General features: G+C 50.2%; 2 protein-coding genes across 2 annotated transcripts in view; one reads left to right on the top strand and one right to left on the bottom strand.

Moving 5' to 3' along the window:
- Positions 1 to 3,922: 3,922 nt before the first annotated feature.
- On the bottom strand, positions 3,923 to 115,725 carry LOC108961174 (collagen alpha-1(VII) chain-like). Its single transcript, XM_050985402.1, is given in 83 exon segments — positions 3,923 to 4,143; positions 5,266 to 5,436; positions 6,645 to 6,701; positions 9,513 to 9,667; positions 10,101 to 10,137; positions 10,939 to 10,987; positions 12,862 to 12,915; positions 14,455 to 14,532; positions 17,281 to 17,397; positions 18,527 to 18,589; positions 19,010 to 19,072; positions 20,375 to 20,428; positions 20,684 to 20,737; positions 22,212 to 22,292; positions 27,188 to 27,223; positions 27,681 to 27,752; positions 29,109 to 29,180; positions 29,312 to 29,368; positions 31,128 to 31,163; positions 33,635 to 33,670; positions 34,719 to 34,787; positions 34,790 to 34,838; positions 35,360 to 35,379; positions 35,477 to 35,536; positions 35,806 to 35,841; positions 35,994 to 36,065; positions 36,672 to 36,797; positions 37,754 to 37,813; positions 38,820 to 38,855; positions 39,438 to 39,473; positions 40,362 to 40,406; positions 40,958 to 41,002; positions 43,416 to 43,501; positions 44,208 to 44,400; positions 48,996 to 49,109; positions 49,800 to 49,919; positions 51,897 to 52,022; positions 53,662 to 53,697; positions 53,871 to 53,909; positions 55,448 to 55,501; positions 59,483 to 59,554; positions 61,483 to 61,527; positions 63,615 to 63,677; positions 65,363 to 65,398; positions 70,384 to 70,443; positions 70,740 to 70,802; positions 71,887 to 71,919; positions 73,299 to 73,334; positions 73,832 to 73,867; positions 74,006 to 74,065; positions 74,311 to 74,382; positions 75,007 to 75,060; positions 75,218 to 75,244; positions 77,529 to 77,606; positions 77,702 to 77,770; positions 78,419 to 78,463; positions 78,660 to 78,706; positions 78,778 to 78,838; positions 79,391 to 79,450; positions 79,897 to 80,087; positions 81,625 to 81,768; positions 82,949 to 83,072; positions 85,290 to 85,429; positions 88,047 to 88,235; positions 88,367 to 88,513; positions 90,647 to 90,766; positions 91,477 to 91,623; positions 92,015 to 92,152; positions 92,874 to 93,023; positions 94,206 to 94,334; positions 96,930 to 97,088; positions 98,344 to 98,463; positions 98,626 to 98,772; positions 102,245 to 102,361; positions 103,066 to 103,221; positions 103,719 to 103,835; positions 105,883 to 106,012; positions 110,099 to 110,253; positions 111,160 to 111,333; positions 112,302 to 112,395; positions 113,039 to 113,201; positions 114,007 to 114,190; positions 115,656 to 115,725. Coding segments are annotated over 83 exon segments (7,200 nt in total). The 3' UTR covers positions 3,923 to 4,129.
- Positions 115,726 to 136,016: 20,291 nt separating this feature from the next.
- Positions 136,017 to 143,020, top strand: part of SLC35B4 (solute carrier family 35 member B4) — a 16,556-nt gene continuing 9,552 nt past the window's right edge. Inside the window, exons 1-3 of the mRNA XM_050984964.1 lie at positions 136,017 to 136,189; positions 141,158 to 141,271; positions 141,755 to 141,854. Coding sequence (XP_050840921.1) covers positions 136,113 to 136,189; positions 141,158 to 141,271; positions 141,755 to 141,854 — 291 coding nt within the window. The 5' untranslated portion in view covers positions 136,017 to 136,112. The remainder of the gene's footprint in view (positions 136,190 to 141,157; positions 141,272 to 141,754; positions 141,855 to 143,020) is intronic.

Genomic DNA, 143,020 nt, shown 5'->3' on the forward strand with positions numbered 1-143,020 from the left:
AGGGATGGGGATTTGGGAACAGGGATTTGGGAACAGGGATGGGGATTTGGGAACAGGGATGGGGATTTGGGAACAGGGATTTGGGAACAGGGATGGAGATTTGGGAACCGGGACAGGGATTTCCCCCAAAAGGTCTGTGGGAGGCAGGAAAAGCTCCTGGAGAGGCTGGAGGGAGTCACGGAGGCTTTTCCAAGCTTCAGGCCAGGCTGGATGAGGTTGGAACTGCCTGGGATCGTGGGAGGTGTCCCTGGCCCTGGGATGAGCTTCAGGATCCTTTCAACCCAACCATCCCATGATCCCAGGATTAATTCCAGCCCTCCATTAACGGCATCTTTAATTGCTCCCACCGTGGGAATCCATAATTAAGGAGCCAAATTCCAGCTGGGAACACCAGCAGGGATTTCCGGGCTGCTTTTCCCCCTGGCGGGATTTCCTCAGCTCCTTCCCGGTGGATCCCATCCCCATCCCATCCCATCCCATCCCATCCCATCCCATCCCATCCCCATCCCATCCCATCCCATCCCCATCCCATCCCCATCCCATCCCCATCCCATCCCCATCCCATCCCAGCCCAGCCCATCCCAGCCCATCCCAGCCCATCCCAGCCCATCCCATTCCCATCCCATCCCAGCCCATCCCAGCCCCATCCCAGTCCCATCCCCATCCCATCCCATCCCATCCCATCCCATCCCATCCCATCCCATCCATCCCATCCCATCCCATGGATCCCATCCCATCCCATCCCCATCCCATCCCATGCCCATCCATGTCCATCCCATTCCATCCCATCCCATCCCATCCCATCCCATCCCATCCCATCCCATCCCATCCCATCCCATCCCATCCCAATCTCCCGGCACACCCGGAGGGCGCTGGGCGTGGCCTCTCGGGGCCGGCTCCTTATCCAATTACGGAATTATCCCGATCCAGCCTCTCCTCCCTCCCCATCCCTTCTCCCGCCCGGGGTTGCTTAGGAACTGCCGCCGGCACCGGAGGCTGCGGCCGGGGGGGGTTCAGGATTCCCTGGCTGGATGCAGGAATCCATTTTCCAGTAGCCAATATCCCAGGAATCCCCTCCTGGGAAGGGGCTGGGAGTGCTCCTAAATCCATGATTTGCATCCCCGAGCCACAAATCCCATTCCAAAATCCCTCTTTATTTCCAGATTTGTGAGCTGGCGTGGGGTGCTCTAAATCCCAGATTTAGAAATCCCAAATTTCCTTGGCTCTTCCCAAGGCCTTTCCCCAAAGGATGTTCAGGAATTTTCTGCTTTGGAGCCAGGAAAGCCACGGGAAAACCTGGAACCTCTCCCCCCCCTCCTGCCCTGAGATGATTTCAAGGAACTCGATTAGGCTGCTCCGACATTTCCAGGGAAGCGCCGGGGCTCCGTTCCCGGAATGCCGCGGCCCTGCCAAAGCCTGGATGGCAAATCCGTTGGGAACATTGGATTAATCCAGGGAGGATTAAAAACAAATTCCGGTTCTCAGTTTCCCCGAGCTCTGATGGGAATTTGAGCTGGGTTTAATCCACTGAGCTCCACCTTAGGCCGGCCTAAATATTGGTTTTCACTTCCCAGCTCTTCCAAACCTGGATTAAATCGCTTGGATCCCTTGGGAATGTGGGTTTTGGTGGAGGGTTTGGAGCCAAATCATTCCCTTGGGAGGCTCTTCCCAGCTCCTTTGGATGATCCTGGGCCAGGAGGCCAAATCCTTCTCCAGCCTCGGATTTGGGATTTGGAGCCAAAAGCTGCCGAGAAATTCCAAAGCCAGGGAGGTGAGCTCTGAGTTTTAGGGATGGCGCTGGGCTGGAAAAGGAAAATGAAGGGATTGGCCACAAAATTCTGGGAATGACAACGCAGGAAGGGAATTTCCTCAGGCTCCCAGATCCCACAGGTCCGTTCCTCCCCTCCTGCTGCCTCCAGCCCTGGGGATTCCAGGCCCTAAAGAGGATTTCCATGGAATTTCTGCTGCTCGGGGTCTCCTCAGCCTCGGTGAGAACTTCCCAACGTTTGGCTCCAAATCCCAAATCCTGAAGGCTGGAGAAGGATTTGGCCTCCTGGTCCTGGAGCATCCAAAGAAGTTGGGAAGAGCCTCCCAAGGGATCCATAGGGGGGATGAGGGATTTTTCCTCTTGGATTTGGGAGAAAATTCCACTTTGAGTTCTTAATGAGCAGTTAATTACTGAATAGGTCGTTATCCTTAATGGAATGGAAGGAAGAGGATTTTTAATATGGAGCAAGAGGACCCAGGGAATGGCTTTAAACTGGAATAGGGCAGGCATGGATGGGATCTTGGGAATGAGGAATTCCTGGCTGGGCTGGAATTCCCAGAGCAGCTGGGGCTGCCCCTGCATCCCTGGAATGTCCAAATCCAGGTTGGACACTGGGGCTGGAGCAGCCTGGGATGGTGGGAGATTCCCTGTCCATGGCAGGGGTGGAATTGGATATTCCTTAAAGTCCCTTCAATCCAAACCATTCCATGATTTTGTTTTCCAGCCAGGGAACCTGTGGCTCCTCCAAGTCTCCACTTCCCTGATCATTTGTGCCCGTTTAATTTGGGAACGAGATGATTTCCTGATTATTTCAAATCCTTCATTTTTCCCTGCATGGCCTCAGCTCCCTTGGGGCTGGAATTCTGCTCATTCCATATTCCCTGGCGTGTTGGATTCCAGAGGCTGCAGCGTGCCAAGCTCAGCATCCTTCAGCATTCCTGGGTAAATTCACACCCAGGGAAACCGGGAAAATGTGGGAATGTTCTCCAGAATTCCACTTGTTCCCAAGCCCTGTGGGAAAACCCAATCCCTCCCTTCCGGGTGACGCCGCTGTTCCCACTGGGAATGTTTTGTTTCTTCTCCCAGGGAATATTTTTCTGGAATGTTTTTCCCGCCCAAGACCATCTCAGGACAGACCAGGATTTCAGGAGGAGAGGCTGGAATTGTCACTCCGGAAAGGGCTTACAAAATTCCAGGTTTTTCGGGGTTTTTTTGGGGAGAAAGAGGAACAAAGGTCCCCAAATCTCTGCTCCTCCCTCCTCAGTGCCTGGGATATTGTGGGGGAGGAAGGAAATTCCTGGGATTTTGGGAGTGAGGAGAATCCTTTTCCCACCTGTGCTACCAGGAGCAAAGGGCCAGCCCTGAATCCCGGGGAATCTGAAATCTGGGAATGCTGAAACCTGGGAAATCTGAGCTCAGATTTACCAAATGACATGGAAAACTGTTAATTGATTCCTGTTTTCCCACTGGAAATTCCTGGGATTTTGGGAGTGAGGAGAATCCTTTTCCCACCTGTGCTACCAGGAGCAAAGGGCCAGCCCTGAATCCTGGGAAATCTGAAATCTGGGAATGCTGAAACCTGGGAAATCTGAGCTCAGATTTACCAAATTACACGGAAAATTTTTAATAGATCCCTGTTTTCCCACTGGAAATCCTGAAACCTTTCCCAGGGATTGTCCCATGGAGCAGGACCCCTCTCAGCTGTGTCTGTGTCTCCATGGGACCAAAATCCAGGGATTTGGAATCCCTCTTTCTGGAATTCCACAGGTTACAGCTCCAAGCTCCTCGAGGAGCTGGAAGTGGCAATTTTTTAGGGAGAAGCCTGGCTTGGATCCCTGTTTTTTTCTTGGAGATTTTGGGATGGCTCTTTTAACCTACCCAGGAAATTTCCAAGTGGAGGAGAAGGTGGGAATTCCTAAAGGCCCCAGGGAATTCCCAAGTGGAGGAGGAGGTGGGAATTCCTAAAGGCCCCAGGGAATTTAGGGCCAGGCCAAAAGGGATGGGGCTCCACCTGATCCAGCTGGAAAAATGGATATTCCCACCTTTCTCTTCCCTTCCCAAGGTTTCCCTCTTCCAGGCGAGTGATCCAGAATTCCCCAGCATTGAGACACTTTTATTTTACAAAAATAAAACCCGGGAATTTGTGCCGCCTGGTTTGGCTCAGGAATTCTGCCCTTCCCATCCTCCTTTTCCTGAGCATCCAGAGCTTTCCCTCTCCTCATCCCACAATGTCCAGAATTCCAGTTTTCTTCTGACGTCTTTTTTTCCACAGTCTTGGTGCTTGTTTTCCTTGTCCATCCTGGAGGTGTTGGAGCCACTCCTCCCAATCCCATGGGATTTAACTGAAGCTCTTGGAGCTGCTCATCTCCCTCTGCCTGGTTTGGGAAAAACAGGGAAGAGGGAACAATGGGAATGTTGGCTGCAGTTTGGGCTCCTTCTTGGAATTCCCAAGCTCACAGCGGCTCGGGAGTTCCCGGCACCACGGGATTGTCCCATCCCACATCCACAAAAAGCAAATATCCCAATCCTGGCTGGATCCTGGCTCTGTTTAGGATCAGCCAGGAAAAACGGGCACATGGAGGACTCAGGATCTGCCTTGGATTGGGATTCATCCCATTCCCAGTGGTTGTTTCTTCCCACAGACCGTGCTGGAGGTGAAGTTCCCTGGAAAAGGATCGGGGAGCAGGAGCTTCCCTCATTTCCTGCTGCTGCTGGGCCTGGATTTCAAGCCCTTGGAGTGATTCCCAAAATTATGGATCCGAGCCTTTAATTCCTCTCCCTTTTTGAAGTTTCCCTCAAGCCCAGAGCCGATGAAACCTCTCCAGAGATTTTTTTTAATGGAGAATGCATGGATATTTTTTCCCAAAGGTCTCCAGGCAGAGGTAATTCCCAGAGAGGAATATTTTCCTTGGGCAGCTGGGATCAGTGACTGCTCCTGCCCTGCTTGGAGCAGCGTTTGCATTCCCCGTTTTCCCTGGGATGACCTGGAGACGAGGGAAAATCCACACAAACGGATCCCAGACCCCCTGGATCAGGCAATGGGAGCCGAGCTGTGCTCCCAGGAGATTTTCCCATTGAATCCCTGGATGAGGTGAGACCCCAGGCCTGGGCAGTTAATCCAGGCCTAAACTGGTCTAGGTCAGACTTCAGGTTCTGCCCGGAGATGCCAGGCTGTGCTTGGATGGAACATTCCGGAGTTCTGAGGGCACAAATCCCCAAATCCCTGCAAAGCTTCGCTCCTTGGAAAGCACAAAAGGTGTCAAAACCATCAGGGCCTGGTGTCCAGGTGGATCCATGCCCATCCCACCCATGGAATGAGCCCAGGGGAGATGGCCAGGAGCTCCTGGGAATGATCTGGGAATGGGAAGGGAAGAAAACCCTGCAACTTCCTGGCACTTCCACCGTAAGGAAGTGGCACTGGGCAAACCCGGGATGGGATTCCTGCTCTGACCTCGCTCCTGGCTGGAAGAGGAGGAATCTGGAGGGTCCAGGCTCACCTGGGGGGCTCTGGCAGCGGCGCTGGCATTCCCGCCGGGATGGGAAGCGGTTGCTGTTCCCTCGGCAGCCCCCGAACAGGAAGGGTCGGCAGGAGTTGGTGGGGACATGGAAGTACCAGAGCAGGGAATGGTGCTGGCAGGAGCCCTCATCCATGGGCTGCAGGCACCGGGCTGCAGGAAAACACCCCACAGTTCCCATGGCTTGGGATCCACATGGGAAAACATCCCACAATTCCCACGGCTTGGATCTCAGTGGGAAAACACCCCACAGTTCCCATGGCTTGGGATCCACATGGGAAAACATCCCACAATTCCCACGGCTTGGATCTCAGTGGGAAAACACCCCACAATTCCCACGGGTTGGATTTGGGTGGGAAAACACCCCACAGTTCCCTTGAGTTGAATCCCAGTGGGAAAACACCCCACAATTCCCACAGGCTGGATCCCAGTGGGAAAACACCCCACAATTCCCTTGGGTTGGATCCCAGTGGGAAAACACCCCACAATTCTCATGGCTTGGATCCCAGTGGGAAAACACCCCACAATTCTCATGGCTTGGATCCCAGTGGGAAAACACCCCACAATTCCCATGGGTTGGATCTGGGTGGGAAAACACCCCACAATTCTCATGGCTTGGGATCCCATGGGAAAACACCCCACAGTTCCCATGGCTTGGATCCCAGTGGGAAAACACCCCACAATTCCCACAGGTCATTCCTACCCAATCCCACATTCCCCACAGGTTGGATTTGGGTGGGAAAACACACCCCACCCCCCTCCACCCCTCCTGGCTTCCCAGGGGTTGGATCCATTCTGGAAAACACCCCCCAAAAAAATGGGGATATCCAGCCCTGGATTTCCAGAGGGGACAAAGGAGGGATATCCAGCCCTGGATTCCCAGAGGGGACAAAGGAGGGAATCCAGCCCTGGATTCCCAGAGGGGACAAAAGAGGGATATCCAGCCCTGGATTCCCCGAGGGGACAAAGGGCACATCCAGCAGTGGATTCCCAGTGTGGGATGAGCTCCCACTGTGTTGCTCCATCATCCATCCCGGTGATTCCCACCATGGAGGCCCCTGACTTCTCCAAAGGGATGGTCCAACCCTGGATTCCGGGTGGGATATTTTCACAGGAATGTTTGCATCCAGGGAATTCCAGGAGGATCCTCCCGCTGTGTTTTTCTGGATCAAAGCCCCCTCCAGTTCCCTCACCACCCGCTCAGCCTCCTGGGGCAAACCCGGCTGCTTTAAGCCGAGCCCAAACTGGGTTTTAACCTCGTGTAACTCCTTCAGAGCCGCATCCCTCCATCCAAAGGCCGAGCAGCCCTTCCCACCTGGGAAGTGACTTCCCAAAATGCCACTTAATTCCCAGCTTTTCACCTGGTAATTGGCTGTCGGCTTCTCCCTGAGAGGCTCCCGCCGTCTGCAGCGCCGGGGCTGGGGGGGGGGGATAAAAAAACCAAGGAAATCACACGGAGCGAGGGCGTGCAAACAAATTATCCCTCATTTCAACAAAGCTCCTCGGAGCCTTCCGTGGCTGACGAGTTCTCCTGATAAATGTCACGGAGCAACCGGCCACGGGCGGCGCGGATCCGGCGGCAATAAAACCCTTAATGGTGTTAAACAACTCCGTGGGAAAGGTTGGGCGTTCGTCAGAGGAGAGGGAAGCGCCGGTGGCTGTTTGCGGGAGATAAATGTCAGGCTGGGGCTGGGGAGGCTCGGAAAAGCCGGGAGCGATTGGAATCTGGCGGCAACAACGCTCCGGCCGCGGAATTCTGTTAGCGCTCGTCACTTAGCAGAGGGATTGATGGGCCCTCCTGCCTCAGCCCCGGATTGTAATGGGATTGTTGGCTGCTGCCGGGATTCAATAACGCCTGGAATGTCCCGTCCGTCTGATCCCGAGCGCTGCCGCGGGATAAATCGAGTTTAGGTCCAAATGGGAGACTCTGACGTCCGGCACGGACGTGGGGATTGCTGGGGTTTGGTTCCAGGCTTGGCTGGGTTTTTTGGGATGTGGGGCCGTCATCCATGGGTGTCACTCAAAACCCTTCCCAAAGCTCTCCATCCTGGGGAATGGTGGAATCATAGAATATGAGCTTGGGATTGGATGATCCTTAAGGCCCCTTCCATCCCAAACCATTCCATGTCCCAAACTGGAAAGGGGGCTGTAAAAACCCCGGAATCCAAATCTCCTTTGGACCCCTTGGATGATCCTTAAGGCCCCTTCCATCCCAAACCATTCCATGTCCCAAACTGGAAAGGGGGCTGTAAAAACCCCAGAATCCAAATCTCTGTTGGACCCCTTGGATGATTTTTAAGGTCCCTTCCATCCCAAACCATTCCATGTCCCAAACTGGAAAGGGGGCTGTAAAAACCCAGAATTCCAATCTCTGTTGGACCCCTTGGATGATTTTTAAGGTCCCTTCCATCCCAAACCATTCCATGTCTCAAACTGGAAGGGATCAATAAAGACCATCGAGTACAACTTTCTGTTGGAATATGAGCTTGGAATTGGATGATCCTTAAGGCCTCTTCCATCCAAAACCATTCCATGTCCCAAACTGGAAAGAGGCCTGTAAAAACCCCGGGATCCAAATCCCTGCTGGACTCCCTGCCTTGGAACTGGATGATTTTTAAGGCTCCTTCCATCCCAAACCATTCCATGTCCAAACTGGAAGGTGTTGGAAGGATCCCGGAGTCCAACTCCCTCTTAGCCTGGAATCTGGAGCATTGAGACCTCGCCTAGAGGATATTTTTGGGGTGACCCAGAGGATTTAATGACAGTGTTTGATCGAGTTTAATTAAAACCCCAAACCCCCAGGTTGGAAAACCATTCCACCGCTCCATGCCCCTCATTTGGAAGAAATTCCCCAAGGACATTGCGCTTACATCCCATAATAAACCCCCACAGCTGTAAACTGCAGGACAGCAGTGTGAAGGTGACAACACTGGGGTGGAAAGGTGACAACACTGGGGTGGAAAGGTGACAACGCTGGGGTGGAAAGGTGACAACGCTGGGGTGTCTTGCTCAGTGCAATGGGAATTTTAAATTATTTTGAATTATTTCTCCAGCTGTGCCATCCATTGTACCCAGCCCTCCTCCTCCTTCTCCTCTTCCTCCTCCTCCTCCTCTTCCTCCTCCTTCTCCTCCTTTTCCTCTTCCTCCTCCTTTTCCTCTTCCTCCTCTTCCTCCTCTGTAAAAACCCTGGAATCCCAATCTCTGTTGGACCCCTTGGATGATTTTTAAGGCCCCTTCCATCCCAAACCATTCCAGGTCTCAAACTGGAAGGGATCAATAAAAACCATCGAGTCCAACTTTCTGTTGGAATATGAGCTTGGAATTGGATGATTTTTTTCCTCCTCTTCCTCCTCCTCTTCCTCCTCCTCCTCCTCTTCCTCCTCCTCCTCCTCTTCCTCCTCCTCCTTCTCCTTCTCCTCCTCCTCCTCCTCCTCCTTCTCTTCCTCTTCCTCCTCCTCCTCCTGCTGACGAACTCTGAGCACCTTCACCCGCCGAATTACAAGAAATGGTCCCAAACTCTCCCTCCCTTTTAATCCTGCCCTGAAGTTTGGATTTTGAGCTCCAGGAAGGAGGAATCCTGCCCCAAGTCACTCCACAATCCCTCAGTTTCCCCCCGTCCTGTTTTCCCTCTGTCCCACCCATCCAGGTGCAATTCCAAGCCCTGGTGAGGAGATCAGGAGGTCCATGGGTGCCTCTTGCCCTGCTCTAGGAGCAGATCTGGCTCTCCCAGGGCCCTTCCCTCCCGGAAAACACCAACAGGAACAGCTCCAGTTGTTTTTCCACGAGGGAAATCTCCTGGAAAACACGTTTTTCCATGATTTTAAGCTGTGGTTTTATCCTTTATTACGACGTTCACGAGGCCTTGGGCAGGAACAGTCCGGGATGAGGGTTTGGTCTCAGAGATGCCATTTCTGCCTGGCTGGAAGTTTGGCTGGAACTTTCCAAGGATGTGGTGGGAAAAGTGGGACAAAATCAGCCTGGAAAGGGCTGCCTCCTCCCAGCTTTTTGAAAGGAACCCTTTGGAATTCTGGGATCCCCACTGATCCCACAAATATTTGGGTTTTCCTCGCCTTCCAGGGACATGGCCTTGTGTCCCCTCCAAGAGCCCTCACTGGGAGTCCCATCCCTGCCTCATTCCTGCCCAATTCCAGGGAAAAGGATTTATCATGGAGCGCTCCAGAGGATGGATTCCGTGGTTGGAAAGATGGGAAGGAGGAGGCTGAACTCACCTGCAAGGAGTGGAGGTGGCTCCATGAAGAGCTTCACCGTGGCCTGGCCGTGAGTTGTGCCAAGCTTTTCCTCCCAATTTCCACCATTCCTGGCGTATTCCCGAGGCTGGGAATACCCTTGGAGCCGCCTGTGGACTTCAGCCACCTCCAGACCTGTGGGTTGAGGGTCACTGAGGAGGAATCTGACCCTTTGGGGTGGGCAGATCAGCTCTCCAGGCTCCCTGGACCGTTGGGTTTGAGGATTCCACGAGTCCTGGAGCTCATCCCGGGAATGGTTTGGGGTGGTGGAGCAATCCCGGGATTTTGTGGGCAGGGATTGGGATTTCTGTGGGCTCAGCTTTGAAAGGTGGGAGCCAGGAAGGGATTTGAGACTTCCAGGTGTCCCTCTGACCCCTCAGATTCCTCCCAGGAAGAGCCATCCCCCCCCAAGCCAGGATCCAGAAGCTGTTGGTGATCCAACATTTTCTGAACTGAATCCCAGAAAAAAAACCCCAACATTTATTCCTAAAAACAACTTTTCACTTGCGGTTTTGGGCTGATTTGGGGCGAGGAGAAGATCCTTTCCTGCATGAATTCCCGGCCTTTCCCTTTTCCATGGACATCCTTCCCAACTCACCTCCACAGCCTGCAGACAGAAGAGACAGGGAAGAGTTTGTTTGCTGCTTTTTTTATTTTTTATCCCCAGCATAAATTAGGATTTTCCAAGGAAATAATTATTTTTACGGATTATTTTTCATCCCTTTCCTCCCCTTCTCAAGGATCCAAATGCTTCCTAACAACTCCAGTGGTGGTGAACCTAAAAACCTTCCACATCCATAGAGAAAGCCCAGGGAATGGGGCAGGAATGTTCTGCTGGATCTCAAATAAATGGATTTCTTCAGGGCAAAAAAAGCAAGATCCCCCAAAAATTTCAGTGTTGGGATTCTGGGATAAAACCATTCCTGAATTTGGTGGGGTTATTTTTAGTTTTACTTGTTTGTTTTTTGGGTTTTTTAAAATATTATTTGGGGTTTTTTTGTGTTTTAGGGATTTTTTTGGGGTTTCTTTTGGGTTTTTGTTTTTTTTTTTTTGTGGTGCTGGTGGCGGTTATTCCCTGTGGGAGCAGAGAGTTCTGCGTGCCAAGGAATGCCACAAAAAACTGGGAATTCAAAAGTTCAGTGACCCCCCCCCAAGTGACCCAGCACCTTCCCAATCCACGAGGGAATGGGGGAAAGATTCCCTGACAAAACCAAATGGGAAGAGAGGGCGGGGTTAAGGGATAAAAATGGAGAGTTTCAGGAGGTCAGGAATCTGCAGGGCCTGGAATTCCACACTCCTGGAGAGGGGCCCCAGCTCCACCTGCTGCTGACGGTGACATTTGGGCGCGTGCTGGGGCGGAAATGGCTCCAATTTAGCTGCTGGCAGGGTCACCACGGGGCCAACTCACCACAAATCCCTCTCATTTCGCTCCTCAGCACTTCCTTCACCTCTTCCTCCTGCGCCAGAGTGGGAAAAACGGAATTTAGGGATGAATTCCAGCCCTGGCACCATCTCCCTGCTTGTGCCAGCGAGGTGGAGCCGCCTGGGGTGGGGTGCACCGAGAGCAGAGTTGGGGTGTCACCGGGAGTTGGTTTGGAGGTTGGCACCTCATTCCCTCTGGGAATTCCTGGTTTTCCTGCAGTTCCTCTGGCCACGAGGGATGGGATCCCGACCCAGGTCACACCTCAAACCTGGGCTGGCTTTCCAAGGAGCGTCCCCACCCTCCTGGCGCTGTCCCGCCGAGGTGGAGCCACCTCGTTTGGGGTGCAATGAGAGTGGAGATTTGGTGTGATGGGGAGCTCCACCCAAGTCTGGTGGCTCATTCCCTTTGGAAATTCCTGGTTTTCCTGCAGCCAGATCCTCTGGCCATAAGGAACGGGACCCCAGCCCCTGTCACCCCTCAAACCTGGGCTGGCTTTCCAAGGAGTGGATGATTTCCAAGGTCCCTTCCATCCCAACCCGTTCCATGTCCCTGACTGGAAGGGATCAGTAAAGACCACCGAGTCCAACTTTCTGTTGGAATATGAGCTTGGAATTGGATGATTTCCAAGGTCCCTTCCATCCCAACCCGTTCCATGTCCCAGACTGGAAGGGATCAGTAAAGACCACCGAGTCCAACTTTCTGTTGGAATATGAGCTTGGAATTGGATGATTTCCAAGGTCCCTTCCATCCCAAACCATTCCATGTCCCAAACTGGAAGGGATCAGTAAAGACCACCGAGTCCAACTTTCTGCTGGAATCCCTGCCTTGGAATTGGATGATTTCCAAGGTCCCCTCCATCCCAAACCGTTCCATGTCCCAGACTGGAAGGGTCTGTAAGAACCCTTGTCACCCACCAACCCATGTCACCCCTGGGCTGAGGGTCCCCACCCTCCCGGCATTGTCCCCAAAGCCACGATCTCCCAAACTTCCCTGAGCCCTGAAAAGCCACGGAGCCACCTGCCTCCAAATTATCCTCCAGGATTGCCCCTTGGGAATGTGGAACCACATCTGAGGGTTTGGAGCTGCACCTCCTCCTGCTCTCCCTGCCTCTGTCCCAGCCAACGCCGTTCCCCAGGGAATGAGACCTCCAATCTCCTGGATTGGGAGCCCATCCTTCATTCCTGGGACAGCCAGCAGCCACTGATCCCACTGGGAATCCTCCCTGTGGGATGGTCGATGTCCTGCTGGACTTCCTGGGGTCATCACCTCTTATCCTTCTTGGGGTTCCAAATTTTGGGGCATTTTCCCATGTAGGGAGCTGGAATTCTCAGCAGCCCAAATTTAGGGGATCCTTTCCCACAGCCCCCATGCTTGGAAAATTAATCCTGCTTGGAAAATTAATCCACACCCTGGGAAAATGGAAATATTGTCTCATGTCAGTCAAGTGGCAGAAAATCTGGGATGAAGGGATGTGGAGGGAGCTGCAACAGGAATTTTGTCCTGATCCATGTGGCTCAGCCCCTCCTTCTTCCTCGGGATTTGGAAGCCCAGGGCAGCAGCTTTTCCCTAAAGGCTTTGAAAACGGGGCACAACTCCCTCTCCTGCTTTTCCTTGGGCTTGGATCACCCTGGAGCACCGATCCTGTCGGACAATCAGGAGTTGGGAATCACGGCAAAGAGGGGGGAGGGAAAACCTTCCTGGTGCTTTAGGCTGGGCTTTGTAGAGCCCAGCTCTGCTCCCGCCCCGCTCTGCTGTCCCTGGCTAACACCCCAGCCTCATTTCCCAGATATTCCCAGAGCAAATCCCTTCTCAGCATTTCCCCCCTCCCCTCGGCCTCTTTGGGCTGTTTGGCCGATTTTCTCCATTTTCCCCCCGAAATGGGAAAGGATTTTGGGAGGAAGCACTCACGGAAAGGCCCGGCTCTCCCTTGGCTCCTTTCTGCCCGGCGGGACCATTTTCCCCCTGTCAAAAACACCGGGATCATTATCCCATCTCCGGAGATTGTCCCTGAAGTGCTCTGGGGATAAGTGCTCCTCAGGGATGACAGCTGGGAGGGAGATGGGTAAAAAGCCTCCCTAAAGTGTTTTCCTATAAATTTCAGGGATTTGTGAGTGGGATGGGTAAAAAGCCTCCCTAAAGAGTTTTCCTATAAATTTCAGGGATTTGTGAGTGGCTCAGAGGGCTGACAGGCACGGCCTCATCCATGTGTCCATCAGATCCCAGATTTTTTGGGAGCTCTGCTCCATCCCGACAACATTCTTTAAAAACAGGAGCTGAGGGCTAGCAGCTCCTTCCCAAGCCTGGCATCCTGATCCTGGGATAATTAACAACTTGACATCCTGATGGCTTGCAATTATCTCTCCATGGAGAGGTCAAATCAGGATCTCCCAAACTTCCCTGAGCTCTGAGAAGCCATGGAGCCACCTGCATCCAAATTATCCCCCAGGATTGTCCCTTGGGAAGGGGCTGTGGAACCACATCTGGTGATTTGGAGCTGCACCTCCTCCTGTTCATTAAAAACAGGAGCTGAGGGCCAGCGGCTCCTTCCCAAGCCTGGCATCCTGATCCTGGGATAATTAACAACTCAGTGTCCTGATCACTTGCAATTATCTCTCCATGGAGAGGTCAGATCTTCCCCTGAAGAGATGGGAAAGGAGGGGAGGAAAGGGGATGGAAAACCTCCAGAGGGACACGAGGTGGGAGATGAAATCCGTGGATCAAGCCAGGTTTGTTTTCCAGCAGGAAGAGGTGGAAAATAAACATGGAGAGGTTCTGGCCTGCACAGAATCTTTGGGAATCAAGCAGAAGATTCAAAACTGGAGCTGCAATTCCAGTGCTGGAAAGGTGGAAAAACCAGGAGATGTTGAGCTTTGTCAACAAGGGATAAAAAAGCCCTGACAAATTTTCCGCTCAGAACTGCTGGAAACTGGATTTGTGGATTAAGGGCGCTTCAAAATATTGAAGGACAGGGAGCACAAGAAGGATGATCCCAATTAAAGCCGGGAGGATCATTTTTCTCAATCCATGCTCACTTCCAGTGCCAGGAAAAATCACATTATCCACCAGCAGCACATGGAGTTAAAGCAGTGCCACTCCTGACCCTCAGCTCCCTCGGGATTTTGGGATTTGCGGGGTGTAGGGGCTGACCCCGAACCGGCTGGGATTGGGATCCAAAGCTCTGGTTGGAATTCTCTGCTGAGCATTAATTGTGCATTAATTACCCTGCACTGGTTATTGGTTGATCCCTGCTCTGCCTCGGGCATGTGCTGATCCAAAGTTTGATCTTTTCCCAAAGGAATCTTCCCCCCAGCTGGAGACAACTCCAGGGTTGGGAATTTGGGCAGCACTGCCCGTGTCCAGGGCCTGGAATTTGGGATTCCAATGGCTCAGCTCTCGTTGGAAGATCTGGAGAGCTGAGAAACGAACCCTGGAAGGTCCAAGGCTCATCCAAACCCGGTTTGGAATTTTGGGAACCCCCCCCTGGATCATTCCCATACTGACCACTTCTCCTTTTGGCCCATCCGTGCCCGGGGGTCCCTGGAGGCAGAGCTGGGATCTCCCTCTTTTCCCTGGTGGACCCTGGGCAGGAAAAGGAGAGTTCTGTCAGCACTTCCAGAGGTATCCCACATTTCTTTGGGATTTTCCCCCCAAAAAAACCCAACCTGGGATGGGAATCTGCTCTGGAATTGTTTTTCCCCTCTCTCCCAACCCCACAAGCCATTCCTGGAGCTTCTCCTTTAATTCCAGGAGAAGCCAGGGAGCGGTGTGGGTGGAAAGAGTGGCACCTCGCAGCCTCTCTTTAATCAGTGTCCAAAAAAAAAGCCATTTATTATCCCAGACAGGCTTTTCTGGGCTCTCTAATAACATCAAAAATTCCAGCCTTTTTAAATATCCATGAGGGAATCTTGTACTTTCGGCTCCCTCCTCCCTCCTGTGATTCCTTTGATTTATTTTTCATGGCAAGGCACAGCCTGGGGAGCAAGAGAAGGGAGAATAATTTTGTTTCCATGGGCTGGAGTGGGATTTAATCCATATTTTATTGTTCTGGAAGGACCTTTTCCCACCTTCTTCCTATAACCACCCTTCAAAATTCCTTTTAAAGATCCCCATCACACTTCCAGCCTCCTTATTCAGTGACTTCAAGCTCTTCTTTTTAAGGGAGACGCCGATTTCCAGACGGTGTTTTCCTGGGAAAATTCAGCTTCCATAAGGCAAATTGGCAGGGAGAAAATCCAAGTGTCTTTGGGGGGAAAAAAATTAAAATTTAGGATTTTAAAAAATCCTAAATTTAAAGCCGACTTTGTGGTAAAGGAGTTGATTCAGGACATCTGGTGCCACAAACAAAAAAAAAATTATTGGGAATTTCTGGATGTGGGTTGAGTTCATCCTTTCTTCTTGCCTTAAATCCCTTTTTTTTTTTTTGGGAATTCCATGGGATCCCACATTTTTTGTCTTTCTGAAGAGCAGCCTCGTGTTCTGATCAACACCTCCCGTTCCAGATTTTGGTATTGCAGTTTTTAATGACTTAATTAATTAAAACATTAATTTTCAGGCGGGATTTGCCCAAATCCCACCAATATTTGATCCTGCTGGAGATGACGGGGTGTAAGAGTTGTCCATGGATATCAGCTTGGGAAAAAAGTAGGGAAATTCTGCTGGAGTGAGGTGGAATAGAGATTTTTTGGTGACCCATCCATGTCAGAATTCCTGTCAAGATCTGTGGGACAAGGAGACTTTGGAGATCCAGGAGGTTGGATCTGCTGAGATCCAGACTCACTCCGATTTTCCCAGAAAATTGGGGATTGTCCCAAATTCCATCCTCCAAAATCCAAATTCCTGCTGTCGTTGCCAGGAATCGAGCAGATAAAATTTGGTTTTCCAGGTTATTTTCTTCCAACTTTTCCTTGATTCTTGGATCTTCCAGGTAATTTTTGTGCTCTTCAATCCAAGCCTGAAACTCTCCCAGCAAAACCGCGGAGGGAATTTTCACTCCCAGCCTTTTTTCACTTGGGAAAGTCATTTATTTCTCAGAGCTGTCTGAAGAAAACTTCCAGGGCAGGGTGATCCTGCTCATCGATGGAATTAACATCTCATTTCCCAGGATTTTTTTTTTTTCCCTAGGTTTCTAAAGGTGCCCAGCGTGGCCGGAATGCAAAAACATTCATTAGGATCGGGAGCTGAGAGCCGGCGGCTCCTTCCCGAGGTTGGCACCCTGATCCCGGGATAATGAACCACTTGGGGAACTGATAATTCCTGGGAATTATCTCTCCATGGAGAGGTCAGATCTGCCCTGAAGAGAGGGAAAGGAGGAGGGGAGGAGAGGGAAAATGTCCGGAGGGAAAGGAATTGGGAGAGGGAATCCGTGGATCGAGATTCCTGGAAGAGGGAATATGGGAGAGCTTGGGAGAGGGGGACATTGGGGACATTGGGGACATTGGGGACACTTCAGGGGTGTTCGTGCACATCAGGGTGTCCAGGAGTTGATCCCTGTGGGATTTGGGATCTGTGGGATTCCTGTGGGGTTTGGGACCTGAGGGATTCAGGATCTGTGAATCCCTGTGGGATTCAGGACCTGCTGGGATTCCTGTGGGATTCAGGATCTGTGGGGTTTGGGACTTCTGGGATTCAGGACCTGCTGGGATTCCTGTGGGATTCAGGATCTGTGAGGTTTGGGACTTCTGGGATTCCAGACCTGCAGGGTTCAGGATCTGTGGGATTCCTGTGGGATTTCTGTGGGATTCAGGATCTGTGGGATTTCTGTGGGATTCAGGACCTGCTGGGATTGAGGACTTGTGGGATTCAGGACCTGTGGAGTTTAGGATCTGCTGGGATTCCTGTGGGATTCAGAACCTGTGGAGTTTGGGACCTGTGGGATTCAGGACCTGTGGGAATCAGGGCCTCCTGGGATTCCCGTGGGATTGAGGACCTGTGAGTTTCCTGCTGGATTCAGGACCTGTGGGATTCCTGTGGGATTCAGAATCTGTGGAATTCAGGACCTGTGGAATTAAGGATCTGTGGGACTGAGGATCTGTGGGATTCCTGTGGGATTCGGGACTGTGGGGTTGAGGACCTGTGGAATTCAGGATCTGTGAATCCTGTGGGATTCAGGACCTGCTGGGATTCCTGTGGGATCCAGGATCTGTGGTTTCCTGTTGGATTCAGGATCTGTGGGATTCCCGTGGGACTCAGGATCTGTGGTATTTGGGATTTTTAGGATTCAGGATTTGTGGGATTTGGGAGCTGCTGGGATTGAGGACCTATGGGGTTCCTGTAGGATTCCTGTGGGATTCCCGTGGGATTCCCATGGGATTGGGGACCTGAGCTCACCTGTGGGCCTGGCTCTCCCTGTGGCCCTCGAGGTCCAGCTGCTCCGGCCCCTCCAGGCTTCCCAGGCCATCCCGCTTGTCCCTTGAATCCTCCCAGTCCAGGAACTCCCTTGGCTCCCTGGGAATCACAGGGATTTTAGGGATGGGGCAGCCCAACCCCATCCAAACACTTCCATGGCCTTGGGAATACGGGAACACCTCCCACATTCCGTGGTGTGGGAGCTTTGCTCTCCACCTTTCCTTGTCCAGAAGGTGCTTGGTGACTTGGATTTTCCATCCAGCTGGAATCCCGAAATTCCCAGCTCACCTAAACAGAGCCCTTTCACTTGGAAAAACGAGGAAAGAGGAAAATCCCAAACCCACAAATTTCACCTTCACCACTGAGCTTTCTCCCGGAGCTGCTGGAACAGGAAACATTCCCATGAAACCCAGCAGAAGGAAAAATCCAACAATTCCCAGCAGCGGTGGGAAACAAATCCGTGGGAGAGGAGAGGGCCAGGAGGGGAAGGGAAGGAGAATTCCCTGGGAATGATCTCCAAGCCACCAACCAGAGACTTCAGGAGGTGTTTGACCATCAGGGAATGGGGAACAGATTTGTTGTCCATAAAATCCTTGAAGATCCCAAATCCATGGGAGGCCGGAATGCGGGAAGGGCCTGGAAAATGCCAAGAGATTTGATGGAGGCTGCTGAGATTTTGTTTGGTTTTTTCTCCTTAAAAATTTACTCTCTTGGCAGAAATCCCAATTTTTTTTTTTTTCCCCTTATGGCACAGTACAAACTTAGAAGTGTTTCAGGAAATTAGGGAATGCTGAGAAGGAAGACTGGTGGGGAGTGATCCAGGTGGGAATTCCTCAAGGAGATGGGAACAGAACTCGGGACCAGCTTGGAGACCTTTCCCATTTCCCATGCCAAGTGTCCACAGCCTGATCCACTTTTATCCCAGGGATTTACCCTGGGAATGGTGGTGGAATAACTCTTCCAGTGACTCCCAGCCCCTCTGGATGGCTTCTCCTCACACCAGATTGGCTCCTCCTGGGATTTTGTCCATGCACAGAGGGGAATTTCAGGAGACCTCTCTCTCTCTCCTGCCCTTTTCCAACTGCATTCCCAACCCTAAAATTCCAGCCAGTCGACATTTCCCCTCTGGAAAGGGCACCAGTGATGTGGGAAATGTTAAATTTTGTCACCTGCACCTGATGGGATGTGGGATTTATTCCTTGGGAATGGCAGCGTGCTCGGCACCAACCTTTTCTCCTTTCTCCCCAGGAATTCCCGAGGCGCCGTCGTTCCCCGAGGCTCCTGGCTGGCCCTGGAAGGAGCCAAGGTAAAATCATGGCTGACACGGGCTTGGAAAGGCTGGGATTTTGGGAATTAACTGGTTTTTCCTTGGATTAGAGCTGAGTGTCACCTCAGTCTGGGAGCTGGTGGTATTCCAGGAGAGGGAAAATTCCCGTTAAAATGGAAAAGAGCCTGTGGAGCATCGGGATTGGGATGGATGAACTCAGCTGAGGAGGTGAGTAAAGATCCCAATCCCAACATCCAGGAATCCTCACCCAATCCATGCTGGGTTGTGGGAACAGACCCAGGAAAACCCAATTTATGCCCTGTGGAAGAAATGGGCATTTTCCAGAGGTGGATTTGGGGAAACTTCTGGGAAAACTCTCGTGGGATGACCTTTATTGACCCTTCCCAAAGCATTCCATGGTCCTGTGATGGTTCAGATCCTCACCTTTGGTCCACGCTGTCCATTCGATCCCGGAATTCCCGGCTTTCCAGGACTGCCAACCTCTCCCTGTGGATGGAAAAGCAGCGGAGGGGCTGTGAGGACAAAGAACCCCCAAAACCACCAGGAAAACTCTGGAAAAGCAAGGAAAGGGATAACCCAGGGATGACACCCCGAGATGAAGTCTCACCTCAGCCCAGAAATTTTCAGAGCACTGAAATTTAACTGATAACGAATGAGACCAATTAACAAACGGGCACTAATTTAGCTCATTACCAAGATAATTGGGACTCCTTAAAACTGGAGATTATCCCAACTCCAAGCTCACCGGGAGGGAAGTAGGTGGGGAACTCCCCAGATAAAAAAAACCCAGGTGCGAAACGGAGCGGGGCTGATGAATCCAAACGTTCGTAACAACAATAATAAAAATAAAATTAATTTTAAAAATGATTACGACCACAACAACAACAACAACAACAACATCATTGCCTCTGTCACCAGCAGCTCCCATTCCTCTTATCAAGCTTCCCAACCCCTCCATAAAAAGCCCATTAAGGCTCATTGGATGTTGTTTACTGATAAGGAACTAATGGTGATGATAAGAGCCCGGCACCAATTTAGACCTGAGCCCAGGCCGTTGCTAAGCCACGGATCAGGAGGGATTTGGGCTGGGTTTAGTTTCGTTTTTAACCCTTGATTATCCCAAAGTTCCCTGCAAGACAAAACCTCCTGATCCATGATTCCCTGCTCTCCACAGGCCTTCCAAGAAGGGTTTTCCCACAAAAATGGGGTGGATTCCTCTGGATTCCTGGATCAGGAGGGATTTGGGCTGGGTTTAGTTGGATTTTTAACCCTAGATTATCCTGCAAGCCTTTAAGCTTCCTGATCCATGATTCCCTGCTCTCCATAGGCCTTCCAAGAGGGATTTTCCCACAGAAATGGGGTGGGTTCCTCAGGATTCCTGGATCAGGAGGGATTTGGGCTGGGTTTAGTTGGATTTTTAACCCTAGATTATCCCAAAGTTCCCTGCCAGCCTTAAAGCTTCCCGATCCATGATTCCCTGCTCTCCATAGGCCTTCCAAGAAGGATTTTCCCACAAAAATGGGGTGGATTCCTCAGGAGTTCTGATCAGGAAGGATTTGGGCTGGGTTTAATTTTGTTTTTTACCCTTGATTATCCCAAAGTTCCCTGCCAGCCTTAAAGCTTCCCGATCCATGATTCCCTGCTCTCCACAGGCCTTCCAGGAGGGATTTTCCCCCAGAAACGGAGTGGATTCCTCAGGGTTCCACGCATGAAGCTTTCCTGGGAATGGGTGGGCAGCAGTTTGGGAATGAGGAGCTGGAGCAGGGAGGGAAGCCGGGCTTGGCTCACCTTGGCACCTTTGGCTCCGGGAGCGCCGATCCGGCCTGGAAGCCCCCGCAAGCCCTGGGAATGAAGGAGATCACAGGGAATGAGGGCAGGGGAGGAATTCTGGGGCTGCTGGAAGCTCCTTCCCAACCTCTGCTCATCCCAGCCTTTATTTCCCGGGATCATGGAGTGGTTGAGGTTGGAAGGAGCTCTGGAGAACGTTTCTCCAGCTCCCAATCCAAGCAGTGCCATCCAAAGCTGTTCCAGAACGTTCCCAGGGATTTTGGGTGTCTCCAGGGATGGGGATTTCCCAGGATCTCCTCCATGTCCTACCTTTGTCCCTTTCTGCCCGGTGTCTCCAGTGGTCCCAGGGTCACCTTTCCCTCCCTACGTGGGAAAAAAGGACAAAGGAGATGGATTTTCAGGAATAACGGGCCAAAATCCCAACTGTGCGCCGGAAGATTTTTTGGGAGCCTCCCTGTCGTGAGGGAGCTGATCCCAGGAATTCCATGAGGGATTTAGTGAAGGATTCCTTGGTTTCCTGCTCTCCCCCAGGCAGAGAGGGACTTGGGATGTGAAGGGAATTGAAATCTGGGTGTTGGAAAGAAACAGAGGAAAATTCGGGCTGGGAAATGTGGGATAAATAAGAAATTTTGGGATATGGATGTGCTGGGAGCTGGAGGAGGAGAACTCCTAAAAACCAAGCCAGGATGTGCAGTGGAGACTCTTCCAGGATTTGGGAAAGACCCTGAGGAAGGCCCTGAGGCCTTTAGGGGGTGGGAAGGGAAAGAAATGTGGGATCTGGGAAGGCACAAAAGGAATGTGGGATCTGGGAAGGCACTAAAGGAATGTGGGATCTGGGAAGGCACAAAAGGAATGTGGGATCTGGGAAGGCACAAAAGGAATGTGGGAACTGGGAAGGCAGAGAAGAATGTGGGATCTGGGAAGGAGCAGACAGGAATGTGGGATCTGGGAAGGAGCAGACAGAATGTGGGATCCAGGAAGGCCGAAGCAACAGGAGGATCAGGGCCTAAGATGGGATCCAGGAAAGCACAGACAGAATGTGGGATTTGGGAAGGCACAGAGAGGAATGTGGGATCCAGGAAAGCACCAAAAGGAATGTGGGATGTGGGAAGGCACAGAGAGGAATGTGGGATTTGGGAAGGAGGGGACAGGAATGTGGGATTTGGGAAGGAGCAGACAGGAATGTGAGATCTGGGAAGGAGCAGACAGAATGTGAGATCTGGGAAGGCCCAAAAGGAATGTGGGATCCAGGAAAGCACAGACAGGAATGTTGGATTTGGGAAGGAGCAGACAGGAATGTGGGATCTGGGAAGGCACAGACCAGGATGTGAGATGCAGGAAGGCACAAAAGGAATGTGGGGTCCAGGAAGGAGCAAAAGGAATGTGGGATTTGGGAAAGCACAGAGAGGAATGTGGGATCCGGGAAAGAGCAGACAGAATATGGGAAGGCCCAAAAGGAATGTGAGATCCCAGAAAGCACAGAGAGGAATGTGGGATTGGGAAAGCACAGAGAGGAATGTGGGATTTGGGAAAGCACAGACAGGAATGTGGGATCTGGAAAGCACAGAGAGGAATGTGGGATCTGGAAAAGCACAGAGAGGAATGTGGGATTTGGGAAAGCACAGACAGGAATGTGGGATGTGGGAAGGAGCAGACAGGAATGTGGGATTTGGGAAAGCACAGACAGGAATGTGGGATGTGGGAAAGCACAGACAGGAATGTGGGGTTTGGGAAAGCACAGACAGGAATGTGGGATTTGGGAAAGCACAGACAGGAATGTGGGATTTGGGAAAGCACAGACTGTGGGATCCACATTCCAAACAATCCCGCCACTCACCGGCTTCCCCTTCTGTCCCTGCAGGCCTCTGTCACCCTTGGCTCCCTTGATCCCGTTCTTCCCATCCAATCCTGCCGCACCCTGCCAGAAAGTTGGGAAAAATTCATCCCAGAGCCTGGTTTTTTTTTTCAGGGAAGAGGGATGGGAACAGTCCAGGGTGGAATTCCAGCTGTGGGATCCGTCAATCCGAGGGCAGGAGCTCCCCCAGGAGCAGCCCCAAGGCCCGAGGTTGGGATTTCTCTCCCATTCCTCACCCCAATTCCATGGATTGCAAATCCCTGGCAAGTGAAACCTGGGGGGGGGGGATGAATTTGGGATCCCAGCTGGGTCATTCCAGGCAAGGAGGTTTGGGCTTGGGAATGGGAACAGGGATTTAAGGAATGATTTAAGGGAGCAGCAGATTTTTTGGAATTTCTTGGCTTTTGGAGCCACATCCAGCACTGGGAGCTGATTTCATGGAGTCTCCCATTGTTGTGGCAGCAAATAAAGCTGCTAAAAATCCTCTTTTTTTTTTAATTTTTAAATTTTAATTTTTTTTTCCCCAAGGTTGTTGCAGTCTCCTCATCCATCCTGGCCAATTTGGATGGCATTTCCCAGCACCTGGATGTGAAGGAAAAATTGGATTTATCCCCACTTGAGCCCCTCTCAGGGGAGAATGAATTGGCTGCCTGAGCACATCAGGAGCCGGACAAGTGGAATTCTCCGCTTGGAATTTGTTTGCTGTGGTTTTTTTTTGTTGGAAGGAAACAAATTCTTTAGGATTAAAAAGAAAAAAATCAGAATTGTGTGCCAGGGACTCCCTGGATCAGGGGAAATCCTTGTTCCTCCATCTTCCAGGCACAGACCAATCCTTGTTGGTCCCTATTTATGGACACAATCAATAGAAAATTCCATCTGGGGAGGTAAATAAACCATAAAACCCCGGGAAAATGGGAATATTCCTGTTTGCTGGGACGGATTGGAGGGCAATAAACCATTTGTGTGATGGTTGAATCCCACAGATCCGGGATACCTTCAAGTGCCTGGAGTTCTGAAGGAGCTGGGAGCTGGGATCAGACCAGGAATGGCTCAAAAATCTTCTTTTTGTGCACTGAAAAACCTGACTTTAATTAGAGCTCCCCTAATTTAATTTCATTTTAATTTAATTTAAGCTTTAATACTTCTCTTCATTATCCCAGATATCTCCAGTGCCAGGTTTTCCTTGTTTTCCTGCCCAACCCATCCTCCTGCTTTCCATGGGATCCTCCTCTTCCTGAGAGAATCCCAGATGGATTTAGGGAAAGTTAAACTCATTTAAGGATATGCTGAAGGAAAGCTGGGTCTAAGCCTGGCCTAACTAGTCCAGGCAGCATCAATAAGATTTAGACCTGGGTTTTATCTCTCCCTAAGTGGTTTCCTGCTGGAGAGATTTTGGAATGTGGATTGGAATGTTTAAAATCATGAGGATGTGCTGGAAAGCTGGGTCTAAGCCTGGCCTACTTAGTCCAGGCAGTATCAATAAGATTTAGACCCGGGTTTTATCTCTCCATGAGTGGTGTCCTGCTTATCCTGGGCTGGAGAGATTTTGGAATGTGGAATGGAATGTTTAAAATCATGAGGATGTGCTGGAAAGCTGGGTCTAAGCCTGGCCTAACTAGTCCAGAACACACAAATAAGATTTAGACCTGGGTTTTATCTCTCCCTAAGTGGTTTCCTGCTGGAGAGATTTTGGAATGTGGATTGGAAGGTTTAAAATCGGGATTGGACATGGCCTGGAAGGGAAGGTGATGGAGCTGATGCTTTCCCAGCACAGGGAAAAGATGGGAATGAAAAGAGGAAAGAATTGGAGGAATTTAAAGAGGAAAAAAAAAAATAAAAAAAAAGAAGAAAATGGGAAGAAGCCAAATGGAAATTTGTTCCCTCGGATTTCCACCCCGGTGTCGTGCCAGGGAAGTCAAGGCCGGACAATAAATGGGAGCAAATTAAAATTTAAATGGCAATTTAAAGGCAATTACTGCAGGAATACTGGAAACAGAGCCCAGCTCTTTGGATTTGGGATTCAAACCTTGCTGGAACTGCGCTGCCAACGCCACGCAGAGAGGCTGAGTCACCAAGCTGTGACGCAGAGAAACCTCGGATCCTCCCGGGCAAAAACTCCCGCGGAGCTGCAGGGCTGGAGGCAGGGAGGAGCCAGGGAGGAGCTGGGAATGAGCAGGGAGAGGCTGGAATCCATGGGGATGCTCCCCAGAAAGGATGGAGCCCTTTGAAGGCACAGATCAAAAAGGGGGATGAATTCCCAAACTTCTCCTGAAAGGTTTTGTGACGGTGATCACCGGGGTCCCAGGATGAGGGAAGGGATGGGAAAGCTGACTCCATGCTCAGAAGGCTGATTTATTATTTTATGATCTATATTATATTAAAACTGCACCAAAAGAACAGAAGGAAGGATTCCATCAGAAGGCTGGCTGAGAATAGAAAAGGAATGAATGACAAAGGTTTGTCTGTGCCCCAGCCAGTCTGGACAGCTGGGCTGGGATTGGCCATGGATGAGAAACAACCAGGTGAGCCCAATCCCAGATCCACCTGCTGCATCCCACAGCAGCAGAGAATCCTTGGGCACAGTTTGTTCCTGAGGCCTCTCAGCTCCTCAGGAGGGAAAATCCCAAAGGATTTTTCATAAAACATGTTGGGGACAAGGTTTTCCACCTCCTGGGCTCCCGCTCCTCCATGTTTTGTGGGATGATGGGAATGGAATCTCCACCCCGGAGCTCCAGCCGTGGTTTCAGCCCTTCCCTGCTGGGTTTTGGTTGGGTTTATTTGCTGCAGTTTGGAGCTCCCAAAATTTGGTGTTTGGGGTGGGAATTGCCCGGTTTGGTGGGAAATCTCCTTGGTGGGGGTTTGGAATGAGAGGGTCTGGAAGGGAATGATCCAACCTTCCGTATTTTAGGGTTCTGCGTGATCCCAGTTTTCCTGGGACACTTAATATCCATCACGAACTCAAATTCCTGCTTATCAACCATTCCCACTCCTGCTGAACCCCGAGTCTGGTGCATTCCAGGGGTTCAGAATCCCTGGAAAACCAAAACAGGGAGCAAGAAACGAGGGAAAAATGCCCTAAAACCCAGAGTTTTGGGGAGAACAAGGGGTTAACCCGTGGCTATTTTAATGCACAATCACAGGGAATAAAGGAGAGGAGCTGGAAGCCGGAGTCCATGATCCAAATGACGAGTTAATGGGAATAAGAGGCAGCAATTGGAACATAAAAGAGGGAAGCGAGGCAGGAACAGCAAAATAAAAAGGGAGCAGAGCTCTTAGAGGAGAGGGGGAAGGAGGAGGAGGCGCCTGGGATATCAAAACCGAGCCCGTGCGTGAAGCCAAGAGGATCCATTGAAATTTTCCCGGGAATAATTGCAGGGAGAAGACACAAATGCTGTCACAGCTCGGCTGGGAACTTCCATGGGTCGGAAAACCGGGAGAGGGAATGGACGAGGGCGCCGAAATCGCCGCCAGGGAATTCAGCAGGAGCAGCAATTGTGGGCAATTTGTGGGAATAAAAGATGGGATTGGAGGGAAATGAAGGGAAATGAGGAGCACGAGGCTCTACCTGGAAGATTTGGTGTTGGATCCGGGCAGGATGGGAGTGCTGTCCTCGGGAAAAGAGGATTTGGGGAATGAGGAACAGCTCGGGAATAACTCAGGGAAGGAATAATCAAAGTGGGAGCAGTTAGGAAATGAAGTGGGAGATTAATTCCCATCAGGATCCTCCCTCAGGTGCCTGAATGGATGGGAATGATGGGTGAGAATTCCCTAAATCTTCCAATAAAAGCAGTGGGAAGTGAACCTGGCAGAGGTGGCGCCAGGTGGGATGGATTCCAGAATTTATCATGGATCCCCCAGCAGCATCCCAGCTCGGATCTGGCTTTTGCAATTTTGGGAATGTGGTGAGGGATCAAATCCCAGCTTTGCCCTGCACCAGCAGAATCCCAGGATATTCCCAAAAGGAAAATTTGCTGGGATGGTGGATGGCAGGACACCACTCTGTGGGAGTTATTATCCCCAAAATCCAAGGAAAACCAGGATGCTGGGATCCCTTTGCACTCAGCAACCTTTGCTCCATTCCTGGGTGGATTCACCCCATGGAGCCAGTTGATCCCTACAAAACAATTCCATAAAAATCCTCAATCCAACACCAGCAGTGCTGATCCCAGGTCTTGCAGCGCGTTCCGGCCTCGAGGCTTTGGCCAAGTGCTCAATTGTTTATAATTAATTACTAATAACAACAATAATTAACCCAATTACTAATTGGATGAGGGCCTTTTCCTCAGGGAGCAGTTCCCACTCGGGATTCCAGGCCTGTCAGTAATTCCCTGTCCGTGACCAGGAATCAGTGGGGATTTATTCCTTTGGACAACCTTGGAAATTTGGAGTTGGGGGCCTTAATTTAAGAGCTGGACTCGATGATCCTGGTGGGTCCTTTCCAGCTCCAAATGTTCCAAGATTCCGCAATCCCGAGAGTCTTGGGAGCTTGGAGACTTTTCCACTTGGAGTGAATACACCAAAGGCTTTAAGAACATTAAATAAATGGATTTTCCTTGTTTTCCTTGATGCAAAATCATGGAATCACGGAATGGTTTGGGTGGGAAGGGACCTCAAAGCCCATCCCGAGGGCAGGGACACCTCCCACTATCCCAGGTTGCTCCAAACCCTGTCCAACCTGGCCTTGGACATTTCCAGAGATGGAATTTTTCTGGGAATTCTGTGCCAGGGGATCCCAAACCTCACAGAGAGGAATTCCTTCCCCAAGCCATAACCCCAAACCTCTGGCTGGGATCCCTGATATCCAGGTTGGTTTTCCAGCAAAACCTCCTGGAACACGGACTTTGGGGAGCAGCTCTGAGTTCCCACGGCCTCTTCCCACCCTTTCCCAAATTCCTGGCCCTGGGGGAGGACCCTGAACCCAGGGTTTGGAAAGGCAGGGAAACGTTTTTCCCACTCACGGAAGATCCCGGCGAGCTCGGTTCTCCTGGCTCCCCCTGCAAGGAAAGCAGGGATGAGTTACCCTGGGGAAGAGCTGAGATCCCTCTGGAAACAGGGAATGCTGTAGGAATTCTGGAAAAGGGACAAGGAGAGCTTTGAGGAGCTCCTCACAGCAGCAGCTGGAAGGGCAGTGGGATATCCCAAATATCCCAGCTGGAAAATAATGGATTCCAGCGGCTCTAAACGGAGCTTGGAGAACATCTCTGAACTCCCTCTGGAATATTGACATTCCAGCAACTCCTTGCTGACCATTCCAGCCTGGGAAAGCTCCCAGAGCACTCCGCTCCTCTAAAATCTTCAGGATTTTCCTGGAAAAGTGCAGCTGCTCCTGCTTTTCCAGAGGTTCAATCATTCCAGTCAACAGTTTTGGGGAGGGAATGAGGGATTTATATCCATGGGAAAACCAGGATGGGATTTTCCACCTCAATCCTGGCAGGAGATTTTGGAGCTCACCTTCTGTCCCACGGGTCCTCTGCTCCCGAAAAGTCCCATCATTCCCTTGGATCCAGCCTCTCCTTTGATTCCCTAAAATGTTAAAATCCCTGTTAAATACACGGTGAGCACCTGCTCCCTGCAATTTATCCACGGAAAATCCCACAGGGATAACAAAAGCACCAATTCCATATCAAAATTCCATCCCAGGGCTCGGGAAGGAAGCCGCCAGTGCCAGGAGCTGGCAGGAACCCCTGGGAATTGTTCTGGAAAAGATTCCTTGCCCGGAGGTGGGGGTTGAAGGAAAAGAGGCAGGAAGGGGGTTTGGATCCTTGGGATGAGCTGTAACTCTGCCAAAAATCCAGGAGAAGACCCTGGCGGGCTCACCGGGGCTGGAGATTCCTCTCTCCGAAGTCATCCGGATATTTATCCCGGAGGAGATGTTGGTGGGTTGTTTTACGGATTATTTTTCCTGGATTATTTCTTCTGGAATATTTTAATGGGTTACTTTTTATGGATTGATTTTCATGGAGGGTTTTTCATCAGAGTCCAATCGGACAAATGAAATACAGGGAATTTTATCCGACTTTAAAAAAAACACGGGAGCGTCTCCAAAAGTTTCCTTCCCTTTGGGGACCAGAGAAGGGCAGGATCTGCCTCTTCCCATGGGACATGCCCACCTTGGATCAGACAATTCCCACCTGGATTACACCGGGATGCAGCTTCCCGTGGGAAACGACAGCAGCTGGATGTGTCACTGCTGCTGTGGGAGCCTCGGTTTATTCAGTCCTGGGTCAGGCTGGTGAAGCCAAAGCCATTTCCGTGAGATGGAAATTGGGATGAGTAGGACACGGAGACGGGAGCTGTGACTCAGCCGGGAGTGGGAGAACTCCGTGATTCCTCCCAGGAAAACGGGGCCGGGCCGGGACCTGGGATGAGCTCGTGGGGAGCAGAGGGAGAGGGAGGAGCTCTGCCACCTCCCAGGGGACACGAGAGGGACACGGGAGCCACCCGAGCCTTACCAGGAGCATTCCAGGGGCTCCAGGAGCTGGGATGGCTCCTGGAGGGAGAGGGGCATGTGGGAATGGAATGGTCGCTTTTCCCTGTGGGACACCTGAGAAATGGGATGTGTTGGGGGTCCCCAGGCCCCTTCCCAGCTCCCTCCTCTCCCTGGGGGTGACAGAGTTGGGTGTGGCCGTGTTTTCCAGAGAATCCCAGGATGGTTTGGGATGGAAGTGACTTTAAAGATCACCCGGCTCCAATCCCAGCCGTGGGACACCCTCCACTGTCCCAGGTTGTCTCCAAGTCTCATCCAGGACACTTCCAGGCATGGGGTAGCCCCAATTTTTCTGGGAATTCTGTTCCGGGGTCCAGGGACGTCCATAATTTTTCTGGGAATTCCTTCCACCACCCCCAGTCCCTTCCTGACCGGCTTTGGGAAGTTCCCACCTTTTCTCCTGCGGGTCCGTCCTCTCCCTTCTCGCCTTTGTCTCCATCAAAGCCTGGCAGCCCCTGCTCACCCTGAAAGGAAAACCAGGAATTGGTGGATTTGGATTATTCCACCTCTCCTGGATGGATCCAGCTGGATCCAAGTGCTGCTTCCCAGCGCCGATCCCGAGCAGGGAAGGGACAGCTTGGAAAGCCAAACTTACGGGATCTCCTTTGGTGCCTTTGTAGCCCTGGGGTCCAAAAATTGTCATGGATTCACCCTGGAGAAAGGAGAGACAGGGAAAGGGATCCACCGGGAGCTCGTGGATCCCACTGGGAATGCTGTGAGTGACAACGGTGTTAATTGTTAGGGTTAATCACCCTTAATTAAAAGCTGGGTCATGACCGTGCCCAGAAAACCCCAAATCCTGAGGTTTCCCAGTGCCCTCCTGTCCCTAAAAACGCCGGAGCCCGCTGGCGTTATCCCAGCACATTTCTCCCGGATGGAAAGGGACAAAGGGATCATTCCCTGACACCAGTGCTGGGACAGATTCCACCAGTGGCACGTGGCTTTGTCACTCAGGGGGTCGGGAATTCCAGCTCTTCCCAGCTGTGGGGAGCAGCCGCAGGCAGGATGGGGAATGTTGCTGTCCGTGGTGTCCTGGATTGCGGATGCGGCCGGAGCTGAGGGATGGCACCAAGGTCACCCCTCAGAGGGAGGTTTTGGGGGGTGACACCCCCAAAGTGCCACCCCTGGGAGCCACAGGGACACAGGAACCCCGTGGACACACCCGTGCCAAGCTCCTCAGGGAGTGGAATCCCGGCTATTCCAAGGAATGTCTCTGCTCTGGAGAAGGGTGGTCGTGTCTCCAAAGGTGGGCAGCTGGGTTCCCTTTGGAAAAAATTCCCTCCACTCAACTGCCTTCTGTGCAAATATTCCTGATCTGGGGGATCCTGCCTTGCTGGGGTTTTACCAACTCCACATCCGAAAACATTCCCAAAAATCCGACATTTTCTGGACTCTGCCCAACCCTCACCACGGGACCCTTCCCAAGTTCTGGCTTCACACACATTCCTGCTTCCCACCTCTCTAACAGAGCCAGGATGGGGCTCGACAAATTTTGGGAACAGAAGGGAGACCAAAAATCCTGCGGTTTATCCAACCCTGGGATCCGTGGCGTTATTCCTGCACCGATCCAGGGAGAATGGGATGGAAAATTCGGCTGGAATCAGGTGGAACAAACCCAAGCCAATTCCTCCCTCCGGCTCCCGTTTCATCTCCGATTCCACCTCGTCTTTTACGAAGGCATCCTTTGGAAAGCACATCCCACATTCCTTCGGCCTGGGAAGAGTTCCGAGGGCTCCTCACCGAGCAAATTAAGAATTGATTGGTCTCCGGGGCGAGTTCCTTTCCAGAGGAGCTTCCTCGGAGACAAATGGGCCTTAATCACGGAATATTGCGTGACTCAAAGGCGGCATCATCACGGAGCTTTTCCAAAACCTCATTTTCCAACCAGCCATTCCGGCCAGGAAGGGACTTGACAAAACGCCGGGCACGAGTTCAGCGGTTTCCGAGCATTTTCCAGGAGCACTTGAGGAGTTATTTTCCCATTACCTGTCAGGAGCCAGCTCGGGCTGTTGGAAATTAAGGTTGGCCCTGGGGTCAGCTGCTCATTCCAAAAAATCAGGGGGAATTTTCTTCCTCGCTTAATTCAGGAGTTTCGTGCCCCAGCAAATCGTTCCCAAAATTACATTTTTAAAAAAAAAAATTTTTTTTTTTTATTTTTTTGGTTGCTGTTGGGCTTTGTAGGATCCCATCAAATCCACCCCAAACTCAGCTCCCAGAGATGTCTCCAGTGCCAGGATGGAATAAAAAAAAAATTGATTTAAACTGGTGGGGGACCCCCAAAAAGGAGGGGGGAGAATCCAGGTGTTGCCTCCTCCTAATTTCATAGGCACAGCCAGGAGAGGATGGATCCAGGCTTTTCTGGGAGCCCCACAGTGAAAGGAAAACCCCCAAAAAATCTGGAATGCCCTTACTCGTTCTCCCTTTGGTCCCAGAAGTCCCCGATCACCCTAAAAACAGGAAAAGAAAAAAGAAATGGGTGAATTATTCCCTTTTTATTGCCTCTTGTGTCCCTCAGGGCAATGATTCCCACGCCAGGGCACTAAAACCTCCTGGAGCTGGAAGTCAGATCCCTCTGGACACTCTGGAAAACCCTCAGCTCGCCAGGAAATGTGGTGGGAAACCCCAAATTTATGGATCAGACAATGGATAAAACCCCAGGGGACCGAGGTGGTTTTCCTGACTCCATGCTCAGCCCAGTGTGGGATTGCTGCTGGATTTCCCATCCCAATGGGATTCAGCACCTCCACCCTGCAGGGGTGGGATGAGATCCTAAAAAGGAAGGATTTCCCAAATTTCTCCCTCAAACCTTTCAATGGAATCGCTGTGGAATAGGAGCTGGAGTGCAGGGCACACGAGGCTGATCCAGGGGCTCTCCCAGTCCATCCCAGGAGATCCAGGGGCTCTCCCAGTCCATCCCAGGAAATCCTGGGGTGCTCCCAGCCCATTCCCAGGAGATCTGGGATGATTCCCAAAGGCTGATCCAGGAGCTCTCCCAGCCCATTCCCAGGAGATCTGGGATGATTCCCAAGGGCTGATCCAGGGGCTCTCCCAGTCCATCCCAGGAGATCTGGGGTGATTCCCATGGGCTGATCCAGGGGCTCTCCCATCCCATTCCCAGGAGATCTGGGATGATTCCCAAAGCCTGATCCAGGGGTTCTCCCAGTCCATCCCAGGAGATCTGGGGTGATTCCCATGGGCTGATCCAGGAGCTCTCCCAGCCCATCCCAGGAGATCTGGGATGATTCCCAAAGGCTGATCCAGGGGCTCTCCCAGTCCATTCCCAGGAGATCTGGGATGATTCCCAAGGGCTGATCCAGGGGCTCTCCCCAATCCCAGGAGATCTGGGATGATTCCCAAGGGATGATCCAGGAACTCTCCCAGCCCATTCCCAGGAGATCTGGGATGATTCCCAAAGCCTGATCCAGGGGCTCTCCCAGTCTGTTCCCGGATCTGGGATGATTCCCAAGGGCTGATCCAGGGGCTCTCCCAGCCCAATCCCAGGAGATCTGGGATGATTCCCAAAGGCTGATCCAGGGGCTCTCCCAGCCCATTCCCAGGAGATCTGGGATGATTCCCAAAGGCTGATCCAGGGGCTCTCCCCAATCCCAGGAGATCTGGGATGATTCCCAAGGGATGATCCAGGAACTCTCCCAGCCCATTCCCAGGAGATCTGGGATGATTCCCAAAGGCTGATCCAGAGGTTCTCCCAGCCCATTCCCAGGAGATCTGGGATGATTCCCAAAGGCTGATCCAGAGGCTCTCCCGATCCTATCCCAGGAGATCCAGAGGCTCTCCCAGTCCATCCCAGGAGATCTGGGATGATTCCCAAAGGCTGATCCAGGAGCTCTCCCGATCCTTTCCCAGGAGATCCTGGAGCTCTCCCAGTCTGTTCCCAGGAGATCTGGGGTGATTCCCATGGGCTGATCCAGGGGCTCTCCCAGCCCAATCCCAGGAGATCTGGGATGATTCCCAAAGGCTGATCCAGAGGTTCTCCCAGCCCATTCCCAGGAGATCTGGGATGATTCCCAAAGGCTGATCCAGAGGCTCTCCCAGCCCATTCCCAGGAGATCTGGGATGATTCCCAAAGGCTGATCCAGAGGCTCTCCCGATCCTTTCCCAGAAGTTCCAGGGGCTCTCCCAGTCCATTCCCAGGAGATCCAGAGGCTCTCCCAGTCCATCCCAGGAGATCCAGGGGCTCTCTCAGTCCATTCCCAAGAGATCTGGGATGATTCCCACTGGTTTAAAGGGGCAGCTGCTCCCCACAACACCAGGGAGCCATGTGAAGATAAGAGCTGCAGATGAGAGTTGCAGAGAAGATAAGAGTTGTAGATAAGATAAGAGCTGCAGATAAGAGTTGTAGATAAGAGTTGTAGATAAGAGTTGTAGATAAGAGTTGTAGATACGTGTTGCAGATAAGATAAGAGTTGTAGATAAGATAGGAGCTGCAGATGAGAGTTGCAGATAAGAGTTGCAGATAAGAGTTGTAGATAAGAGTTGTAGATAAGAGTTGTAGATACGTGTTGCAGATAAGATAAGAGTTGTAGATAAGATGGAGCTGCAGATGAGAGTTGCAGATAAGAGTTGTAGATAAGAGTTGTAGATAAGAGTTGTAGATAAGAGTTGTAGATAAGAGCTGCAGATAAGAGCTGCAGATAAGAGTTGTAGATAAGATAAGAGCTGCAGATAAGAGTTGCAGATAAGATAAGAGTTGTAGATAAGAGTTGCAGATAAGATAAGAGCTGCAGATAAGAGTTGCAGATAAGATAAGAGTTGTAGATAAGAGTTGTAGATAAGAGTTGCAGATAAGATAAGAGCTGCAGATAAGTTGCAGATAAGAGCTGCAGATAAGAGTTGCAGATAATAGTTGCAGATAAGAGTTGCAGATAAGATAAGAGCTGCAGATAAGATCAGTTCTTACTCTTTGGCCTTTCACGCCCGGGAAGCCTTTTGGGCCCTGGAAAAACACAAAAAAACCATGTGAGGATCCACCAAAAGAGGAGGAAAGTGGGAAGGTGGGAAGTTGGGGAAGAGCAGCCTCCATCCAAAGGCAGAGCTGCTTCCAGGGCTGGGCTCCAGCATGGAAAATCTGCTGGAAGAACCAGCACAGGAGCTCCTACACTTTAATCCTCTGTGCACCACCAGGATTCTCCTGGCGGGTGGGTAAATTCAGCCAAATTCCCTCATTTTGAGAATCCCACTGGGATTTTTGGACCATCAAGGAAAAGCTGGGTTGCTCCAAGAGGTTCCTCCAAGGTGGGGGTGGATCCTGGATGGGGATCTCCAGATGGAGATCAAATCCTCCATGGAGGCCAGTCCAGGATGGGAAGAGCATTTGGGGAGGTGAAAACCCATCGTGGCCACCCCTGTTTGCTAAATTCCCGGGAATGTGCAGGAAGATGGGAATTTCCATCTGCAGGGACACCCTCCACTATCCCAGGGTGATCCAAGCCTTGTCCAACTTGGCCTTGGACACTTCCAGACAGCCAAAACTTCCCTGGGAATTCTGTACCAGAATCCTCCCCAGCCTCACAGGGAAGAACTTCTTCCCAGTATCCCATTTATCCCTGCCCTATTCCAGTTTAAAGCCATTCCCCAATTTCCTATTGCTCCTTATAAAAAAATCCTCTTCCTTTCATTCCATGGAAAACAACAGACTAATCAATTATAGTAATTAATAAATAGTAATGAGTTTATCCAAATTCCAGCTGTGTCTCCCCCTACTCAGCCCCCTCCAGCGGAACAAGAGCCTGAAATTCCTGGAATTCCTGGAATTCCCCCAGCCCTGACAACAGCAGGCTGGGATTGATATTCCAGGAGAGCTTCCAAACCTTGGGATGAGCCACCCAAATGGACAAGGACAGAAAGGAATTCACGGGATTTCCACTCCCCCATCCCACCGGAATGCAGGCTCCCCAGTCTCTATTTCCCATTGGAAGAATCCCATTTTATTTCTCTCAGGGCTCCTGCCACCCGCGGTTTTCTGGGAATGTTGGAACACTCACCATCATTCCAGGGGGACCCCGCATTCCCACGATGCCCTCGTCACCCTGGGGGACGCAGAGGGGCAGGGACAGCGACGAGGAGTGAGGCACACAGGGAATCCCAAACCCACAAACCACCCACTGGGAATGGGGCAGGCAGAATTCCCGGTCCCCAGAGGCCCTGTCCGGCCTCCTTATCCCTCCATCAGGATGAGGTGCCGGGTGTTCTTATGGATTGGGATGGAAGAGCTGCACTGCAGGGTCCATGGAGGCCTTGAGCTGCCCCTACAGGAATTAACCTCAGGAATTGCCCAAATTCCAAATAACTGAGGCCAAATTTGAACGAAGCCAACACACCCTGAGATCCTGGGATTTAGATTGATGCCGGAGTCGGAGGAGCAGAAACATTATTCCATAATTTCCTTTGGATAATGAGGCTCCAGCGAGGTTTGCCCACAGCTGTTGACATTTCCAGGGGGTGTTTTGCCTCGGGGGCCTCATCCCAAAGCAGGGAGGGAGTTTGTCCCGATGGATTGGGCCATAAAATCCCAATTTATTTGTGGGACAGCCACAGGAGCAGCAAATTTAAACGCGGCCTCCAATTCCAACTTTGAATGAGACCAAAACTCCTCAGGGACGGGATGAAAAGGGAATTTTGCTGCCTGAAACCCTTCAGGAATTTCTGGGATGGGTGGGAGGGAGGTGATGGATAAAGCTGCCTCCAAAGGGGGCTGGAGGCTGCAGGAATCCAAGCCTGGAATTTTTATGGATGGACCTACCCGAGGGCCAGGGAATCCATGGGGACCTCTCGGGCCTGTGATTCCAACGCCGGCTTCTCCCTGGGAAGCAGAGAATTCCAGAGGTGTCACCAGGGGAAGGGAAACCCCACCACACAATTCCTGGTTAGTTTGGCCAGGATTGAAGTCCTGGGAAGACTCAGGAGACTCAATTCCATGGATTTTCTGCTGTTGTCTCTGCAAGGTGCTCCAGGAACCATGGGAGGAATGGAGGGAGGGTGGAATGGGATGAAGGAGGATGGGGTCAGGGATTTGTCCCATTCCCATCCCAGGATTTCTGCTCATGGCTTTCCCGGGAAGGTGTCACTGACCTTGTTACCTTTGGGTCCAGGTGTCCCAGGAATTCCCTGTAGGACAAGGAGAACAAAATAAAAGGGAGGATTTGCTTTGGAAGTGCTGCGTGCTCTCCTAGCCCAACATTCCCAGAGGATGGAAGCCCATCCAGCCCAGATCCCTCATCCATCCCTCCCAAAGGCACAGGGAACGTGTACAAATCCACCTCTTTTCCTGGGGATCCCGACGGTCCCAGGGGCCCAGGAGATCCACTCCGGCCTCTCCTCCCCCGTTCTCCCTGGAAAACAAAACCCTTTGAGAGGAGAACACAGGGATGGGAGAGGTCCCGATTTCCCTGATCCAGACAAAAGCAGGAGCTGGTGATCCGAGTGTTCCCTGCACTGGCAGGAATTCCCCCCTGGAAAGGGCGGTCAGACATTGGCAGGGGCTGCCCAGGGAGGTCTGGAGTTCCCATCCCTGGAGGTGTCCGAGGAATTCCTGGAGGTGGCACTCTCTGGGGATTTGGCACAGCTTGCATCCCATGACTTTGGAGGGCATTCCCAACCTGGGATTCCTCCCTCTGTTCCCAGGGATTAATGACCCCAGAATTCCAGCTGCCATCCCAATGGCCACTCCTTCCAAGTCCCACCATTAAATTCCCAGGAAGAACAACTTCCTGGGAGCTCTGCTGTTTTCTTTTGGAACCTGGGGATTCTCCCATCCTTCTAATCCTTCCCAGTACCTTTCCTTTCCCAACTGGGATTTGTTCCCACTTCCCCGACAGCCTCCAGGCTCAGGAAAACCTGGAATTCTGGGGTTTGGCCCACAGGGGCCACCTGGCACGGACAGTTTGCTCACTGTGGTCACCTTGAGGTGACAAACACAGCCCATGGCGTCCCCTCACCTTCTGTCCCGGAATTCCGGGCACGCCTGGAGCCCCTCTGTCCCCCTGGGATCCGGGAGTGCCGGCGTTGCCGCGGATTCCTTGGATGCCCTGAGCTCCTGGAGGTCCCGGGGCCCCTGGCTCGCCCTGGAGAGGGAATCACAAGGAATTGGGATTTTGGGTGGGATTTGCTGGAGCTCCCGGAGAAAGTCTGGGATGTCTCCTTGAATTCCCACGACCAGCGCATGGAATTTGGGACATCACTTCCAGTCCTGATCCATGAGGAGATCCAAGGGCTGGAGGAATTATCACTGAACTTCGGGATGTCTTTTCTTCCCAAGTTTTGGGGACAAAAGAGCTTTTCCATGGCTAATTAAGGACAGAGCCTTTGGCTCCCGACCTGTGGTGAATTCAAACATCCCAGGGATCCCTGGAGCTCATCCCTGGATTTTTTTTTCCCAGCCTGAGACGTCCCTGCTGAGTGCAGAGAGGTCAGCCCAAGCCCTTCCATGATTCCATATTTATCCTCTGGATCTCCCTCTGGAACTGGGATTTTGGGTGGGATTTGCTGGAGAAAGTCCCGGATATCTCCTTGAATTCCCACAACCAGCGCATGGAATTTGGGACACCACTTCCAGTCCTGATCCATGAGGAGATCCAAGGGCTGGAGGAATTGTTGCCAAACTTCGGGATGTCTTTTCTTCCCAAGTTTTGGTGACAAAAGGGCTTTTCCATGGCTAAATAAGGACAGAGCCTTTGGCTCCTGACCTGTGGTGAATTCAGGGATCCCTGGAGCTCATTCCTGCTGAGCCCACAATTCCCTGGATTTTTTATCCAGCCTGAGATGTCCCTGCTGATTGCAGAGAGGTCATCCCAAGCCCTTCCATGATTCCGTATTTATCCTCAGGATCTCCCTTCGGATTGGCCCTTTGGAGGACCCAGATCATTCCCTCTATCCCAAATCCTTCTCCTGCCTTTCCAGGGTGATTTTGGTGCTTTCCCTTTGCAGCCACTTCCGTGCTCCACACCCAGCAGTGGAAAACCAGGATGACAAAGAGGAAAAACCCAGGGAAAAAAAAATTCCAAGCGAGATTCAACCTTACCTTGAATCCAGGTGCTCCAGCCTGGCCAATGGGACCTCTGAACCCAATTCCTGGTTCTCCCTGTGAAAGGAAAGTCAGGAAAAATCAGGAATTCTCCTTCCAGTGTAAACCCAGCACAGGGAGAGTTTGGTTTGTGCTGCTCCGTGGAGATCCAGCTGAAATCCCACGGAGCTGATCCCATTCCGAGGGTTCCTGCAGAGCCCTCATCTCCTCTGGATGAGCTGAGATGGAGAGACAAAGCTGCTGGGAATCAGCTCTGGGAAAGAGGGAGCTGGAATGTTCCCGGGAATGGTATCCCAGGATTCTGGGTCAGAGACATTCCCTGGCATTCATGACTCATTCCCACGGTGTCCTGTCCATGTGATCCTCCTGGAATGTTATCCTGGGAACATTGTCCCAGGATTCTGGGTCAGAAACATTCCCTGGCATTACTCATTCCCAAGGTGTCCTGTCTGTGTGATCCTCCTGGAATATTCCTGGGAATGATATCCCAGGATTCTGGGTCAAACACATTCCCTGGCATTACTAATTTCCAAGGTGTCTTATCCATGTGATCCTCCTGGAATGTTATCCCAGGAACATTATCCCAGGATTCTGGGTCAGACACATTCCCTGGCATTACTCATTCCCAAGGTGTCCTGTCCATGTGATCCTCCTGGAATATTCCTGGGAATGACATTATCCCAGGATTCTGGGTCAAACTCATTCCCTGGCATTACTAATTTCCAAGGTGTTCTTATCCATGTGATTCTCCTGGAATATTCCTGGGAATATCCCAGGATTCTGGGTCAAACACATTCCCTGCCATTACTCCCAAGGTGTCCTGTCTGTGTGATCCTCCTGGAATATTCCTGGGAATGATATCCCAGGATTCTGGGTCAGACTCATTCCCTGGCATTCGTGACTCATTCCCAATGTGTCCTGTCTCTGGGATCCTCCTGGAATCTCCTCCTGGTCCCCGGCCCCACCTGAGGAGGTGACCTGGAGGCTGATCCCGAGCTGGGAATGTGGGATATGGGAAAAGGAGGAGAAGCCACCCCTGGCTGGCACCAGCTTCGTCCTTTACCTTCTGACCTTCTTCCCCTCGGTCTCCTTTGGTGCCCTGGGAATAAAGAGAGGATTCCGAGGTCATGGAATTGTCACCCCTGAGCAGGAGATTTCCAGGGATTCTCTGCCTGGAGAGTGGGAAAAAGCTGGGAAAACGCCCTAATTCCAAGGAATCCAGTGGTGGAATGAGAGGGGAGATCAAACGCCCCTCTCAGGTTGTGTCTGGGTAAGTGACATCAATATTTTGGGCTAATTTTAGGGTAATTTGCTCAAAAATAAATATTAAATGTTATAAAATAATAATTAATCGCTTTAAAATAAATCAATCCTTTTCAAACACCAAAATAATTAATTTAAATTAATTTAATTCCTTGGGTATCATGCACTGCTCTGTCCCAGCCTGGGAGCTTCACCTTCTCCATAATAAATCATTCTGATTAAGATATTTTGGTCTAATTGTTTATTAATAATGAATAATTAATTTTTATATCCATGTTTTTGGTTTGCTGCTGGACAGCAGCTCTGCAATTCCTTAGATTTAATCCACTGCTATTCCAGGGCTGGGATTGGATCCAGCCCTATCCAGGCCCTTGGAGGAGATTCCCAAACAAACTTTGGAGCCCAATCCATTGCTCACCTTCTCTCCAGGCTCTCCCACGTCCCCAGGCTGTCCCTGCAAGACAAAATTCCCTTTCCAGCCTCTCCTCTCCCCTCCTTTTCTCCCGGGGTTCCACCCAAAAATTCCCCACTGGATTCTGCCTTCCACCAACCCTCCCTTTCTCCTGGAATTCCGTGTCCCGTCCCCCTGGATCTGCCGCCCAAAGTGTCTCTGAAATTGGGTTTTTTTGTGGCATTTTTTTCCATCCCTACCCTCATTCCAGGGCTGGAATTTCCTTGTCCATCCCATCTTTTAGTTCTCTTATCCAGCAGAAAAGGAACATTGGAAACTCCCTGGAATTTTTGGAATTGTAGGATGGAATAATTCCGTCGTACAGGCTGGAAAATTCCTCAAAAATCACTAAATCCAACTCTTAAATTTTGTATTTCCTCCGGAGCGTGGCAGATGTGTGGGAAACTGCTGGAATTTCAAAGGATCAGGCTGGAAAACCCATCCCTACCTTTTCTCCTTTGTCTCCACGGGATCCAGGAGCTCCCATTTCTCCCTGGAAAACAACCAATCCCCCCCCAAAAAAATCAATCCCAAAAATTCATTATTCCAAGGAACTTTCCCTCCTTGCACCACTTGAATTTTTGGAATTGTTGGATGGAATAATTCCATCATTTAGGCTGGAAAATTCCTCAAAACCCATTAAATCCAACCTTTAAATTTTTGTATTTCCTCTGGAGCATGGCAAATGTGGGGGGAATTTGGAAAATTTGGAAAATCTGCTGGAATTTGGGAAAGAAAACCCCAGGAAAGTTTGGGGATAAAGGTGGGAATGTGCCAATCCCAGTTCCCATTGATTGTCCTCTCCATGAGCGAATTCCCAACTTTCCCTTTCCAGACCCTCTCAGCACAGGGAATTCTGGTTTCAAAGGATCAGGAAAATCCCATCCCTACCTTTTCTCCTTTGTCTCCACGGGATCCAGGAGCTCCCATTTCTCCCTGGAAAACAACCAATCCCCCCCCCAAAAAATCAATCCCAAAAATTCGTTATTCCAAGGAATTTTCCCTTCCCTCTTGGCAGCGGGTGGGTGCTGCCCTCATCCCTGCTGCAGTTTTTTGGCAAATATCCATGGATATTCCATGGAGGAATCCCTGAATTCCAGCACTCGCATTCCCACCAAGAATTGGGAATTCTCCTGCACAGTGGGAATGCAGAGGGAAAAGCCCAAATCCTGGAGCAAAGGAAAAATCCAGGGTTTCCCTCTCCCAGGATACTGTGGGTGTTAAAGAATTCCATGAATTTGAAGGAGACAGGAGGAATCCCAAACTGATTGAGAATTCCCAAAACACAAACTCCATGTTTGGATCAGCTGGGAAAGATTCCACCCTGGAATTTCTGCTCATCCCCAAGGGCAGAACTGGGGATTTCCTCTCGGTTTTCCTGATTTTTTTTTTCCCTGTGATTCCTCAGTTCCCGAAGGGATTCAGCTCTGGGAAAATGGATCATGATCCTGGGAATGTGCATTGAAATGTGGGATAGAAGCACTGACCTTTGGGATGGGGGAGGAGGGATCTGCTGGGCCACTGCCCTCCTCCTGCAAGGAAAAATGCACCCGGATGGGATCCCTGGGATCCGTGGGATCCGTGGGATGGGATCCATGGGATCAATGGGATGGGATGGGATCCGTGGGATGGGATCTGTGGGATGGGATGGGGTGGGATGGGATCTGTGGGATGGGATGGGGTGGGATGGGATCTGTGGGATGGGATGGGATGGGGTGGGATGGGATCTGTGGGATGGAATCCATGGGATGGGATCCATGGGATGGGATGGGATCCATGGGATGGGATCCATGGGATCAATGGGATGGGATCCATGGGATCAATGGGATGGGATCCATGGGATCAATGGGATGGGATCCATGGGATCAATGGGATGGGATGGGATGGGATCCATGGGATGGGATGGAATTAATGGGATTGGATGGGATCTGTGGGATGGCATGGGATCCGTGGGATGGGATCCATAGGATGGGATGGGATGGGAGGTGATGGGATGGGATCCATGGCATCCATGGGAGGGGATGGGATGGGATGGGATAGGATTCATGGGATTGGATCCATGGGATCCATGAAATGGGATGGGATCTATGGGGTCCATGGGATCCATGGGATGGGATGGGATGGGATCCATGGGATGGGATGGGATCCATGGGATGGGATCCATGGGATCAATGGGATGGGATCCATGGGATCAATGGGATGGGATGGGATGGGATCCATGGGATGGGATCCGTGGGATGGGATGGGATCCATGGGATCAATGGGATGGGATCCATGGGATCAATGGGATGGGATGGGATGGGATCCATGGGATGGGATGGAATTAATGGGATTGGATGGGATCTGTGGGATGGCATGGGATCCGTGGGATGGGATCCATAGGATGGGATGGGATGGGAGGTGATGGGATAGGATTCATGGGATTGGATCCATGGGATCCATGAAATGGGATGGGATCTATGGGGTCCATGGGATCCATGGGTTGGGATGGGATGGGATCCATGGGATGGGATAGGATTCATGGGATTGGATCCATGGGATCCATGAAATGGGATGGGATCCATGGGGTCCATGGGATGAGATCCCATCAGATAGATGGGATGGGATGAGATCCATAGGATGGGATGGGATCCATGGGATGGGATGGGATCTGTGGGATGAGATCCATAGGATCCATGGGATGTGATTTGTGGGATGGGAGGGGATCTATGGGATGGGATAGGATGGGAGGTGATGGGATGGGATGGGATCCATGGCATCCATGGGAGGGGCTGGGATGGCATAGGACAGGATCCATGGGATGGGATAGGATTAATGGGATTGGATCCATGGGAACCATGATATGGGATGGGATCCATGGGGTCCATGGGATAGGATGGGATGGGATGGGATCTGTGGGATGGGATGGGATCCATGGGATGGGATGGGATAGGATCCATGGGATGGGATAGGATTAATGGGATTGGATCCATGGGAACCATGATATGGGATGGGATCCATGGGGTCCATGGGATAGGATGGGATGGGATGGGATCCGTGGGATGGGATGGGATCCATGGGATGGGATGGGATAGGATCCATGGGATGGGATAGGATTAATGGGATTGGATCCATGGGAACCATGAGATGGGATGGGATCCATGGGGTCCATGGGATAGGATGGGATGGGATGGGATCCGTGGGATAGGATGGGATGGGATAGGATTCATGGGATTGGATCCATGGGATCCATGAGATGGGATGGGATCCATGGGGTCCATGGGATGGGATGGGATGGGATCCATGGGATGGGATGGGATAGGATCCATGAGATGGGATAGGATTCATGGGATTGGATCCTTGGGATCCCTGAGATGGGATGGGATCCATGGGGTCCATGGGATGGGATCCATGGGATGGGATGGGATAGGATCCATGAGATGGGATAGGATTCATGGGATTGGATCCATGGGATCCCTGAGATGGGATGGGATCCATGGGGTCCATGGGATGGGATGGGATGGGATCCATGGGATGGGATGGGATCCATGGGATGGGATGGGATAGGATCCATGGGATGGGATAGGATTAATGGGATTGGATCCATGGGAACCATGAGATGGGATGGGATCCATGGGGTCCATGGGATAGGATGGGATGGGGTGGGATCCGTGGGATAGGATGGGATGGGATAGGATTCATGGGATTGGATCCATGGGATCCATGAGATGGGATGGGATCCATGGGGTCCATGGGATGGGATGGGATGGGATCCATGGGATGGGATGGGATCCATGGGATGGGATGGGATAGGATCCATGAGATGGGATAGGACAGGATCCATGAGATGGGATAGGATTCATGGGATTGGATCCATGGGATCCCTGAGATGGGATGGGATAGGATGGGAGAAAGGAGCAGCTGCCTCCTCCCTGGGATAAGAGCAGGGCAGGAGGAATTCCGTACCTTAATTCTCCTCGGATGATGAGGGCCCGGATGTGCCTTGGATTCAAAAAGAGGAGAGGGAAGTGTGAGAACAGCTGGAAAAATTTCTCCTGGAGCCATGGAAAAGACACCTCTGAGGAACGGGATGTGAGAGGGAGGTGGGAAATCCCAGAGGGAAGCTGGGGGTTCCAGGGATCACCGGGATGCTTTGGAGAGTTCCTGGTTGGATTTGGGGTGGCTCCAGGCTCCCCATCTGCTCCAGCCTGGATGGGACATCTGGGAGCTGCCAGGACCAAGGAATTCCTGAGCAATTCCTGAGGAATTCCAGGCTTTTGGCAGCGGCACAGGTGTCCCACTTTAGCCCTGGAATTTCTGGAGAAGGTGTGGATGAGCTCAGCTCACTCCCTGCTTTCCAAGAAATCCATTCCCAGGAAGATCATCCTGAACTTCCCATCCTTAACTCCTGGGAACAGGAATTTTTGGCTCCTAAATTTTATAAAAAATCAACTTTTCCCCATCATTTCTGGGATCTGGTGTTAAAGATCCCTGGAATGTCCGGGTGTGTCAGGAATGGGAGGGTTTATCCCCACCCACCCTCTCAGGGAAACACCTTCGACATTCCAAGGGGATCCCAGCAGTTCTGTTTTCCCCAAAAACCAGATTATTCCGTTCCCTCATTTTCCCTGGATAAATTGGTGGAGAGGGATCTGTCTGTCCATGAAAAGTGGTTCCTGCAGCACCTGTTTCCTGCTTTATTTATGGATATTTATCCCTAAATTTCCAGGTGGGAAAATAAGGACCCGCTTCCATTGCTCACCGTGGATCCCAACGGGAATTTCCGAGCTCCTGGAGCACCAGGGGGATGAGCTGGGGGTGGAGCCTCCAGGGAAGGGGCCCTGCTTCCCTCTGGATCACGGGGATGGCTCTGGAATGGGATCCTTACGGGGTGAGATCTCCTGGATCTGTGCCTCGGGATGGCGGAGCCGTGGTCGGAATTCCCATTTTCCTGCGGGAAGGGAAGCGCGGCCCCTGATATATGGACAAGGAATGGTTTAAAACCAACCAAGGGGAGATCTGGGTTGGATGGGAGGAAAAAATTCCTTACCCAGGGAATGGGGGGGGGAAACTGTGGATTCCCCATCCCTGGAAGTGTCCTGGGTGAGGTTGGGATGGGGCTTGGGAGAACCTGGGATGGTGGAAGGTGTCCCTGCCCATGGAACTGGCAGGAAAACTGGCAGGAAAACTGGCAGGAAAACCAGCTCCATCCTTCCTTGGCATCTCCGGGATGTGGCAGCTGCTCCTTCCCTGCCTTTGGAATCTGCTGTTCCTTTCTCACGAGGATAAATGGGATTTCACTCCAAAAGCAAGAGAGGAAAACGTCCTTGGGATCCTGATCCCATCCTCCTGAGGGAGTTTGGAGTGTCCTAAAATATTTGTGGGAGTTGTTCTGTGTCTGTAAAGCTCCTGATGGAATGGGGATCGTCAGGAGCTGCTGGAGCAAATCCAGAGGAATCCATGGAGCTGCTCCAGGGCTGGAGCCAGGCTGGGAGAGCTGGGGGTGCTCACCTGGAGAGGAGAAGGCTCCAGGGAGAGCTTCCAGCACATTCCAGGGCCTGGAGGGGCTCCAGGAGAGCTGCAGAGGGACTGGGGACAAGGCCTGCAGGGACAGGAGCCAGGGAATGGCTCCCAGTGCCAGAGGGCAGGCATGGATGGGATCTGGGCAATGAGGAATTCCTGCCTGGGCTGGAACTGCCAGAGCAGCTGGGGCTGCCCCTGCATCCCTGCAGTGTCCCAGGCCAGGCTGGACACTGGGATGGAGCAGCCTGGGATGGTGGGATTGGAATGGGATGGGATTGAAGGTCCCTTCCCACCCAAACCATTCTGGGATCAGGGAGGCTCAGAATCCATCCCGAGGGATCTCTCCCACCCCATCCCATGATTCCATGAATTTCTAATTATAAAATAATAATATTAACAGCGAGAAACCAAAATTCTCTTTCCCAGCCTTAAGAATTCCATGCTTTTCCATTTTCCACAAATCCGCGGCCGTTTCGAAGCAGTAAAACCGAAAATATTCCAAAATGGATCTAAAAAATCCCTCCCTGCTCCAGCCATTCCCGGGCAACTCCGCGTTTATGGCACCAATTGGAATAAACCATCAATTAATGCCAATTAAGGGCCATATGTTAATCAGCCCCCCGGCGATAATTTGGAATAATTAAGGCACACAAGGTAAAGCAATTAATTCCTGACCTGGCTCCTAAATGGTTCCTGCTTTTCCCTGGCAACGGTAGGAAATGATCCATTGGAAAAATGAGAACGAACCTCTGGAGAACATTCCCAGCAGTTATTTCCTGAGGCAAATATTTGGGGAATGTTTGGATCTGAAAGGGATATTTGAATTTATTGGCCCTGAAGGTCCTGAGATCTTCCAGGAGCACCAGGAGGAGAAGGAAAAATCAGGATGGGGTGCGGTTTTTTTGGGATATTCCCTTGTGTTTTTGTAAAAAAAAATTATATTTACATATTATATATATTTTATATATATATATATACACACATATAATACATAAAATATATAGTATACTTATATCTATTATATTATATGAATATTTTTATATTCTCTATTCTATATTCTATATTCTATATTGTATTATACATATATATATAATATATAATCAATGTATGTTATATAATTATTATATAATGTAATGTATATGTAATGTATATTATATTATATATATTATTATATTATATTATATTATATTATATTATATTATATTATTTATATTATTATATTTATTTATATTTATATTTTTTTTCTATTTTTATTTTTAATTTTTTTTTAACTTCATTTTTTACCATCATTTTTTCCCCCATAATTTCATGGATTTTTCATGGATTTTAAGCAGGGATAATCAATCCTAAACTCCCAGGGAATGTTGGCGAGTGCAGCTCAGGGATCTTCATCCTGTTTTCCTGGATTTCAACCAACCACGGGATAATTCCAGCCCAGGGATAACGAACCCAGCAGATTTCTCCCTCAGAAGGGGAAAAAAAACCCCAATTTTGAGCCAATTAAACCTGGAATTCTTTCCTGGGAGAGGATGAGGGAAAAGGGATAAAAGAGGGGTGAAGGATAGGCTGGCATGGGGAGAACCCATCCAGGGTGGGAATTTTTTTGGGATAAGGGAAGGAAAATCTCCCAGAGGCAATTCCAGAGATTCCAGAGGTTGCCAGGAGCTGGCTGAGGTTTGGGATGGATCCCATTTGCTGGGAAATGGGCCGGGACAATGAGATTCCATCAATCCTGTGATTCCTCTGTGATTTTGGCAGTTTCCTGCTCCAGGAATGAGGCACTTCCAAAGAAAAAAAAAAATTGGGAGGGTGCTGCTTCCTCCAGGAATGATTTGTTGGTGGCAGGGAAGGAAAAAAAAAAGGAAGAAAAAGAGGGAAGAGGAAAAAAAAAAAGGAGGGAAGAGAAACATGAAAATAAAAGGGAGAGGGAAAAAATATTCCTGGAAAAGAGGAAAGGGAAAAATAGAAAAAAAAAAGAGGATTTCAGGGAGGAAAATGAAGCAATTTTGGGTTTATCCATGTGGAGATGAGGGGGATTTATCCAAATGAACTCTGGGAAGCTGAAATCCGGGGATGGAGGAGCAGGAATTTTTTGGGATGATCCCATAACCCCAAAGCAGGGGCTCATCCATGGATGGGTATCCAGCCCTGCTCTGGACACGTGGATCTGGGCTCATCCCGCTCTTCCCAGTGGCTCCTTTGCTTCCAGTTAACTCCTGCCAGGAATTTCTCCTCAGGGATGGAGCTCCTGGGCTGTTCCAGGTGGGAATTTGTGATTCCTGCTGCTGCTGCTCCTGGGAAAACTGGCAGGAAAACTGGCAGGAAAACCAGGTCCATCCCTCCTTGGCATCTCCGGGATGTGGCAGCTGCTCCTTCCCTGCCTTTGGAATCTGCTGTTCCTTTCTCATGAGGATAAATGGGATTTTACTCCAAAAGCAAGAGAGGAAAACGTCCTTGGGATCCTGATCCCATCCTCCTGAGGGAGTTTGGAGTGTCCTAAAATATTTGTGGGAGTTGTTCTGTGTCTGTAAAGCTCCTGATGGAATGGGGATCGTCAGGAGCTGCTGGAGCAAATCCAGAGGAATCCATGGAGCTGCTCCAGGGCTGGAGCCCCTCTGGAGCCAGGCTGGGAGAGCTGGGAATGTTCCCCTGGAGAAGGGAAGGCTCCAGGGAGAGCTTCCAGCACATTCCAGGGCCTGGAGGGGCTCCAGGAGAGCTGCAGAGGGACTGGGGACAAGGCCTGCAGGGACAGGAGCCAGGGAATGGCTCCCAGTGCCAGAGGGCAGGCATGGATGGGATCTGGGCAATGAGGAATTCCTGCCTGGGCTGGAACTGCCAGAGCAGCTGGGGCTGCCCCTGCATCCCTGCAGTGTCCCAGGCCAGGCTGGACACTGGGATGGAGCAGCCTGGGACACTGGGAGGTGGCCCTGCCATGGATGGGGTGGCACTGGGTGGGATTTAAGCTCCTTTCCCACCCAACCCATTCCACAATTCTAAAAACCCGATGGATTTGTGCTCCATCCTCTGTGTTCCTCCAGCCTGACCATTCCCAGGAGAGGGAATCGCTGCATCCAGGAGGGAGAGCAGAGCCCAGGATGCTCTTGGCACATCCCGGTGTCTCCAGAGCCGCAGTTCCCACTCCAGGATTTTCTGTTGGAGCCGGGAGCCCCCTCGTGGCTGCTTCGCCTGATTCCAGCTCCGGGATTATCCCTGGAATTCATTTCCTGAGCCAGGGCAGGGATAAAGGGACGGGAGCAGCAGGAAGAGCTGGATAAACCAGAGCAGGAATTCCTGGAGCTGGATCTCCCCACTTCCAGTCACTCCCCTTTGCCATCCTCAAAAATATCCTTGCTGATATTTCAAGCTCCAAGGAAAAATCCCAGGGATTTTCCCCCTCTGCTTTTTAAAGCTGGTGCTGTCCTGCCTCTGGGTATTCCCAAGAATTCCAAAGGGATTCAACAACATCCAAACTGGAGAGTGCTGGGTTTGGAGCAGGATTTGGGAAGGGAATCTCTGCCCAGGAGGGCTGGAAAGGAGAAGGAAATGGGATTTTAGGGATCAGAGAAAATCCCCAAATTCCTGCCTAGACCCCAAAATCCTCCTCTTTAAATGACTGAGATGCTCCAGAGCACTGCAGGAATATCCTGGAATATCTGTGGAATATCTGAGACCGTATCCATGAATTTCCACACCTATGGAAGGTGGGAAGGAAAAGGAAACCTCTTCTAGGAGGCATAGTTTAAATTCCCAGTTTGGAGTCTGCATTATCCCTGTTTTAAAAGCCTTGGGAATCATCAGCTCTTCAGCTGGAATAACACCAGGATGCTGTGGCAGGATGGGATCGGATAAAATGGGATTATCCTGGTTTTCCCCCCAGAATTGTGGAATTCACCCACAAAACGTTTCCCAAGGGATTTTTTTGGTCACTGCCATCAGCCTCCTGCCCATTCCAGGAGCTCTGGTGCTCTCCAGGGATCCGGAGAAGCCACTCCCAGTCCATCTGAAATCCTTGGAAAATCGTACCTGGCTGGTGTCCTGCTGGGCTTGTCCTTCCAGCCCCTCCTCCAAGGGCTGCAGGAGATCCAGGGAATGGTTTTCCTGCAGATCTCCTGGATGTGGTGGGGGCACAGCCAAGCTCTGCAGAGAGGGATGGATAAACGCCAACAAAATCCCGTTAATTACTGGAAAAACTGGGAAAAAGGACAGCAGGACCCTTTCCCAAGCCCTGACACTGATCCGTGCAGAAATTCTTTCTCTGGTTTCATTTTCCACTGCAATAAAACAGGGGCAAAACTCAGAATTCCAGCCATCTGTCCAGGGAGTTGAACTCCTTTGGATCCATCCAATTAGCACCAAAGGAAAAGGAAGGAATGCCTGAGGGAATGAGGGATGCTCTGATGGTCCCAAATCCTTTTTTCTGGCTTGGGTTGGGCTCCCAGAGCTCACCAGAGGCAGTTCTGGGGTCTCTGCATCCCAAATCCCAACTTTTGCTGGCTCCAGGGTTGTGTCTCTTGGTGCAAACCTCCCCTCTCGCCACCTCCCCCAGCCCCTCCTTGTTCTCCAGACCCTTCCCACTCCCTCAGCCCCTCCTGGTTCTCCAGACCCTTCCCAGCCCCCCCAGCCCCTCCTGGTTCTCCATTCCCTTCCCAGCTCCCTCAGCCCCTCCTGGTTCTCCAGACCCTTCCCAGCTCCCTCAGCCCCTCCTGGTTCTCCAGACCATTCCCAGCTCCATTCCCTGGACACTCTCCATGTCCTCCCTGGTTGGAAGAGCCCAGAACCGGACGCAGTAAAAACCCCAATTTCATCTTTCCTGCTGTTTATTTTCACCTCAGGGATTCCTCCAGGCAGCGGCACCCCTGGAGTCTCCAGCAGCTCCAGGCTCTGTCCTTCTCCTGCCACCTCGGTGCCAGCCGGGACACGTTGGGAAGTGTGGGACCCCAGCGGGTCCTGCCACAGCAAAACAAGGGGTTGGTGTGACAGTGACAGCCCCGAGCTCCCAGGAGCCACACCCGTGAGGAGCTGGATCCTGGTGGCTTCATCCCAACCTTTCCCAACCTTCCAGCACGCTCTGTCCCACCTGGTGACATTTCTGAGCCAGGGCGGGGGGAGAGGGCAGCAATTCCTTGCTGGCCACATCCAAACTTTCCTTCCAAGGAATCCTCCTCCCTCCCTGGGATCCCTTTTGCTGTCAGACCCCACTCATGACCCCTTTTGGTGCCTCCAGCCCCACACCCACCACTCCAAGAGCTCCCAGAGGGCACAAGGACACTTTGGTGGCTTTGGGAACGGCTCCTATGGACAACAAACGATTGAATGGGAAGGCTTGAATTTCCTACAGGACATTGGGAATGATTCCCTCATTCCCATTAAAAAATGAGTGTTTTGTATCCCTTTATCCCAGATTCCCAGATCCTGGTGCCCGCCAGAGCCTCTCCCAAGCCACCGTGACCTGCTTGAGGACAGAGGTGACCCCGATGGCTCTGGTGGCTCGTTCCCACCTCCCTCATTCCCATTAAAAAATGAGTGTTTTGTATCCCTTTATCCCAGATTCCCAAATCCTGCTGCCAGCCACAGCCTCTCCCAAGCCACCGTGACCTGCTTGAGGACAGAGGTGACCCCGACGGCTTTGGTGGCTTTGGGAATGGCTCCTATGGACAACAAAACTTGACTGATTCCCTCATTCCCATTAAAAAATGAGTGTTTTGTATCCCTTTATTCCAAAGATCCCAGATTCCCAGATCCTGGTGCCAGCCACAGCCTCTCCCAAGACACCGTGACCTGCTCGATGACAGAGGTGACCCTGATGGCTTTGGTGGCTTTGGGAATGGCTCCTATGGACAACAGAGCTTGGCTGATTCCTTCATTCCCATAAAAAATGAGGGGTTTGTATCCCTTTATCCCAGAGATCCCAGAGATCCCAGATCCTGCTGCCAGCCAGAGCCTCTCCCAAGCCATTGTGACCTGCTCGATGACAGAGGTGACCCCGATGGCTCTGGTGGCTTTGGGAATGGCTCCTATGGACAACAGAGCTTGGATGATTCCTTCATTCCCATTAAAAAATGAGTGTTCTGTATCCCTTTATCCCAAAGATCCCAGATCCTGGTGCCAAGCACAGCCTCTCCCAAGCAACCATGACCTGCTCGATGACAGAGGTGACCCTGATGGCTCTGGTGGCTCGTTCCCACCTCCCTCATTCCCATTAAAAAATTAGTATTTTGTGTCCCTTTATCCCAAAGATCCCAGAGATCCCAGATCCTGGTGCCAGCCACAGCCTCTCCCAAGACACCATGACCTGCTCGATGACAGAGGTGACCCAACAGCTTTGGTGGCTTTGGGAATGGCTCCTATGGACAACAGAGCTTGGCTGATTCCTTCATTCCCATAAAAAAATGAGTGTTTTGTATCCCTTTATCCCAAAGATCCCAGATCCTGGTGCCAAGCACAGCCTCTCCCAAGCCACTGTGACCTGCTCGATGACAGAGGTGACCCCGACGGCTTTGGTGGCTTTGGGAATGGTTCCTATGGAAAACAGAGCTTGGCTGATTCCTTCATTCCCATTAAAAAATGAGGGGTTTGTATCCCTTTATCCCAAAGATCCCAGAGATCCCAGATCCTGCTGCCAGCCAGAGCCTCTCCCAAGACACCATGACCTGCTCGATGACAGAGGTGACCCTGATGGCTTTGGTGGCTTTGGGGATGGCTCCTATGGACAACAGAGCTTGGCTGATTCCTTCATTCCCATTAAAAAATGAGTGTTTTGTATCCCTTTATCCCAAAGATCCCAGATCCCAGTGCCAGCCACAGCCTCTCCCAAGACACCGTGACCTGCTCGATGACAGAGGTGACCCCGATGGCTCTGGTGCCTCGTTCCCACCCCCCTCACCCCCTGGAGTTCTGCCACCCCTGGCAGGTGAGGTGACTCACGGTGACAGGCACGGCCGCCAGGTTTTCCATGGAAGTTCTGCTCGTCCTGGAGCCGCCCCGGTGCCAGAGGAGCCCGTCCAGCCCGTCCCGCAGGATCGCCTCCGAGAGGTCCCTCAGCAGCGCCAGCTGGGGTTGTGGTGTGATTTCAGGGTTCACCTCAGAACCTCGGGCCCCTCCCCTGATAATTCCCTGCCAGGTGTGTCAGTCACCTCTTCCTTCCCCTTCCCTGACCTCTCCCAGCACCCTCTGTCAGTCCTGGCATTCCAGAAGGGCGTCAGTGATTGGCAGATCCAAAGGATGCCCTCTGCCCCTGGGGGCACTGGGCCATCCAGGTGTCCTTTGTCCCTTGAGACCTCCCCTCCTGTCCCTGGCTGGTGGCTCCCTGCCCCTTCCCTGCCCTCTCCCCGGGGTTAAAAGGAGCAGCACCCACAGGGTCAGGAGTTCTGCTGGAGCTGGTGCTGGGTTCAGAGGCCAGAATGAAGTTCTGGATCCAAACCCTCCATCAGAACCGACTCCTTTCCTTCCCCATCACCCTAAAGCTTCTCCACAGAGGGAAACCTGAGGAGCAGCCCCTGTGATGGGGGGAAGCTCCATCCTGCAGCCACCAGAGCTCCTGCACGCCTGGATTCATCCCCACGTGCCCAGCTGGAGCACCCAGCCAGCCAAAAGTGTCCCTGGGGTGAAACACCACCCAGCCATGGCCAGAGGGGTTTTTGGGGTGAAACACCACCCAGCCATGGCCAGAGGTGTTTTTGGGGTGAAACACCACCCAGCCATGGCCAAAAGTGTCCCTGGGATGAAACACCACCCAGCCATGGCCAAAAGTGTTTTTGGGGTGAAACACCACCCAGCCATGGCCAGAGGTGTTTTTGGGGTGAAACACCACCCAGCCATGGCCAGAGGTGTTTTTGGGGTGAAACACCACCCAGCCATGGCCAGAGGTGTTTTTGGGGTGAAACACCCCAGTTCTGCTGTTTGGTCCAGCAGCAGGGCCAGAGCAGCTCAGGCTCGTCCCGTCTGCAGTACCGGCGTCATTCCAATAATCTGGAACCAGTGCACACCAGTGAGGCAGCCCAGTGCCACCCTCCTGTCCCCAGCAGGTGACAATCCAAGGGCAGCCACCCCAAAACAAGGAGTGAAGGATTCCCAGGGGCTCACGGGGACAGCTCAAATACAGGTTTGGGATCAAGGAAGTGATCCATGGAGCTTTTGTGGGGTCTGTCCCCATCCTAAATAAAACCCCCACATTTGTGGCCTTTCGGGATTTTAAGGGGAGATAAAAAAGAGGGAGAGTGGGAAAAATTCCCTTTTTCCATGGGATTGTGGGGATATGACAAGAGGGAAGGGTTTTAAATGAGGATTTAGGCTGGATATTGGGAAGGGATTTTTGGCTGGGAGGGTGGGGAGGAGCTGGAACGGAATTCCCAGAGAAGTTGTGACTGCCCCATCCCTTGGAAGTGTCCAAGGCCAGGCTGGATTGGGTTTGGAACAACCTGGGATAGTGGAAGGTGATGGGGTGGGAATTAGAGGGGCTTTAAGGTCCATGTGTCACTGTCACAGGGGCCTCAAAGCCACCACCCAGCCCATAAAATGGCAGCAAAAAAATCTGTCCCAGAAAGATTTAAATACAGCCCGGAAAAGGAAATGGAATGAACCCTCCCAGGATTGCTGGGGGAGCAAATTCCACCTCCAGGATTCCAGAGGGAAGCCATGGAAAAGCCAAATTACAACCCCTGGCCAGGAGGGAGGACAGAGGACCTCCTACCTTGATCCCGTACGCTTCCAAAAGCCTCTCCAGGTCCTGCAAGGGGAAAGAAAAGTCCCAGCCTCTCCCCCTCTGCTCCCCAGGAGGTTTCTCCTGGAGGTGGCCGATGGCCAAGGGGACACACATGGGGTCCCCTCTGCCAGCCCAACCCAGGCAGAGGGGGAGGTGCTGCCCAACTTTTATGTGGTCTTTAATTTTGATTTATTTACCTTCATTTCCACTCCTCTTCCTGGTGGGCCAGGTTCCCCCTTGGAACAAACGAGATCAGCTCATTAATTCCATCATTTCCATCAGGAACAAAGGAGGAAAGGGGGCAATCCCATATCTGACCCTTTCACCTGCCACCAGCCCGCTCCGTAATCCCGGATGAATCCCATTGAGGGTTTGAATCCCACCCTGCTCCCTCCCTCCTCCACTGGACACGGGCACAGTTGGATTTTTTGGGAAAGCCTGGCCCGTGAGCAGCATCCAAGTGAGGTTTGGGCCAGAGCTGTGCTCCATCCCCTTCTCCACCCCTTGGCCACAAAGGTGGGGGAAAGGAAAGGTTGTGGTGGTCCCTCAGTGCCACCAGTGCAGAGGACATCTGTCACCGACACGTTTTATGAAAAATCCTTTTTTTTAGGATTTTTCCTCTTGGGAAGCCGAGAGGCCTCAAGAATGAAGTGTAAACAAGGATTCTCTGCTGCTGTGGGATGCAACAGGCGGATCTGGGATTGGGCTCATTTAATTGCTTCTAATTAATGGCAAATCACAGTCCAGCTGTCTAAACTGTTTCAGTCAGAGACAAACTTATTGTTCATTCAAACCTTTGTCATTCATTCCTTTTCTATTCTCAGCCAGCCTTCTGATGGAATCCTTCCTTCTGTTCTTTTGGTGCAGTTTTAATATAATATAGATCATAAAATAATAAATCAGCCTTCTGAGCATGGAGTCAGCTTTCCCATCCCTTCCCTCATCCTGGGACCTCTGGGAACACCGTCACACCGAGGAGGATGATGGCCAAGGTGTCCCCGTGGCTGGTGGTCCCTTCTGGAGGTGGCCGTGGTGCTGCTGGCCCCACACGTGGCCGGGTCCAACATCTCCAGCAGGATGGGCTCCCGCAGGAGGTCACGGCCATGGAATTCCATGGAATTCCATCCCCAGGCCAGAGATCTTGGATGACATCAGGGATGAGCTGCAGGGATGGGGAAGGTTGGAGGCTCCTGCCTCTCTGGGGGGGCTTCATTTCACTGAAATCCGGGTTCTGCATCGACAGATTCCGGTGGAATGAAGGGCACCAGGAAGGCCCTGAGGGCATCTCCAGCCGAGGGAGAACTTGGGATGCCTCTTCCCTGGATAAATCCTTGCTTTTCCAAAGGTCTGGATCTCGTGGCAAACAGGAAGTCCCCCTGTCCCCACTGGTGCTGCTTCCTGCAGGATTTTCCTCTCCGTTAAGGAAGGAGCTGTTCCCACCTCTAAAGATGTCAGGAATCTTAAACCATTCCTCCTTCCACCCCTTTCCAGGTGCTCTTCAACTTCCAGGAGGAGGGAAGGAAGGAACAATCTGCGAACATTCCGGAAATTTATCCTGTCTGCCTCCTGAAGAACATTCTTGGTCCCAAAGGAGCTCTGTGGAGATGTGGGACCACAGCCCCGGAGCCACCACGAGCTCCTGAGCCCATCCCAGGAGTTCTGCTTTGAAATCCCAAAATTCTGGGGGGTCGGAGGAGACCTGAGCTGGGCTTTCCTCCCCTCTGACCTGCCCGAGGTGGTGGCACCGCCACAGAAACCTGGAGTCAGGACCTACCTTCGGGCCTGGGGGGCCTCGTTCACCTCTCGGGCCGTCCTTCCCTGGGTGTCCCTGAAAACCAGCAGGAATGGGTTAGTTCCCCTCTAAAATTCCCATTTCCTGGGTGCTGATCCCAAACTAACTCCCCCTTCTCCAGAGGGACCAACCAACCCCTTCCTGTGCCTCCCCAATTCCCATTTTTAGGTGAAGTTTGGAGCAATTCCCTGAAAACCAGCAGGAATATGTTAGTTCCCCTCTAAAATTCCCATTTCCTGGGTGCTGATCCCAAATTAATGTCATCTTCTCCAGAGGGACCAACCAGCCCTTCTTGTGTCTCCCTAATTCCCATTTTTAGGTGAAATTTGGAGCAATTCCCTGAAAACCAGCAGGAATGGATTCATCCCCTTTTATAATTCTCATTTCCTGGGTGCTGATCCCAAATTAATGTCATCTTCTCCAGAGGGACCAACCCAGCCCTTCTTGTGTCTCCCTAATTCCCATTTTTAGGTGAAATTTGGAGCAATTCCCTGAAAACCAGCAGGAATGTGATAGTTCCCCTCTAAAATTCCCATTTCCTCAGTGCTGGCCCGAAACTAATCCATCTTTTCCAGTGGGACCAACCAAGCCCTTCCTGTGCCTCCAAATTCCCATTTTAAGGTGGAATTTGGAGCAATTCCCTAAAAACCAGCAGGAATACATTAGTCCCCTTTTATAATTCCAATTTCCTGAATACTGATCCCAAATTAATGTCACCTTCTCCAGAGGGACCAACCATCCCCTTCTAGTGTCTCCCTAATTCCCGTTTTTCGGTGAAATTTGGAGCAATTCCCTGAAAACCAGCAGGAATGGGTTAGTTCCTCTCTAAAATTCCCATTTCCTGGGTGCTGATCCCAAACTAACTCCCCCTTCTCCAGTGGGACCAACCAAGCCCTTCCTGTGTCTCCCCAATTCCCATTTTTAGGTGAAATTTGGAGCAATTCCCTGAAAACCAGCAGGAATGAGTTAGTTCCCCTCTAAAATTCCCATTTCCTCAGTGCTGGCCCGAAACTAATCCACCTTTTCCAGTGGGACCAACCAAGCCCTTCCTGTGCCTCCAAATTCCCATTTTTAGGTGAAATTTGGAGCAATTCCCTAAAAACCAGCAGGAATACATTAGTCCCCTTTTATAATTCCCATTTCCTGGGTGCTGATCCCAAATTAATCCACCTTTTCCAGAGGGACCAACCAAGCCCTTCCTGTGTCTCCCCAATTCCCATTTTTCGGTGAAATTTGGAGGAATTCTGCTCTTCACTCGAAGCTCGTGTTCCTGGGAGTTCTTTTCCTGCTTTTCCTGCTTTTTCCTTTGCTCTCCCACTGGAATCATGGAATCCCCTCTGGTGCAACCCAAACTTTGCTCTCATTTCCCTTCCCCCCCATCCTGGCCGCGGAATCGTCCCCGTTCCTTCGGGAAATCCTGGCCTTGGATCCCTTTGGGATCCGTGGGGATTTTCCCTGCAGCTTTTCTCCCAATCCCACTTTTCCTGGCACTCAGGGCACGATTCCTGCAGGCAAATCAGGAATTGGGCAGGAATGGCTCCAGCCAAGGACACCCTTTGGAATTCTGGGAATGAGATTCTGCTCCCAGCACAGCAGAATTCCTTGGGAATTGCTCTGCCTCGGGTCCTTCCCCGTCCCCACCAAAGAAACAGCAGCAATAAATCAAATTCAAAATAAATTTAAGAATAAAAAAATTAAAATAAATTAAATATTATAAATAAATGTGATAGAATAAATTGAACCAAGAAATTAAATAATAAATTAAACAATAAAATTAAATATAAATAATAAAGTAATGTGATAGAATAAATGGAACCAAATAAATTAAATAATAAAGTAAATCAAACAATTAAATTAAATATAATAATAAAATAATTTGATAAATAAATTGAAACAAGTAATTTAAATAATAAATTAAACAATAAAATTAAATATAAAAAATAAAGTTATGTGATAGAATAAATGGAACCAAGTAAATTAAATAATAAAGCAAATTAAAAAATTGAATAAAATATAAAAATAAAGTTATGTGATAGAATAAATGGAACCAAGTAAATTAAATAATAAAGTAAATGAACCAATTAAATAAAAGATAATAAATAAAATTATGTGATAAATAAACTGAACCAAGTAAATTAAATAATAGAGTAAATTTAAAAACTGAATAAAATATAATAAATAAAGAATGTGATAGAATAAATGGAACCAAGAAATTAAATAATAAAGTAAATTAAATAATTGAATAAAATATAATAAACAAAATAATGTGATAGAATAAATTGAACCAAGTAAATTAAATAATAAATTAAACAATAAAATTAAATATAAAAAATAAAGTTATGTGATAGAATAAATTGAACCAAGAAATTAAATAATAAAGCAAAATTAGAAATTGAATAAAATATTATAAATAAAATAATGTGATAGAATAAATGGAACAAGAAAGTAAATATTAAATAAAATATAATAATAAAAAAATGTGATAGAATATATTGAACCAAGTAAATTAAATAATAAAGTAAAATTAAATAAATTGAATAAAATATAATAAAAAAGGATGTGATAGAATAAATAGAACGAGGTAAAAATAAATAATAAAGTGAATTAAATAATTGAATAAAATATAAAAATAAAAGAATGTGATAGAATAAATGGAACCAAGTAAATTAAATAATAAAATAAATTAACCAGTTCAATTCCAGATTTAAATTCTCAATTTTTGCTGAAATGGCCGCAGGTAAAAGAGTGGGAGAGGGGGAGGAGCTGCTCTGATATTTTTGGGAATCTCCCAAAGAGGATTTAGGTGAAGTCCTGAGAAAGCTGGAAATATTTCCCCTGATTGTTTCCCATGGGGATGAAAACAGGATGGAGAGAATCCATCTCTGCTGGATCTGTCCCTGTGGGATCCATCCACCCCAGGCTGGGGAAATAAATGTCATTTATTCCTGATATACAGAAATGATATTTATCTATGTAATACATGAAAAATTATAAATATTATATATATTATATAATAGATAATAAAAGATTTATTAGACAATTCATTATATAATTCTATAACAATATATTATATAATAATATATATTATATATTATATAATGATATAACTATAATTATAACATTATGAAATATAGATATAAATAATATAATATAATACTCTATATATCATATACATAATTAAGATATAACTAGCATATATCTAATATCCTTTATATCTATTATTTTCCCATTCTACTATAACTATATTATTTTATCCTTATTATTATTTAGATTATTATTTTACTCTTCCTATAATTCTATTTATCGAATTATACTTATTCTAATTTACTTTTATTCTCTAATATAATTATATTTATATTTCTATCTCTATTTCTACTATCGAATTATATATTATATTATTATTAATACTCATCTACTTATATTACTCTCACATTAACTAATCTTATATTCTCTCTAATTACTCTATCCTTCTACTTCCTATATTCTATTCTCTTCTCTTCTATCTCTCTTATCTTGTCTGTCGTTCTTCTCTCGTCTCTCTTCTCTTCTCTTCTCTTCTTCTCTCTTATCCTTTCTCTACTTTCTTTATCTTTCTCTTCTATTCTATTCTCTTCTCCTTCTCTTCTCTTCATCATTCTACTCATTCTGAAATCCACTCCACTTCTCTCCATTCTCACCAATTACACATCTCCTCCTCATCTCTTTCCTCCCTCCACTACATCCTATTATAACGTGTATATTTTCATCTCTTCTCTACCTACTATCCTTTTTTATACTAGTATAATCTATGCTATCAATATTATATATTGTATATTCTACTGTGTATTATACTATGCATTATATTATTTTATTATACTAATGTATAATATATGCTATACTATATATCATATATAGTGTTATACAATAGATCATATATATTAGGATATATAAATATACAAAATCATGCTGTCTATGATAGAAGAAAGGAAAGCTCTCCCAGAATCCCCCTCTCCCAGGTGCCCCCTCTGGATTCCTTACATCCCTTCCAGGCTCTCCTGGATCTCCTTTCCATCCCTGCTCTCCAGCTGGTCCTGGCAGTCCAGGAGGTCCCTGCAAGGAGAGGTGGAGAGGAACAAATCCCAAACAGAGCCCGAGCCACAGCTCAGGAGAGGAACACAGCACGGGAAATGGGATTCATTCCCATAGGAGAGGAATAGCTGGAAGGGAAGGTTTCCAGGTGGGGAATCCCATTGGCATGGGGAAGGGAAACAGCAGCCCCTCCACTCTCCAGGGCACGAAAAGAATATAATATAATAATAAATAAATAATATAGATATAAATATATCTTATTAAATAATATAATATATAATATAATATATAATATAATATATAATACAATGTAATATCTATATCTGTTTAATCGTAACGATATAATGTAACATGTATGTATGTAGTACGTAATCGTAATCTATATATATGTCATAATATAATTATATATATATAGATAGATATACAATAGACATAATGATAACTGTAATGTAATGTAACACGATATAATATGTAATAAGATATAATAAATGTAATAAATAAATAATATAATAAATATAAAATAAAATAAAATGTAGTATCATATAATATAGTAATATAATATAATATGATGTAATATAATATATATAAAAAATAAACTATAATAAATATAATAAAAATAATATAATTAAATAATTAAGATAAAATAAAATAAATAAAATAAAATACAATAATAGATTATAATGTAATATAATATAATATAATATAATATAATATAATATATAATTATAATATAACATTAATAAAATAATATAATAATAATATAACTATAATATATATCTAATATAATATAATATAATGTAATTCATGTAATGGTAATGTTGAATGTTACTAGATTATAATATAACATAATGGAATACGATATAATATATGTAATAAGTAAGATAATATAATATAATATAAATAATATAATAAATCTAAAATAAACTAAAATATAGTACCATAGAATGATAAAATCATAAATATAATATAATATAATATAATATAATTTATAATAAATATAATATAATATAATTATATAATATAATATAATATAATATATATAATATACACTATAAAGTAATGTAATGTAATACGATATAATATATGTAATAAGATATAATAAATATAATAAATAAAAGAATATAATAAAAGGTAAAATAAAATATAGTATCATATAATATAATAATATAATATTATGATGAAATATAATATAATATATATAATAAATGAACTAGAATAACTATAATAAATAAAAGAATATTAATAATAAATAAATAATAAATAAAATAAATAAATAAAAAATAAATAAAATAAAATAAACCAAAACAATAGATTAGAATAGAATATAAATAATAATAGAATACAATATAATAAATACAAAAAATCTAATAAAATAATTAAATAATAAGATGGTATGATATAACATAATATGACAAATGAATATAATATAATATAATGTAATGTAATGTAACGTAATGTAATGTAACGTAATATAATATAATGATAAATATAAGATATAAATATAATAGAATATAATATAGATATGATATAAGTAGAATATAATAGTAATATAATATAAATATAAATATAATATAATATAATATAATATAATATAATATAATATATATAATATAATATAATATAATATAATATAATATCATGTAATGTAATATAGAAAAAATAAAATAAAATAAAATAAAATAAAATAAAATAAAATAAAATAAATAAAATAAAATAAATAAGGAATAGAATAGAATATAAATAATAAATAAAATAAACGGTTATAATAAATATAATAAAATAAAAAATAATAAAATTATATTATATAATATGACAGAATATATAATAAAATATTATGTAATGAAATGTAATGTAATTTAATGTAATATAATATAACATAATATAATGTAATTTGTGATGATGTAATATAATAAATACAATAAAATCGATGATAATAATGGAATGATTACCCTGATCCCTCTCACTCCCGGCTCTCCAGGGACTCCAGCTTCTCCCTAAAAGAGAGGAGCAGCTTTCCAGCTGTTTTCCCCCCAAGGGACAGGGGTTTTATTGCACTCAAACCTGGATCAAAGGGAGGGAACCGAGTCCACCCAGCATTCCGGGGGCTCCCGTGGAGGTTCCATCTCCTTGGCCCTGCCTAAGGCTTGGGAAACTGGGATAGAGGCAGCCTGGGGGATATCTGGGATGGCTTAAATGAAGGATGGGGGTTTGCAGCATTCCCAAAAATGAGGGAAAAGGGACACAAGGCCTGGGGCGACCGGAATATTGAAATTTGGGGGGAGGATGAGGTGAGTGACACCACATCCCACTGGTCTGAGCTCCAGGAATGTTTGGATCTCAGGGATGGGCTGGGATTGTTGGAGTGTCCATGATTGCCACCCAATCCCGCTGGGCTGAGCTCCAGGAATGTTTGGATCTCAGGATGGGCTGGGATTGTTGGAGTGTCCATGATTGCCACCCAATCCCGCTGGTCTGAGCTCCAGGAATGTTTGGATCTCAGGGATGGGCTGGGATTGTTGGAGTGTCCATGATTGCCACCCAATCCCGCTGGGCTGAGCTCCAGGAATGTTTGGATCTCAGGGATGGGCTGGGATTGTTGGAGTGTCCATGATTGCCACCCAATCCCGCTGGGCTGAGCTCCAGGAATGTTTGGGACTCAGGGATGGGCTGGGATGGTTGGAGTGTCCATGATTGCCACCCAATCCCGCTGGTCTGAGCTCCAGGAATGTTTGGGACTCAGGAATGGGCTGGGATGGTTGGAGTGTCCCTGATTGCCACCCAATCCCGCTGGTCTGAGCTCCAGGAATGTTTGGATCTCAGGGATGGGCTGGGATTGTTGGAGTGTCCATGATTGCCACCCAATCCCACTGGTCTGAGCTCCAGGAATGGTTGGATCTCAGGGATGGGATTGTTGGAGTGTCCTGGGCAGAGTCAGGGGTTGGACTGGATGATCCTGTGGGTCCCTTCCAGCTCGGGATATCCTGGGATTCCATTCTTGGCACTCTGTTTTCAGCATCTCCCAAAAGAAAAAAAAACAACCCAAAAAACCGCTGAGTTCTTTTTTTGGGCTTTTCCATTTTTCCAGCCTTTTGGAATGTGAAATCCAAGATAAAAGAGAGGTGAAGAGGATTCTCCACAGCCTCGTTCAAGGACAAATAAACAGGGAATAAAACGAGCAGGGATCAACTTCAGGGCAAATCCAAGGGTTTCATTTTCCAGCTGCTGTTTTCCTGGCTCCTTGGGAAGGGTGGGATTTCCGTCGTCCCAGAGGAGCCTTTCCTCCCTACAATGCTGAACTGCTGGGTTTTCCCAAGTTTTTTGTTGGAATTCAGGACGTCCCTCTGGCTGTCCTGGATGGCTCCAGCCCCTGCCAGGGGGCTCAGAGACCCTGGCACAGAGCCCAAGGCCCCTGAGCCTTGGATTGTGACCCATGGAGAAAATGACCAACCTTGTGTGAGGATCTGCAAGCCATGAAAGTTTGAGTGGAATGACAGTGAATGTGTCACAGGTGACAATGTAGAATTTTGGGGATTTTAGAATGGGGGTTCAGGAGGCAAAGATGGAGGGATCTGGGTGTGTCCTGTCCTTCTTTCTCCTTCTTCTTCTTGGCCTCCATCTTCTTGGTGATGTTGGCACTTTTGGATTGGTTTAAGGCAGAAGCTCACTGTCCAACACAGTGATGGGATTGGGGAGTTATGGTAAATAATGCACAGGCAGTTTTTAGTATAAAGAGATAACACTGCCCCAGGGCAGGCAGAGTGCCTCTGTCTGACCTGCTGGACAGACCTTGGCAGGACAGGAGAAAAAATTTTATAGATAAGAAACAATGAACAGCCTTGAGAGTGAGAACTGAAGAGCTCTGACTCCTCCTTTGAGTGCTGGGCTGGGAAAAGAGACTTTGTGGCACACCTTGGGGTCACTGTGAGCAGCAGAGACCCAGGGGCAGCCCCAGCTGCTCTGGGCACTGATGTTGAGTAACAAGGAAGAAAATTCACCCCTGGTTTGTCATTTCAGAGCTGGGGTTGTTGGCTGCTCCCGAGGGATCAGCGGCTCCATCCCCCTGGATCCAGCCTTTACTCACCTCTTTTCCTCTCAGCCCGGCCTCTCCTGGTTTTCCAGGGAATCCTGGTTCACCTCTCTCCCCCTGAAGGAAAGGAGACTTGTCACATTCCTGTCCTGCATTCCCACCGAGGGGCAGATTCCAGCAGCACACCCACGGCCATGGAGCTGCTCCCACCAGCCTGGATGGAGTTTGGGCTCAGAGCATTCACCCCGTGCTAGGAAGGGCTGGGATTGTAGGATTTGTGCTATTCATATTTATTTAATAATATCTGTTTATAGCATTTCATTTATTTAATGAGAGCATTATTATTTTGTGGGATAATTGGGCTGGAAAGCACCCAGCTCCAACCTCATCCATCCAGACTCCACAGTCCTCCCTGGAATTCCCTCAGGACAGGATCTGTTGAGTTCTCCACCTCCAGGAGCAGCTCAGACAAGCAGAGACTCGAGATGGATCCAGTCTAGGACACAGGATCCGTTCCCATTCCATGTTTTAATTTTCATTCCCTTTTTAATCAGCTGAGCTCTCATGGGTGGGAGAGCTCTCACAGGTCCTCATCCCATGAGGAATTCCCTCAGGACAGGATCTGTTGAGGTTCTCCACCTCCAGGACCAGCTCAGATCAGCAGAGACTCGAGATGGATCCAGTCTAGGACACAGGATCCATTCCCATTCCATGTTTTAATTTTCATTCCCATTTTAATCAGCTGAGCTCTCATGGGTGGGAGAGCTCTCACAGATCCTCATCCCATGAGGAATTCCCTCAGGACAGGATCTGTTGAGGTTCTCCACCTCCAGGACCAGCTCAGATCAGCAGAGACTCGAGATGGATCCAGTCTAGGACACAGGATCCGTTCCCATTCCATGTTTTAATTTTCATTCCCATTTCAATCAGCTGAGCTCTCACAGATCCTCATCCCGTGAGGAATTCCCTCAGGACAGGATCTGTTGAGGTTCTCCATGTCCAGGAGCAGCTCAGACCAGCAGAGACTCGAGATGGATCCAGTCTAGGACACAGGATCCGTTCCCATTCCATGTTTTAATTTTATTCCCATTTCAATCATTTGCTCTGTCTGAGGTTTGTCCGGCAAGGTCGTGGATTTGATCCCGTTTCCTTAACAGCTGGATGGGATCATCCTCGTGGGTCTCTCCCAGCTCAGAACATTCCATGAAATCTGGGAAATTTGTGACACCACCTCTCCAGGCCTTCTCCCAATCCCAAACATCTCTCCTTGCCTCCCCTTTGCCGCCTCATTAACAAACCTCGTTAGCACCTCCTGGCTCAGCTGCTCCCGTTTTGTGACTCCCATTTTTCCACACCCTGGAAGCTGATCCGGTCTCAACATTCCATTCCCAGATGGATGGAGCAATTCCCAAAGCCAAACCGTCCCCCAGCCAGGTCTGGGGAGATCCCTGCTTGAGGAATGCCCCCAGTGAGGCCCCCAGTGAACAAATCCCACGGGTGGGAACTTTTTCCTGAAATTTCTTGGCTGGTTTTGAACTTTTCCTGGGAAAATTCCTGCAGGTGAGGATTAGCAGGAGTTCTTTCAGCCCTGATCAAAAATGTTGGAATTAAGCTGGAAGAACACTAGATCCCACCCCCATCCACGGGCAGGGACACCTCCCACTATCCCAGGGTTATCCAATTCCCAATGTCCAACCTGGCCTTGGAACTGCCAGGGATCCAGGGGAAGCCACAGCTGCTCTGGGAATTCTGTGCCAGGGCCTGCCCACCCTCCCAGGGAACACAGCATTCCATGGACTCACCTTCTGACCTGGCTTCCCAGACAATCCCACATTTCCCTGCAGAAACACAGAAGGAATGACACGGGAGAGATAATTCCAGGAAAAATCAGAGAAGAGGAAAACAGGGAATGTACAATGAGGGGCTGTGCCAATGGAAAACAGGGAATGTCCCAGGAGAGGCTGTGCCATTGGAAAACAGGGAATGTCCCAGGAGGGGCTGTGTCAGGGAAACAGGGATGTCCCACAGGAGGGCTGTGCCAAGGAAAACAGGGAATGTCCCACAGGAGAGGCTGTGCCAAGGGAAAACGGGAATGTCCCACAGGAGAGGCTGTGCCAAGGGAAACAGGGAATGTCCCACAGAGAGGCTGTGCCAATGGAAAACAGGAATGTCCACAGGAGAGGCTGTGCCAGGGAAAACAGGGAATGTCCCACAGGAGAGGCTGTGCCAATGGAAAACAGGGAATGTCCCACAGGAGAGGCTGTGCCAAGGGAAAACAGGGAATGTCCCACAGGAGAGGCTGTGCCAAGGGAAAACAGGGAATGTCCCAGGAGAGGCTGTGCCAATGGAAAACAGGGAATGTCCCAGGAGATGCTGTGCCAATGGAAAACAGGGAATGTACAATGAGGGGCTGTGCCAATGGAAAACAGGGAATGTCCCAGGAGAGGCTGTGCCATTGGAAAACAGGGAATGTCCCACAGGAGAGGCTGTGCCAATGGAAAACAGGGAATGTCCCAGGAGAGGCTGTGCCAAGGGAAACAGGGAATGTCCCAGGAGAGGCTGTGCCAAGGGAAAACAGGGAATGTCCCAGGAGAGGCTGTGCCAATGGAAAACAGGGAATGTCCCACAGGAGAGGCTGTGCCAAGGAAACAGGGAATGTCCCAAGAGGCTGTGCCATGGAAAACAGGGAATGTCCCAGGAGAGGCTGTGCCAAGGGAAAACAGGGAATGTCCCAGGAGAGGCTGTGCCAGTGGAAAACAGGGAATGTCCCACAGGAGAGGCTGTGCCAAGGGAAAACAGGGAATGTCCCACAGGAGAGGCTGTGCCAATGGAAAACAGGAATGTCCCAGGAGAGGCTGTGCCAATGGAAAACAGGGAATGTCCCACAGGAGAGGCTGTGCCAAGGGAAAACAGGGAATGTCCCACAGGAGAGGCTGTGCCAAGGGAAAACAGGGAATGTCCCACAGGAGAGGCTGTGCCAATGGGAAAACAGGGAATGTCCCACAGGAGAGGCTGTGCCAAGGGAAAACAGGGAATGTCCCAGGAGAGGCTGTGCCAAGGGAAAACAGGGAATGTCCCACAGGAGAGGCTGTGCCAAGGGAAAACAGGGAATGTCCCAGGAGAGGCTGTGCCAAGGGAAAACAGGGAATGTCCCACAGGAGAGGCTGTGCCAATGGAAAACAGGGAATGTCCCACGGAGAGGCTGTGCCAATGGAAAACAGGGAATGTCCACAGGAGAGGCTGTGCCAATGGAAAACAGGGAATGTCCCAGGAGAGCTGTGCCATGAAACAGGAATGTCCCAGGAGGCTGTGCCAAGGGAAAACAGGGAATGTCCCACAGGAGAGGCTGTGCCAATGGAAAACAGGGAATGTCCCAGGAGAGGCTGTGCCAAGGGAAAACAGGGAATGTCCCACAGGAGAGGCTGTGCCAAGGGAAAACAGGGAATGTCCCAGGAGAGGCTGTGCCAAGGGAAACAGGGAATGTCCCAGGAGAGGCGTGCAGGAACGGAATTCCCGAGCTGTGCCAAGGGAAAACAGGGAATGTCCCACAGGAGAGGCTGTGCCAAGGGAAAACAGGGAATGTCCCACAGGAGAGGCTGTGCCAGGAAAACAGGGAATGTCCCACAGGAGAGGCTGTGCCAAGGGAAAACAGGGAATGTCCACAGGAGAGGCTGTGCCAAGGGAAAACAGGGAATGTCCCAGGAGAGCTGTGCCAAGGGAAAACAGGGAATGTCCCACAGGAGAGGCTGTGCCAAGGAACAGGAATCCCAGGAGAGCTGTGCAAGGGAAAACAGGGAATGTCCCAGGAGAGGCTGTGCCAAGGAAAACAGGGAATGTCCCACAGGAGAGGCTGTGCCAAGGAAAACAGGGAATGTCCCACAGGAGAGGCTGTGCCAAGGGAAAACAGGGAATGTCCCACAGGAGAGGCTGTGCCAAGGGAAAACAGGGAATGTCCCAGGAGAGGCTGTGCCAAGGAAACAGGAATGTCCCAGGAGAGGCTGTGCCAAGGAAAACAGGGAATGTCCACAGGAGAGGCTGTGCCAAGGGAAAACAGGGAATGTCCCAGGAGAGGCTGTGCAGGAAACGGGATGCCAGAGAGCTGTGCAAGGAAACAGGGAATGTCCCAGGAGAGGCTGTGCCAAGGGAAAACAGGGAATGTCCCCAGGAGAGGCTGTGCCAAGGGAAAACAGGGAATGTCCCAGGAGAGGCTGTGCCAAGGGAAAACAGGGAATGTCCCACAGGAGAGGCTGTGCCAAGGGAAAACAGGGAATGTCCCAGAGAGGCTGTGCCATGGAAAACAGGGAATGTCCCACAGGAGAGGCTGTGCCAATGGAAAACAGGGAATGTCCCCAGGAGAGGCTGTGCCAAGGGAAAACAGGGAATGTCCCAGGAGAGGCTGTGCCAATGGAAAACAGGGAATGTCCCAGGAGAGGCTGTGCCAGGGGAAAACAGGGAATGTCCCAGAGGAGAGGCTGTGCCAATGGAAAACAGGGAATGTCCCAGGAGAGGCTGTGCCAATGGAAAACAGGGAATGTCCCAGGAGAGGCTGTGCCAATAGAAAACAGGGAATGTCCCAGGAGAGGCTGTGCCAAGGAAAACAGGGAATGTCCCACAGGAGAGGCTGTGCCAAGGGAAAACAGGGAATGTCCCACAGGAGAGGCTGTGCCAAGGGAAAACAGGGAATGTCCCCAGGAGAGGCTGTGCCAAGGGAAAACAGGGAATGTCCCACAGGAGAGGCTGTGCCAATGGAAAACAGGGAATGTCCCAGGAGAGGCTGTGCCAATAGAAAACAGGGAATGTCCCAGGAGAGGCTGTGCCAATGGAAAACAGGGAATGTCCCAGGAGGGGCTGTGCCAAGGGAAAACAGGGAATGTCCCACAGGAGGGGCTGTGCCTATGGAAAACAGGGAATGTCCCAGGAAAGGCTGTGCCAATGGAAAACAGGGAATGTCCCAGGAAAGGCTGTGCCAATGGAAAACAGGGAATGTCCACAGGAGAGGCTGTGCCAAGGGAAAACAGGGAATGTCCCAGGAGAGGCTGTGCCAAGGGGAAAACAGGGAATGTCCCACAGGAGAGGCTGTGCCATGGAAAACAGGGAATGTCCCAGGAGAGGCTGTGCCAATGGAAAACAGGGAATGTCCCACAGGAGAGGCTGTGCCAGGGGAAAACAGGGAATGTCCCAGGAGAGGCTGTGCCTATGGAAAACAGGGAATGTCCCAGGAGAGGCTGTGCCAATGGAAAACAGGGAATGTCCCAGGAGAGGCTGTGCCAAGGGAAAACAGGGAATGTCCCAGAGGAGAGGCTGTGCCAGGGGAAAACAGGGAATGTCCCACAGGAGAGGCTGTGCCAATGGAAAACAGGGAATGTCCCAGGAGAGGCTGTGCCAAGGGAAAACAGGGAATGTCCCACAGGAGAGGCTGTGCCAATGGAAAACAGGGAATGTCCACAGGAGAGGCTGTGCCAAGGGAAAACAGGGAATGTCCCACAGGAGAGGCTGTGCCAATGGAAAACAGGGAATGTCCCACAGGAGAGGCTGTGCCAAGGGAAAACAGGGAATGTCCCAGGAGAGGCTGTGCCAAGGGAAAACAGGGAATGTCCACAGGAGAGGCTGTGCCAAGGGAAAACAGGGAATGTCCCACAGGAGAGGCTGTGCCAATGGAAAACAGGGAATGTCCCAGGAGAGGCTGTGCCAAGGGAAAACAGGGAATGTCCCACAGGAGGGGCTGTGCCAAGGGAAAACAGGGAATGTCCCAGGAGAGGCTGTGCCAATGGAAAACAGGGAATGTCCCAGGAGAGGCTGTGCCAAGGGAAAACAGGGAATGTCCCACAGGAGAGGCTGTGCCAAGGGAAAACAGGGAATGTCCCACAGGAGAGGCTGTGCCAAGGGAAAACAGGGAATGTCCCACAGGAGAGGCTGTGCCAAGGGAAAACAGGGAATGTCCAGAGGCGTCTCCTTCTCCCCCACTTTGGAGCCATCAATATCCTGATCTTCCCATCCCTTTTCCAAAGATCCTGATCCATAACATTGGGATTTGCCAATTTTTGCTGGATTAAAATGAACGGGACCGGGATTTCCTCGGAGAAGGGAACAGCCAGGATTGATCCAACCCTTCCTGGATATTGTGGGAGCCACCAGGACCTGCCTGGACCCAAAAGTCAGGAATGTGATGATCAAGGTGACTTTCAGGAGGGGAAATTATTGGGAATGGGATTTCCTTGGATTCTGTCCCCAGATCTCCTGGATTGTCCCCAAAGCTCCTGGATTGTCCCCAACGCTCCTGGATTGTCCCAAAGCTCCTGGATTGTCCCAAAGCTCCTGGATTGTCCCCAGCTCCGGATGCCCAAAGCTCCTGGATTGTCCCAAAGCTCCTGGATTGTCCCCAAACCTCCTGGATTGTCCCAAAGCTCCTGGTTTGTCCCAAACCTCCTGGATTGTCTCCAAAGCTCCTGGAATGTCCCCAAACCTCCGGGATTGTCTCCAAACCTCCTGGAATGTCCCCAAAGCTCCTGGATTGTCCCAAAGCTCCTGGATTGTCCCAAAGCTCCTGGATTGTCCCCAAAGCTCCTGGATTGTCCCCAAAGCTCCTGGATTGTCCCCAAATCTCCTGGATTGTCCCCAAAGCTCCTGGATTGTCCCAAAGCTCCTGGATTGTCCCAAAGCTCCTGGATTGTCCCAAAGCTCCTGGATTGTCCCAAACCTCCTGGATTGTCCCCAAAGCTCCGGGATTGTCCCAAAGCTCCTGGATTGTCCCCAAAGCTCCTGGAATGTCCCCAAAGCTCCTGGAATGTCCCCTGGGCCCTTCCCACCCCTCTGTCCCACTCACCCTGTCGCCGATGTCTCCCTTTAGCCCGGGCTGGCCGGGAATTCCAAATCCTGGACTTCCCTGAAAAAACCAGAGGGATTCAGGCTCCTGCCAAGGCAGCTTTTCCAAGCTCAGGAGAAACCTCCCCAGAGCAGGAAAAGCCGGAGCAGATCCGAGATATTTCCATCCCCATGGACAAGCAGGGAGCTGGGAATTTATTCCCCTCCTGATTTCCTTCCCAGGAGCTTTGGATTTCTCCACCTGGAAATCTTCCCCTGGATTCCTGGATGGATGGAATTCCATCTCCCTCAGAGTTTCCTGGGTGGCCACAAACAAAAGAAATCCTTTTATCCCTGAGGGAAGTGTGAGGTCATCACCTTCTCCCCTTTTTCTCCCGGAATTCCTCGGTCTCCTCGTGGTCCAGCCGGTCCAGGATCTCCCTGGGAATGAGAGACACACCTGAAACCAGGAATATCCTGCAGGAATCTCCCACAGCTCCTTAGGGCTGCATTTTGCACCTCTGATGCAACCTGGAAAAAATTCCTTTGCCAAATCCACCCACCCACCCATCCATCCCGGATTTATCAGGAATTTTTTCCATGGCACCTTCCCTCTGCCATCCCAAACTCGTCACGGTTGTTGCCGCCCCACACAGCACCAAAAATGGATTTTTAAAGGTTTAAAGGGAATAAAATGAACCCCTGAGGTTTCTCTGCAGGTTCCCAGTGAAATATCACAAAGAATAATAATAATAATAATAAATCCAGATATTCCAGGCACATTCCAGCACGAGGCCACAGCAAAATTCCCAGCACTTAAGCTCGGCCTAAAGGAAAAGAGGGATTTTTGCCAGCTGAGGTGAAGCAGTCTGGGGAAGCAAGGGGACCAAAATTTGATCTTGATGATTCCAACCTCAAATCCCAGCAAAAAGTCAAAATTGGTTGTGCTGTGGGATGAGGGAGGTGTGAAGGATTTCTGCAGGGAATTTCCATGGAAAAGCCACGGGGGATCAGTCCTGCAGGAAATCCTTCCCACAGGGAGAAGGCTCTGGGAGGGATGGCAGTGACAGAGCAAGGCTGGGGGGAAAAAAATGTTCCAAAATTCCATTTAAAATATTCCAGGTCGTGTTTCACCTCAAAGCCACTGGGAAAGTGGAATTGGAATTCTCTAAAGAATTCCAATTCCACTTTTGGAATTCTTTAGAGAATTCAGCCAGGGAACAGCTGGAAGCATCCTCTGGGATTGGGCTGGATCTGCACCTGAGTGATGTCTCCCTCCTGAAATCCCAAATTTTCCCTGGAATGAGGCTAGAATGGGAATACCAGGTACAAAATGTGAATAAAAGCAAGAGAAATATCCCAATATTCCCAGGACAAGACTTTTCCAAGCTCTCCTCTCCTGTCAATCCCAGGGGAGATGGAATTCAGGAAACTTGGAACAACCTCTGCTGTTCCAGGGACAGATCTGGCCCTTTCAAGCAGTGCTAATTAATTAATTACTTACTTAATTAAAAGTCAGTCTTACCCTGACACCTTTCTTGCCTGGAGGTCCCGAAATCTGAGGAGAAGAAGAAATCACAGAATTCCTCTGTTTAAAAAATTTAATTTAATTTAATTTAATTTAATTTAATTTAATTTAATTTAATTTAATTTAATTTAATTTAATTTTAAAATCTCCTTTTCATGATACCTTTTCCAAAGTAAGGAATTTTATGGGATAAAATTTGTTATTGGATAAGAATTATGATGGGATAAGAAATTTTATGGGACACAGAAGTGGCCACCATGAGGTTTCTCCTGGAATATGAATGGGGGGACATGGAGAGCCTGGAGGTCCTGAAATCTGAGGAGAGAGAATCACAGAATCCTCTCTTTAAAAAAATAATTTAATTTATTTAATTGAGTTATTTAATTACTTAGTTTAATTTAAAATCTCTTTCATGAACCTTTCCAAGCAAGGAATTTTAGGATAAGATTATGTGGGATAAAATTTATGGGACACAGAGTGCCACACGGAGGTTTCTCCTTAAGCTGGAATTTGGGGGGGACATGGAGAGCCTGGAGGTCCTAAATCTGAGGAGAAAAAAATCACAGAATCCTCTGTTTAAAAAATTTAATTTATTTATTTAATTTAGTTTAATTTAATTTAATTTAATTTAATTTAATTTAGTTTAATTTTAATTTTAAAATCTCCTTTTCATGATACCTTTTCCAAAGCAAGGAATTTTATGGGATAAGAATTATGATGGGATAAGAAATTTTATGGGACACAGAGGTGGCCACCACGGAGGTTTCTCCTGGAATATGGAATTTTATGGGACACGGAGAGCTGTGGGTGCTCAGCCGGGCTCATCCCTGCGGATGAGGACCTTGAGCAGGGACAGGCCTGGAGCACACGGATTCAGGGCTGGGAATTTTCATCCTTGTCCTTCCTGGAGCTCCTTTGAGGGGACAATGGGAAAACTGGGAATGCAGGAGGTGGAGCCAGGGAGAAGAGGACAAATTTGGCGGGAGGGCGGGGGAAAGGTCTGGGTGTTCTTCCCACTTTTCTGTGGGACACAGCCCTTGGAATCCTGGAATTCTGGGACTGAAGTTACACAGCAGAAGGACAAGAAGGGCTCCCAACCACTCCCAGTTACCTCCAAGGCTGGAGCACCTGGAAATCCTGGATTTCCCTGCAAGGCAAGAGGAAGGAACGGTGGCCAATGGAATGGGAAATGGGAGGCAGGGAGAACTTTTTGCTCCTGCCTTTCCCAGCAGTTATTCCTTAAAAGTGCCCAAAAGTCATCTCCGAGGCTCCAGAGCCAAGGAGAGGGGAGCACCGAGCTCGAGGACATCCCTGCTGGATCCCACAGGGAACAAGCTGGGAAAAACAGGGTGGAAAATCAGGATAATTGCACCGGAGCTGGTCAAATGTTCTCCTGCTGTTCCACTCACTTGGTCTCCCTTCTGCCCTGGAGGTCCTGGAATTCCCTGGAAGAAACCAGAAGGGAATTTCAACAGATCCAACATTTCTGGCTCCTGCTGCCATCCAGAGGGAGGGAAGGACGGAGCTCTTCAACCCAATTTTCCAAGGATTACAGGGCAGCTCTTCCAGCCTGGGACTCTGGAGTCTCCCTGGCCCCAAAAGTGCCATTTATTACTGAAAATATCCCACCCTGCTGCCATTCCAGGCCTCTCCTCGGGCAGCAGGGAATTCCAGAGTCCAGGCAGTGGAAAATGATTCCCTTTCTTTGCTTTTGAGCCCGGAATGTTCCAGGTCAGGCTGGTTTGAAGATGTCCCTGCTCAGTCCAGAGGGTTTGGACCAGGTGGCCTTGGAAGGTCACTTCCAACCCAACCCACCCCAGGATCCAGTGATTCCCACAGGGATTATGATGATCATTAATTATGAGGCTGGTTAGGGGCAGAAAATTTCCCTGGAAGCTGAATCCCAGGCCTGGGAACTCGGGTTCGGGATTTCAGCACCCACCTTTGGTCCTGGTGCTCCTGGAGGTCCCATCATTCCCTGGAAACAACGAAAACTCAGATTTTAAACCCAAATCCTCAGTTTTCCATGTGGAACCACAGGATTCCAAGGAAAACCTAAATATTGGAGGAGGCTTTGGAGACACTGAAGGGTTTTAATGCAAACCTCCCAACCCACCTGCTCTCCTTCCTCCCCCTTGGTGCCAGCCGTGCCAGGAATGCCAATTCCTGCCATTCCCTGCAAGGGAAGCACAGAATCCTCAGGAATGCTGATCCCAGAGCACCCATCCTTCCCAGATTTTTCTGCTCCGGAGTCTTTCTCAGCAAAACAAGAAGGGAGAAATTTCCTCTGGAAATGTTTGGCCCTGAGCGGAGCCCGTGAATTCCAGGAATGTTGGGACATCCCAAAGTGCCTCCCCACAGGCCTGCCCTGCTCTTCCTGTCACCTTCCCCCCGGAATGAGGGGTTCAGGGAATATCCAACCTTTTCTCCCCGTGGTCCAGGCAGTCCAGGAGCCCCGTGGAGCCCCACAGGGCCTGGCAAACCAGGTTTTCCCTGGAAAAGAAGGAACATCATCCAATCTCTTTTTTCCCCTCCAGACTGGCAAGGTTTATTTTTAGTTCTGCAGAGAAATATTTATCCTGATCTGTCCATCTGAGGAATCCCTTTAAAACTGAGGAATTGCAGAGCTGTCTGTGCATTCCCAAATTCCCTTTTCCCTCACAAATAAGGTTGGGAATCCCTGGCTTGACTCAGGAAGGGGAAGGAATGGGAGACAGAGGCTGGGAGCCCACGTTGGCCTGGAATGGTGAATCCAGACCCATGGAAAGGGCTGGGATATGGGATATGGCTCGCCAACATGGAAAACCAACCCAAAATGATCCAGGAAGGATGGAAGAACAGCACAGGGATGTTCTCCTCCAGATGGAGCCATTTATAACACACAGAATTCCCAAACCAATCCTGGTGGGCTTTCATTCCCAGTTATCCTCCATGGACTTCTCATATCTCCCCTTGAACTCAAACTTCCCAAACCTCCTTGTGGGATGATCCCTGGGAAGAATCATCCCTTTCCCTGCTTTTGGATCTGCTGCCAGTTGGGGCCATTTGCTCTTGATCCAGGTTTTTCCTTCCTCTGGACCTGTCCCAGTTTTCCCCCGATTTCCTGGGAGCACTCACCGGCTCTCCCGCGTCTCCTCTGTCCCCTTTGAGGCCACTCCTCCCACGGGGACCCTGCATGAAGCACAGCAAAATCCCACTCCATGATCCCTTCGTGGATCCCCGTGGAATTTCGGGAAGTTTGGAAGCCAGAACTTCCTGGGCAGCTCGGAGATAATTATGGAAAAAAGGCTTTTCCTCCCAAAGTGAGAGCCGGGCCCCAGGTACTCACCCTGATTCCCGGATCCCCCGGTTCACCCTGAAACAGAGAGGACAAAGAGAATTCCCATGGGATGGGCATTTAGATCTTCATCCCAGAAACAGGAATCCTGCAGGCTGACATTCCAGGAGAGCGGAATTCCCGCTCCCAGCGGAGCTCTAGGAGAGGTCTCCGGCCAGCTCCACCTCAGGGCTGGGCGTTGGCTCTGCCCTTCCTGGGCTGAGGACTCGGGGCTGGCTTTTCTCATGTTCACATTCGGCCTGGGTCTGGGCTTCATATTATGGGATGGTGAGCTGTGGGAGCCCGAATGAGAGAGGTGGGACTGCAGGGGGCTCTGCAAAATGCAGCTTGTTGTGTACAAAACGCATTTATTCTGTCCAAAACGCATTTATTCTATCCAAAATGCAGTTTGTTGTGCACAAAACGCATTTATTCTATCCAAAATGCAGTTTGTTGTACCCAAAATGCAGATTATTGCATACAAACTGCTGTTTATTGCATACAAAGTGCAGTTTGTTGTATACAAAATGCATTTATTGTACCCAAGATGCAGTCTGTTGTATACAAAATGCAGTTTGTTGTACCCAAAATGCAGTTTGTTGTATACAAAATGCAGTTTATTGTATACAAACTGCAGTTTGTTGCGTAAAAATGCAATTTTTCGTATACAAAATGCAGTTTGCTGTATACAAAATGCATTTATTGTATACAAAATGCAGTTTATTCTATCCAAAATGCAGCTTATTGTATCTGAGATGCAGTTTGTTGTACACGAACTGCAGTTTGTTGTATCCAAAGTGCAGTTTATTGTATATAAAATGCAGTTTGTTGCATAAAAATTGCAATTTTTCGTATACAAATGCATTTATTGCATACAAAATGCACTTTATTGTACCCAAAATGCAGTTTATTGTACCCAAGATGTCCCAGCAGCCCAGGGCCGTGGGTGACAGAGCTGTGCCCAGCTCAGCTCCAGCTGCAGGCAGCCCTGGAGACCCTTTGGGTTTGGTTACATTGAATTTTATACTTTTCTTTGCTGAGCACCTTCATGCAGCAGAACCAATCCATCCCTTAACTGCTCCCTACAGCCAATCATAACTCCAGTAATTCCCACACCCATGGCACTGCTCTCCAGTCTCTCACAGTCAGGACATCCCAGTTTCAGCCAGAAGTTGATTTTCAGTTTTTTCTTGCAGTGGAAAATCCTGAGCCCTTTTTTCTCCTTGCCCCATTTGTGCCTTGTTTGCCTGTGCTCTCTTCCTGCTGGGTACAAACATCTTCTGCTTTGGGCTGGGTTTATCTTTGCTCTGAGCCATAAAACCCTTTCTCACTCACACACCCTTTGCTCCTTGGGCAGCCAGTCAGGCTGGCTCAGCAATTCTTTTCTTCTCTATCCAAACTTGCTTCCATCTCTATTCCTACATCAGGCTCCACATTCCAAAATCTTTCTGCCAAGCACAGATATCTGTGAGACCTTGCCAAACTTTCATCCTTCCCAACATCGAGCTCTGTGCGCAGAGCAGGGAGACAAAACAATTCCTGCTCCAGCTGGGCACCAAGGACAAATTGTCACTGTCATATTTTCTGAAAAATCCCTTTGCCAGGATTTCTTCTCCTGGGAAGCTGAGAAGCCTCAGAGAAAAAGGAAAACAATATTATCTGATTGCTTCTCCTGTGTTTTGCTGCTTTGGAATGTGGTTGGAGATTGTTCATCCAACAGGTGATTGTTTGATTGGATTAGTGTAAATTGTTTTAATTCATGACCAATCAGGGCCAAGCTGTGTCAGACTCTGGAAGGAGTCACGAGTTTTTATCATCATTCTTTGTAGCCTCCTGCCTGTATCCTTTTCCTATTCTTTAGTATAGTTTAGTTTAGAATTCTTTAATATAATATATAACATAAAATAATAAATCAGCCTTCTGAGAGCATGGAGTCAGATCCATCATTTCCTCCTTCATCCTGGGGACCCAGCAAATTCCACAACAAATGAGCCAAATCCCAGGCCAGGAGCACAAACCCCGTGGGCTGGAGAGAGAAAAACAAGCAGGGTGGGAGTGCCTGGGCTAAAGCTGGGCTGGGACAATGAACTGCAAGGTGGGAATGGAGCAGAGCTGATCCCAGGGAGAGACCCCGGGAGCGCTGGGGCATTTTGGGGCCATTTTGGGTCATCTTGGGGGCAGCCCTGGCTGGGCTCTGGTGCTGCCCAAGGTGCAGCCATGGAGGAGATCCTTGGAATCAATCCCTGCTTCCTTCTGGAACTCTGCCCTAGCTCAGATTCCCAAGGCATCAGTGGCACATCCCAGAACGGGGCTGCAAACTCACCTTGATGGAGATTCCTGGTGGCCCTGGAGAACCTGGTGGTCCTGGAAGCCCAGGAACCCCTGGCTGCCCCTTCTGCCCCTGAAACCAGGAAAAGTGGGAGAGAGAGGGATTTGGGATCTCTCCCAGCCCTTGGGAAGCTGAAGGCTCCCCCACACCCGGGGTTTGATACTCACAGGGGGGCCAGGCTGCCCATTCCGGCCAGGAATCACCTCCACTCCTCCCAGGACATAGCCTGGCTCTCCCTGTGGATAAAGGCACCTTGGGAGACCCAGGAGCAGATTGGGTGATTTAGGGCAAATTCCATCAACCCAAAGCACCTGGTCCCCAAAACCACATGGCCATGACCTGAGTTTTCCTTGCTGGCATGGAAAAAAATATTAATCCCAAGGAAAAAAAGGAAGTTGGCTCCCAGCAGGATCCATTCCCAGTTTTCATCTGCACAGACAGCTCAGGAGGAGGCAGGGAAAGAAGAGGAATGGGGACTGGAGAAGGGCAGGAAGCTCCTCCTGGAGTCTGCCCCCAGTAAATATTGAAATATTTCAGTGTCCTAAATGGATTAAACCAGGTTTGTTAATAATGGAAACCCAGAAAGGCAGAATGACCCCCACCTTCTCCTGCAATTAATTAACTAATTAATTAATTGTACCCAGAACCTGGGATTAGGATTGAGCACTTTTCTCCATAAAGACACAAAATTCCTGAGGGAAACTCCCCAAGACGAAGTCTGGCAGTGTAGGATTAGGTGGACACAGCTTAAAAATTCACATTTGCCAGAGATCCCGGTGAAAATGCTTGGAAAAGGGAGGTCACAACAAATGAAATGAATTTTCATTTCCTGTCACACGCAAAGCAGTGAATTTTTCCCAGTGGAATCCAGGAATGGAACTCACTCTGTCTCCTTTCGGCCCCACGGGTCCTGGATCGCCCGGAGATCCCTGGAATTAAAAATAAATCCTGCAGTGTGAAACAGAAAAACAGCCCCAAGACCACGGGTGCTGATCCCCTGATCCAAGGCCAGGCTGGACAGGGCTTGGAGCACCCTGGGACAGTGGGAGATGTCCTTGCCCATGGAATGGGATGAGTTTTAAGGTCCCTTCCAACCCAAACCACCCCAGGATCCCAAATATTCACAGGGTCACCTTGGCTGCCAGGGAGCCCCTGGAAACCAGGACAGGGGGACACTGGTCAGTTCTCTCTGGAAGGGAAACTTTGGAAAAGTTTGTTGGAACCAATCCATACCATGATTCCAGGGGGCCTGGAGGACCCGGCCGGCCCGGCAGCCCAGGAATGCCGTCCTTCCCAGGGAGACCCTAAAACATGGAAAAGAACAGCATGGGGGGGCTGACCTCGGACCTGCAAACCCAAACAGCCTCAGGCAGCACCCTAACACTTGAGAGCATTCCCAAATCCCAGAGCAGGTCCCTTTTCCTGGATTTTCGAAGCCAGCATGGAGCAGGAGGAGCAAAACACCAAGGGGGCAGATCCGAGGGGGATTCTTTGCTCCAGCTCTTCCTTGGTCATGATTTGGTTGTATTTACTGCCAGAGGGCAGGGATGGATGGGATATTGGGAAGGAATTGCTGGCTGGGAGGGTGGGGAGGAGCTGGAATGGAATTCCCAGAGAAGCTGTGGCTGTCCCACCCCTGGAAGTGTCCAAGGCCAGGGCTGGACAGAGCAACCTGGGATAGTGGAAGGTGTTGAGGTTGGAACTGGATGATCTTTCAAGTCCCTTCCAACCCAAACCATTCCATGATTCCAGGACATAAATTATCCAAGTGGATCAGGCTGCGGGACCCTTCCCTTGAGAGCTGGACTCCATGATCCATGTGGGTCTCTTCCAGCTGAGGATATTCCGTGACTCACCCGCTCCCCTTTCTCTCCCTTCGTGGCGTGGGGGTCAAAACCCCTGGGAGCAGCTGAGCCCTTCAGTGGAAAAGGAAAAACCAAAAATGATCAGGGAATTGATGTCCACCAAAGGATGGCAAATGAACCGGAGTGAGCAGGAAACACAGCCTAAAACATTCCTTGGCTTAGGCAAAACAAAAAAAAAAGGGAAAAGCAAAGTTGTGACCATCCTGGAGAATCCTCAGGCATTTAAAGTCTGTTCCCATGAATTTATAATGTGAATTTTTTACATATCTCAGTGTTCTGCAGTGGCTCTATCCACCAAAACATTCCCAGCTCTATCCTGGCTTCCCCAGTTCCACTCCCTGGATTTCAAAGGTTTCTGCAGGGCTGGACAGTGAGGTCAGGATGGGACACAATGTCCTAAATCCGCTGGGATTCTGCTCTGAAACATCCCTCAGGGAAGATTTTCCTTGTGCCTGACCCAATCCAAGCTGGATTTACTCCCAGGAGTAGGAACTCACCTTTCCCAGTGGGATTTGGGCTCCTGGAAGCTGAGGATCAGAACAGATGGCTTCTAGGAGTTCCTGGAGGATTTGGGGGAAGTCATGGAAGGTGCTGACGTAGAAAACGTCCTGGGGGTTCTGCTGCAGCAGGATCCTGTGGAGCTCCATGGGGTCAGCTCCTGACACCCCCACAGCAATGACACGGAGCCCTGGAATGACACGGATCCCACCGCTCCTAATCCTTGGGATCAGAGTTTCCAGACCCCCACCTGGTAGAAAGCTCTGGTGGGGTCAGGGAGAGCCCACAGAGAGCTGGGTGTGAGTTACAGCAAAGCAAGGCAAGGTGGGGAGGGAAAAGGGGAAGGATGAAGGAGGGAAGGAAGCAACAGTGCCCTCAAAGGGACTCCTCACAAAGGGCACCACCCTCAACCCCCTGGAGATCCATGGAGAAATGAGGGAAACCCAATGGGGCAACCTCAAACCCCTGGAAATTCATGGAGAAATGAGGGAAACACAACGGGGCAACCTCAACCCTCTGGAAATTCATGGAGAACCGAGGGAAACCCAACTGGGCAACCTCAACCCCCTGGAAATTCATGGAGAACCGAGGGAAACCCAACTGGGCAACCTCAAACCCCTGGAAATTCATGGAGAAATGAGGGAAACAAAATGGGGCAAGCTCAGCCCTCTGGAAATTCACGGAGAACCATGGAAACAAAATGGGGCAACCTCAACCTCCTGGAAATTTATGGAGAACCATGGAAAAAAATGGGGCAACATCAACCTCCTGGAAATTCATGGAGAACCAAGGGAAACCCAACTGGGCAACCTCAGCCTTCTGGAAATTCAGGGAGAATGGAGGGAAACACAGCTGGGTAACCTCAGTCTCCTGGAAATTCTTGGAGAACTGAGGGAAACACAACAGGGTAACCTCAAACCCCTGGAAATTCATGGAGAACCAAGGGAAACAAACTGGGCAACCTCAACCCCCTGGAAATTCATGGAGAGCCATGGAAACAAAATGGGGTAACATCAACCTCCTGGAAATTCATGGAGAACTGAGGGAAACCCAATGGGGCAACATCAGCCTCCTGGAAATCCATGGGGAACCATGGAAACTCAATGGGGCAGCATCAACTTCCTGGAAATTCATGGAGAACTGAGGGAAACCCAACTGGGCAACCTCAAACCCCTGGAAATTCATGGAGAACCAAGGGAAACAAAACTGGGAAACCTCAGCCTTATGGAAATTTATGGAGAACCGAGGAAAACCCAACTGGCTAACTTCAAACCCTTAGAAATTCATGGAGAACTGAGGGAAACAGAGTGGAGCAGCCTCAAGCCTCTGGAAATTCATGGAGAACTGAGGGAAACCCAACTGGGCAACCTCAAACCCCTGGAAATTCATGGAGAACCATGGAAACAAAATGGGGCAACATCAACCTCCTGGAAATCCATGGAGAACTGAGGGAAACCCAACTGGGCAACCTCAGCCTCCTGGAAATTCTTGGAGAACCATGGAAACAAAATGGTGCAACATCAACTACCTGGAAATTCATGGAGAACTGAGGGAAACACAGTGGGGCAGCCTCAACCCTCTGGAAATCCATGGAGAACTGAGGGAAACCCAACTGGGCAACCTCAAACCCTTGGAAATTCATGGAGAACCATGGAAACAAAATGGGGCAACCTCAGTCTCCTGGAAATCCATGAAGAACCGAGGGAAACCCAGCTGGGAATTCCTACCCAAGGCATGGGCTGCTCTGGCTGGGGATACCACGTCATCCTGGGATTGTCCGTCGGTCACGAGCACCAGGATGTGAGGAAAGCCAGGTCTCATCCCTCTGGAGGGCTGGAATAATTCCTTCAGCACGTAGGATATGGCGTGGCCTGAGCAGACAGGGAGAGACAGGGTGGGAGTCTGGATGAATTCCACAGGTTTGGACTCTGGATCTCCTTCCGTGGGTGGAAGGTGAAGGGAATTCCTCAAAAGTGGAAAGCCCTGGGTATGGGACAACTTTTGGAGGATAACAGCAGGAAATCAGCTTGGTTGGAATGGTTCTGGTGGAATCAGCACATAGTGTTGGAAAAAGGAAGCCAAAATATTCAGAAAATTGAAGGACTTTTCTTACACTCCTGGAATAAAATCCACAGAATTCCCATTTCCAAACGCCTTTGGCAAGACCAAGAAAGTTTCACAAAGAAATCTCCCACAGATTGAAATGGTCAAGAAGCTCCAAAACACAATGGAAAGATTCCTGCATGGAGTAAAATGTCTTTACTGACACAAACTCCATAAAAAGAAGGATTAGAAGCAAGGCTAGCCAGGAATTTCCACCCTGACCAATTCCATGCCTTCTTTCCCTAAGCAATCCCATGAAAATTCCTGTATTTTGACTTTTCCTGGTTTTTTGTGTCCTTGTCCAACACCACTGAGGCAGGACGAGGGGTTTGGGTGCCTCAAATGCGAAGAATTCATGGAAAAATCACAAACCTACAGAATATTCCGAGTTGGAAAGGACCCACAAGGATCACCAAGTCCAGTTCCTGAATGGTCCATAGGGGGATCAAATCTTGGAGTTACTGGCACCAGGTTCCAGCCAACTGGGCTGAACAATTTAGTTTAAATTAACCATCATCATTCCTGGTTGTGTTCCTCCAGGGAACCAGGTATTCCCAGGGTCCAGCTGGGAATGAGCAGAGGGAAAGTGTCGTCCCCTCTCTGAGTTTTTTAAGTAGGACAAAGTATCTGGATTTCTGGGATGCAGGAATGCTTCCAATCAGCCATCCCAATGTTTATGGTGTAAAAACCTCCCTCAGGTGCAGGCAAAATCATAAAATAATGATAAAAACCCGGGGCAAAAACCAGGACATGGATAAAACACCGTGGGGTTGGAAAAACCACTCCCGAAAATCAAATTAAATCCATGCCCAAATTTAAGACAACTTTGAGCGCAACGTTCCCAGCAGGGAAACGGCTCCTAACCCCTCAGGGAAATGTTTTCCTTGGCTTCCAGGTGCTGTCCTGGGCCAGAAGGACCATCCCAGGTGGCCAGGTCCCCTCCCAGACCTGTTTTGGTGCTGCCTCCGCGGTAGCTCAGCCCCCTGATGGCTCCCAGGGCTCCGTTGCGGCTGCGGTGTCGGTTGAAGTGAAAAGCTGCCCTGGGCTCCTGGCTGTACTGAGCAACAGCAACCTGCCAAAAACAGGGATCAAAACCCCCAAATCCACAGGGAATGGCACAGGCTGCCTCCAGCCAGGGCGTGGCGCACTGGGAGTGGGAAGGGGTTGAATTCTCTGGGAAAAGGGAGTCAGATCCTCACCTAAATCACAATTTTTTATTTGTTAACCCAGTTATTTTTTCCCAAGTTATTTTGTTGACTTCACCACTCACCTAAAACCTCCAAGCAGAGTCCAAGAAATTCCCATTTCCCACTTAACTTAAATCGAGCTCCACAACTCTCCCTTCCTAATTTAAATTAAATAACTGACCCCAAATAAATGAGGAGCTGAGTCATTAAATCCTGTCATTAAATCCTTCATTTGTCCTGGAGGTGATTCCCATCATGACCTGGGCTTTGGTTCTCTGTTTGTTGGAGGAGGGAGCTGCTGGGACACCCTGCAATTCCCACTTGGATCCACACCCGGATTTCCAACCATTCCTCACCCTGGATTCCCATCTGTCCTCACTCTGGATTTCCCACCATTCCCCACTCTGGAATTCTCCCTATTCCTATTCGCCACTCTGGATTTCCCACCATCCTCCCTCTGGATTCCCAACCATTCCCACCATTCCTCACTCTGGATTCCCAACCATTCCTACCATTTCCCCACTCTGGATTCCCCATCATTCCCCACTCTGGATTCCCAGCCATTCCCAACCATTCCCCACTCTGGATTCCCATCCGTCCTCACTCTGGATTCCCAACCATTCCCACCATTTCCCACTCAGGATTTCCAACCATTCCTCACTCTGGATTCCCATCTGTCCTCACTCTGGATTTCCAACAAATCCCCACACTGGATTTCCCCTATTCCTATTCCCCACTCTGGATTTCCCACCATCCCCACTCTGGATCCCCAACCATTCCCCACTCTGGATTCCCAGCCATCTCTCCTCTGGATTCCCAACCATTCCCCACTTTGAATTTCCCACCATCCCCACTCTGGATTCCCAACTATTCCCAACCATTCCTCACTCTGGATTCCCAACCATTCCCCACTCTGGATTTCCCACCATTCCCCACTCTGGATTCCCAGCCATCTCTCCACTCTGGATTTCCCACCATTCCCCACTCTGGATTCCCATCCGTCCTCACTCTGGATTTCCAACAAATCCCCACTCTGGATTTCCCCATATTCCTATTCCCCACTCTGGATTTCCCACCATCCCCACTCTGGATTCCCCACCATTCCTCACTCTGGATTTCCAACCACCCCCTCTCTGGATTCCCAACCCTTCTCCCTCTGGATTCCCAACCATCCCCTCTCTGGATTTCCAGCAACTCTCCCTCTGTATTTCCAACAATTCCCCATTCTGGATTCCTAACCATTCCCACCATCCCCACCATTCCCCACTTTGGTTTGCAAACCATTCCCCACTCTTCCTCAACTCTGGATTTTCCACTATTCCTCAACTCTGGATTTCCAATCATCCCCACCCTGGATTCTCAACCATTCCTCACTCTGGATTTCCCAACCAACTCTGCTCTGGATTTCCAATTACTCACTCTGGATTTTCAACCATTCCCCACTCTGGATTCCCCACCATTCCCACCATTCCCCACTCTGGATTCCCCATCATTCCCCACTCTGGATTCCCAGCCATCTCTCCTCTGGATTTCCAGAAATTCCCCACCCTGGATTTCCCACTATTCCTCACTGTGGATTTTCAACCATTCCCCACTCTGGATTCCCCACCATTCCCCACTCTGGATTCCCCACCATTCCTCACTCTGGATTTCCCAACCAACTCTGCTCTGGATTTCCAATTCCTCACTCTGGATTTTCAACCATTCCCCACTCTGGATTTCCCACCAATCCCCACCTTGGATTTCCCACTATTCCTCACTCAGGATTTCCCACTATTCCTCACTCAGGATTTCCAACAATTCCCACTCTGGATTGGGCTAGAAATGGGATCCAAGAGGGGAATATGCACCCAGCAGATCTCGGGGCTAACCTAGACAGCATTTCAGGTGTGGAATTTGGTTTATTCCTGATGATTCAGTCTTGGAAAAATACCCAAGAAATGGAAATCTCTCCAAATGGGAAAGCTGACATTGAGGAGACTTTAATTCCTGGTTTTTTTTGATCCACACAGGTCTTTCCCTGGCCTTTCTGCTCCGCAACTCCTGGGTGAGCAGACTCTTAAGAAAATCCTAATCTTTCATTAAACTTAAGAAAATCTTGCCTGTGTCCCTTCAGGCCCAATTTTGGGGAAAAAGGAGACGATCCGGAAGAGGAAATCCTTCACTTTGTTGAAGTTGCTCTGGCCGATACTCGAGGATTCATCCACCAGGAACCCAACGTCTGCCTTGAGCTTCCCACAAACTGCAGAGGGAAGAGAGGAATTCCGTAAGCTGGGGGGGTCCCAAAGCACCCTAAATCCTGGGGTTTTGTGTGTTCGGAGCACCAAAACAAACCCCAAACCTCTTGTGATGCCGATTTTTGGGACAGCAGCACCTCCACCCCTCAGGGTGGTGCTGAGGCCTTCACTGCATTTATGGGGTTTGGGCCTTCCTGGACATTGTCCACCCTCCTTATTCTGGGAATTAAGACCTTAGTTGAGTTTTAGCTTAAAATTAAGTTTTAGCTCCTGGGATCAGGGAAGATCTCGGTCTCTGAGCTTTGGATCAGAAAAGTCTTGGTCTCTAAACTTTGGATCAGAGAAGATCTTGGTCTCTTAACTTTGGATCAGAGAAGATCTCTGAGCTCTGGATCAGAGAAATCTTGGTCTCTAAACTTTGGATCAGAAAAGATCTTGGTCTTTAAGCTTTGGATCAGAGAAAATCTTGGTCTCTAAACTTTGGATCAGGGAAGATCTTGGTCTCTGAGCTTTGGATCACAGAAGGTCTTGGTCTCTGAGCTCTGGATCAGAGAAAATCTTGGTCTCTAAGCTTTGGATCAGAGAAAATCTCTGAGCTCTGGATCACAGATCTTGGTCTCTGAGCTCTGGATCACAGAAGGTTTTGGTCTCTGAGCTTTGGACCAGAGAAAATCTCTGAGCTTTGGATCAGAAAAGATCTTGGTCTCTGAGCTTTGGATCAGAGAAGATCTTGGTCTCTAAATTTTGGATCAGAGAAGGTCTCTGAGCTCTTGATCACAGATCTTGGTCTCTGAGCTTTGGATCACAGAAGATCTCTGAGCTCTGGATCAGAGAAGATCTTGGTCTCTAAACTTTGGATCAGAGAAGGTCTCTGAGCTCTGGATCAGAGAAAATCTCTAAGCTCTGGATCACAGATCTTGGTCTCTGAGCTTTGGATCACAGAAGACCTTGGTCTCTAAATTCTGGATCAGAGAAAATCTCTGAGCTCTGGATCAGAGAAGATCTTGGTCTTTAAGCTTTGGATCAGAGAAGATCTCTGAGCTCTGGATCACAGAAGACCTTGGTCTCTGAGCTCTGGATCAGAGAAATCTTGGTTTCGAAGATGTCTGAGCTCTGGATCAGACGGAAGATCAAAGGTCTCTGAGCTTGGATCAGAGAAATCTTGGTCTCTGAGCTCTGGATCAGAGAAATCTTAGCTCTACAACTGGTCAGCGGAAGATCTGGTCTCTGACTTCAGGATCTCAGCTGGATCAGATCTTGGTCTCTGAGCTCTGGATCAGAGAAGATCTTGGTCTCTAAACTTTGGATCAGAGAAGGTCTCTGAGCTCTGGATCAGAGAAAATCTCTAAGCTCTGGATCACAGATCTTGGTCTCTGAGCTTTGGATCACAGAAAATCTTGGTCTCTGAGCTTTGGATCAGAGAAAATCTTGGTCTCTGAACTTTGGATCAGGGAAGTCTTGGTCTCTGAGCTCTGGATCAGAGAAAATCTTGGTCTCTAAGCTTTGGATCAGAGAAGATCTCTGAGCTTCGGATCAGAGAAAATCTTGGTCTTTAAGCTCTGGATCAGAGAAAATCTCTAAGCTCTTGATCACAGATCTTGGTCTCTGAGCTTTGGATCACAGAAGGTCTTGGTCTCTGAGCTCTGGATCAGAGAAAATCTTGGTCTCTGAGCTTTGGATCAGAGAAAATCTCTGAGCTTTGGATCACAGAAGGTCTTGGTCTCTGAGCTCTGGATCAGAGAAAATCTTGGTCTCTGAGCTTTGGATCAGAGAAAATCTCTGAGCTTTGGATCAGAGAAGATCTTGGTCTCTAAATTTTGGATCAGAGAAGGTCTCTGAGCTCTGGATCAGAGAAAATCTCTAAGCTCTGGATCACAAATCTTGGTCTCTGAGCTTTGGATCACAGAAGACCTTGGTCTCTAATTCTGGATCAGAGAAATCTCTGAGCTCTGGATCAGAGAGATCTTGTCTAGCTTGGATCGAGAGATCTCTGAGCTTTGGATCAGAAGCTGTCTCTGAGCTTGGATCAGAGAAGATCTTGGCTTTGGATCAAAAGTCTTGAGCTCTGGCTCTGGATCAGAGAAGATCTTGGTCTCTGAGCTCTGGATCAGAGATCTCTGAGCTTTGGATCACAGAAGACCTTGGTCTCTGAGCTTTGGATCACAGAAGACCTTGGTCTCTGAGCTCTGGATCAGAGATCTCTGAGCTTTGGATCAGAGAAGATCTTGGTCTTTAAGCTTTGGATCAGAGAAAATCTCTAAGCTCTGGATCAGAGAAGATCTTGGTCTCTGAACTCTGAATCAGAGAAGATCTCTGAGCTTTGGATCACAGAAGACCTTGGTCTCTAAGCTCTTGATCACAGATCTTGGTCTCTGAGCTCTGGATCACAGAACATCTCTGAGTTCTGGATCAGAGAAGATCTTGGTCTTTAAGTTTTGGATCAGAGAAGATCTCTGATCTCTGGATCACAGATCTTGGTCTCTGAGCTTTGGATCACAGGTTTTGGTGTCTCTGAGCTCTGGATCAGAGAAGATCTCGGTCTCTGAGCTCTGACTGTTTCTACATCACCATCATCACCATCATCACCATCATCACCATCACCATCATCATCCCCCCACTCACTTGGCCCAGGCAGGGTTGTCAGCGGCGCCGACACCGTGCTGGTCCAAACTGGGGGCTCTGGGAGTTTTGTACTGGTGGGCACTGGGAGAGGAGAGGTCCCCACACTGCTGGGAGATCCAGATGGAGATTTCCTCATGTCCAACAGTGCAGGAGCTGCTGGAGCAGTTGGTGCCTCCCTGGGAGCTCCTGCTGTAGGACCCAAACAGAAAAAGTGAATTTTAAACCCCTTTTTTAGCCTCTCCAGCACAGAAATAAAGGGTATAAACCCCAAAAATCAGCCCCAAGAGCAGTTTTCCCTGGAAAATCTCCACCCTCCAGACCTGTTTGTCCAAGGAGTGTTGTCTCTGGTCCCTCCGAGTCTCCAAACATTGGTTTTATGGAAAACAAATAAATTTCCTTGGAGCTCAGCCCTGTCACTCGATAGGATCGGGAAGCTGCTGGTAAGAATTCCTGGGAAAGAGCAGGAGCTGTGGAAAACAGGAGGAACACGACTGGGAGCCAGGAAAACACAGAGTAATTCCTATTTTGGTGGCATCACTGCTGGCAAGCAGGAATTTGGGGACGATTCCCAGGATTTGGAGAAGAGGCAAAAGCAAGTAATTTAAAAATTGCAATGGTCCTAAATCAGATGGAATTAGGTTGATTTTGTGCGTTGGAAATTTGGAATTTGTGCAAAAATTTAGGGAATTTGGTGCTCAAGGCTGAGAGAGGAATTTCTATCCAGTGGTTCTTATGGATAGAAATAAGATTATTTTCTGGGAATGAATGGAAAGCTCGATGAAAAATAAAATCAGATTTGACTGAGAAATTTGGTTGCACACAATTCATAGTTTTGATTTAAAACAATGATAGGGAAAAAAAAACGTCATAATAATGACATTTTTTGGGATTGACATTTCCCAAGTGCTTTACTTTAGAAATATTAAACTATGAATTTGACATTGTTCCAAGTGGAATTTGTAACTTTTTTAATCCTGAAATAACATTTTACTTATTAAAAAAAACACCCAAAAAGCTCAGTTTGTGTGGCAAGAAATAAAATCAGTGCAAGTAATCTGCTCAACTCATGGAATTAAGGTTGGACAAGATCTCCAAAGAGCAAATCCAGTTTGCTCTTCTCAATTCTCCACAAAAATTTTTGGAAGGGAGGTTTTTCTCCTTTAAATAAAATAGTAAAATTTGACTTAAAATGCTTGAAATTTGACTTCAAATTCTTGTGCTTCCCTTCCTGAATCAAAACAGCCACAATTGGTTTATTTTGTCTGATCCACAGGTGGAATAGCAAGGGATCCAATTTTTTATGGGACAGGTTGGGTGGAATCAGCAGGGAAAAGGGCATTAAATGAGCTTAAAATGGAGCAAGGAAAATGTGCAATAAAATTACTTTTATTTTGGGAAAAAAAAATCAAGTGGTGTGGAAAGGAAAATTAATCAAGAGCAAAAAAAAAAAGGGCCAAATTTTTAATTGCTTTGATGCACCCATGTTGGGATAATTAACCAGGAAAAATTGGAATTACTCACTCAGGAGCAAAAATTTCATCCTATGGAGAAGTGGGGTGGGGATTGATCTGCTGGAAATCAATATCTGTGAACCCATTCCAGCAGGATGGATGGATGGATGGAGGGGGGACTGTCAGACATGGGATTATCCATTCCTGATTCCCTGACAACTCTGAAATCAGGGATTTCCGCACCCTTCCGGATCCATATTTGAACAGCACAGCAGAGGAAGGGGAACAGTTCCTCTGGATCACTAAAATCACCCCAGAGATCCAAAGGTTCCGTTCCCAAATCTCTTTTCCGTAATATTTATCCCAAAAAAAAAAAAAAAAAAAAAGTGCTGCTGTCACGGGAAGGTTCATCCTGAGTGACACAACCTGCAAGTATGGAGCTGCCAATCCTGAAATGTCCTTGGAATTAAAAAAGAAATAAAAATAATAAAAAAAAAAAAAAAAAAAAAAAAAAAAAAAAAAAAAAAAAAAAATGAATGCTCCTGGTCGCTCCAAAAGCACTGCAGGGAGCACAGGGAATTCTGTTGGATTTGGTTTTTTTATTGACTTTGGACGTGAACTGATCCTGGAAAAAAGTTTGTGGTCGAAGCCAGAGGGACAGGAAACTCCAAATTCAAAGAGGATTTTAGTCCAATCCAGGAAAAAAAACCCATGGACTCGGAGCTTTGAAAGGGCAAATCCTGAAAAGCCAAATCCGTTGGGAAAAGGAAGGGTGAGGAATGATTAAGGAATTTTTAAAAGCCACTCACAGTAGAGCAGAGACTTGAATCAGATAAAAATGAGGTTTCATGGATGACAAAAATCCACCTTTTTTTTGGTGGATTTGGTGGACGGGAAGGGACACAAAAAATGCCAAAATTCCTTTTTCCTGAGCTATTCCCACCCCTCCTTTTCTTCTTCCCCCGAGGAATTTTGCAATGGCCCAAATGGGACATTTTAGGAGCCTCCCCAGCTCCCGTTTTCCCTCTTTTTCAGCCAAATGGAGAAGCTGAGATGAAGGAATCCATGAAAACCCCCAGGGCTCTCCTGCTGATCCAGAGGAGCTCAGGAGATGGATCAGGGTTTCCTTCCCTTCCCACCAAACTTTACCTGAGGACAATCCCCACGCCAGCAAATACAGGGATGCTCCAGGAACAGCATTCCAGGATAACAGAACGCTGGAATCTGTGGCCTCCTGCAGGGTGAATTCTGTCACTTTGGGCAGATCCACTGCTGGAAAAGCAAGGGACAAAGCTCGGGGGCTGGAAATGGCTTTGGGGACATTTCTGCCTCCCAAAATTCCATGATTCTGGCGAGAGGAAGGAGATCCTGCAGCACTTCAGGTGTTTTCCAAGAAGCTGAATCAGACCAGGTTCTCATTTGGTGGGAATTGGGGGAAATCGTGCCGGATCTTCAGTCTGGACTTTAAACTGACTGAAGATTTTTGGGATGGGTAATGAAGATTTTCCTGTGATTTTTTTTTTTTTTTTCCCAGATGCTCCCTGAAATCCCAGTGTTGGCTCCACATCCCGGATTTTCTCTTCAGTTTGATCTCAAACCTTCCTGTTTTGGAACATTCAAAGGGATGTCGGCCTTTACCTGCTGGAAACGGTCAAGATATTGCACAAAGGGGGAATTCCAAGACAATGTGCCACAAAAATGGGAATTACTGGCAGGGGGAGACAGGGAAATCCCAACATTCCTCGGTAATCAGGAGAAAGGATCAATGTCTGGTTTTTGGTGGGATCTGAGAAGAAACAAGGTTGGGTTGGATGGGGCTTGGAGCAACCTGGTCTACAGAAGGATGGTCTTCAAGGCCCCTTCCAACCCAAAACGTTCTGGAATTCCAGGAATAATGCATCCATCAGCCAGAACTGCTCTTTTTCCTTCACTCCCCCCACGGAGACGCTCTCATCCCATTCCACGAATCCCACACTCACAGGTTGTGGCCCTGAGCACCGTGGGGTTTCCCTCCTGCCCCTCTCCCACCGCGGACACGGAGATGGCGTAGGTGGTGTTGTCCTTCAGTTTGGGAATGGTGAAGGAGACGGCCTCTGCTGGGACCAGCTGGGAGGATTCCGAGTCACCTGGGAGGAGACATCCCAAAAAACCCGTGGTGTCCACGGAAAGGGAAGTGTAACAGTCATGGTTAGAGCGGCTTCACACACATCTGACAGGACCTGGCCAGGGAGGAGGGGCAGCAACTCGTCTTGCCCATGGGGAAACTGAGGCACGGGCAGAGGAGAGATGGGGTCACAAGCGTGGAAAGGAGCTAATTCCTGGAATTCCAATCCCAACTGTATTTATACCCTTGGTTAGAGCCTAAAGCTTAGCTCAGGGCTGAGTTCAACCTTGAAGGAGTTCAGACATTGAAGTCCCCACCTACCCCAACCACCCATGGAAAAAGGAATTTCCTGAGCCAAAATCCCCATTTTTGTGAGTTCCTTGTGCTCCCTGACCAAGGATTGGGATTCTCACCATTGGATGGCTCCCAGGATATCTTGTAGTGCCTTATCCCAGGAAGCTTTTTCCAAGCCAGCTTCAAAGTGTTGGCACCAGCATCAGTAACCCTCAGGTCCTGGATGGGTGGGATGGGATTGGAATCTCCAGAAGGAGCTGGAAAAATGAACCAGGATAAGATTTCAGCTCGGTCCCAGAGCAGCACCATGGCTCCAAGCTGTGGTGGAGGAGAAAAATTTGGGCGTTCATTCAATATCCACTTTCCAAACATTATCCAGGATGTCAGGCTGAAATTCCTAATGGATCCATGGAATCCAAGCTGAGGAACCTCACCCACATCTCTCACACCCACACCAAACTGGTGACACGCAGAAGAACTCCAGGAGAGGATGGATCATCCAGACACTTCTTCAAATTCCACAAAAAACTCACTGAGATGGACTCAGGCGAGGAAGACACGGGAAGGAGCCAGAACTCCATGTTGGAAGAGGCAGAACAACAATCCAAGGAATTCCCAAAACCTCAAGAGTGAAGGCCGGTGAGTCACCCTGGGTGGTGCTTGCGGAGAGGCTCCTGCATTCCCCAGGTGCTTTTGGATAAATAACTCTGGGAATTGCCTTGATAAATCCAGGATTGTTCAACGTGCCAGAAGGACGTGTCCACAGCCAGGGGTGAGGGCTCCTCGTGCCTCCCCCATCCACAGGACATCCTGAGCTGGATCCACCAGGACCACGGAATCCAGCTCTTAAAGGGATGAACATGAGGACTGAACCCAAAACTGTGGCGTTTTCGTCACCAGGCTCTGACCAATCCCATACCCAGAATCAATCCAAGCTTTGCCTCCCACCCGAGGGAGGGTTTTCCCAGCAGGACTCACCTGTGAGGTGAGTCAGGATCACCTCGGGCCCCTCGCTCCTGCTGAACACAGCCCGGACGCTGACCCTGTACAGGGTGTTGGGCGCCAGGTGCTCAATGCGATGAGCCAACACTCTGCCGCCCAGGTACCGCGTCCTGGCCACCTGTTTTCCTGGAAAAGCAGGGATACTTCAGAGCCTGGAGCTCACTTCCTTCCTCCAAAGGAAATTACTGCATTGCCCAGAGCTCTGGGGATTATCCCCGTGAATAAAATCATGGAAACAAAGAGGAGGAAGGACCTCCAACAGGACCAAGCTTCGCAGCTGTGGGATTCTGGGAACCCAGGAAATGCCTCTGGCTGCCCTGGAGGACTCCAGCCCCTGTCTGGGGGGCTCAGAGACCCTGGCACACAGCCCAAGATCCCTGAGCCTTAGATTTAGCCCTTGGAAAAAACCATTACCAACCTTGTACGAAGATCTGCAAGCCACAAAATTTCAAGTAGAATGATATTGAATTTATCACAGGGTGAAAAATAGATTTTTTTGGGTTTTTAGAATGGGGGTTCAGAGGGCAAGATGGAGGGATCTGGGTGTGTCCAGCCCTTCTCCTTCTTCTTCTTCTTCTTGGCCTCCATCTTCTGGGTGATGGTGGCACTTCTGGGTTGGTTTAAGGCAGAAGCTCACTGTCTAACACAGTGATGGGATTGGGGAGTTATGGTAAATAATGCACAGGCAGTTTTTAGTATAAAGAGATAACACTGCCCCAGTCAGTCAGTGACCTGCTGGACAGACCTTGGCAGGACAGGAGAAAAAATTTTATAGATAAGAAACAATAAAAAACCTTGAGAGTAAGAAATGAAGAGCTCTGACTCCATCTTTGAGCACCGGGCTGGGAAAAGAGACTTTGTGACACATCTCAGGGTCACTCTGAGCAGCAGAGATCCCAAGATTGTCCTTTTTCCTTCTTCTTCTGGGTGATGTTGGCACTTTTGGATTGGTTTAGGCAGAAGCTCAGTGTCCAACACAGGTGATGGGATTGGGGAGTTATGGTAAATAATGCACAGGCAGTTTTTAGTATAAAAGATAACACTGCCCCAGTTAGTCAGTGACCTGCTGGACAGACCTTGGCTGGACAGGAGAAATAATTTTATAGATAAGAAACAATAAAAAATCTTGAGAGTGAGAACTGAAGAGCTCTGACTCCTTCTTCGACTGCCAGGCTGGGAAAAGAGACTTTGTGACACACCTGGGGGTCACTGTGAGCAGCAGAGAGTCTGAGATGGGATCTCTTTCCCACCCCCCAGGAGCAGGTCAGGAATTTGGGAAGGTGCCTGGAATGTCCTTTCCCTGCTCACCTTTTCCTGCTCCCACGGGGCTCCAGCTGAGTTTGAATTTGGTGGCTGCGGCTGTGGCACTCCAGGCCAAGGACAGGCTGGTGCTGGTGTGGGACGTCACCTTGAAGTTGGAGACAGATCCCAGAGGAGCTGCAGGATGGGGACAACATCAGGAGTGTCCTGATTCCTGCCCAAAGGCTCATCACTGATATGTTAATGAGTAAAAATGGCATTAAAGAGTTAAAAATGTCCTCTTTGTTTATACTTGGTGTCTCCTCATCCTCACCTGGAGAGACAGCACTCCTTGAGGTCACCAAGGAGCACGTTCTGCCCTAGATCCAATGGGAACAAGGCCAGGACAGGCCAGGGTGATGGGGACAACATCAGGAATGTCCTGATTCCTGCCCAAAGGCTCATCATTAATGAGTCAAAATGGTATATCAAAGAGTTAAAAATGGCCTCTTTGTTTATCCTTGGTGTCTCCCCATCCTCACCTGGGGAAACACCACTTTTTACTCCTCGAGGTCACCAAGGAGCACGTTCTGCCCTAGATCCAATGGGAACAAGGCCAGGCAGTTCAGGGATCCATGGATTCAGGAGATGCATATCCCAGTTCCCCAGCTGAAACGCCCACCCAGAGCTCTCACATATTCCCTGTTCTCTTCCCCACAAGGGTCAGACCACTTTCTCCATGTGGTATTCCCAGGTTTCCAGTCACCTGCTGCCACTTTGGAACCTTTTCCAAGAATCCCACCTCTGCTTTTGGTGCTGCCAGGGCAGCAGAAGTTGGAGAGACAGGGACAAGGTTTGTCCATCAACTTCCCCTATTTTACACAAAGGATTTGCCCCTGCTGCCTCTTGTCCAGGGAATCTGATCTCCCAGAAGGATCCCTTTGGAATTACGGAATTCTTTGAGGCAGGGGACAGCCCTTTTCACCAAGGAAAAAGGGCTGCACCAGGATGTTCCACCCTCTTCATCTTCCTGTGTTTTCCTACAGCAGATTTTACCCAATTTCCTGTTTTTCAGATTTTTTTTGGATGGATTCTAACAACGTTGAGGACTCGATATTGGTGTGAATTTTGGGATATTTGGAGCTCGGGGAGTGCAGATTGGGCACTTCACCACTGGGGAGCCACTCTGGATGAGGGAGAGCGGATTTAAACTGAGCCAGAGCAGGTGGAGGTGGGATTTTGGGAAGGAATTCCTGGCTGTGAGCGTGGCCAGGCCCTGGTACAGTTTTCCCAGAGCAGTTGTGGCTGCTCCATCCCTGGAAGTGTCCAAGGCCAGGTTGGATGGGGCTTGGAGCGAGCTGGGATAGTGGAAGGTGTTGGAACAAGATGGGCTCCCAACCTTTCCAACCCTTCCAATCCTTCCAACCCTTCCAACTTTTCCAAACCTTCCAAACCTTTTCAACCCTACCAACCTTTCCAACTCTTCCAAACCTTCAACCCTTCTAACCATTCCAGACCTTCCCACTCTTCCAACCCTTCTAAACTTTCCAACCCTTCCAACTTTTCCAACCCTTCCAAACCTTGAAACCCTTCCAACTCCTCCAACCATTCCAACTCTTCCAAGGCATTCCAATCCTTCCAACACTTCCAACTTTTCCAACCCTTCCAACCATTCCAAACCTTTTCAACCCTTCCAACCTTTCCAACCATTCCAAACCTTCCCACTGTTCAACCTTTCCAACCCTTCCAAACCTTGAAACCCTTCCAAACCTTCAAACCATTCCAATTCTTCAAATCCTCCCAACCCTTCCAAACTTTCCTAACCTTCCAACCCTTCCAACTCCTCCAAACCTTCCCACGCTTCCAACCATTCCAATCCTTCCAACCCTTCCAACCTTTCCAACCCTTCCAAACTTTCCAAACCTTTCAACCCTTCCAACTCCTCCAACTCTTCCAAACTTTCCAACCATTCCAACCATTCCAACCCTCCCAACCCTTCCAAACTTTCCAAAACTTCCAACCATTCCAATCCTTCCAACTTTTCCAATCCTTCCAACCCTTCCAACCCTTCCAAACCTTCCAACCCTTCCAAAACTTTCCAACTCTTCCAACCTCACCCTTCCAACCTTCCAACCTTTCCAAACTTCCACTTTCCAACCCTCCAACCCTTCCAACACCTTTGCCCACCCTTCCAACTTTCCAACCCCCTTCCAACCCTTCCAACCTTCCAACTTCCAAACCTTCCCACCCTTCCAACATTCCACCCTTCCAAACTTCCATCCTCCAACCCTTCCAAACTTCCAATTCTTCCAACCCTTCCAGTCCTTCCAACTTTTCCAACCCTTCCAGTCCTTCCAACTTTTCCAACCCTTCCAACTTTTCCAACCCTTCCAAACCTTCCAACTATTCCAAAACATTCCCACCCTTCCAAACATTCCCACCCTTCCAACCATTCCAATCCTCCCAACCCTTCCAAACTTTCCAAAACTTCCAACCATTCCAATCCTTCCAACTTTTCCAATCCTTCCAACCCTTCCAACCCTTCCAAGTCTTTCCAACTCTTCCAAACCCTCCAACCCTTCCAACTTTTCCAACCCTTCCAACTTTTCCAACCCTTCCAACTTTTCCAACCCTTCCAAACCTTCCCACCCCAACCAATCTGGGATCCTACAACTCTGAGCTCTTCCCAAGCCCGGCGCACAGGGACAGCCCCAGCCGGGCCCACAGGACCTCGAGCAGATACTCAGAGGTTCCGTCCCGTGGTGGCTCCTCCGCCCTCCCCGCCGCGCTCACCTGTCCTGGCCGAGGTGGAGACCCCGGGGCCCTGCCCGGAGCCGAAGAGCACGGACAGGGAAATGACGTACTCGGTGTCGGGGGCCAGGCTGCCGAGCTGGTGGCGCGTCACCGACCTGCCGAGGGACAGGTGACGGGGACGGTCCTTGCTGAGGAATTCTTTGGAAGAGAAAGGGGAACACAAGAGGAGAAAGAGGCTGGAGAGCAGCTCCATGGCATCCTGGGAAATCCTCCGTGTCCCCTCTGCTGGAGGACACCTGCTCTGGGACAATCCAGCAGGAATTTCCTCATGGAGCACACCTGCTCCAGGACAATCCAGCATTTCCTGATGGAGCACACCTGCTCTGGGACAATCCAGCAGGAATTTCCTCATGGAGCACACCAGCTCCAGGACAATCCAGCAGGAATTTCCCCATGGAGCACACCTGCTCTGGAATAATCCAGCAGGAATTTCCTCATGGAGCACACCTGCTCCGGAACAATCCAGCAGGAATTTCCCCATGGAGCACACCTGCTCCGGGACAATCCAGCAGGAATTTCCCCATGGAGCACACCTGCTCTGGGACAATCCAGCAGGAATTTCCCCATGGAGCACACCTGCTCTGGGACAATCCAGCAGGAATTTCCTCATGGAGCACACCTGCTCCACGACAATTCAGCAGGAATTTCCTCATGGAGCACACCTGCTCTGGGACAATCCAGCAGGAATTTCCCCATGGAGCACACCTGCTCTGGGACAATCCAGCAGAAATTTCCACATGGAGCACACCTGCTCTGGGACAATCCAGCAGGAATTTCCTCATGGAGCACACCTGCTCTGGGACAATCCAGCAGGAATTTCCTCGTGGAGCACACCTGCTCTGGGACAATCCAGCAGGAATTTCCTCATGGAGCACACCTGCTCTGGGACAATCCAGCAGGAATTCCCCCATGGAAAGGCATTGGAAGGGGCTGCCCATGGATGTTTGGAGTGCCCATCCCTGAAGGTGTCCAAGGAACACCTGGAGGTGGCACTTCCATCACAAGGAGGGGATTGGGCACAGCTTGCACTTGGAGGTCTTTTCCAGCCTCAGGGATGCTGGGATTCCATGCGTCCACCAGGGCAAGGGAGAGTTTTCCTGTGGTTATTAATTTTGGAATTTTAACACCTAAACGATCCAAACCAGCTGAGAGGAACCAAATCCAAACCATCTGACGTGCAGGGAGCACAGGAATCTGGGAATGCTCCATGGCTCCTTCCTGGGGACTCACTCTGTGTGGGGCTGGGGCCAGGTCGGTACCTCAGGGCCAGGAATAATCCCTGGCTTCAGTTCACGCTCTGGAATTGTTGGAGAGGCTGCTTGGAGCTGGTCCTGCCCTACTCCCACCCCTCCTGAGGTTCTCCCATTCCAGGGAAATCAGGGACAGATCTCACCTGGTGTCGGTCCCCAGGCCACCCGGTACCCGGTGGCTCCCGTGACTGAATCCCAGGACACCAGGAGGCTGTTGGTGGAAATCTCGCTCACTTTCAGCACCTGGACAGTGCTGGATGCCACTGCAGGAGAGAAGAGTTGCCCAGTTCCATCGAGGTCCCAACAGCTTCAAAGAGCTCCCCCAACCCAACAGTGCACAGAAGTGACAGAAGTGACACCAACTCTGTGCCAGCACCCCCCACGTCTGCATGGGCTGAGTGCCACCCCTGCTGCAGGACACTCACCCGTGGTGGCTTTGCCGGTCACCACCGGTCCCTCGATGTCCCCAAAGATGGGGTTGATGGTCACCGTGTGCTCCACGCCCGGCTCCAGCCCCTGGATCATGTAGAAGCTGTAGGAGCTGCCGAGAGTCACGTCCTGGATGCTGCCCTCTGTGAAGGAAATGGTGTCCCCTGGCTCAGCCCCTGTCCCCAGGGTCAGTTCACATCCCCTGGCTCAGCCCCTGTCCCCTGGCTCAGCTCACATCCCCTGGATCAGCCCCTGTCCCCTGTCCCCTGGCTCAGCCCCTGTTCCCTGGTTCAGCTCCTGTCCCCTGGCTCAGCCCCTGTCCCCTGGCTCAGCCCCTGTCCCCTGGCCCAGCTCACTTCTCCTGGCTCAGCCCCTGTCCCTGGCCCAGCCCCTGTCCCTGGCTCAGCCCCTGTCCCTGGCTCAGCCCCTGTCCCCTGGCTCAGCTCATGTCCCCTGGCTCAGCCCCTGTCCCCTGCCCCCTGCTCAGCCTCTGTCCCCTGGCTCAGCCCCTGGCCCAGCCCCTGTCCCCTGGCTCAGCTCACATCCCCTGGATCAGCCCCTGTCTCCTGGCCCAGCTCACATCCCCTGGCTCGGCCCCTGGCCCCTGGCCCAGCCCCTGTCCCCTGTCCCCTGTCCCCTGGCTCAGCCCCTGTCCCCTGGCCCAGCCCCTGGCCCAGCCCCTGTCCCCTGTCCCCTGGCTCAGCCCCTGTCCCCTGGCCCAGCCCCTGGCCCAGCCCCTGTCCCCTGTCCCCTGCTCAGCCCATGTCCCCTGCTCAGCCCATGTCCCCTGGCCCAGCCCCTGACCCCTGTCCCCTGCTCAGCCCATGTCCCCTGGCTCAGCCCCTCTTGCCTGGCTCAGCTCCTGTCTCCTGTTCCCTGGATCAGCCCCTGTCCCCCAGCTCAGCCCCTGTCCCTCATGCCCTGGCTCGGCCCACCCCACCCTGTGGCACACCGGGACCACCCCGGGTGGGTGCAGGTGCAATAATCCCCATCCACCCGGGAAGAGCTCAGGGATCACCGAGGCAACTCAGGGATTTGCAAAGCAAAGGGAATAAAGCAGGAAAACCCCAAACGGGACATGTTGGGGTCTGGGAGCGATCCCACAAACCCTGCCCAGCCCTGGGTGGCTCGGGGCTGGAGTCATCCTGCCTTCCCTGCAGGAACTGAAACCAGCCATGCCCCAAACCCAGCTTTAATGTCCTTGTTGTGGGCTAAACCCAGCTCAGCTAAACCTGCCCAGCAGGAGACGAGTTAAACCCGAATTCCTGCGGACCCACCCCGATCCCCAGCGGCTGGAAGGCGCAGGAATGTCGAGGAAAACCTCTAGGAGAGGGAAAATGCCTTTTCCAGTTCGGTCACTGGATGGTGCCACGTCCCCGTTTTCTGTTCCAGCAGCACCCGGAGCCCCATCCCCCTTTTCCCACCTGCTCTCCTCATCCCACACCTCCAGTTTGCGCTCAGCTAATCCCGGTTTTAAAAGTCAGAGGAGGAAAACCAAACCCCTCCCGTGCCTGGCACGGGCAGCAGGGTCGGGATCCCATCCCCACATCCCTAATCCCGGGATGGGGTGGGGTTTGGGGAGCGGACCCTGAGGGATTTAACACCCCTGGAATTGGGGTGAGCCGGTACCAGGCGCAAAAGCAGCTGGAATTTCGGGGTGGAGGCGCTGTGGTTGTGCCACTGTCCCCTCAGTGTCCCCACTCCCAGACCGAGCTCCGTTCCTAGCTGGGATATTGGGCACAGCCTGGGCAAACTGCTGAGTTTTGGGTTCTTTACAAAGCCATAAAAGCTGTTTTTATGCCTTCCCTGGGAAGGTTTTCCCCTCCCGGTGACCTTTGGAGCTGTTCCCACTCTAATCCCCGCCTTCCCTGGTGGGAGATGTCTCCTTCCACCATAACCAGGGGAGATGAGGGAGGGGAAAATGTGGTTTTTGTTCAAAGCCTGGGTGTCCTGCCACCCCTGAGCCCCAAAAACATCCATCCCCCAAGGCCAAAATCTCCCACCCAGCTGGAATTTCTCACTCCTGCTCCCCCTCCCATCGAAAATATCTTGGGGTTCAGGGCAGGGGGAAAGCTCCAGCTGCAAAGGTGGAGCTTTCAAACTCCCAAATTTGCCTGAAAATGGCAAAATTTCCTCCTTCTGGGGGAGGCAGCCTGGTTTTAGTGCTGCAGGGAGAAAAGCCATGAGCACAGGCACTTCCAGGCTGTCCCCCCCCAAAAATCACACACTCACTCGTGCCCTCGAAAAGGGGGACCCCAAACACTCAGGGCTGTGCAGCTCTGCAGGGTTTTCCCAGCTCCTCTCTGCTATTCCAAGGCTGCTCAAGGAATAATAATAATTCCATGGGACAAGGCTGGATATCCACCAGCCTGCTTCTCCCAGAGCCAAAGCAGGAATTTTTGCGTCCATGGCAGAGAAAACTCCACCGGTTACAGACTCCAAAAAATCCCAGTTCCCTCTGGAAAAAGATGGAATCCACCTAAATCCAAAGTGTATCCAACACCTTGGGAATCTCACAACTCCCACCTTTCCATGCCCTGATACACACACAAGCCCTGTCTGTACCTGCTGATGCCCAGGTGAGCCTGAATCCCACCCCATCCCTACCTGCTGATGTCCAGGTGAGCCTGAATCCCACCCCCTCCCTACCTGTTGATGTCCAGGTGAGCCTGAATCCCACCCCCTCCCTACCTGCTGATGCCCAGGTGAGCCTGAATCCCACCCCATCCCTACCTGCTGATGTCCAGGTGAGCCTGAATCCCACCCCATCCATACCTGCTGATGTCCAGGTGAGCCTGGATCCCACCCAATCCCTACCTGCTGATGCCCAGGTGAGCCTGAATCCAACCCCATCCATACCTGCTGATGTCCAGGTGAGCCTGAATCCCACCCCATCCCTACCTGCTGATGTCCAGGTGAGCCTTGATCCCATGCCATCCCTACCTGCTGATGCCCAGGTGAGCCTGAATCCCACCCTGTCCATACCTGCTGATGCCCAGGTGAGCCTGAATCCCACCCCATCCATACCTGCTGATGCCCAGGTGAGCCTGAATCCCACCCTGTCTCTCCCTGCTGATGCCCAGGTGAGCCTGAATCCCACCCCATCCCTACCTGCTGATGCCCAGGTGAGCCTGGATCCCACCCCCTCCATACCTGCTGATGTCCAGGAGAGCCTGAATCCCACCCCATCCATACCTGCTGATGTCCAGGTGAGCCTGAATCCCACCCCCTCCATACCTGCTGATGTCCAGGAGAGCCTGAATCCCACCCCATCCCTACCTGCTGATGTCCAGGTGAGCCTGAATCCCACCCCCTCCATACCTGCCGATGTCCAGGAGAGCCTGAATCCCACCCCATCCATACCTGCTGATGTCCTGGTGAGCCTGAATCCCACCCCATCCCTACCTGCTGATGCCCAGGTGAGCCTGAATCCCACCCCATCCCTACCTGCTGATGCCCAGGTGAGCCTGGATCCCACCCCATCCATGTCTGCTGATGTCCTGGTGAGCCTGAATCCCACCCCATCCCTACCTGCTGATGTCCAGGTGAGCCTGAATCCCACCCCATCCATACCTGCTGATGTCCAGGTGAGCCTGAATCCCACCCCATCCCTACCTGCTGATGTCCAGGTGAGCCTGTATCCCGTTGCTCCCCGGACCGGGCTCCACCTGGCCTGGAGCGTGTCCGTGGTCTCGTTCTGCAGCAGGAGGTTCTCCACGGGCAGGAGCTTCACTGGAAGGAGGAAGGGAAGGAAATTTCAGAGCATCCATCGGGAGTGGAGGGGTTGGCTGGCTCTCCAGGAATGTTCCTCCAGCTCACCTGGGTGAAGGGAACACCTGAAAGGAGGTGGCCAGGTGGGACTGGGCTCTGCTCCCATGGAATGAGGGACAGGACGAGAGGGAACGGCCTCAAGCTGTGCCAGGGGAGGTTTAGGATGGATTTTGGGAAAAACCTCTGGATGGAAAGGGTGGTCAGGCACTGGAAGAGCTGCCCAGGGCCGTGGGGGAGTCACATCCTTGCAGGGATTTCAAAGCCACGTGGATGTGGCACTTGGGGACACGGCAGTGCTGGGGACAGCTGGATTCAGGGATTTTCCAGCCTTAATCATTCCATGAGAGGGATTTCCAGGAGCTCCTGCCCAGGGGCTGAAGGCTCCTCATAAACCAGAGCCAGAACATTCCAACCTGTCCCTGTCCCCTGTCCCCTCTCCGGGACCAAACAACTTTGTCAAGCGAGGGTGCAAAACAGGAGGGAAAAGGATCTCCCACATTCCCCCAGACTTTAGGATGGTACTGAGGACATCCACATCCACGAGGGAAGAGTTAGGATGGAATTGGGAAGGTCCTGGTGCAGCAGCTCCGAGCTGGGGACAGGACAGCTGGGGACAAAAGGGACCAGGCACTGGGGGGGGACAACAGGGAGCAGCCAGCTCTTACGTGTCCTGCCCAGAGCGGCCACGGGCTGGCTCGGGCCCTCGGGATACACGGCGTAGATGCTGATGCTGTATTCCCTGTCCTCCTGCAAGTTTTCCAGCAGGTGGGAAGAGACATCGCCCCGCAGGATCTGCTCCAGGGTCACCCCGGGCTTGTTGGCTGCAAAATCAGGGAGAAAAGGGGTGGTGGAGGCTTCCCAAGAGGTCAAATCCCACAGGGAGGTCTTCCCACCACGGAGATGGCGTGGTTGGAGTCTCCCAATCCGCGTGGTGTGGCTTGGAATTCTGGCTGGGCTGTGCCAGCTCTCAGATCCCACGGAGGGGAGTGGGAGGCATCCTGAACTCATCCCAAATTCCCACCAGAGCAGGCACTTGAGAGGGAAAAACATCTGGATGTGCCAGGGCAAACACAGCATCATCCTCAGCTTGTTCTTCCAAGGAGAAGTCCTTCCAAGGCCTCTCCTCTATCCTGGAAGAACCAAACAATATTTGGGAAAGTCTATCCCAACTCTTTCCAGAGTCATTCCAGGAGCTCACAGCACCTTCCCTGTCCTTGGATCGCCGCTCCTTTTAAAGCACAAACCAATGGAAAATAGGAAAAATAAATTAAAAATGGATTTAAATCAACAAAATTAATTAAAAATTAATGAACCTCACCCCTGGGGATGTAGATCTTGTAGCCCTCCAGCTTGCCCAGGGGAGGTGTCCAAGCCACCTTCAGGCTGAAAAGTCCTTCTTCTATCACACGGAAATTGGTGACTGGAGGCACAGGAGCTTTGGGGACGCAGAAATGGAGGTGGAAGTGCAGGAAGGATGGAAAAGATCCTTGGAAAATCTTTTGTCTTCAGAGGGACACAGAAATAGGGCAGAAATGGAGGTGGAAGTGCTGGAAGGATGGAAAGATCCTTGGAAAATCTTTTGTCTTCAGAGGGACACAGAAATAGGGCAGAAATGGAGGTGGAAGTGCTGGAATGATGGAAAAGATCCTTGGAAAATCTTTTGTCTTCAGGCACAGAGGGACACAGAAATAGGGCAGAAATGGAGGTGGAAGTGCTGGAAGGATGGAAAGATCCTTGGAAAATCTTTTGTCTTCAGGCACAGAGAGGCACAGAAATAGGGCAGAAATGGAGGTGGAAGTGCTGGAATGATGGAAAAGATCCTTGGAAAATCTTTTGTCCTCAGGCACAGAGAGGCACAAAAATAGGGCAGAAATGGAGGTGGAAGTGCTGGAATGATGGAAAAGATCCTTGGAAAATCTTTTGTCTTCAGAGGGACACAGAAATAGGGCAGAAATGGAGGTGGAAGTGCTGGAATGATGGAAAAGATCCTTGGAAAATCTTTTGTCCTCAGGCACAGAGAGGCACAAAGAGGAGAAGCACCAACTCTGATTCCTTAAAACCAACGGTCTCCCTCCTACCAACCCTTTTCCCTCTTGAAAATAGGGACAGAACGTCCCAGGGCAGAAAGTTTGGGAGTTTTCTCTGGGAATGGTGCTGGGATCTGAAATATCCTCTCACAAGCAGAGGAAATCTACCCCGGGCAGGTGAAACTCTGCGGTTCTTGCAGACTGAGCAGGAATCAAAGCCACGAATCAAAGCCTGCTTTGCTCCCACGGCCACAATTCCAAGGGAGAGGAGCCTGTTTGGATCCAGCCAGCCATGGCAGGCGGATTTATGGCTCCTGCCTCGGGCTTCGTGTTGGGGATAATAAGAGGAGAGATCAAATGGCTTCATTTCCACCCACAAAGACACTCCGTCTTCTCCCTGGCAAGTACAGATGAGCCAGACCTCACTGAGGAGCTTTATTTATTCATCCTGTCAGGGACCTCCCCTCTGAAGAAGACAAACAATTCCGGACGTGGCAGGGGGTGCGGGGAGGGAACAAAAGGCAGGGAAGAAAGGAATAATTCTGTACAGAACCCCTCTGGCTAGGCAGGATTGGAGCTTCAGCCAGGGAGCAGAGTGGGATTTGTGAGTCCCTTAAGCTGTGACAATCCCTAAAAGCAGAGGGGGTGAAAGTCCAGGCCCACTTTCAAACATTCTCCTGGCATATCCCTCCTTGGGAATGGAGATTCCTGCTTTGGGTGGGGACACCCCTCAAAGTCAGCCCTTGAGGGCCAGCAGAAGAGATCTGCCCCTGGACACTGATCTGGGTGAGTGACATCAATCTCTGCTTCAATAATTGGGGCTTTTTGGGCTAATTTCATTACAATTACTTTGATATAATGACTTCAATTTAATTACTATAGTGTAATTACTTTGATGAAGTGCACCGCTCTGTCCTGTCCTGGTAGTTCTAGCTTCTCTGCCGTGCAGTAAATAATTCTAATTAAGATCTTTTCATCTACTCATTTATCATAGGAAATCATTAATTTTAATATAAATTTTATATAATATAAATAAACCTGGTTTGCCATCTTAAATCCTTGGACAAAGGTTGACCATACCTTTATAATTCCTTGGATTTAATCTGTTGGCAGTCTGGGGTTGGGATTGGATCCAGCCCCATCCAGACTCCTTTTGGAGGAGTTTGGAAAGGCAAGAAGCTTCCTGCACTTCAGGACTCAACAGGAGCTTCTCTAGTAAACTTTGAAGCTCCAAACCCATGCCACCATCCATCCATCCATCCATCCATCCATCCATCCATCCATCCATCCATCCATCCATCCATCCATCCATCCATCCATCCATCCATCCATCCATCCATCCATCCATCCATCCATCCCTCCATCCCTCCATCCCTCCATCCCTCCATCCCTCCATCCCTCCCCTCCAGCTCGGGGTTGGCTGTTTTCCGCAGGGCTGGCCCAGGGGACTCTCACCTGTTTTCCCTTTGGTGGCTGCCGGCTCCCCGAGGGCCCCTCCGTAGCTGGCCCTCACCGTCAGCACGTATTTGGTGCTGGGCTTCAGGTCTGTCACCAGCACGGTGGTTGTGTCCCCATCCACCTCCACCTGCCACACAGGGGGACAAGGGACACCGGTGTCACACCCCCAGCAGGACATCAGGCCGCCTTCCACACCTGCTCAAGGTGACTTCCACGAGCAGGGGCCTCCTGAAACCCTCACCCAGGTGTTGTGATCCTCAAATTGTGGAACAACCCAGGAAATGAAACAGGGAGAGTGCGTTAAGGGTAAAGGTGATCTCAAATTCCTTCGAAGAAAATGAAGGGAAAACAACCAGGAAAGTTCCTTTTCAGCTCAGAGAAGGAATTTTTGATGTAACCCGAGGGCAGGAGATGGAAACAGAACTTTAGGATCTCATAATAACAGGGAAAACACAGAAGCTGCCAAGGCGGATCATTCCAGTTAAATACAATTTTAATAATTAATACAATTAATAACCTCCACCTCAATAATTTAGGCTTTCATAGCTTTGTTCTATTGTTAGGAATCAAAGCTTTTAGGGCAAGGATCTTCTACCCTTCAGGGTTGCTCCCAAACTTTGTGCAGGGTGGGATGAGCTGGAGCACACGGCAGCATCCCTCACATGAGGACACGGAAAATCCCAAAACCCCCGGAGATGTCACCAGAACAAAGCAGGAGCAGGAGAGCAGGAGAGGCTGGATGGGATGGAGTGGTGGCATCAGAAAGATAAGGAAAGGATTGGATATTGGGAAGGTTGGGGGCCAGCTCCTAACCAAGCATGACCCCCCCAACATTGGGAGCTGAAACAGCACTGGGAATCGTAACTGGTGGATCCCATGGTGGATCCACAGCTTCACACAATCCTCAGGAATTCCTGCCAATCCTGCTGTGCTCAGGATGGCTGAGGGACATGGTGTCACCCCCTAACCAGGCTGTGCCCTCAGCACAGGATGAACCCCCAACTTTGGGAACTAAAACCCAACAATGGGAACTGAAACTGGTGGATCCCATGGTGGATCTACAGCTTCACACAATCCTCAGGAATTCCTGCCAATCCTGCTGTGCCCGGGATGGCTGAGGGACATGGTGTCACCCCCTAACCAGGCTGTGCCCTCAACATGGGATGAACCCCCAACTTTGGGAACTGAAACTGGTGGATCCCATGGTGGATCCACACCCATGGTGGATCCACACCTTCACTTCAACCCTCAGGAATTTCTGCCAATTCCATTGTGACCAGAATACCTGAGGGACATGGTGCCACCTCCTAACCAGGCTGTGGCATCAACATGGGGTGACCCCACAACATTGGGAAAGGAAACCCAACATTGGGAACTGAGCCCCAACATTGGGAACTGAGCCCCAACACTGAGAACTGAAACTGGCAGATCCCATGGTGGATCTACAGCTTCACTTCAACCCTCAGGAATTCCTGCCCATCCCGCTGTCACCAGGACAGCTGTGGGACATGGCACCACCTCCTAACTGGGCTGTGCCCTCAACATGGGATGAACACCAACTTTGGGAACTAAAACCCAACACTGGGACTGAAACTGCTGGATCCCATGGTGGATCTGCACCCATAGTGGATTCACACCTTCACTTCAACCCTCAGGAATTCCAATCCCGCTGTGCCCAGGATGGCTGAGGGACATGGTGCCACCTCCTAACCAGGCTGTGCCCTCAGCACGGGATGAACCCCCAACTTTGGGAACTAAACCCCAACACTGGGACCAAAACTGGCGGATCCCATGGTGGATCTTCACCTTCACTTCAACCCTCAGGAATTCCCGCCAATCCTGCTGTGCTCAGGATGGCTGAGGGACGTGGTGTCACCTCCTAACCAGGCTGTGCCCTCAGCACAGGATGAACCCCCAAATTTGGGAACTGAAACTGGTGGATCCCATGGTGGATTCCATACCCATGGTGGATCTACATCCATGGTGGATCTACAGCTTCACACAATCCTCAGGAATTCCCACCAATCCTGCTGTGCCTGGGATGGCTGAGGGACATGGTGTCACCCCCTAACCAGGCTGTGCCCTCAACATGGGATGAATCCCCAACTTTGGGAAAGGAAACTGGTGGATCCCATGGTGGATCCACACCCATGGTGGATCCACACCTTCACTTCAACCCTCAGGAATTTCTGCCAATTCCATTGTGACCAGAATACCTGAGGGACATGGTGCCACCTCCTAACCAGGCTGTGGCATCAACATGGAGTGACCCCACAACATTGGGAAAGGAAACCCAACATTGGGAACTGATCCCCAACACTGAGAACTGAAACTGGCAGATCCCATGGTGGATCTACAGCTTCACTTCAACCCTCAGGAATTCCTGCCCATCCCGCTGTCACCAGGACAGCTGTGGGACATGGCACCACCTCCTAACCAGCCTGTGCCCTCAACATGGGATGAACACCAACTTTGGGAACTAAAACCAAACACTGGGACTGAAACTGCTGGATCCCATGGTGGATCTGCACCCATAGTGGATTCACACCTTCACTTCAACCCTCAGGAATTCCTGCCAATCCCGCTGTGCTCAGGATGGCTGAGGGACGTGGTGTCACCTCCTAACCAGGCTGTGCCCTCAGCACAGGATGAACCCCCAAATTTGGGAACTGAAACTGGTGGATCCCATGGTGGATTCCACACCCATGGTGGATCTACAGCTTCACTTCAACCCTCAGGAATTCCAATCCCGCTGTGCCCAGGATGGCTGAGGGACATGGTGCCACCTCCTAACCAGCCTGTGCCCTCAACATGGGATGAACCCCCAACTTTGGGAACTAAACCCCAACACTGGGACCAAAACTGGCGGATCCCATGGTGGATCTGCACCCATAGTGGATTCACACCTTCACTTCAACCCTCAGGAATTCCTGCCAATCCCGCTGTGCTCAGGATGGCTGAGGGACGTGGTGTCACCTCCTAACCAGGCTGTGCCCTCAGCACAGGATGAACCCCCAACTTTGGGAACTAAAACTGGTGGATCCCATGGTGGATTCCATACCCATGGTGGATCTACATCCATGGTGGATCTACAGCTTCACACAATCCTCAGGAATTCCCACCAATCCTGCTGTGCCTGGGATGGCTGAGGGACATGGTGTCACCCCCTAACCAGGCTGTGCCCTCAACATGGGATGAATCCCCAACTTTGGGAAAGGAAACTGGTGGATCCCATGGTGGATCCACACCCATGGTGGATCCACACCTTCACTTCAACCCTCAGGAATTTCTGCCAATTCCATTGTGACCAGAATACCTGAGGGACATGGTGCCACCTCCTAACCAGGCTGTGGCATCAACATGGAGTGACCCCACAACATTGGGAAAGGAAACCCAACATTGGGAACTGAGCCCCAACATTGGGAACTGATCCCCAACACTGAGAACTGAAACTGGCAGATCCCATGGTGGATCTACAGCTTCACTTCAACCCTCAGGAATTCCTGCCCATCCCGCTGTCACCAGGACAGCTGTGGGACATGGCACCACCTCCTAACCAGCCTGTGCCCTCAACATGGGATGAACACCAAACTTTGGGAACTAAAACCCAACAATGGGAACTGAAACTGGTGGTCCCATGGTGGATCCACAGCCATGGTGGATCCATACCTTCACTTCAACCCTCAGGAATTCCTGCCAATCCTGCTGTGCCCAGGATGGCTGAGGGACATGGTGTCACCTCCTATCCAGGCTGTGCCCTCAACACGGGATGAACCCCCAAATTTGGGAACTGAAACTGGTGGATCCCATGGTGGATTCCATACCCATGGTGGATCTACATCCATGGTGGATCTACAGCTTCACACAATCCTCAGGAATTCCCACCAATCCTGCTGTGCCTGGGATGGCTGAGGGACGTGGTGTCACCCCCTAACCAGGCTGTGCCCTCAACATGGGATGAACCTCCAACTTTGGGAAAGGAAACTGGTGGATCCCATGGTGGATCCACACCCATGGTGGATCCACACCTTCACTTCAACCCTCAGGAATTTCTGCCAATTCCATTGTGACCAGAATACCTGAAGGACATGGTGCCACCTCCTAACCAGGCTGTGCCCACAAAAGAGGATGACCTCCCAACATTGGGAACTGAACCCCAACGCTGGGAACTGAACCCCAACTGGTGCCCTGTAAAATGAGACCATGCCCCTACCTGCCGCTGGTGCTCCGGCTGCCCCGGTGGCAGCGAGGGGTGGACATGGACATGGTACCCTGTCACCCTGCCCGTGGCTGCCACCCACGAGAGCCTCAGGGAGCTGTGGCTGGGCTCGCTGACACGCAGCTCCCGAGGGCCCAGGATCTGCTCAGCTGCAAAAACACAAAGGAAGGAGTTTGGATCGGATTCCACCACGTGATGTTCATGGACGGAGTCAACACATCCCACACAGAGAAAGCCATGGGTGTCACTCAGGTTGGGAGCACAGGGACACCTGGGATCTGCTTCCAGACAGGAGATGCTCCAGCAGGAATATTTTTGGGCCAGTTTGGTTCTGGTTACGCTTCCCCAGTGAACGTCTGGTTAATGCACGGGGCAGCAGCTCCTCCCTGCCCTTCGCCTTCCCAGCACTGGAGAAACCTGCCAGGGAGCCTGGACTCTCCACGGAATGTCACAGGAAGCCTGGATTTCCCATGGAATGTCACAGGGAGAACCTGAAGTGCTGCGGAACCACAGAAGAAGCAAAAAAAAAAAAAACCAAAACAAAAAAAACCCCAACCCTTTAAAGTCTCAGGTGAAGTTCTCTGCATTTCTACCCCAAGCTTTGAACTCAGCTTCTCAAGAAGGGGCAGGAATTCAGTGCCATCACCTCTGGATTCACTGCAGTGTCAGGATCTCTCTGGAGACCTCTCTGGAGACCTCAGCAGGGAATGGAGTTCTTCCCCAGACCCCGACCTCTGCTGCCAGAATTCCCTGTGCCAATCCCACCACGAAATACCCCAAGGAGCAGAAATGCTGCTCCATCCCCTTGCTGCTCCTTTTGTTTGATCCAGCATCAAAATTCCCGGGATCTAATATCCCTAAAAAAACCATGGAGAGGCAGCCACAAGGAAAACACCCAGGACCACTGTCCCAAAGCAGGAGCTGGTTGCTCCTCTGGGATCACCCAGCCCCTCCAGCTCCCTCAGAGGGACGTGGGGAGTTCATCCCCATGGAAGCACATCCAGAGGCTGGTTTGAGCAGATGGGAAGCAGGATCAAGGGAGAACCTGGACACACCTTGCACCCTCTGCTTGACGGGACGTGGTGGCTCCGAGGCGGTGAAGCAGAGCCGCCGAGAGAGTTTGGGAGCCACATCTGGGAGCAGCTGGAAATCTTCCACGTAAAGCACGTGCTCCGCAGTGGGATCTGAAGCAATCCTGCCCAACTCCTTCTTGTCAGCATCCTTAATCCCTAGGGGAGGGAAAGAGCAGGAAAAGAGGACATCAAACACCACCCATGAGGCTGGGCAGGCTTTGAATTTGAGTGTGACGCCAATTTTGGGTTGTGCTGCCAAGGAAAAGGAGGGAACCAGGAATGGAGTCTCAAGCTGGATGGGGGAAGCAGAGGAAGTCCCTTCCACCAGGGAAAAGAGGTCAGGATTTCTCCAGAGGCGTCACAGAGATTGTCTCAGGGCTGGTAATGGGCTGAGAGGTGGAAAGAGAAGGAACAGGGCAGGATGTCCTTCCCATTGGGTACAGAGACATTCCTGTGCCGAGCAGACAACGGGATTTTGGGAAGCTGTTTGAGAATTCCAGGGTGTTCCTGTGGTTGAACCAAAAAAAGGGGAAAAAGTCCACCCCACAAACCAATCCTTCCTCAATTCTCACCTCACCTCGGTTCAAATCGACCTGGTTGCTCTTTGGATCGAAACCCCACCACCATTCCTGTCATTCCCTGAGATATTTGGGGAAGGGAAGGATTTGCCTGGTGGAATTTCACTCTTGGGGATGGGGGGAGCAGTGGAACCTTTCCTCACTCATGGAATTATTCTGAGGGACATTTCTGAGTCAATCTCTGAGTCCTGTTAAGAGAGAACTTCAGAAGCAAAAGCATTTTCAATTGTTTGTTTTGTTTTTTTTTTCCTAAATGTCACATCAAAACATTTTGACTTTTATGGAACCACTTGCTGAACCCCTTCTGAATTCCCCAGAGGCTTTGACAGACACAAACCCACAGATTCTCACTGAATGAACCAGTTATTGACAACAACAACAAAAATATCCAAGGACACAACAATTTTCCTGGACTTGCAGTGGTTTCCAAAGGCTGGGCCTGGGGATGGGAGCGGTTTTTTAGGAAGAGGGTGCTGGGAATCAGGAGCATTCCCCAGGGAGAAGAACGAGGGTTGGTCTCACAGAGGTGTCGGTGGCCACACGTACCCACAGCAAACACTGTCACCCCCCCATCCTGCAGGATCCGGGCTCCCTCTTCCACGGAATCGCTGGATTTCCCATCCGTGATCAGAACCACCACCTGCAAGGGTTGGGATAACAGCCAGGGAAGAAACGGGCTCAGCATCAGGAGGTCACGGTGGGAGCTGCGGGGTTTCGCATCCCTGAAATCCCTCTCTTGGAACTGAATCCTTCAAAAACCCAACATCTCTGAGGAATCTCCCATGGAATCACTGCCAGAGCTGCTCCTCCGAGGGGCTTCTCTGCAGGGCCCTCCTGCCCTTGTGTCTCATCCCTGCTCCAGGAGGAAATTCCTGCCAGCACAGGGAGAGGATTCATCCCTACAAGTTCTCAGGTGCAGCTCTCAAAGGAGGACCAGGTTTGGACTGGATGCTAGGAGAGAATTCTTCCCTGTGGAGAGGGACAACTCGCAAGATCATGGAGTGATGGGACAAAGTGGGAATGGCTTCCCCCTGCCAGAGGGCAGGGATGGATGGGATGTTGGGAAGGAATTCCCAGAGAAGCTGTGGCTGTCCCTGGATCCCTGGAAGTGTCTGAGGCCAGGTTGGACGGGGTTTGGAGCAGCCTGGGATGGTGGGAGGTGTCCCTGCCCATGGCAGAGGGGTGGCACAGGATGGGTTTTGAATTTCCTACTGACCCAAACCATTCCAGGATTCTGGAATGACCCAGCTGCTCCCTGGACACCACCTCAGGAGCTCACCCACCTTTGCTGCTGCCTCCTGTCTCAGGGTGTCCTGTTGGGCCAAGGCCTCAGCTGCAAAAGCCAGGGCTGAGCCAGTTTGGAGGCTGCTGCCTTTGAAGGAGAGATCCTGAACTGCTTCCAGCTTTTCTCTGATGGTCACGTAATCCGTGAGCTCCACACTCATCCTGGGAATGAGAGATGGGCAATGAAGAGCAAGGGGGGCACTGAAAATGGCCATAACCAGCAATAACCTTGACATCAATTTTTTTTTTCCAGTTGCCCAGAGAAGCTCTGGCTGCCCCTGGATCCCTGGAAGTGTCCAAGCCAGGCTGGATGGGGCTTGGATTAGCCTGGGATAGGGGAAGGTGTCCCTGCCCATGAAAGCTGGAATGAAATGGTCTTTAAGGTCCCTTCCCACCCCAACCATTCCATGGATTTAACTCATGCCAAAAGTTCTCCTCACAGGGGTCAGAGGAGGGCAGGGAACGAGCCCAGACCGTGGTACCACAACCCAGGATCTAAAACTTGGAATTTGAGTGTTAACCCCATCCTTGCTGCTCTGAACTGGGAATTTGAGTGTTAACCCCATCCTTCCTGCCCTGAACTGGGAATTTGAGTGTTAACCCCATCCTTCCAGCCCTGAACTGGGAATTTGAGTTTTAACCCCATCCTTCCAGCCCTGATCTGGGAATTTGAGTGTTAACCCCATCCTTCATTCCCTGAACTGGGAATTTGAGTTTTAACCCCATCCTTCCTGCCCTGAACTGGGAATTTGAGTTTTAACCCTATCCTTCCTGCCCTGGACTCAGAATCTGAGTGTTAACCCCATCCTTCCTGCCCTGAGAGAATTCCCTGTGTCCAAGCACCTCTGGATGCCTCTGCTGAGGCCTCAGCTCCTGCTCAGAGGCTCCCCAGAGCTGCAGGCGCTCCTCACCCATGAGCTGGATTCCAGGGATGCAGGAGTGGCTGGAGGAGGAGGCTCAGACCCACCTTGGTGTCTCCCCAAACAGAGCCAGGCCCAGCTGGACTCCTCCTCTTCCCATCCCCGCGCTCTGGAAGGATCTGGCCACGCTCCCGATGAAATCCTGGAGCAGCCGGGAGCTCTCCTTCCCCGCGCTTCCCTCCGAGTGCCCCACGAGGAACAGCACCTTGGCCACCTCTGCTGTCCTGCAGGCTGGGGGACAAGAGGGACAGGGGGGCTCATGAGGGACACCCCCCAGAGCCACCTGAATTCCCAGGACACACAAGGGAAGGAGATGCAGAGACCACGTTCAGGTGCTTCCCAGGGTGTTGTGCTCTCCTTAGTTCTCCTTAATTCCCTCCTAATTCCATCCAATCCTAATTTCTCTGACCCAGGAGAAGCTTCTCATCCAAAGATGGGCCCCATCCTGGGAAGTGTCCAAGGCCAGGATGACCCGGGACACAGGAATGTCCCCGTCCATGGCAGAGCTTCCTCCATCCATCCTGATGTTTGAGAGTCTTCCTCACCCCGCCTCATTTGCATCCAGGGATAATGAGGAGGAAAACAACAAATAAGGGATTCCAAAGGGTGGGACGGTGCCCTTTTCCCTATAAATGTGACAATCCCAGCTCATTCTGGGGGCTTTCCTTTTTCCCCAAAACCTCGGAATTCCTGCTTGGATCAGGCACCTGGAGCTGTCATGGGGAAATGTGGGGATGTTAAAGACATTTGGATTGGTACCTTCTGGAGGAAATCCCACCCTGGACAGCTCTATCAATCACAGGGGGATGGGAGTTGGAATTTTCCAGGCACCTCCAGAACCATCCCGTTCCATCCATCAGGGATTTGCCAGAGACATCTCCAGAGGTTGATTTATTGCCCCGCTCCCAGCCCGGAATTAAGCAGCACCAGAGTTGAGGTTCTTGGTTAATTGATGGACAGCAGCTCCATCAAGGTAATTTCCGGGATGATGCTGAAGATTCCGTTAACTTCTTGTTGAATTTAACGGATTTGGATGGATCTGCACCTCCAGACCTGGCGGTTGTTGGAAAAAGGAGGATCCCACCCAGCCTGGGACAATCCTGGGAGCTCTGGATTTTCCCTTGAGGATGGTCCCAAGGATCTCCCCCCCACCAAGACCAAAAAATACATCCATGAGGCTCTTCCCTGGAATTCCAATTGCATTTTGGATCCAGCCCCTCATTCCCAAAGCCCTTTGTGGGCTTGCATGGAGCTGGGGAGGTGAATCCTTGGGCCCTCCCCACTCCCTAAAGAACAGGAGAAGGATTCAAGGCTTCCTTGAGGATTTTCCTCTCCCATCTCCTGTGGGGTGGCTGGAACCAGCTCTTGGAATTCCGAGGGGATTTGTTTTCCCTTTCTCCCCACTTTCCCCTGGAGCAGGAGCTGGAGCAGAGGCAGGGCACTGGGCAGAGCCCTGATTTTTCCATGAATCCCAGAGCAGGAATTCAGGCCCTGAATTCCTTTGGAGGTGCTCTGTTATCCACACGATCCCAACCCAAGAGGATCCCGAGCAGGAATTAAAGGCACCACAGCCCCACCCTGACAGATCCACGAGTGGATCCGGGAAAATCTGCTCGGAAAAGGGATTTTCCTCCCCGAAATGTCCCAGGTGCCGCACCCGTGGTGACCCAGGTGTCCCTTGTCCCTTGTCACTCACCTTCATGAGCAGCTCCGGCTTGGAAGGGCCCCGTGGCCACCGCCAGGACCAGGATCTGGGCACACAACATTTCCCTTGGGAAGCAGCTCCTGGGAATTCCTGGAAGCCAGCACAGAGCCTGGAGAGCCCCTCACCTGCGGAGGGAAAGAGGTTGGAGCTGGGGCCACCTGAGGGTGACGCTCCCACCCACCCTCAGTGCCAGGAGAAGCTTTTCTCCAGCTGGAAAAGCTCCTCCAGATTGGAAAACTGGGATTGAAATCCATAAATCCTGGGATTGAAATCCATAAATCCCGGAATTCCTTCATTTCTTCGCTAATGCTGAGAGTTCAGCTTTGCCCCTCCCCTTTCCCAACATCCACCTGAGGTAACGAGGCCCAGATGGGAATATTGGTGGTGGGATAAAAACAGGAGAAACTTCCCACTTTGATTAATCCAGGAGAAAAAGCCTGGAAAATCAGGAATCAGCTGCATCCAACCCTGATCTCCAGGATGAACTTCCTTGAGGATCCAGCCCACCATGGCAGAGGAGTCTGGAATTTTTGGTATTGCTGGTGGTTTAGACTCCCAAGAATTCCTGCAGAATTCCCCCTCTGGAAAACAGGGAATTCTCCCTGTGGAGAGAAGTGGCGTTGCCAAAGGGAATTTTTATTCTTTTTTTAATGATCAATCAAAAGTTCTTTTCCTGCTCTGAGCCTCACCTGTTCCTAGGGAAGTGTGGACAACTTCCAAGGTGGAAATTATGGATTTGGGGGTGGGGGGGGAACTCTCAATGGCTTCATCCAGCTTTTCCAGGGATTTCATTCCAATTAACGCCAGGAATTAATGAGAACGAGGAGTCCCTCTAAGATTCCTGTGCCAAGGAATGTTCCAGGAGTTTGGGATGGAGGATTTCAGCTCGGAAGCATCCAGGGGAAAAGCAGGAAAACCCCTGGTGAGTCCTGGCAATGACATCCAGACCCTCCTGGTTTTTTTCCTGCTCCACAGTGACTCCCTGCAAATCAGATTTTCACATGGAAAACACCTTTTAAAAGCCAAATTTAGAGGATTTTCCGAGCAGAAAATTCCAGCTGGGTGTTTCTTGGGAAGATCATCTCCAGGCAGAACCTTCCTCCCTCTCCAAGATGCACAATTTGAGGGAAAAAAGTTGGATTTGCCCCTGCAGCAAAGGAGGGGTTTGGTGCCCTGAGCTCCAATTCCTGCGAGAAATCCCAGGAGAGGAGAGAAGGTTGGGGGTGGGTGACTCCAAGTGGGAATTTTGTTGGGAATCACTGCTCATCAGATGGATTCATGGAATAAAGAATGGGATATTTGCAGTTTTGTCACCCTGCTGCCACGTGGGGCATCCCAGGGCGGGGGACGTTTGTTCATCTGTTCTCCCTTAAAAAACGTGGAATGGGATTATGCATTCCCAAAAAGGGAATATTTCCAGGGAAGCAGGACCCATGGCCAAGGAGAGGTGGGGATTTGTGGGAAAATCGTTGGGTTTGAAGGAGGTGGGGGTTAAAAAGAGGGGGGAAAAGGGTCGGAAAGTGATGGATGAGGAGATTGAGTGCCTGGCTGGCAGCCAGGGCTGCGCCGCTCCGGTTCCTCCAGCTGGAACTTCTCCAGGTTATTCACATTTCCAAGTGCTCCCGAGGGGAGCAGGAGCTGGGACAAAGGAAACAAAGATCCCAAAGGTTCTGCATCCCCTGGTCTCGGGATCTCTGCTGCTCACAGTGACCCCCAGGTGTGTCACAAAGTCTCTTTTCCCACCCCAGAGTCAAAGAAGGAGTCAGAGCTCTTCTGTTCTCATTCTCAAGGTTGTTCATTGTTCCTTATCTATAAATTATTTCTCCTGTCCAGCCAAGGTCTGTCCAGCAGGTCAGACAGAGGCACTCTGCCTGCCCTGGGGCAGTGTTATCTTTTACACTAAAAACTGCCTGTGCATTATTTACCATAACTCCCCAATCCCATCACCTGTGTTAGACACTGAGCTTCTGCCTTAAACCAATCCAAAAGTGCCAACATCACCCAGAAGATGGAGAACAAGAAGGAGAAAAAGGAGAAGGACAGGACACACCCAGATCCCTCCATCTTGCCCTCTGAACCCCCATTCTAAAAACCCCCAAAATCTATTTTTCACCCTGTGATAAATTCCCTGTCATTCCACTTAAACTCTTTTGACTTGTAATTCTTCATCCAAGGTTGGTAATTGTTTTTTCCAAGGTTAAATCCAAAGCTCAGTGCCTTGGGCTCTGTGCCAGGGTCTCTGAGCCCCCTGGCAGGGGCTGGAGCCATCCAGGACAGCCAGAGGGATGTCCTGGGTTCCGACACCCTGGGAACCTCCTGGGTTTGGGGCAGGAGAAATTCTCCCAGCAGGGATGTGCTGACATTTCCCTGGCTCCAGAATCGCTTTTGATGGAATAAGGATGTGGAAGGAGGCAGCAAGGGGAGTTTGGGCATGGAATTCCCACATTCCCATCTCCTGACCCAACATCCCATGGCTAGGTAGGAATTGGAAGGGCTTTAGAGTCCCTTCCAGCACAACCCCCTGAGTGATTCCCTGATTTACGGGCAGGGAATGGGAGAGGCTGATCCAGAGGCACCCCCTGCCCAGCCAGGAACAGATCCCCCAGGCCCTGAGCTGGAGCCAAGGATCTGATCCCAAATCTCTGACTTTCCCTATTATTTAGTAATTAATTATTAAATGTTAATTACTCATCCCACAGGAAGGTGAGGCCGGAGGTGAGAACATCCCACAGCTTCAGCACCACCTGCAGATCCCAAATAGTCACACTCCATCCATCCATCATCCATCCATCCATCCATCCATCCATGCATCCCTCCATGCATCCATCCATCCATCCATCCATCCATCCATCCATCCTCCATCCCTCCATGCATCCCTCCATGCATCCCTCCATCCATCCATCCCTCCATCTCACCATCCATCCATCCATCCATCCATCCATCCATCCATCCATCCCTCCATCCCCCATCCATCCCTCCATCCCTCCCTCCATCCATCCCTCCCCCATCCATCCCTCCCCCATCCATCCATCCATCCACCCATCCATCCATCCACCCATCCATCCATCCATCCATCCCTCCCTCCATCCATCATCCATCCCCCATCCATCCATCCATCCATCCATCCATCCATCCATCCATCCATCCATCCATCCATCCATCCATCCATCCCCTGCTCCCCTGGGTTTTCCCACTCCCAGACAAGCCATGCTTGGGAAAACTGAGTGATCCCCAAAAAGACCAAATGACACCCAAAAACCCAGTGAGCCTAAAATTCCAGAGATCCCCAAAATTTGCACCCAAAAAGAAGCAAATGACACCCAAAAATCCCAGTGATCCTAAAAATCCAGTGATCCCAAAAATCCAGTGATCCCAAAAAGGACCAAACGATGCCCAAAAACCCGTAATTCCAGTGACACCCAGAAAGAATAAAATTACACCCAAAAAATCCCAAAAAGGACACAAAAATCCAGTGGTCCTAAAAATTATCAAGTGACTCCCAAAAATGACCAAATGACACCCAAAATCCCAGTGATCCTAAAAATCCAGTGATCCCAAAAATCCAGTAACACCGAAAAAGGATCGAATGACACCCAAAAATCCAGGGATCCCAAAAAGGACCGAATGACACCCAAAATTCCAGTGATCCAAAAATCCAGTGATCCCAAAAGTCCAATGACACTCAACGACCAAAACCCCGGTGATCCCCAAAATCCAGTGACACCCAAAAAGGACCAAATGATGACCAAAATTCCAGTGATCCCAAAATTCCAGTGTCACTCAACAAGGACCAAAACCCTGGTGATCCCCAAAATCCGGTGACACCCAAAAAGGACCAAATGCCACCCAAAAGGGCCAGGAGGTGTCCCCATATCCCTGTGCCAACCCTCCAACCAGAACCTCCAGCCCTTCCCGAGGATCCCAGGAGCTGCAGGAAAATTGGGAAGCCCCAACATTCCCTGTCCCCTCCCTGCTCCTCCTGCCAGGTGCAGTGACCGCAGGAAGAAATTCCTGCAAATTCCACCCCAACCACAAAGAGCCTCAAGGACTTCTGAGACATTCCAGGAACCTTCTCCTGGTGGGTGATTTCCTCCTCTCCCTGGAATGAAAAGCACTTCCCTGCAATTCCTGATTGCAGCAGAATTCCCGTTATTTTTGGATGGAGAGCAGCCAAAAAAAAAAAAAAAACCCAAAAAAACCACAAGTTGTGAATTAAAATGAAATTTGTGGAATATCATTCCAGCATCCACAGGGGAAGCTGGGAATGGTCAGTGGATCTCAGTCCCCACCACCACCACTGGGGCAGGAAAAGCTGGATTGGGAAAGGAGCAAATCCACAGCTGGATGTGGATTCCGGACACTCAATCCCTGCATCCATTGCCACCATCAAACCTGCAGAAGGAAAGGAGAATTCCACCCTGGAATTTGGGAGCTCCCCAGCCAGGAATGGCCCCAGACCAACCCTTCCTGCTGCTTCTCCCACATCCCACTGGAATTTCCACTTTGTTGGAATTATAACCCCATTCCCAGGGGATTTGCTCCGTTGTCCAAGCTTTGATCCAGGATTTGCTTCACACAGAACAAGGGAGAGCAGAGGGAAAATCCCTCTCCTTATCCCACTGGTGGGAAGTTCTCTGGGATCAGATTCTGCCCACTCCATGCTCAGACCCCCAGGATGCATCAAAGGAGCAACAGGAATTGGATTCTCCCCAAAAACACCTCAAACAGCCCCAAAACAAAACCGTGGGAACTCTGGCAATGCCAGCAGAGCTCAGGAGCCTGGTGGGATTTTGGGATTGTCCTGGGCAGCACCAGGAGTGGCTCTTTGGTGACCTCTTCCCAACCCAGGATATTCCAAGATGCTCTGGAATCTCCTTCCCAAGCTCTCCCTGAGCCACGTCCCACCAGGGAGGGGGGAAAGTCATCCCAAAATCCCAATTCCAGACGGGTTTGGGGCACCTCGGGCCCTTCTGGGGTTCGAATTGTGCAGTGCAGGGGGAAGCTGGGGCTGCTTCGGCTTCCTCATCCTCCTCATCCTCCTCATCCTCCCCACCAGTGCCCGCTGCCTCCTCTTCCTCCCCACTGGGAGCTGCCAACCTCTTCTTCCTCCTCCATCTCCCCATGCGGTGCTTCGTCATCCTCCTCCTCCACAGCTGCTTCCTCCTCATCCTCCTCTTCCTCCCCATTGGCAGCTGCTGCCTCCTCAACCTCTTCTTCCTCCTCCATCTCCCCATGCGGTGCTTCCTCATCTTCCTCCTCCACAGCTGCTTCCTCCTCATCCTCCTCTTCCTCCCCATCGGGAGCTGCTGCCTCCTCACTCTCCTCATCCTCCCCTTTGGAAGCCACTGCTCCTCATCCTCCTCTTCCTCATCTGCCTCCTCACCTTCATCTTCCCCCATCAGGAGCTGCTCCCTCCTCATCCTCCTCCTCATTTTCCTCACCTGGAATTGCTGCCTCCTTATCTTCCTCATCCTCCCCTTTGGAAGCTGCTGCTCCTCATCCTCCTCTTCCTCATCTGGAGCTGCTGCCTCCTCATCCTCCTCATCTGGAATTGCTGCCTTCTTATCTTCCTCATCCCTTTGGAAGCAGCCTCCTCATCCTCTTCATCCTCCCCCATCAGAAGCTGCTCCTTCCTCATCCTCCTCCTCCTCGGGAGCTGCTGCCTCCTCATCTTCCTCCTCATCCTCCTCTTCCTCCCCGTTGGAAGCTGCTCCCTCCTCATCCTCCTCTTCCTCCCCATAGGGAGGTGCTCCCTCCTCATCCTCCTCTTCCTCAGGAGCTGCTGCTCCTCATCCTCCTCTTCCTCCCCATCGGAAGCTGCTCCCCTCCTCATCCTCCTCTTCCTCCCCATAGGGAGGTGCTCCCTCCTCATCCTCCTCTTCCTCAGGAGCTGCTCCCTCCTCATCCTCCTCTTCCTCCTCATCGGAAGCTGCTCCCTCCTCTTCCTCCTCTTCCTCAGGAGCTGCTCCCTCCTCATCCTCCTCTTCCTCCTCATCGGGAAGTGCTCCCTCCTCATCCACCCCATCGGGACGTGCTGCCTCCTCATCCTCCTCTTCCTCAGGAGCTGCTCCCTCCTCATCCTCCTCTTCCTCAGGAGCTGCTGCTCCTCATCCTCCTCTTCCTCCCCATCGGAAGCTGCTCCCTCCTCATTCTCCTTGGGAGCTGCTGCTTCCTCTTCCTCCTCCTCCTCCTCCTCCCCCGGCCCCTCTCCCTCTTTAACCGCAACCTGAGACTGAAGAGCGGGAAAAAAAAAAAAAACACCAAAAACCAAAAACCACCAAAACCCCAAGGGAGCCGAACGCTGGACGGACAAACAGACACGGACAGACAGACCCTGCTGCTCACCCGGCGCCGGCTTCTCCCCCTTCCCAGGAGCCGGAGCGTCCCGGGGTCCCTCCACCGGGAATCCGCGGCGGAGAAACTTCCAGGGGCTGGGGAAAAGCAGGAATTTTGAGGCGGGAGGAGGGGCTGCTCCAGGCGGGCCCCCCCCACCCCCTTCCAGCGCCCGTTCCTCCCCTGGGATGGATGGACGGACGGACGGACAGACGGACGGACGGATGGGGAGAACGGGGCAGGCAGGGGATGCCACCCCGCACGCTCCGGGCAGGAATGTGGGAATGGAGAAGGGGGGAGAAAGGGAGGGAAAAGGGGGGAAAAAAAATTAAAATATTTTTCCCTCGCGGGCATAAAATGATAATAAAATAACTGGGATGTTTGAGAGGGAAGGGGAGGGTGTGGGGAAAGGGGAAAATTTGCTCCCAGGGAGATGAAAATTCCAGGTATCAACACCTGGAGAGGGTGGAAAAGACCAGCTTGGGGTGAAAAACTGATTTCTGGTTCGAGTGGGGGAGCCTGGCACTGCTGGGGGCCGGAGTGAGGACGGCACAAAGGAAATCCTGATTTTTGTCCCGTTTATTTCATCTCCTCTCACCCCAGCAGAGATTTCTGAGGAATTGTCTCCTGCACGGAGAACTGGAGGCAGAGGGAAACTGAGGCAGGGAAGGGAGCGCGGGTCCCAATGTTTGGGAAGTGACCCCAAAAAGGACCCGAGCGCCACGCGCAGCTCCTGGGGGTGGGGACAGCGCAGCGACCCCCGAGCTCCGGGTCAGGGGGGCAGGGAGGGAGTGGGACACATTCCATGGAAATTCCTGGGGAGGGAGAGCGGATCCAAACAGGATCCCGGGAATAAATAGGAATTCTCACTGTCCTGGGACCAAACAGGATCAAGGGAATAAATCTGAGTTCTCACCCCAGCTCCAAACAGGATTCCAGGAATAATTAGGAATTCTCGCTGTCCTGGGACCAAACAGGATCATGGGAATAAATCTGAGTTCTCAATCCCAGTTTCAAACAGGATTCCAGGAATAATTTGGAATTCTCGCTGTCCTGGGACCAAACAGGATCCCAGGAATAAATCTGAATTCTCAGCTGTGGCTCCAAACAGGATCCCAGGAATGAATCTGAATTCTCATCTCTGGCTCAAAACAGGATCTCAGAAATAATTTGGAATTCTCACTGTCCTGGGACCAATCAGGATCCTGGGAATAAATCTGAATTCTCAACCCCAGCTCCAAACAGGAACCCAGGAATAAATCTGAATTCTCCCATCAGCTCCCAAACAGGATCCTGGGAATAAATCTGAATTCTCACCCCAGCTCCAAACCTGATCCCAGGAATAAATCTGAATTATCAATCCCAGTTTTAAACAGGATCCCAGGAATAAATCTGAATTTTCACCCCCAGCTCCAAACAGGATCATGGGAATAAATCTGAATTCTCAATCCCAGTTTCAAACAGGATCCCAGGAATAAATCTGAATTTTTCCCCTCAGCTCCAAACAGGATCCTGGGAATAAATCTGAATTCTCACCTCAGCTCCAAAGAGGATCACAGGAATAAATTGGAATTCTCGCTGTCCTGGGACCAAACAGGATCCCAGGAATGAATTTGAACTCTCAGCCCCTGTTCAAAACAGGATCCTGGGAATAAATCTGACTTTTCCCATCAGCTCCCAAACAGGATCCCAGGAATAAATCTGAATTCTCCCATCAGCTCCCAAACAGGATCCCAGGAATAAATCTGAATTCTCCCCTCAGCTCCAAACAGGATCCCGGGAATAAATCTGAATTCTCACCCCAGCTCCAAAGAGGATCATGGGAGTAAATTGGAATTCTCACTCTCCTGGAACCAAACAGGATCCCAGGAATAAATCTGAATTCTCAATCCGAGTTTCAAACAGGATCTCAGAAATAAATCTGAATTTTCCCCTTCAGCTCCAAACATGATCAAGAGAATAAATCTGAATTTTTTCCTCAGCTCCAAACAGAATCCCAGGAATAAATCTGAGTTCTCACTGTCCTGGGACCAAAGAGGGTCCTGGGAATAAATCTGAATTCTCAATCCCAGTTTCAAACAGGATCCCAGGAATGAATCTGAATTCTCCCATCAGCTCCCAAACAGGATCCCGGGAATAAATCTGAATTCTCACCCAGCTCCAAAAAGGATCCCAGGAATAAATCTGAATTTTCCCCTTCAGCTCCAAACAGGATCCCAGGAATGAATCTGAATTCTCCCATCAGCTCCCAAACAGGATCCCAGGAATAAATCTGAATTCTCCCATCAGCTCCCAAACAGGATCCTGGGAATAAATCTGAATTCTCAATCCCAGCTTCAAACAGGATCCCAGGAATAAATCTGAATTCTCCCCTCAGCTCCAAACAGGATCCCGGGAATAAATCTGAATTCTCACCCCAGCTCCAAAGAGGATCATGGGAGTAAATTGGAATTCTCACTCTCCTGGAACCAAACAGGATCCCAGGAATAAATCTGAATTCTCAATCCGAGTTTCAAACAGGATCCCAGAAATAAATCTGAATTTTCCCCTTCAGCTCCAAACATGATCAAGAGAATAAATCTGATTTTTTTCCTCAGCTCCAAACAGAATCCCAGGAATAAATCTGAGTTCTCACTGTCCTGGGACCAAAGAGGATCCTGGGAATAAATTTGAATTCTCAATCCCAGTTTCAAACAGGATCCCAGGAATGAATCTGAATTCTCCCATCAGCTCCCAAACAGGATCCCAGGAATAAATCTGAATTTTCCCCTTCAGCTCCAAACATGATCAAGAGAATAAATCTGAAATTTTCCTTCAGCTCCAAACATGATCCTGGGAATAAATCTGAATTCTCAACTCCTGTTTCAAGCAGGATCACAAGAATAAATCTGAGTTCTCAGCCCCAGCTCCCAATAGGATCCCAGGAATGAATTGGAATTCTCCCCTCACCTGCAGCCAAATCTGGAGCTGCATCCCAAGGCAGCTTCCAGCCCCTGGGAAAACCCAATCCAGCCACCCTGGAGCTCCCAGCACACAAAGAGAGGAGATTTCAGCTCAGGAAAAAACAAACCAGGAAGAATGAGAGACCCCACATCCCAAAATCCCAGCAGTTTTCCTGCTGGGAGCAGGGAGGATGATGGGAATTCCAGAGCTGAGGAAGAGCAGATCTCACCCTGGTGGGTCCCATCCCTCCCTCAAGATCCTCTGGCCAGGAGCTAAACGGGCCAAAAAGGTCAAGGACAGAGGAAAAGGGAAAACCAGGAGCCTCCAGGCTGAGCGGGAACACACGGGCTTGGGATGGAGAAAAATTCCAGGGAATCCCAGCCCCACCTGGCTGCAGGTGAGGCCAGAGGATCGGCAGAGCCTCGACAGCTGCTAAAAGAGATTTAAATCATCCCTCAGCTCCCAGGTGCTCAAATATCCAGGGGTTTAGAGTTGGGAGAGGAGGAATTTCGCTCTTCCCTGCAGGGAAATCACCTGAGTGATGTTCCCCCAGGAATTAACTGCTTCCTGCCCAAAAATAGCCACAAATTCTCCTCCCCTTCAGATCATTTTTGCCTCTCCAGGGTGATTCCAGTTTTAGGGATTGGTGCTGATCCCAGGCTTGAGAGCAGCACTCACAGACTCAGGCTTAACAGCTGAGCCTAATTAAACCCTGGAGCTGGCACAGCCCTGAATGGCTCGTTAGGGACCTGAATGGGCTTAATTGCAATTGGAGCCGCATTCAGCACGGGATCCACTCCTGGCAATCAGGAGGGCTTTGTGCAGCTCCAACACAATTCCTGACAGGATTGGGGCTCCCAAAAATGCTGCAGGGTGAGGAGTTCTGGTTTGAACCCGGGTCCTGAGGGGTTTAACCCTGCAGGGGTTGGGAAGAGGTGGAGATGTGGCACTTGGGGACACCCGACAGCAGCAGCACCTGGAGCAAATCCAGAGGAACCCGTGGGGTTGGAGCCAGGCTGGGAGAGCTGGGAATGTTCCCCTGGAGAGGAGAAGGCTCCAGGGAGAGCTTCCAGCACATTCCAGGGCCTGCAGGGGCTCCAGGAGAGCTGCAGAGGGACTGGGGACAAGGCCTGCAGGGACAGGAGCCAGGGAATGGCTCCCAGTGCCAGAGGGCAGGCATGGATGGGATCTGGGCAATGAGGAATTCCTGCCTGGGCTGGAACTGCCAGAGCAGCTGGGGCTGCCCCTGCATCCCTGCAGTGTCCCAGGCCAGGCTGGACACTGGGATGGAGCAGCCTGGGACACTGGGAGGTGGCCCTGGCCATAAATGTTGGGATGGGTGACTTTTCCCCATGGATGTGGGCTCGGGCCGTGTGGAATTTTCCTGCTGGGCTCTTGACAGGTGTGATGGGAACACCTGGAGCTGAACCATTCCGTGCTTTTATTCCCAAAGCCTGGAGCCAAACAGGCTCCATCAAAGGCTCGGGGAGGGGGTGGAGAACAAAACGAGTTCTTTAATTGTCAAACAAAAATAAAAACCCAAACCAAACCAACAACCCAGGAGGGGAGAACACCAAACTCGGGCCAGATGGAAACCACAAAAATAAACGAATAAACTGTGCTGATGGAAATCTGGGAGGTTTCCAAGGCAGGCTCCTCAGCTCCTGGAGCAGTCAGGAATATTTGGGGGCAGGCAATCCATGGGAGCAAGGCAAAGAGGAGCACTCACACGTCCCGGAATGCCAACCCCTCTGCAGAGGGAAGGGTTTCCATCTGCTGGAATCCTGGCTTGATACTGAGCCAAACACCCTGAAACCACCCCGAAACCATCCAAAACCACCCGAAACAATCCCAAAGCCACCCCAAAACCGCCAAAAACAGCCCAAAACCATCTCAAACAACCCCAAAACCATCTCAAAAAAACCTCCCCAAAGCCACCCCAAAAAAGCCCCAAAATCATCCCAAATCACCCCAAAACCATCCCAAAACAGCCCAAAAAAAACCCCAAAACATCTCAAAAACACCTCAACCACCCCAAAACCACCCCCAAAACCACCCCCAAAACTCCCCAAAAACATCCAAAACACCTCAAAAACCACCCCAAAGCCACCCAAAACGTCCCCAAAACACCCCAAAACCACCCCAAAACACCCCAAAACCACCCCAAAAACATCCAAAAACATCCAAAAACATCCAAAAAACCACCCCAAAACCATCTCAAAATCTTCTCAAAACACCCCAAACCACCCCAAAACCACCCCAAAACCACCCCAAAACCTCCCCAAAACCACCCCAAAAACATCCAAAACCACCCCAAAATCCCAGGCTGGATTTGAGGAAAAATTCCTTCACTGACAGAGTTGTCAGGAACTGGGAGAGGTTTTCCAGGAAATGGTGGAATCTCCATGCCTGGAAGTGCCCAAAACCCAACTGGATGTGACACTTGCCAGCGTGGTTTGGGATATTCAGGGATGGACTTGGCGATCCTGGAGATTCTTCCAACCAAAATCCTGCCATGGTTCCACGGTTTGGGTTGGTAAAATCTGGGAGAAAAGCTTGGGAATGCTGGCTGGGCATGGTGGCAGGATCCAAAGGGAGATTAAACACTAAATGAGATCCCCGATTCCCAAATTTTCCAAACCCACCACGTCCTGCAGCCAACTGAAATGGAAGTTTGGTTCCATGAGGTTTGGGAAGAGCTCAAATTCCCAAATTTTCCAAACTAAAATTTGGTTCCATGAAGTCAGGATGAGCTCAAATTCCCAAATTTTCCAAACCAAAATTGTGTTCCATGAGGTTGGGAAGAGCTCGAATTCCCAAATTTTCCACACGGAAGTTTTATTCCATGAGCTTGGGAAGAGCACGAATTCCCAAATTTTCCAAACTTAAGTTTGGTTCCACGAGCTCAGGAAGAGCTTGAATTCCCAAATTCTCAGAACTAAAGTTGGGTTCCATGAGCTTGGGAAGAGCATGAATTCCCAAATTTTCCAAACCCTCCAGGAAGTCAGGAAGCGCTCAAATTCCCAAATTTTCCAAACAAAAATTTTGTTCCATGAGATCAGGAAGAGCTCAAATTCCCAAATTTTCCAAACCCTCCACATCCTGCAGTGCTCTGAAATGGAAGTTTGGTTCCATGAGCTCGGGAAGAGCTCAAATTCCCAAATTTTCCAAACTAGACCTTGCTTCCATGAGATCGGGAAGAGCTCGAATTCCCAAATTTTCCAAACCCCTCCACATCCTGCAGTGAACTGAAACTAAAGTTTTGTTCCATGAGGTTGGGAAGAGCTCAAATTCCCAAATTTTCCAAACTAAAGTTGGGTTCCATGAGGTTGGGAAGAGTTCGAATTCCCAAATTTTCCACACTGAAGTTTTATTCCATGAGCTTGGGAAGAGCACGAATTCCCAAATTTTCCAAACCCTCCAGGAAGTCAGGAAGCGCTCAAATTCCCAAATTTTCCAAACTAAAGTTGGGTTCCTTGAGATTGGGAAGAGCTCGAATTCCTGAATTTTCCAAACCCTCCACATCCTGCAGTGAACTGAAACTAAAGTTTTGTTCCATGAGGACAGAAAGAACTCAAATTCCCAAATTTTCCAAACTAGACCTTGCTTCCATGAGGTTGGGAAGAGCTCGAATTCCCAAATTTTCCAAACCCCTCCACATCCTGCAGTGCTCTGAAATGGAAATTTGATTTCGTGAGGTCGGGAAGGGCTTGAATTCCAAAATGTGGGAGGCAAAAGCAGAAAAAATTGGAGAAAAATTTAAAAAAAAAACCCAAAGAGACAAAGCCCAGAGGAAAACCTTTTTAGGGATGGTTCCCTTGGATCCCACCGAAGGCCGAAATTCCAAATCCAAACATCCTTGGATACAGATGGCTCTGATTCAATTTGTGGCCAAAAAGAAAGGAAAAAAAAGAACATTAAAAAATTATAAAAATTCTCTTTTCCTCCTCTTTGCAGGTTTTTAGGGAATTTTGCTGGCAAAGATTCCCATCAATCAATCAATCAATCAATCAATCAGCTCTGGAGACCAATCAGATCCAGGGAGGTTTTCCAAAGCTCGGCACCTTGGAGCTTTTCCAGCTCCTTTGCAGGGATGTCAAATTTAACAACCTTCAGGAATGAGGAGGAGGAGGAGGAAGGGGGAGAGGGCTTAAAACAACAACAAAAAAATGGAGATATTTCGAATTTTCCCCCCGAAATGGGCCTGGAGTTTTCAGGCTTTGCTGTTTTTGACGAGTTCCAACACCCACAGCTGGAGGAGAAAGGAGAAATTTGGAATTCAGCCCTCCAAAAAGGAAAAAAAAAAACCCAAAAAAACTTGGCAGAGGAAAATAAAAGGAATTAAGAAATTGGGGGGATTTAAAATTTGATGAAAAGAAGGAGACTGGAAGTTTGGGCTAAGGGAAAAACTCAGGAGTGGAAAAAAAAAATCTCCTGGGTGTCATGGAAAATGAAATGTTTGGGATAGCAGGAATTTCTCCTCTCCCTCCAGAGAAACAGGGATAATTTCTGGAATGCTGAGCTCAGGAAAGCTCCAAAAATGAGGCAGATTTTAGCAAATAACTGGAATTGCTGGGGAAAAATTCTCTGGGAAAAATCCCTCCCTGCTGAGGAGGGAGCAGCAGGAAAAGCTGGTGGAGCTGGAAGTTTTTCATGGGATAATTAATCCCAAAAACATGGAAATTTAATGAGAGGAGACTCAGCCCTCCTAAAAATATCTCTTTTGGTTATTTTGGTTATTTACAAGTGACAGAACACAAAAAAGGGGAATTTAAAGCCAAAACCCCAAAATCTTCCAAGGAAAGGAAGGAAAACTCCTCCAGCTGCAGAATTCCAAATGTGGAAGTGGGGCTGAACCTCTGGAATTCCTGCTGGGCACATTCCCAAAAAAAGGGGAAGGAGCTGAGAGGGGAAGTTTTGGAGCTGAGGGATTTGATGGGATAAATAATCCCAAGAATGGGAAAATTTAAGGGGAGGAGACTCAGCCCTTCAAAAGCTCCTCAAAATATCTCTTTTGGTTATTTTAGTCATTTTTAAGTGATAGAACACAAAAAAGGGGAATTTAAAGCCAAAACCCCAAAATCTTCCAAGGAAAGGAAGGAAAACTCCTCCAGCTGCAGAATTCCAGGAGCTGGGGCATTTCCAGTGGAAGTGGGGCTGAACCTCTGGAATTCCTGCTGGGCACATTCCCAAAAAAGGGAAGGAGCTGAGGGGGAAGTTTTGGAGCTGAGGGCTCAGGACAGGAGGTGTCTGTCCCAGCAGGCTCCGGCTTGGATCACTTTGGGATTCAAGCCCCAAAAAGGATTTAATTTCCCCCATAAATACTCAGCCCTGCCACAGCAAAAAAAAAAAAACGTGGGGAGAATCCCAAATCCCAGGATCTGTTCCATGTTTTCCCGTCATGATGGGGCTGAGTCTCTGTAACTGCCCCAGGAACAGAGATAACTGCCCCAGGAACAGAGATAACTGCCCCAAGAACAGAGATAACTGCCCCAGGAACAGAGATAACTGCCCCAGGGACAGAGATAACTGCCCCAGGAACAGAGATAACTGCCCCAGAGAACAGAGATAACTGCCCCAGGAACAGAGATAACTGCCCCAGGGACAGAGATAACTGCCCCAGAGAACAGAGATAACTGCCCCAGTGAACAGAGATAACTGCCCAGGAACAGAGATAACTGCCCCAGAGAACAGAGATAACTGCCCCAGAGACAGAGATAACTGCCCCAGTGACAGAGATAACTGCCCCAGGGACAGAGATAACTGCCCCAGAGAACAGAGATAACTGCTCCAGAGAACAGAGATAACTGCCCCAGGGACAGAGATAACTGCCCCAGGAACAGAGATAACTGCCCCAGGAACAGAGATAACTGCCCCAGGAACAGAGATAACTGCCCCAGGAACAGAGATAACTGCCCCATGAACAGAGATAACTGCCCCAGGAACAGAGATAACTGCCCCAGGGACAGAGATAACTGCCCCAGGAACAGAGATAACTGCCCCAGGAACAGAGATAACTGCCCCAGTGAACAGAGATAACTGCCCCAGTGAACAGAGATAACTGCCCCAGTGACAGAGATAACTGCCCCAGGGACAGAGATAACTGCCCCAGGAACAGAGATAACTGCCCCAGGAACAGAGATAACTGCCCCAGTGAACAGAGATAACTGCCCCAGTGAACAGAGATAACTGCCCCAGGGACAGAGATAACTGCCCCAGGGACAGAGATAACTGCCCCAGGGACAGAGATAACTGCACCAGGGACAGAGATAACTGCCCCAGGGACAGAGATAACTGCCCCAGGGACAGAGATAACTGCCCCAGAGAACAGAGATAACTGCCCCAGTGAACAGAGATAACTGCCCCAAGAAAGAGATAACTGCCCCAGAGAACAGAGATAACTGCCCCAGGGACAGAGATAACTGCCCCAGGGACAGAGATAACTGCCCCAGTGACAGAGATAACTGCCCCAGGGACAGAGATAACTGCCCCAGTGACAGAGATAACTGCCCCAGGGAACAGAGATAACTGCCCCAGGAACAGAGATAACTGCCCCAGGAACAGAGATAACTGCCCCAGAGAACAGAGATAACTGCCCCAGGAACAGAGATAACTGCCCCAGAGACAGAGATAACTGCCCCAGGAACAGAGATAACTGCCCCAGGAACAGAGATAACTGCCCCAGGGACAGAGATAACTGCCCCAGGGACAGAGATAACTGCCCCAGGGGCAGAGATAACTGCCCCAGTGACAGAGATAACTGCCCCAGGAACAGAGATAACTGCCCCAGGGACAGAGATAACTGCCCCAGGGACAGAGATAACTGCCCCAGGGACAGAGATAACTGCCCCAGGGACAGAGATAACTGCCCCAGGGACAGAGATAACCCCAAAGAATTATTTCCTGTCAGGACCCCCAAGCCAAACTCCCTGGATTGTCCCTCAGGAGGCTCCAAACCCCCAGATTTTGGTATGATTGCATCAAGGGTTTCTCCCTGCAGGCAAAAAAAACTCGAGATATCCAAAAATTTCGAGCTTTTGTTGCTTCATTTCTCAGGTTTTCAAGTCCTGATCTCGCACCAACCTCTGTTTCCAGCCCCCAGGTAAAAATTTGAGACCAGTTTGGAGTCAGAGAGCTCAAAAAGTCTCAAAGGGAGGGGGAAAAAAGGGAAATTCTGGCATTTTCAGCCTGTCTGGAGCAGCTCTGAGCAGCAGAGGAGCTGCCAAGGTTTGTTCACATTCCTGGAGGGGCTGGGAGTCAGGAGAACGCAGCCAGCTCTTCATTCCTGGGCTGAGGTGGGATTTGTTCACGGGATTTCACACCGGTGGAATTCGGAGGTGAGAGGAGAGATGAGGTCCTGATCCGGACAGAAAAAACGGGTGGGAAAGGAAGGATCACTGTCATGAGTAAAAAAAGAATTACCTGTTTTTTTTTTAAAGAGAAGGAGCTGCAGGGTTTGGAGTTGGGCTGGGAGCTGATCGCTGGCCAGGAGTTCTTTGGTTGGTTAAATGTTTAACTCACCTGTTGAGCATCCACATTTAACCCTCTATTGTGGAGAATTCTCTTTTTCAGCACCAGCCTTGCCTGCTGCCAGGAGGATGGTGGGGAGGGAGTGGGATATTTGCATCTCAGGAGACATGGAAATTTATCTCCAAACTCAGACTGCACTGGGACAAAACCTTCACCAAATCCTGGAAAATCCCCCAAAAGGGACGAGCCAGAGCAGAACTGAGAGGTCAGGGTGGTGTTTGGACAGCGAGGGCTGAAGCTGGCAGAGACGCTGAGAACCTCGGTCACTCCTTGTTGTAATGAGTAAAAAAGTTACCTGTTTTTTTTTTTTAAGAGAAGGAGCTGCAGAGTTTGGAGTTGGGCTGGAGCTGATCGCTGGCCAGGAGTTCCTTTGTTGGTTAAATGTTGTAATCACCTGTTGAGAATCCACATTTAACCCTCTATTGTGGAGAATTCTCTTTTTCAGCACCAGCCTTGCCTGCTGCCAGGAGGATGACACCCCCAGGATGGTGGGGAAGGAGGGGGATATTTGCATCTCAGGAGACATGGAAATTTATCTCCAAACCCAGACTGCACTGGGACAAAACCTTCACCAAATCCTGGAAAATCCCCCAAAAGGGACGAGCCAGAGCAGAACTGAGAGGTCAGGGCGGTGTTTGGACAGCGAGGTCTAAAGCTGGCAGAGACGCTGAGAACCTCGGTCACTCCTCACTGTCATGACTAAAAAAAGAATTACCTGTTTTTTTAAGAGAAGGAGCTGCAGGGTTTGGAGTTGGGCTGGGAGCTGATCGCTGGCCAGGAGTTCCTTTGTTGGTTAAATGTTGTAATCACCTGTTGAGAATCCACATTTAACCCTCTATTGTGGAGAATTTTTGTTTTTCAGCACCACCCTTGCCTGCTGCCAGGAGGATGGTGGGGAAGGAGGGGATATTTGCATCTCAGGAGACATGGAAATTTATCTCCAAACCCAGACTGCACTGGGACAAAACCTTCACCAAATCCTGGAAAATCCCCCAAAAGAGACGAGCCAGAGCAGAACTGAGAGGTCAGGGCAGTGTTTGGACAGCGAGGTCTAAAGCTGGCAGAGACGCTGAGAACGTCGGTCACTCCTCGCCCTGACTAAAACGATGCCAGTCGGACCCAGGACCCCCTGGACCACCAACAACCCTAACTAGAACTCTGGATATACCCCCACTGCTTTTGGGAGGACAAGACTTTTGCCTCTATTTTTGGGAGATAAAGCTGCACATTCCTCTTCTTCCAAATCACTCCTGGGAGCGGCGGCAGGAGCCCGTGGACCTGCTAAAACCCCCAAACTGATCTGATCACTGTTAATAAAGGCAATTAAAAAGAAAACAACTCCTGCCCTTTATATTGCAATCTGCAGGATGGAATTCCCACTTTGGAGTCGGTGTGGTTTCTGCTGATCACAGGGGGTGTGGCAGAGGGTCTTGAGGGGATGGCACGGAACTGCAGGACTGGAAATTCCATCTGTGACAAACGCCAGTCACTTGCTGTTAAAATCTTGAAAGTTTATTTGTGACATTGTTCACAGGGGTCCCAGGATGAGGGAAGAGATGGGAAAGCTGACTCCATGCTCAGAAGGCTGATTTATTATTTTATGATCTATATTATATTAAAACTGCACCAAAAGAACAGAAGGAAGGATTCCATCAGAAGGCTGGCTGAGAATAGAAAAGGAATGAATGACAAAGGTTTGTCTGTGCCCCAGCCAGTCTGGACAGCTGGGCTGGGATTGGCCATGGATGAGAAACAACCAGGTGAGCCCAATCCCAGATCCACCTGCTGCATCCCACAGCAGCAGAGAATCCTTGGACACAGTTTGTTCCTGAGGCCTCTCAGCTCCTCAGGAGGGAAAATCCCAAAGGATTTTTCATAAAACATGTTGGGGACATTTAGCAGTAATAAAACGCTTATAAAAATAGTAATATAATTACAGTAATAATAATTTGGATAATTAGGGTTTAGGACAATAAGAGACAATAGGAACAAAGAGTTAGGGACAGTCTGGGTACCTTTTCTGGGTAAAATAAGCCTGAAAAAGGCCCCACATTAACAGAGGATTAACCCTTAAATGAAATAACCTGCTGCACATTCCTACAGCTCATCCATGGTGCATCAATTCCATTCTCACCCAGGATTCTGTCTGGGCAGTGCCAGCTTCTCCCTCTGACTCCTGACACCTCTCCAGGGCTGAGTGAGGCAGGAAGAAGTTCATTTCTCCTGATAACGGGGCAATAAATTCTCTTCCTCTGAAAGATTCAGGTCTCCTGTGGCTGCTGTCTCTGTGTGAGTCCTTTCTTTAGGAAAAAATATCCTACATATCATAGTTTCTATTTTAACATTTTGTTATAACCCAAACTCTATTGAACACACTAAAGAGAATTAATACAGCATCACTTTCTAACACAACACATATGTATTCATTTGAATATTTGCGAAAAGCCAGTCATAAAATAGGCATTTTGCACATCCACCCATGATGGAATTAGGGAATTTTTGGGGTGGAAAAGGACCTTTAAGCCCATCCAGTGTCCAAGGACACCTCCCACTACCCCAAGCCCCAGTGTCCAGCCTGGCCTGGGACACTGCAGGGATGAGGGGCAGCCCCAGCTGCTCTGGCAGTTCCAGCCCAGCCAGGAATCCCTTCCCAAAATTCCACCCCAGTCTCCCTTTCCCAGGGAATTTCCTCCATTCCCAGCCTGGGATTGGATCCATCCCCACCCCGACACCTCTCTAGGAAGGAATTCTGGGATCCAGGGGCTTCACTGGGAATCTCAGGACTCCAGGAAGGGTCTCCCTTCCCTTTTCCATCCCCAACTTCCATAAAAACCCCTCTGGATGGATTCTGAGTGTCCCAGATCCCAGAATCCCAGAATGGTTTGGGTGGGAAGGGACCTTCAATCCCATCCCATTCCAATCCCACCATCCCAGGCTGCTCCATCCCAGTGTCCAGCCTGGCCTGGGACACTGCAGGGATGCAGGGGCAGCCCCAGCTGCTCTGGCAGTTCCAGCCCAGGCAGGAATTCCTCATTGCCCAGATCCCATCCATGCCTGCCCTCTGGCACTGGGAGCCATTCCCTGGCTCCTGTCCCTGCAGGCCTTGTCCCCAGTCCCTCTGCAGCTCTCCTGGAGCCCCTCCAGGCCCTGGAATGTGCTGGAAGCTCTCCCTGGAGCCTTTCCTTCTCCAGGTGAGCACCCCCAGCTCTCCCTTTCAAGAGTAATTTTTATTTTAAGCAGCCAAAGAATTCTTTGGCGCGGCATCCTTAGGAGCTGCCTCTAAGTGGCGTTTTGGGGTCACTAAATAACCCCAAAAAGTCAATTACGGGCTGCTCCTCGCCACAAACCGCGCCGGAGCCGCGCCTCCTCCTGACGCCACCTCAGCGCCGCCATTACACCCTTCAGACCAGAACTACAGCTCCCCTCGTGCCCCGCGGCGGAGCGCCCGCCGGGAGCCGCGCTGAGGCGGCGCGAAGCCTGCCGGGAGTTGTAGTCCCTGCAGAGGCGGGCGGGGAGCGAACTACCGGCGGCCGGAGGAAGCGGGGGCGGCGGGGCCGGGGCCGGGGCCGGGAGCGGGGCAGAGCTCCGGGATCGGGATGCGGCCGCGGCCCGGGACGCCGCCTCGTTGCCCAGAGCGACACCATGCACCCGGCCGTGGCGGTGGGGCTGGTGTTCGGCGGCTGCTGCAGCAACGTGGTGTTCCTGGAGCTGCTGGCCAGGTGCGGGGCCGCGGGGAGGATTTGGCGGGGGATAAAGGGTCAGGGGAGCTCAGTGCAGTGGGGTCGGGGTGAGGCCTCAGGGGGCGTGAGGGATGCAGCGGTGCCTTGGGGGGTTTGGGGGGTTTGGGGCACCCGCGGCCGGCACTGAGGGGGTTTCACCCCTCAGGCCTTGGTGCCCCTCATGGAGGAGCCCAGAGCTGCATCACCGCCTTGTGTCCCCACGATCGTGTCTGGGGGTTTTGGGGTTGTCCCCTGGCTGTGGGCCGTGTCCGGGCACGGGGCTGTCCCCTGCCCGCTGTCCCCATCCCGGGCAGCGCTGAAATCCCCGGGACGAGACAGGAGCGGTCCCCGGGGCCCGCAGGGAATGTTTCCACCGGGGAGTGCGAGCTTGGAGCCTTGGAATGTTTTCCACCTGGGATCGTCCCTCGCTGCAAAGTCACCGAGTCCCCTTGAATTCCCACGTTGGAGGCTGATGAGTTTGGGGATCTCGCCTTCCTCATCCTGATGATTTTGGGGATCTCACCTTCCTCACTCATCTCAGTGGTTTTGGGGATCTCACCTTCCTCATCCTGGTGTTTTTGGGATCTCAGCTTCCTCACTCACCCTGATAATTTTGGGCATCTCATCTTTATCACCCTTGTCTTTTTGGGCATCACCTTCCTCACTCCCTCTGGTGTTTTTGGGCATCTCACCTTCCTCACCCTGGTGTTTTGGGGACCACCTTCCTGACCCTGATGTTTTGGGGATCTCACTTCCTCACTCACCCTGATGATTTTGGGATGTCATCTTCACACCCTGTCTTTTTGGGCATGTCACCTTCCTCACCCTGGTGTTTTGGGATCACCTTCCTCACCCCCTGGTGTCTTTGGGATCTCACTTCCTCATCCCCTTATGTTTTAGGGGCTCACCTTCCTCACTCCCTCTGGTGTTTTTGGGGATCTCACCTTCCTCACTCATCTCAGTGGTTTTGGGGATCTCACCTTCCTCACCCTGGTGTTTTGGGGGATCTCACCTTCCTCACCCTGATGATTTTGGGATCTCAGCTTCCTCACTCACCCTGATAATTTTGGGATCTCAGCTTCCTCACTCCCCCTTATGATTTTAGGGTTGTCACCTTCCACACCCCAATGTTTTTGGGCATCTCACCTTCCTCACCCTGATGATTTTAGGGATCACCTTCCTCACCCCCCTGATGTCTTTGGGGATCTCACCTTCCTCATCCTGATGTTTTTGGGGATCTCACCTTCCTCACTCCCCCTTATGATTTTAGGGCTCACCTGCCTCACTCCCCCTGGTGTTTTTTGGGGATCTCACCTTCCTCACCCTGATGTTTCTGGGGATCTCACCTTCCTCACCCTGATGTTTTTGGGGATCTCACCTTCCTCACCCTGCTGGAGGAAGGCTGGAGGGGTTTGGCAAAGGGCTGCTCAGGAAGCTGGGAGAGCCTGACTGGGAACAAAGTGACGCCTGAACTGGTTTGGTGTGTAAAATCCCAGTGAGTCAGCGTGGGGCTGCCCCCCCTGAGCCCTCAGTGCACTCCAGCTTCCAAAACCAGCCCTTAATCCCTCCCAGCCCATCAAAAACCAGATTATTGAGGAAAAAGGGGCTGCAGAATCCAGCAGTTGGGATATTTGCTCCAAACTGGCATCACAATCCCTGGATAAACCAAGAAGCAGTTCCTGGAAGAAGAGACCTCATGTGAGGAGTTGTTTTTCCTCTCAAGAATTACTCCAGTCTCTGCCTTTCCTGCCTGGCTTGTGTTGCAGGGAGGAATGAACCCTTTGGAAGCACAAAAACCTTTGGGTTTGGCTTTTTCTGCCACTCCAAGCAAACCTTAAACCAAAACATTTGACCCCTGCTCAAAGACTGAATTATTCAACGGTGACTGAAGCCCAGAGGAGGCAAATTCCAGATTGCAGACATCAAGGAAAAGCTGCTTCTCACACAAAACCTCCTTTCAAGCAGCACCTCTCATCCACTTTCCAAATTCCTCCATTCCACTCCAGCTCAATTCCTGTCCCTTTCACTCACCCTGCTCACCTTTAGTCCCAAAATTGGGATTACACCAATTATTTTGTTGGGTTTTGCAAGGAAAAGTTCCTCCTGCGGATGGATATTGATATTGCCAATATCCCAGCTCTGATATTCCCAATAACAAGGAAAATCCTGGAGCAGGATTCCAGGAAAAGGCTGGGGAGCAGCCAAGGTGATGGGGAAGAAATTTGCTCAGGATTTATAAGGAAAGCAAAGGAATGAGAATTGTTTAGTCTGCACAAAAAAGACTTGAAATGTGTGGAGAGTGGCTGCAGGGGAGAGGAGGGAAATATTTCTGCTGGGCCGTGGAGGCAGAAGAAGAAATCTCCAATTTCTCGATTTAAGGGGCTGAAATTGCTGTGGAAGGGACATAAATCATGCCCAAAAATCAGATTTTCTCCCTTTCCACGTGGTGAAGTAGGAGAGAGAGCAGGGAAACTTCTTGCTGGGAGGTTTTTGGTTCTCTGCAGCTGAAGCAGACCTTGGGTTGGTAGATGCAGATTTATCTCGGTTTTTAGGTGGATCTGAGTGAGGATTGTGAGCCAGAGAAGGAGCCCTTTCTTAGCTGGCCCTTATCAGCCAGCACAGAGCCCTGAGTGCCAGCCCTGCTGATAAGCTGGGCTCATGTCCAGGGCTCTGGGAGCTGGCAGGAGGCAGAGCCCAGCCCTGGCTTATCCCAGCTCTCCAGCTCCTTGGGATCCCTCCGAGGTGAAAGGCTGGAGATGAGATAAGGCTGCAGATAAGGGTTGTAATCCTGGAGTTTCTGGCTCTGCTTCAAGGGCCTCTTCTCTTTCTCCCAGGGACTTTTGGACCTTTCAGCCTCAGGGTTGAGGTTTGATGGATAATGAAGTTTTATGGATAATTCTTCTGAAGTTCTATGGATAATTCTTCTGCTGGGAAGAATGTGGGAATGGGCAGACGGCAGTGGGTCAAGGTGGAATTCCTGGAAAAGCAGGGACAAGGGGATTTTTCCAGGTGCTGTTGGGTCAGCCCAGCATTCCCCAGCTGGCTGCTGCTCCTGTGGGGTGACAGAGGAGAATTTGGAGGAGACAGCTTGGAAAAATTCCCGTTTTCCAGGGCATTTCCCAGCTTGAATCCTGCAAAGCTGCATCCAGGACAGTGTCTGTGAGGAGCAGGACTCTGCCAGGAATGCTTGGCCTCAGTTTCTGTCTTGCAGCAGAAAAAAAGGGCAAAAAGATTCCCAAAATCCCTCCACTATCTGCCCTGTCCCTGCCCCCTCTGAGCTTCTGCTTCCCAGGAAATCCCTCCCTGCTCCTGGCAGCTCCTCAGGGAGGCTCTGTTTGGATTCCCTGGTGTGGGATTCCCATTCCCACAGGATAATCACTTGGTGTGCTCAGAGGTGGTGACATTCCTGCACTCCTGGGTGCCTCAGGGGGGACAAAAAGGGACTGGGAGGGTCCCTCTGGAGCTCTAAATGCTGTGGATTTTGAAGCCTGCTGGAGTTGGTGCCACATTAAAAAGATCCGTGGATGTCACGTGGGATTTCTGCCAGGACTTTTTTGGGCTCCCCTGTGGAGTTTTGGTCCCTTCTGGAATTCACAACCAAAGAAATCCAGAAATCCCAGGGGAGGTGAAGCTTTTTTAGAGGAAATGGAGCAAATCCTACCCAGGGACAGCACAGACTTGAGCCTGGCACTCCCCCCCTGCAGCAGCAATCAGGAATATTGAATTTCCAGCTGCAATTTCCCCCTGGAAATGCAGATTCCCTCAGATTAACCGACCTCTAACAAACACAGCAGCCTTTAGGAAGGGACAGAGTCCTCCTAAAGCCACTTCCCGTGGGAGAGAGGGAGATTTTTCCTTCACTTCCTGACCTGACTGACCTGTTCCTCTTGGGAAATGTTGGAGGGAACGCCCTGCAGGTGTTTGAACAAGCTCAGGTGAATGAACCCTGAGTAAAGATTCTCCAGGGTGGGACTAGTTCTGGGACAGGGACAGGATTGTGGGGACAGGGACAGGATTGTGGGGAAAGGGACAGGATTGTGGGAAAGGGACAGGATTGTGGGGAAGGGACAGGATTGTGGGGAAAGGGACAGGATTGTGGGGAAAGGGACAGGATTGTGGGGAAAGGGACAGGATTGTGGGGACAGGGACAGGATTGTGGGGAAAGGGACAGGATTGTGGGGAAAGGGACAGGATTGTGGGGAAGGGACAGGATTGTGGAAGGGACAGGATTGTGGGGACAGGGACAGGATTGTGGGAAAGGGACAGGATTGTGGGGAAGGAACAGGATTGTGGGAAAGGGACAGGATTGTGGGGACAGGGACAGGATTGTGGGGACAGGGACAGGATTGTGGGGAAAGGGACAGGATTGTGGGGAAAGGGACAGGATTGTGGGGACAGGGACAGGATTGTGGGGAAAGGGACAGGATTGTGGGGACAGGGACAGGATTGTGGGGGCAGGGACAGGATTGTGGGGAAAGGGACAGGATTGTGGGGAAGGGACAGGATGGGGCAGGGATTGTGGGGAAGGGACAGGATTGTGGGAAGGAAGATGTGGGACAGGGACAGGATTGTGGGAAGGGACAGGAGGGGGACAGGATTGTGGGGACAGGGACAGGATTGTGACCGGATTGTGGGAAAGGGACAGGATTGTGGGGGAAGGGACAGGATTGTGGGGACAAGGGGGGACAGGATTGTGGGAAGGACAGGATTGGGAGGACAGTGGGGACAGGGACAGGATTGTGGGGACAGGGACAGGATTGTGGGAAAGGGACAGGATTGTGGGGACAGGGACAGGATTGTGGGGGCAGGGACAGGATTGTGGGGAAAGGGACAGGATTGTGGGGCAGGGACAGGATTGTGGGGACAGGGACAGGATTGTGGGAAAGGGACAGGATTCTCCCTCTCTTGCTGGCTCCCAGTGTCACCTGTCCAGGGCTGGCTCTGATGCCCCTCTCTCCCTGCCTGCAGGCAGTTCCCAGGATGTGGCAACATCGTCACCTTCTCCCAGTTCCTGTTCATTGCACTGGAAGGTTTCATCTTCGAGGCCAACTTCGGCAGGAAGCGCCCGGCCATCCCCATCAGGTACAGCCCCAAGGGTTTCCCAAGCAGGGCTTGCTTGGATCTCTCTCTCATCTCCAAAAAGCTTTGCATAAAATGGATTTTCCATTTGTGCTGTTGAAATCCCGTCCATCCTGCAGCATCCATGCAGAGCCATGGTGGGAAGCTGTCAGGTTTATAAAATCCACACTCGTTTATCAGGAATTTTCAATGGGAAGTTGCCATCAGATCCTTCCCTGTCACAGGAACAGGGCAGAGTTTTGCACAGGGAAGAGTTTGTTGTGCTTCCAGAGCTTTTTATCTCTGGGATTTGGTGTGGTGGGAGTGGGAAGGGAGAGTTTTCCTGGAAAATCACCCAAATTCCCTTCACATTTCTCTACTGGGGATGACCTTGGTGACAGAGCCGGGAGCTCTGCCTGTTCCAGACCTCTCTGTGCATTCCTGAGGGATCTCTCAGCATCTCAGGGAGGTTCCTGCCCACCTCCCAGCCATTTTTCCATGTTTCAGGAACTATTTCATCATGGTGGCCATGTTCTTCACCGTCAGCGTGGTCAATAACTACGCCCTGAACCTGAACATCGCCATGCCGCTGCACATGATCGGAGCGGTGGGGACGGCCTGCATAGAAAGAAGACAGAAGAAAGGAAGACACGGAAGAAGAGGAAGAACGAAGAGAGAAGAAGAGGAAGAAGAAGAGGGAGAAGAGAGAGGAGACGAAGGAGGGAGCAGAAGAGGGACGAAGAGAGAGGGAGAAGAAGAGGAAGCAGAAGAGAAGCAGAGCAAGAAGGAGGAAGAAGAGGAGAGAGAGAAGAGAGGAAGAAGACGGAAGCAGAGGAAGAAGAGGAAGAAGAAGAAGAAAGGAAGCGAGGAAGAAGAGGAAGAGGAGGAAGAAGAGGAAGAGGAGGAAGAGGAGGACGAAGAGGGAGGAGAAGAGGAGGAGGAAGGAGGAGAAGAGGAGGAGGAAGAGGCCAGGAGAACAGCGGAGGAAGAAGAGGAGGAGCAGAGGCGGAGAAGAGGAGGAGCAGAGGAGGAATGAGGGAAGATGGAGGAAGCGAGACCGAGGAGGAAGAGAGCGACAGAAGAGTTTCTTCCTCTCTCATCTTATTCCTCTTCGTCCTCCTCTTCCTCTCTTCGCTTCTCCTATTCTCTTTCCTTCCTCTATTCCTCTTCTCCTCTTCTACTCTTCTTCCTCTTCTCCTCTCTCCCTCCTCCTCTTTCTTCCTCCTCCTCCTACTTCTCCTCATCACCTCTCCTCCTGAATTCCAGCTGGTGGGAGAGCAGCCTCGCTCCAAAGCTCAGCTCCAAAGGTTTCACTTGTTGGTGTTGATCATTAAATCCCAGCCTAATGGGCAGACAGGGAAACAGGCTCAGGCAGGCTTTGGAATTCCAGAGCTGAGGGGGAAGTGGCACTGACAAAACCAGTCCCAGACTCTGGCTGGCCAAAGGGATCCAGCTTTCCTTGCCACCAAGTGGTTCATGTTGTGGTCTTGAACATGGCAGGTCAGAGAGCCTGGATTTGGGATTTGGCCTAATTCCACCTGCACAGGTCTTTGCTTTGGGAAAAAAACCATTACACTGCATCTTACCTTAAGTGTGGATGAGTGCCAGGATGAGTTCCTTTTAAAGCCCAAGGAAATGGAGCCCCAGCTGTTGGGAATAACAAAATCTCCTGATGGGAACTCTTTCCCCTCAGCTCATCCTGGGGCTGGAATGTCTGGAGTCAGGAGAGGTTCCAGAGGTTAAAAGCAGCCCACGCTGAAGGAGACCTGTCCC

Source organism: Serinus canaria, chromosome 1A (genome assembly GCF_022539315.1).
Source record: "Serinus canaria isolate serCan28SL12 chromosome 1A, serCan2020, whole genome shotgun sequence".
NCBI classification, from domain to species: Eukaryota; Metazoa; Chordata; class Aves; order Passeriformes; family Fringillidae; genus Serinus; species Serinus canaria.